Below are 144,179 nucleotides of genomic sequence, written 5' to 3' on the forward strand. Positions count from 1 at the left end.
CTTTCCCTTTGGTCTGAAAGGGAGGTTTTTTTTTTACTTACTGTATACTTCGCTGATGGCGATGTGAATCTAGCTATGAGATTATTATTTAAGCTCTTATTTTGGCTATGCTATTACAGAAAAATGTTAGCCATCTCTTTTATAAGGTCTAAAGATTAAATTGTGCATCCTACAGATTCCTTCATAATAGAATTAGTTCCCTACCTTGAAGAGAATAGAGAAGTGAAAGAACAAGTTGGGCTTAGAATAGAGAAATGAGGGAGCAAGTCCTAGATCACTTGCTGACAATAGCAATATTACATGAATACTTAGCAAACCGTTTCAACCCTTAGATAAGAACTTAATAAAACATTTACCAGAAGGTCCAATGCCTTCTATAAATTTTAAGAATCATGTATTTGAAAACACGTCTTAAATATCTAACATGGTGTAGTTTGTTTAGCCAGTAAACTTAAGCACAACCATATAAAATGTTTTTAGTTTCTTTCTACCAACAAGTTTAAAACATATGATACACAGATTCAGGTCATACAAATTAAAATGTATCTTTGATTGATTTTAGCAGCTTAAATTTATGGACAATCTTATCTATAAGCCATTTAAAATAAAACTCTTAATAAAATTTCCCCATGTGGACATACAATATGTACGCACATATAACATAGCATAATAGACCAATATCAAAATCCAAAATATCTGGTTGAACTAAGATTCCTTAAAATCATGACATAACATAGACCAAATCTGATCATTGTTACAAGGTGATTATTCAAGTCTTTGAAAATAAGCACATAGTTAAATAACCCATAGCTCTTCATCTCCTCCCTCTCTTTTTCCACTCCTAGATTTAACAGGGATCACTTTTCAGTTAAAATTTAAACACCTAAGAATAATTGTGTGTTAATTACTGAGTTCAACCAATAGTACTAGAACCACAACCACAACAACAAATACTAAAAAGGATAAAGTATTACATTGTACATCTAAAGTCAGGACAGGAGCTGATCAGTTCATTGTTGCTTATAGTGTCCATTTCACTTAACAGGTTTCCCCTTTGGCGCTCAGTTGTCACCGATCAGGGAAAACAAATGATATTTTTCTCTTTGGGACTGGCTTAATTCACTCAGCATGATGTTTTCCAGATTGCTCCATCTTGTTGCAAATGACTGGGTTTCATTGTTTTTGACTGCTGTATAGTATTCTATGGAGTACATGTCCCATAATTTCTTTATCCAGTCTACTGTTGATGGGCATTTGGGTTGGTTCCAGGTCTTAGCTATTGTGAATTGAGCTGCAATAAACATTAATGTGCAGATGGCTTTTTTATTTGCCAAATTAATTTCCTTTGGATAAATTCCAAGGAGTGGGATGGCTGGGTTGTATGGTAGGGTTATATTCAGGTTTCTGAGGAATCTCCAGACAGACTTCCATAGTGGCTTAACCAGTTTGCATTCCCACCAACATTGGATTAGTGTCCCTTTTTCCCCACATCCTCTCCAGCATCTGTTGTTGGTAGATTTCTGAATGTGAGCCATTCTAACCGGGGTGAGATGGAACCTCATTGTGGTTTTGATTTGCATTTCTCTGATTGCTACTGATCTTGAACATTTTTTCATGTGTCCATTGGCCATTTGGATTTCCTCTTTCGAAAAATGTCTATTGAGGTCCTTGGCCCATCTCTTAAGTGGGTAGTTTGTTTTCTTGTTGTGGATTTTCTTGATTTCTTTGTAGATTCTGGTTATCAATCCTTTATCTGTAGTATAGTTTGCGAATATTTTTTCCCATTCTGTTGGTTGCCTCTTCACTTTCCTGACTGTTTCTTTCGAAGTACAGAAACTTCTCAATTTGATGCAGTCCCAAATGTTAATTTTGGTTTTGACTGCCTGTGCTGTTGCAGTATTTTCCAGGAAGTCTTTGCCTGTGCCTATATCTTGCAGGGTTTCTCCAATGCTCTCTAATAATTTGATGGTTTCGGGTCATAGATTTAAGTCTTTAATCCATGTTGAGTGAATTTTTGTGTAAGGTGATAGGTATGGGTCTTGCTTCAAGCTTCTGCACGTGAAAATCCAATTTTCCCAGCACCATTTATTGAATAGACTGTCCTTATTCCAGGGATTAGATTTAGATCTTTGGTCAAATATAAGTTGGCTGTAGATGTTTGGATTGCTTTCTGGTGTTTCTATTCTGTTCCATTGGTCTATCCATCTGTTTCTGTACCAGTACCATGCTGTTTTGATAACAACTGCCCTGTAGTATGTCCTAAAATCAGGTATTGTGATGCCTCCGGCTTTGTTTTTGTTGTACAGGATTGCTTTGGCTATTCGAGGTCTTCTGTGTCTCCATATGAATTTCAGCATCATTTTTTCCAGATCTGAGAAGAAGGTCTTCGGGATCTTGATGGGTATTGCATTGAATGTATAAATTGCTTTTGGGAGAATAGACATTTTGATGATATTGATTCTTCCAATCCATGAGCATGGAAGATTTCTCCATTTTTTGGTATCCTCTTCTATTTCTTTCTGTAAGGTTTTGTAGTTTTCATCGTAGAGATCTTTAACGTCTTTGGTTAAGTTTATTCCAAGGTATTTGATTGTTTTTGTAGCTATTGTGAATGGCATTGATTTTAGAAGTTCTTCCTCAGCCGTGGCATTGCCTGTGTATACAAAGGCTGTTGATTTTTGTGCATTGATTTTATATCCTGCTACTTTGCCAAACTCTTCGATGAGTTCCAGCAGTCTCTTAGTAGAGTTCTTTGGGTCCCCTAAATAAAGAATCATATCATCTGCAAAGAGGGATAGTTTGAGTTCGTCCTTCCCGATTTGTATCCCTTTAATTTCTTTTTCTTGCCTAATAGCTCTGGCCAAAACTTCCAGAACTATATTGAATAGCAGTGGTGAGAGAGGGCATCCCTGTCTGGTACCAGATTTCAGTGGAAATGCTTCCAACTTTTCCCCATTCAATAGGATGTTGGCCGTGGGTTTTTCATATATTGCTTTGATTGTATTAAGGAATGTTCCTTCCATACCCAGTTTGCTTAGAGTTTTCATCATGAAAGGGTGTTGTATTTTATCAAATGCTTTCTCTGCGTCTATTGAGAGAATCATATGGTTTTTCTTCTGCAGTCTGTTAATGTAGTGTATTACGTTGATTGTTTTTGCGAATGTTGAACCATCCCTGCATACCGGGGATGAATCCCACTTGGTCTGGGTGGATGATCTTTCTGATGTGTTGTTGCATTCTATTGGCCAGAATTTTATTGAGTATTTTTGCATCTATGTTCATCAGGGATATTGGTCTGTAATTCTCTTTCAATGTTGCGTCTCTTTCTGGCTTAGGAATTAAGGTGATGCTGGCTTCATAGAAAGAATTTGGGAGGATTCCCTCTTTTTCGATTGCTCTGAATAGTTTGAGAAGAATTGGAGTTAGTTCTTCTCTAAATGTCTGGTAGAACTCAGCAGTGAATCCATCTGGCCCTGGGCTTTTCTTTGTTGGGAGGGCCTTTATTACTGCTTCAATTTCTGTGTCAGTTATTGGTCTGTTTAGGTTTTCTATGTCTTCCTGGCTCAATTTAGGGAGGTTGTATGTGTCCAAGAATCTGTCCATTTCTGATAGATTTCCCTGTTTGCTGGCATACAAGTCCTTGTAGTAATTTCTGATGATTCTTTTTATTTCTGTGGCGTCTGTTGTTATGTTTCCCATTTCATCTCTGATCCTATTGATTTGGGTCTTTTCTCTTCTTTTTTTAGTGAGTTGGGCCAATGGGGTGTCAATTTTGTTTATTTTTTCAAAAAACCAGCTCCTCGTTTGGCTGATTTTTTGTAATGTTTTTTTGGATTCAATCCTCTTGATTTCTTCTCTGATTTTAATTATTTCTCTTCTACTGGGTTTGGGTTTGGTTTGCTGCAGATTTTCTAGATCCTTGAGATGACTTGAAAGCTCATCTATTTGGTGCCTTTCCAATTTCTTGATGTAGGCACCTATTGATATAAACTTTCCTCTTAGCACTGCTTTTGTTGTATCCCATAGGTTTTGGTATGTTGTGCTGTTATCCTCATTTACTTCCAGAAAATTTTTGATTTCTCTTTTAATTTCTTCTATGACCCATTGTTCATTCAGGAGCATGTTGTTCAATCTCCATGTGTTTGCATGTGCTCTAGGGATTCCTGAGTTGCCAATTTCCAATTTCATTCCTTTGTGGTCTGAGAAGCTGCATGGTATGATTCTAATTCTTTTGAATTTGCTGAGACTTGCTTTATGGCCTAGTATGTGGTCAATCCTAGAGAGGGTTCCATGTACTGCTGAGAAGAATGTAAAGTCCTTAGATGTAGGATGAAATGTTCTGTAGATATCTGTTAGATCCATTTGGGCTATAGTGTCATTTAAATCTACTGTCTCCTTGTTGATCTTCTGTCCTGTTGATCTGTCTATCTCTGAGAGTGGAGTATTGAAGTCCCCCAGTACTATTGTATTGGGGTCTAAGTCTCCCTTTAAGTCCCTTAACAAGTCTTTTAAATAAGCTGGTGCCCTGTAATTAGGTGCATATACATTGATAATCGTTATATCTTCCTGTTGAATGGATCCCTTAATCATTAAATAGTGCCCCTCTTTGTCTCTCCTAACAGTTTTTGTGGTAAAGTTTATGTTGTCCGATATTAAGATGGCTACGCCCACTCTCTTTTCATTTCTGTTGGCGTGGTATATCTTTTTCCAGCCTTTCACTCTCAGCCTGTATGGATCATTGTTGGATAGATGGGTTTCTTGTAAGCAGCAAAAGGATGGGTTTTGTTCCTTAACCCAATCAGCCAATCGGTGTCTTTTAACTGGACAGTTCAAGCCATTAACATTTAATGTGACTATTGAGAAGGAGTAACTTTGCCCTGCCATTAGCCAAAGATACTTTCTAATATATGGTTTGAGATTCCTGTGATCTTTTGGTGTGAGGTTTCCTACCTTTACCTTCTTTCATATTGGTGACCGTGTTTCTGTGTTTCTGTATGTAACACATCTTTAAGCATCTTTTGCAGGGCTGGGCGAGTGGCGACAAATTCTTTCAATGTCTGTTTGCTGTGAAAGGTCTTTATTTCACCTTCATTTATAAATGAGAGCTTTGCAGGATATAATATTCTGGGCTGGCAGTTTTTCTCTCTTAGCACCTGGGCTATGTCTCGCCATTCTCTCCTAGCTTGTAGGGTTTCTGAAGAGAAGTCAGCTGTGAGTCTAATTGGAGATCCTCTGAGAGTAAAATGACGTTTCTCTCTTGCACATTTTAGGATCTTTTCTTTGTGTTTCACTGTGGTGAGTTTGATTACGACGTGTCGTGGTGAGGATCTCTTTTGGTCATGTTTATTAGGGGTTCTATGAGCTTCCTGTATTAGGATGTCTCTGTCTTTCTCCAAACCTGGGAAATTTTCTGCTAGTATCTCACTAAAAAGGCCTTCTAATCCTTTCTCTCTCTCCATGCCTTCAGGTACTCCTAGAACCCGAATGTTGGGTTTTTTAAGAGTATCCTGTAGATTCCTGACAGTATTTTTTAGATTTCTGATTTCTTCTTCTTTTCTTTGATTTGATTGTTTCCTTTCCTGTTCTCTGTCTTCTAAGTCTGATATTCTCTCTTCTGCTTCGCCCATTCTGTTTTTAAGACTCTCTAATGTGTTTGTCATTTGATCTATTGAATTCTTCATTTCATTATGATTTCTCGTCATTATCACCATTTCTTGTTCCACTAGTTGTTTCATTTCATTTTGATTCCTCCTTAATATTTCATTTTCACGAGAGAGATTTTCTATCTTGTCCATTAAGGATTTCTGTAGTTCAAGAATTTGTTTTTGAGAACTTCTTAATGTTCTTATCAATTTTTTGAGATCTGCTTCTTGTATTTCTTTGATCTCATCATCTTCATAATCTTGAATTGGGGTGTCTTTTTCATTTGGGGGTGTCATAGTGTCTTCCTTGTTCTTGTTACCTCGGTTTTTGCGTTTGTTGTTTGGCATGTTGGAGATATTTGGTTTCTTCACTGTGGTGTTTTTTCTTGTTACACTATGGCTCTATATTAAGTGGACTGTCTGCTTTCAATGGTGCCTTAGAGGCTTGAGATGAGCGTGGACTGAGAGCTGTGTTTGGTTCCTCAGGGCTGAGGGTGTGTCAAAGATGACAATCCCAGGTTAGGTGTGGTAAATCTCTCTCTTTTTTGATTCAAAAGGGAAGTAATTCCGCACAGCTGAACGTAATTGGAGGTAGTTAGCAGGCAAATGATATACCCACAGGAGCCAGAGATCGGAAGCTCTTTCCCACGGACCACACAGGGAATCTCTGCTGCTCTCAGTGTGGGCTCCAATTCTCCTGAAATCTCCCACTGGGTTGCCAAGTTAGATGCTAATCTCCTGTTATTTCACCCCTCCCCCCAGAGTCAGGTTTTTCTGTTAGGCTCAGGGCCGGTGCAGACCTGAGGTCGCCCTGCTTATGACGTATGTCCAAAATGGCGCCTGCTCTGTCTTGCTCGCCTTTGAGAGGTGAGCGGAGAGAGAGAAACTTGTGTCCGTATCGGTCGCTTTTTTTATTTTTTTCCTCTCTCTCTTCTAGTTAGCCTGGTGAACTTTTCCCCACGAAGTTTCAAGCCTCGTTCCCTCTAGCCTCCTCTTTCCGCTTCCCTGCTGGTGTCTCGGGCTATTGTGGTTCGGCTCACCTCGCGTTCCAGCGCTGGTGCGTTGAGTCTGCTGCTGGTGTCCCGAACTTGGGCTCCCACGCTCTCCACGCAGGTACACTGTGAATCACTAGTTCCAGAAGAGTTTCCTATGCTGTTTCATCCCCTACTCTTCCTTGACCCTGCAGTATCTCCACTTATATTAACCTGTCTCTCTCTCCGGACTAATCGTGTGCTCCGTTCCTATTCCGCCATCTTGCCTGTCAAAACAGTTTTATATCACATTTTCTTTATGCTGTCAGCAGTTGATGGACATCTGGGTTGAATGAAATGAAATTAGCATATGAAAGAGCTATTTGTACCCCCATGTTTATTGTAGCTCAATGCACAATAGCTAAGATATGGAATCAATCCAGAAACATCTTTCATTCTTTTTTTTTTTTTTGACAGGCAGAGTGGATAGAGAGAGAGAGAGAGAGAGAGAGAGGTCTTCCATCACTCCTCAGATGGCTGCAATGGCCGGAGCTGCACCAACCTGAAGTGAAGAGCTAGGAGCTTCTTCAAGTTCTCCTATGTAGGTGCAGGGGCCCAAGAATTTGGGACATCTTCTACTGCCTTCCCAGGCCATAGCAGAGAGCTGGATCAGAAGTGCAGCTGCCAGGACTCGAATTGGCATCCATATGGGATGCCAGCATTACAGGCAGCAGCTTTACCCACTATGTCACAGTGCCGGCCCCAGATCCTATTTCTTTAATCTTGGAAGATTCATACTGTCTCCTTCATTTTTGTCAGTTATTTTAGATTTAGTTTTTAAGAAAATTATAACTTAAATGCTCAAATTATTAGCATAAGCTTGTTTATATTTTTCCTGTATCATCACTTTCATATCTGCATGACCCATGGTAATGTCTCCTTTTCCACTCCATTAATGAATATGTGTACCTTCTTTCTCTTTTCTTTGTTTATTCATTCCAACGGCCTACTGAATGTTTTAGTCTTCTATAGGACTCACATATGGGTTTTTATTTGCATCCAGGACTCCAACCAGCATTGCAATATGGAATGCTAGTATTATAAGCAGCAGCTTTTCCTACTATACCACAAAACTGGTATGTTCCCTATTTCTTGAAATGAATTATTGACTTTTAGCCTTTTTCTCCTATAATGAGTACATTCAAAACTATGAGTTCATCTCAATCAGGGATTTACCTGCAGCTTACAAATTTTAGCACTGTATTTTTCTTAGCATTCAGTTCAAAATGTTTTCAAATCTCTGTGCAACCTTTCTTTAAAACCATGAATTAATCAGAATGGTATTGTTTTATTTCCAAACACTTGAAAATTTTCTAGTTGGCATTTTGTCACAAACTTCTACCACTATTTAATTTTTCTCAGTGAGTATAATCTGATGTACAATTTCTTGTTAATCTGCTGTTCAGTATGATAACATGAAATGAATTAGGCTAGCCAAGCTTCCTGAAAATATTTTACATAAGTAGTATGTAGTTTATGAGCACAATTTTACATATGTGTACACATACTTCTATATTAGATCATGCTTTTTATTACTCAAATCATCCATATTCCTGTATGTATGCTCAATTTATCTGTAGCTTAGAGAAGTTATTTTATATTCTCTCACTTTAATTGTGGTTTTGTCCAGGTTTACATTTAGTACTGTCAATATTTGCTTTATGTATTTTGATTATTTGATCAGTACATATACTTTTTGAGTCATAGTGTCTTCCTGAAAAATTGACACTTTGACCTTTATGACTTTTCTCTCCTTATCACGTATCATATTTCTTGGCTTCTATCTAATTTGATCAACATAAATTTTATTATACCTAATTTCTGTTGGTTGATGATTGTATGATATGTCTTCTTCTATCCATTTTCATTTAACTTTTCTCCATGATGATATTTAGCCTATGAATATTACAGCAGAATGTAGCTGAAATTTTTTTATCTGGCCTGATAGTCTTTGCTTTTAACTGGTATATTTTAGCTATATACATTTAATGTAGTAATTGATCTATCTGGGCTAAACTTTCCATACTATTATTTGTCTTGGCTTTTTTGCATTATTTTATATTATGTGGTTTTACAGTATCATTTTCTTCTTTTTATAAGTCATTAGTTACATTTTCTATTTACAATTAGAGGCTATTCTGAAATCATATGAATCTTGATATGTGTAACAGTATTTTTACCATTTCTTAGGCAATGTAAGGATGTTAAAATAACTGAACGCCATCTATTCTCTCTCATAAATTGTACTAGTTTTATTCTCTTAAAACCAGCAGATATTATTAGCATTATTTATTACAATCAATATTTATTTAGATATATCCATACCCTTTTCATTGCTTCCTGCTTTTTTCACACATCCAGGTAGGTTCATTTTCTTTCTGTGTGGAGTACTTCATTTGTACTTCTTTTAGTACACATTTCCTAGATAGACTCTCTATGAATAGTCTCTAAAAATCTTTATTTTATCTCCCCTTTTGAAGAATATATATTTTATGATAGCATATTTGTGGATATGTGCACTACAGTATATATAAAGGCATATATGTATTTATATATATTTATAATATATATTAGCAGTTTGAGTTACAATTCCAGTGTTTGATGCCTTCCATTGTTTTTGTTAAAAAGTCAACTGTTATGTTTATTGTGGCTCATTTGACAGTAAAACATCTTTTACAATTTTCTTTCTAGCTACATATTTCAGAAATTTTACTATAATTGTCTTAATGTGTTTTTCTTCATATGTATCCTGCTCAGAGACCATTACCAATCTCAAACATGTGGCTTGATTGTCTTAACCAGTTCAGAAGTTTCCCAGACATTCTCTCCTCAATTATTGTTTTTCACATTCCCTTTGTCTTGTGGAATTACAATTATACCTAATATGTAGACTTTTTGTGCTTTGTCTCATATATCTCTTTTATTTTTTCTGCATTTTCTATTCATTGTTTCTGTAGTACTATTTTATTATTCTCTATACACTGTTATTAATTATCTCTTTAACTATACCAAATATACTATTAAGATATGCACTGATTTCTTTATCTCAGTTATTTAGAGTTCTAGAATTTCTAAAAGCTTTTTCACAGTTGCTAGTTATCTGGCAAAATCCATTCCCCTTGACTCCTGATGGTATTCTAAAGTCTATGCTATATAATGCCAGCATCTGGACCTATCAGGAGTGTGTTTCTATCATTCTTCATTTTGTTTGTCTCTTTTCATTGTGTATCAGTGGGTTGGATTATTATTTCCAGAAATTTAAACTATGACGCATGATCTTTTAAAGTTCATCTTTAGTTCACTGGGTTTTGGATACTCTCTTACTTCTATACTACGTCTATTAAACTTTGAATATTTAAAAAATTTTGAAGAGAAGGCAAGACTAGTGGTTAAGATTCTCACATCCCAGGGCCTCGCTGTGGCATAGTGGGTTAAAGTCATGGCTTGCAGTTCCAGCATCCCACTTCCAATTAAGCTCCCTGCTAATAAGCCTGGAAATTCTTGGGCCCCTGAACTCATGTGGAAGACCCAGAGGAGGCTCCTTGCTCTCAGCTTTGGCCTGATCAAGTCCCAGTCATTGCAGCCATTTGAGTAATGACCCAAGGGATGGAAGATTTTCTCTCTCTCTCTCTCTCTCTCTCTCTCTCTCTCTCTAATTCTGCCTTTCAAATAAATAAATAAATCTTAAAAAAAAAAAAAAAGATTCTCACATCCCACAACAGAGTGTCATTTCCTACCTCCAGGTCCTGACTCCAGCTTCCTGCTAATGCAGATTCTGGGAGGTAGTGTGATAGCTCAGGTATGGATTTCTGCCTCTCACATGAGTAACCTGGATTATATTCATAGTTCCCGGCTCCATACCTGGCCTAGAAATAGCTGTTGTGAGACTCTGGGGAGTGAGCCAATAGATAGGATTGTTTTTTTAAGAATTATTTATTTACCTGAAATGCAGAGTTACAGAGAGAGAGAGCAAGATCTTCCATCTGCTGGCTCACTCCCAAATGGCCACAATGGGCAGGGGTTGGCCAGGCTGAAGCCAAGAGCCAGAAGCCTCCTCTAGGTCTCCCACATTGGTGCAGGGGCCCAAGTACTTGCGCTATCTTCTGCTGCTTTCCCAGGCACTTTAAAAGAGAGCTAGATCAGAAGTATAGCAGCAAGGACTTGAACCATGGCCCATATGGGCAGCTTTACCTGCTACACCACAGTACCAGCCCCAATAGGAAGGATTTCTCTCTATATATCTATCTATCTCTCTCTCTGTGTGTGTGTGTGTGTGTGTATGTCTCTGTCAAATAAAAGAAAGTCTAACAAGTCTTACTCGATTATTCATGTACTACTCATGTACTCAATTATGACTTAGATGGCTCAGCATATCCTGTTCAAGAATGTAATCTGAAAGGGGTAATTAACACAACAAAAATACTCCAAAATTTAGGACATTCAGAAATATCTGACATCTCCCCAAATTATCTCTTGTGCTTTGTTTTCGCTCATACAAAATATATAGTTGTAGTGATCCCAAGAGACCCACCTTTTGCTAGGATGCTCTAAAGTTGTGTAGCTGTAAAAAGATATACCCATCAGTGACTAGCTATGAAAAGTTATGCCCACCATGTCACTGCGAGTGACATGACCCAACCCCAGAGGCAGATAATTCCAGCTGAATTCCCACTGATACCCCCCACCAGAGGGTAGGGTAGAGAAAGAAACATAACACTGAAATAAGTAGTGCATTTTCCTTCATAGTCTACAACTATTATTCAGTAGAAACATACAAACAGTTCTAGAACCACATGCATAGGCATAAAATTTATGGAGAACAAACAGCAGAATGCACTTGATGCCCAGAGTATTCTAATCCCACCAAGTAGGATACCTGGGATGGACACAGCTAGATTCACCATATAACATACTCCAGGAAAGGAACCCTGTTCTTATACCATGGTCAAGTGTTACAAGGGCAAGATACACTACAAGTGGATTCTATAATAATGGTAGCTTTGTTGTTAAAGGAACAGCTAAAGAAAGGGGGAGTCTTTGGAGCTCAGACAAAGGATTGGTTATAGTAACATAGAAGGTGTCAGTGAGATTCCCTGTTCTTTTCACTCTGAACAGGTTCAGTCCTGCTGTTAAACCAAGGTTGTGCAAAGTCAAAAAAGAGTAAATCACCAGATTAATCACCAGGACAAACCTAGAAATAAAGGTCTATCTTCTTCAGAGATTTAGCCCTCATTCTACTAACATGTGTGTTGTTTGAACTTAGATTCTTGGCTTCCCTGGGTCTCAATCTTCTCATCAGTTCACTTGGAGATAATGATAGAGATGAGACATGATAAGTTTAATCCCAACTCTGGTAATATAACATACTTCACTACATTTTCTCTGCAAAGTACTCCAAGATTTCCAAAACACAATTTTCATTCTCTAATCCACATATACAGTGGTTCTCAACATTACATTGCAATCATCTAAGAGGGTTTAAAACATTTTATAACAGAATGTCAAACATATAATCAGAATAGTACATTGACCATCACATTTCAATTATTATCAATATCCAGCTATCTTTGTTTTGTTTATAAGTTCAGTATGCTCTCCCCAAATATAATGATTCCACCCAATAATTCTGTTTAAAGGTATATCTTACATATATGCAAGTGTAGAAAAATCTTAGTAGGAAAATTTTCATGAATAGGCCCAAACATATAACTCATATGCCTACCACAAGGCAGAATATTTGACCTGCCTCAACTATTCCCTCATTTGGGACAGCTTTAGAAATGCATAAGTGGCATAATACTGTTAATACTATGTTGTGTCCATCTTCTTTGGTTCAGCATAACAACTATGGGACTCACCTTTGAATCTGTTTTGTATTGCTATGAACTACCACAAATTTAGCAGCAAACCACAACACATTTATGACTTCTTAGGTAGTTCTGAAGTCCAAGCACAGCTTAGCTGGGGTCTCTGCTCACAATCTCACTGGCTTAAGTCAAGGTATCAGCAAGGGCTACAAATTCTCATCAGGTGCTCCATATCCTCTTTCAAGACTATTTATTGTCAGACTTCATTGTTTTTGGTGGTTTTAGGATAGAAGTTCCCATTTTTCTGCTAGCTATTGGCTGAAGAACCTACTCACATGATCCCATAGGAAATTCATGGTATGTTTTCCTTTCTTTCAGGTCAACCAGGGTATGTCTCTCTAACTTCCTCATCCGAAAAAAGGTAGAGAAAATTTTCACTTTACAAAGGACCATTTTGATAAAGACAGACTCATCTATGAACTTCTCTCTTTCTCCATTTAATGTAACATAATCCATGAGTGATACAATAGTTAATTTTATGGGTCAACTTGATTGGGATAAAGGATGCTCAGATATCTGGAAAAATATTAATTCTGGATGTGCTTGTGAGTACGTTTCTGAAAAAGATTAGCATTTAATGAGTAAAGAAAATCTGCCCTCACAAGCATAGGTGGCCATCAGCAAAAATGGAACAAAGTGGGCATATTCTCTCTCTTCTTGAACGGAGAGATCCATATTCTCCCGCACTCATTTTTCAGTCCTTTGGACTCCAGGATTTATACTAATTTCTTCCCAATCCCACTCACACCCTGAGGTCACTGTGGCAGCATAACCCAGAAAGGCCTTTGGCCCTGGAATGGGAGTTACACATAGGCTCTTCTGGTTCTTGGCCACTCAGTCTCCAACTGTATTTTTCACTGGCTTTCCTGGTTTTCCAGTTTGCTGATGGCTGATGGCTTATTGTGGGACTTGTCAGCCTCCATGACTGCATGAGCAAATTCCCATAATAAATCTCCTTGTATAAGTACATACAAATATATGCTATTCGTTCTTCTTCTTTAGAGAACACTGATTAATGTATGTGCTAGGTACTTCTACTTATAGGTTCTAGTCACACCCAGGGGAATCGCAAAGGGCTCATCCATCATGGAGTAAAAGTCTTGGTCACTCTCTATATCCTATATACTACAACTCATGCTGTTATATTTATAAGTGGTTCACCTTTTTTACTGTTAGTATTATTCCATTCTGTAAATTGTATTATATCATTCTATCAATATACTACTATATGTATATCCGTTCATCTGCTGAAGTATATTTGGAAACAGTCTAGGTATTAAATTTGGTTCTACCTTTGCTAGTAACATGATTTTGGATTAATTATCTTATATTTGGGTGCCTTTTACAAACTTATAATAACTGTATGTATGTACTTTATAGGGTAGCTGTGAGAAATAAATTAAATAATCCAATAAGAGTAGTTTCCTGGAATGTAGGAAGTTCTCTATAAGTATCAGCATTATTTTAAATATTATTATTAAGAGTAGTAGCAAAAATGTTAGAATTGAATAAAAATAAATAAGACACACACAAACACAAAACAGTGTCATAGGATATCCATGTGTAATTAAATTACCTTTTAGAAAAGTTGAGCACCACAAAACTTGCAGAAGATTACTACATTCCACATAACAGTCCATAAATTGGCAACTAGAGAAGCATGTAGGGTATACAGGTAAATGAGTACTAGGCTAAAACACAGAGCAAAGGCAGGCATTGTGTAATAGCAGGCTAAATCACTGTTTGGGATTTGCCATCCACAACAGAGTGCCTGGGATCAAGCCCTGACTCCACTTTCAAACCCAGCTTCCTGCTAATGTACCTAGGAAGCAGCAGATGATGGCTCAAGTATATGGGTCCCTGCCACCCACATGGAACACCCAGATGGAGTTTCTGGCTCCTGACTTCTAACCATGTAACAAGAAAATCTTTTCAAAATTGGTTTGAACTCAAGACCCCTACCTTACACCTTCCACAAAAATCCAAAATGGATCAAGGGCCTAAATACCATCAAATTCTACAGAACATTGGGGAAACTCTCCAAGATATTGGCATAGGCAGACTTCTTGGAAAAGAACCTAGAAACACAGGAAATCAAAGACAAAAGTGAAAAACGGGAGTACATCAAGCTGAGAAGCTTCTGCACTGCAAAAGAAACACTCAACAAATTGAAGAGGCAACTGATAGAATGGGAGAAAATTTCTGCAAACTATGGAATTGATAATCATATTCAGAATCTATAAACAGCTCAAGAACCTCAATAACAAAACAAACAATCCAGTCAAGAAATGGGCAAAGCACTTTAACAGGCAATTTTTTTTTTTGACATGCAGAATGGATAGTGAGAGAGAGGGACAGAGAGAAAGGTCTTCCTTTACCGTTGGTTCACCCTCCAATGGCCACTGCAGCCGGCGCACTGTGGCCGGCGCACTGTGCTGATCCAAAGCCAGGAGCCAGATACTTCCTCCTGGTCTCCCATGCGGGTGCAGGGCCCAAGCACTTGGGCCATCCTCCACTGCTCTCCTGGACTACAGCAAAGAGCTGGACTGGAAGAGGGGCAACTAGGACAGAATCCGGTGCCCTGACCAGGACTAGAACCTGGTGTGCCTGCGCTGCAGGTGGAGGATTAGCCTAGTGAGCTGCAGTGCCAGCCTAAGAGGCATTTTTCAAAAGAGGAAATCAAATTGGCCAACAGACACATGAAAAAATGCTCAGGATCACTAGCTATCTGGGAAATGCAAATCAAAAACACAATGAAGTTTCACCTCACCTCAGCCCAGTTAGAATAGTTATCAGACAGAAATCAACAATAAATTCTGGCGAGGATGTGGGAAAAAAAAAAACACCCTAATCCACAGTTGGTAAAAATAGAAACTGACTGTTGCAGCCATTGTGGAAGACAGTATGGAGATACTTCAGAAATCTGAAGATAGATCTATCATATGACCCAGGAATTCCACTCCTAGGAATCTACCCAAGGGAAATGAAATCAGCAGATGAAAGAGTTATCTGTACCCACCATGTTCACTGCAGCTCAATTCACAAGAGCTAATATATAGAATCAGCCCAGATGTCCATCAACTGATGACTGGATAAAGAAATTATGGTATATATACACTATGGATACTACTCAGCATTAAAAAAAAAATGAAATCATTTTTTGCAACAAAATGAATGCAACTGGAAACATTATACTTAGTGAAATAAGACAGTCCCCAGTAGACAGATACCATATATTTTCCCTGATTTGTGATAACTAACAGAGTGCCAAAAATGTAATGTATTGGAGTAAAATTGACATTTTGAGATTCAATGATCATTTACAGCCCTTGTCTCTATTGTTGAAGAGCAGTATTTTTTCTGCATAATCTTTGTTGAACTAGTGTAAGGTTAATCTTATGAGTATAAAATAAACTGAAAATAGATTTTTGTGTAAATGAAGAATGAGAACAGGAAAGGAAGGAGGAAGAAGGATGGGAGTATGGGCAAGAGGGTGGGTGGGATGGGAACTATCAGTGTGCCCCTAAATCTGTATGTATGAGATCTTTTTACATTAAGTAATTTTTAATTAAAAATTATAGAAACTTAAAAAATTGGTTTGAACTATTATAACTACATAGTAAAATTACCTTAACATGATGTTGTTCAAATACAAAATTCTAAGAAGTAGTTATTAACTGAATATAGTTACTAAGTTGTGGGAAATTCATCATGGTACAAATGATGTTGCAAAATGATCTCATCTTAACATCACTAAGACAGCCCATAGACAAATCATCACAAAGCCCTGAAAAAAGATGCAGCCATAATGTATAGGTATTGATGAAACTGAAATCATCACTTCCTAAAAACAAAAAAAGGAAAACAATTGTAATTGACTTGCTGGTTTCAACTCAAATATCTATCATTTATCAATTCATATTGTCTGTATTAGTCAGGTTCATCCCAAGCAGGAAATGCATTTGAAGATTTGTTAATTTGTTAAAGGTTGTACTATGTTTTAATCTTAATACTAAATTTTCAAGAAAATTTTTTTTTAGCTATTTTAGGTTACTTTTTTCAACTAAGTGTTCAGATTCCATCTCTTTAAAAGTTTTCTTATAAAGTACTATTTTGCTAATAAAGAAAAATAATGGTTGTAGAAAGCACATTATAAGAAGAAACTGCAGTTTTTAAATCCTTTTCCTTGAGCCTGGGAAGTGTAATAATATGGGTGAGTGGAGGGGAATGTTTATATCACTCAGAATGTAGATACAGCTGTTTTGCATCAAAGGAAATCCAGTTTTTAAAATGTGCTAAAAGCTGAGTTCAGAATACCAAAAAAAGAGATTCCCCACACAGTAAAAAGGACATACACTTTCTTCAAAATTTAGTTTTCTATAGCTATTAGGTTACTTGGCAGGTTTTAATGTGACCATGATGTACTGTTTTAATCACAAAAGATAAGGCTATCCAAAATCCACTGTCCACTGGGCAGCTGTGTATGATTAAGAATGTAAATAGGCTCAAGAGACTGATTCCATGTCCAGGTCTTGTTTATGAGTCACCTACCCAGAGAGACACATTCTAATGGAAACAGAATTTCTTTATTAACTTGCAGGATACTGCTGTAAGACAACACATCTTTAGCAGCACTGTGGTACTGAAAAAATGCAGGCTCCATTTTCTTTGCTTTAAGACATTTGTAATAGTTGACAAATAGGAAATGGGAGTTTCTCTGTTTTTCATTTTCTTGGAAAAGAAAAACATTAAGGTTGCCTTTCCAGTAATAGCAACTGCAATTTCATATCTTGTTATAGTAGATGAGTATCTTTTACCTAGGATGCAATATTTTTTTATGGTGAAAGTAGAGCACATTATTAAAGTTGTTCAACCAAGATGTGGTTGATTGGTTTTATTTACCTGGCCATGCTTGACCCAGATTCATGTGCTGGATTAACAGATCAAGATAAAATCTTGATAAATCAAAATAAAACCACTCTGATATATGGTTATAAAGAAATTCTGTTCTATTATTTAGCCAATAATTTAGCACTCGACCCATTTAAAGTCAGTAAGCCATTTTCCTAATGAAAGGCATTGGTGAGTAAATACAAACTTGAATAAAAATAAGTTATCTGAAAGGAGAGGTTCTAACTGAATCTGAAGAATGAATTTACTTTCCATTGTGTATAAACTACAGTGCCCAGAATAGAACTCAAAAATCATGTTGGCACCCAATAATTATACTTTGAAATGGAATATAATACAAATTAAAGTAACATGATTTATCTTCCTAAACACTGGCCAGAAGTCATTCAGGATACAACCACCATCTTTACTGCTCATAGTCCATTGACCCCAAGTAGAATAGAACCACAGCAATGGTGTGATAAAAAACACTTCATGTAAATCTCAACACAACCAACTAACCACATTTTCCTGAGTTATTCAGTTACATCTGTCAGTCTGTTCTGATATAATGAACTGGACTATTTATTCAATGGGTCCTCTTGACTTTAGCTGCAAAAATCTAGCCTGCAAACAATTAAAGCAAAATGTAATAACTGAGGGTGTCCACAATCTGAACCTCTCACAAATTTAATTTTTATCACTATGGTCATTTACCTGAAAATCAGCACCAACCCCTTCCATTATGTGACTTTTTTTATTTATCAAATTTTCAATTCTTGGCATTCATTCTTATTTAGAGCCATTCTTTGTCTTTTTTTCTGAAAGCCAATGGTGTGCTTTTGTTTTAACAGAAAATGATAGTCACAAAAGACAGCACAGATTAAGCTAAACCTACATATATTATTGACTTAAGATTTATTTTACTTATTTGAAAGGTAGAATTACAGAGAAAGAGAGGGAGGGCCAAAGAGAGAGATCTTCCATCCACTGGTTCACTCCCCAGATGGCTGCAAGGCCAGAGCTGGGCTGAGTCGAAGCCAGGAGCCAGTAGCTTCTTCCAGGTCTTCCACCTGGGAACCCAAGCACTTAGGCCATCTACTGCATTCCCAAGCACATTAGTAGGGAGCTGGACCAGAAGTGTAGTAACCTAGACCAGAACTGCACCCATACAGGATGCTGACAGGTGGTAGTTTATCCCGTATGCCACAACACAAGCTCCATTTTACTGATTTTTATAAATTTACTCTTAACCCAGGATGTGTGCCCTAACCCATTAGAAATGTAAATCTAATTGTTCAATTAAAACTATTCTACAATATTTGTAAGGGATTAATGAAATAAGGAAATTATCTGCAGTTTCTTATTAATATTTACCCTGAGAAGTTTTATAAGTAAGGGATTTCTACTTCTAATTGGGAGGTAAGGTGGGAATCCTTCAATAATTATAAAAATTGAGATTAAACTATCACTCAATAATTTAAAAGCTAGTCATTTCATTCTCAAAGTACACTATTTTAATTAGAAAATAAAAATGCAAGCTTTATAATACTCCTTTTTTAAGACTGGATTTATTTGTGACAACATTATTAACCAATTATTTTTTCAAGTGGTTTTCATAAATGAAATTGCTTAAGTTTTACTGTTTATGAAATTGCTCAGGCAGACTAGAGAACTTAAAGAATGTTGTAATAGTTTTCTATCCACTCCCAAACCACAGTTTGATAGAAACATTAAAATGGAAAGTAGAGCACTTAGAATCTGTTTGGTTTGTAATTATAATTCAGGCTATAAAAACAAAGAGGGATTCAATGTCAGACATTAAATGGAAGGGAGTAACATGAATGTTTTCCCTTAACTTAGAAGCATGTTGTATTCTGAAAAAATACATAAAATACTTCAGGCCAAACTTCTAACATTTTTAAAGACATCCACATATGTCCCAAAAAATAACGTATCCTTTTACTTCCACATAGCCAAGACTTTAATGTCATGACCAAACAACATATCATTTGGAAATAAATCACATATCAAAACCAGAAGTTGGAAAATTTAACTTATTTTTATAAAATAAAAAATAGTATTATGTATATGAAAAACAGAAAGCTACTGATACATTTCTGTCAGCAGTTCTAAAATCTAGGAAAATCACACAAAATTTATTAAACATAAATTCCTCCATATGTACTTTGAACTAAGTTTTACTTTGTAAAATGTGGTCCAGATAATTAAATTATTTCTGTTAGATTTAGCGTGTATTAGAGCTATCATTTAGCCAGAAAACTTGGCCATTAGGAAAGACAAGATTATTAGTCATAAATATAGCCTTAAAAGCATACACCAATTGCATTTTGCACCAAAGTTCAGCTTCCTAATCTAGAAGCTAAATAAATACGGACCTGAATAATCAGTGACTTTATATTTAAAGGAAAATTCAGTGAGACATTTTATATTCATGGAACTCCCGAAATTTTGTCAGTTGATGTACTATATGCATAAAAATGGAATATAACTCATTAATATTCTCAATCTGTGAGGTAGACTTTTGATCTAGCAGTTAAGATGTCAGTGGGTACACTCACACTCCATACTGGAATGCCTGAGTTCAAGTCCTGGCCCCTGATTCCAGCTTCTTGCTAACTCAGACCTAGGAGGCAGTAATGAAGGCACAAGTGATTCTGTCCCTGCCACCCTGTGGGGTGACCTGGATTGAGTTTCTGGCTCCTGGACTCACTGAGAATATCTGAGGAGTGAACCAGCAGAACAGTACTTCCTCTCTTTCTGTGTCTTTCTCAAATTAAAAAAAAAAAAGTTTTAAAGATTATCTATTTAAATTTTTACTATACAGGGGCCAGCGATGTGGCATAGAAGGTTAAGCCTCTGCCTTCAGTGCTGGTATTCCATATGGGAGGTGGTTCAAGTCCCAGCTGCTCGACCTCTAATCTAGATCCTTGCTAATGCACCTAGGAAAGCAGCAGAAGACAGCCTAAGTGCTTGAGACTCTGTACTTTCATGGGAAACTTGGAAGAAGCTCCTGGTTCCTGGTTTCAGCTTGGCCCAGCTCTAGCTGTTGTGGCCATTTAGGGAGTGAAGCAGCAGATGGAAGATTCTCTCTCTCTCTCTCTCTCTCTGCCTTTCAAATAAATAAATCTTTAAATTTTTAGTTTACAAAATGGTAATATATTTCCATCTTGATACAATATAGTACTTCAAACTATATTTTTGTTAAATAAAATTTTGCATTCATATTTTCAAATCTTTAACCATGACTAAATCTGTTTTCATTCTTTCTTTCTATTCACATCACCTTATTACTCCCTCCATGTGTCTGTGGGTAAACCATACCCAAGTTCTTTATGTTCTAGAAATTCATTATTCCAGTGTTCATTCCATTCTGCTACCTAGAAAATACTTCCACTTCCCTGCCTGCAGCAATTATCTTCTACCTTTAATACTTAATTCCAATATTTTTTTATCTGTAAATTCTTCTTCCATCCTCAGAATCATAGACTGCCTCTTCTTTGCTGTCAAAATTTTTCTCTTTGCCAATATAACAATAAATTATGGTTTGATGGCTATGTATTCCATGACTAAGTTTCTGAATGTTCCTTAAGACTAGGGTCTGTCTGTTTTAATTAGCCTTTTTATCCTAGCATAGTCAACAAATATCTTCAAAAAGAGAATGGAGCAGCTGACATTGTAGCACAGTGGATTAAATTGCCATTTGTGACACCAGTATCCCATATGCAAGTGCCAGTTCAAGTCCCAGCTGCACTGCTTCAGATCCAGCTTCCTGCTAACGCAACTGGGTAAGTAACAGAAGATAGCCCTAGTGGTTGGGCCTCTGCCTCTCATGTGGGAGACCAGGACGGAGTTCCTGACTTCTGGAGTCAGCCTGACCTAGACCTAGCTGTTGCAGCAATTTTGGGAGTAGATTAGCTGATAAAAGATCTGTCTTTCTCCATATATTCCCTTTTCTCTGTCACTCTCTTTTCAAATAAAGGTGGAAGAGAAGTAAAAAAGAAGAAAAAAGAAGTAGTTAATTAGTTCTAATAATTCTATCTCAAATTATTTGAAGCACAAATCATAGCATGGTTAGAAATCTATGATCTGTTGCCAACAAAATTCACATACTGGAGGCCTTTCAAAATATTTGACATATTAACATAGTATTTTAAAATCTGAACTATTATCGATGAGAAATTACATAAATATAAAAACATCTGGCTATTACTGGTAAACTTTGGGAAAACAGAAGGTTAAAGTTATTACTTGAATGACAATATAAGTAAGAATTAGATTGGTAATATTAGGGTGAACATCTTCCTAATTGAAGAATAAACAAAGCTTAGAGTTTATATGGAAGAAAAGAAAATCCTATTAAGGAAGGGAGTTTCAAGCAGAATCTAACATTTATGTGGTGCAACTATTTCCCAGGAGTAAATTGCTACACACTAATGGGGTCAAAGATTCTAGATAGTTCTCCTGAGACCATTTTATATTCAAAGGAGCTTTTAAAATCAAGTAGAAGTGGAAGAATAGACTGGAGAACTGTTCCTTCGTGCACCAAATGCACTCTCAGAGTACTAACATCTGTTTCAGTTTACATACTTTAAGTATGACTTTACACATGGAAATTAAACTTAGGCATCATGCCTAAGAAGGCTGTCTGAAAAAGAACTGCGTGTCCTATTAACAGCTGGAATTTGTAGAGGTTCACATTCAGCACAGCATAATATCCTGTGAGCCATGAATGACCCCATTCTCAAAACCTAAATGTTACAGAATAAAGTTCATGAAACTTTTATAGTAGACAGAGAAAAAACAATGAAGGAGAGGAATCTGATTACAAAAACAACTTGGAGTTTCAGAATTTAAGATTCAAGAGATATTTTTGCACATAAGGATGATTAACGTTCCCAAAATCTTTTTGCATTTCTTCATGTTGATAAATACTCATTCTACAACATTCTACTAAGCTTCCTCATTAATTAAACATCTACAGAATTTTTCAATTTTCCAACAGGATCACTGTAATTTCTAGTACACTGAAGTATTAAAAAAAAAAAAAAAACTTGCAAAAATAATGATGTAACTTTGCTGCCACCATGTGGTATATCTGTATTTTTGTAGTTGTGGTTTTTTCAAAAAAAATTTTACTTAAGGTATGCAAATTTCATCTATTTCATGTATAAATTTAGGAACATAGTGATATTTCCCACCATACCCTCTGTCCCACATGTGCTCCCAACCTTCCTCCTCCTTCCCTCTCCTATTCCTTCTCTTAATTTTTACAATGATCTATTTTTAGTTTCTTTTATACCCTTAGGATTATATATACTACACTAAGTACAGAGTTCAACAAATAGTAAGAAGAAAGTGTTTCTCACACAGTAGAGACAAGGGCTGTAAATAATCATCAAAGCTCAAAATGTCACTTTCATACATTATATTTTTTGGTACTCTATTAGTTATTACAGATCAAGGAAAACATGGTATTTTTCTTTTCAGCACTGGCTTATTTCATTAAGTATAATGGTTTCCAGTTGCATCCATATTGTCACAAAAGACAGAATTTCATTCTATTTTATGCCTGAGTAGTATTATAGTATAAATACATCAGAATTTCTTTATCTAATCATCAGTTGGATATCTGGGTTGATTCCATATCTTGCCTATCCTGAATTGAGCTACAAGAAACATGGGGGTACATATAATTTCATCTGTTGATTTCTCTTTGGGTAAATTCCCAGGAGTGGGATTTCTAGGTCATATGGTAGATCTGTTTTCAGCTTTCTGAGGTATCACCATACTGTCTTCCACAATGGCTGTACTATTATACAGTGGATTAGGGTAACTTTTTCACCACATCCTCACCAGCATTTGTTGTTTGTTGATTTCTATATGACATCCATTCTAACTGGAGTCGGGTAAAACCTCATTGTGGTTTTGATTTACATTTTCCTGATAGCTAGAGATCCAGAGAATTTTTTCATGTGTCTATTGGCCATTTGAATTTCCTCTTTTGAAAAATGCCTCTTCAAGTGATTTGCCCATTTCTTAATTGCTTTGTCTGTTTTTTTGTTCTTGAGTTTCTTGCTCTTTATAGATTCTGGATTTTTTTTTTTTTTTGACAGATAGTGTTAGACAGTGAGAGAGAGAGATACAGAGAGAAAGGTCTTCTTTCCATTGGTTCACTCCCTAAATGGCTGCAATGGCTGGAGCTACGCCGATCCAAAGCCAGGAGCCAGGTGCCTCTTCCTGGTCTTCCATGCGGGTGCAGGGGCCCAAGCACTTGGGCCATCCTCCACTGCCCTCCTGGGCCACAGCAGAGCTGGACTGGAAGAGGAGCAACCGGGACTAGAACTCGGTGCCAATATGGGATGTCAGCGCCGTAGGCAGAGAATTAACCAAGTGAGCCATGGTGCCGGCCCCCAGTTCTGGATATTAATCCTTTATCAGTTTCTTAGTTTGCAAATAATTTTTCCCATTCTGTTGGTTAGCTCTTCAGTTTGTTGAGTGCTTCCTTTGCAGTACAGAAGCTTCTCCGCTTGATGTAATCCTATTTGTCTATTTAGGCTTTGATAGCCTATACTTTTGTGATTTTTTTCCAAGAAGTCTTTGCCTATGCCAATGTCTTGCAGAGTGTCCTCAATGTTCTCCTATAGTAACTTGATGGTATCAGGTCATAGATTTGGATCATTGATCCATTTTGAGTTGATTTTTTTTAACTTTTATTTAATGATTATAAATTTCCAAAGTACAGCTTATGGATTACAATGGCTCCCCCCCCCCATAAATTCCCTCCCACTCCCAACCCTCCCCTTTCCCGCTCCCTCTCCCCTTCCATTCACATCAAGATTCATTTTCAATTCTCTTTATATACAGAAGATCAGTTTAGTATATATGAAGTAAAGATTTCAACAGTTTGCCCCCACATAGCAACACAAAGTGAAAAATACTGTTGGAGTACTAGTTATAGCATTAAATCACAATGTACAGCACATTAAGGACAGAGATCCTACATGATATTTTTTAAAAATTGATTAATTTTCTATGCCATTTCCAATTTAACACCAAGTTTTTTTTTTATTTTCAATTATCTTTATATACAGAAGATCGATTCAGTATATACTAAGTAAAAATTTCATCCGTTTGCCCCCACACAGAAACACAAAGTGTAAAAATACTGTTTTAGTACTAGTTATAGCATCAAAGTCGGCGAACCCTAAAGGTTTCCATAGCCTTGGCAACTCATGACTAGAGCCTAGGGAGATTACTGACGCCATAAATAAGAGTGTCAAATTGTTAAATCAACAACAGGAGTCACTGTGTACTTATGTCTCATGTGGGATCTGTCCTTAATGTGTTGTCCAATGTGAAGTAATGCTATAACTAGTACTAAAACAGTATTTTTACACTTTGAGTTGATTCTTATATGAAGTGTAGGATAGTCATCTTGTTTCACATTTCTGCATCTGGAGATCCAATATTCCCAGCACCATTTGTGTTAGATATTGTCCTTTCTCCAGGAATTGATTTTAACTCCTTTGTCAAAGATTAGTTGGTTGTAGATGTGTGAATTGATTTCTGGGGTGTCTACTCTGTTTCATTGGTCTACATGTCTGTTTTTGGGCCTTAGCCAGTTGTTTAGATTGTCACTGTCCTGTAATATGTCTTGAAGTCTGGTATTGTTATGCCTCCAGCTTTGTTTTGGTTGTATAATATTGCTTTAGCTACTCAGGGTCTCTTATGTTTGCAAAGGAATTTTAGCACCATTTTTTTCTAGATCTGAGAAAAGCATTCAATCTGTAAATTGTTTTCAGTAATATGGACATTTTGTGTATAATAATTCTTCCAGGGGAGAGCGAGTGGGAAAGGGGAGGGTTCTGGGTGGGAGGGAAGTTATGGGGGTGTGGGGGAAGCCATTGTAATCTATAAGCTGTACTTTGGAAATTTATACTCATTAAATAAAAGATAAAAAATAATAATAATTCTTCCAAACCATGAACATGGAAGATTTTATCATTTTTTGTGTCTCCTTCTATTTCTTTCTTTAATGTTTTGTAATTATCATCATAGAGATCTTTTACCACCTTAATTAAATGTATTACAAGGTATTTATTTTTTTCTGTAGCTACTGTAAATGGGATTGATGTTAGAAGTTCTTTCTCAGTCATGAAATTGTCTATGTATACAAAGGCTATTGATTTTTGTGTGTTAATATTGTATCTTGGCACTTCACCAAACTCTTTTATAAGTTCCAGTAGTCTCTTAGTGGAGTCTTTTGGTCCTTCTCTATATAGAAACATGTCATCTGCAAATAGATATAATTTGACTTCTTTGTTCCCAATTTGTATCCATTTGATTTCTTTTACTTGCCTAATGGCTCTGGCTAAAACTTTCAGGAATATATTGAATAGTAATGGTGAAAGTAGACATCCTTGTCTGGTTTGGGATCTTGGTGGGAATGCTTCCAAATTTTCCCCATTCAATAAGATGCTGCCTGTGGGTTTGTCATAAGTTGCCTTGATCGTATTGAGGAATGTTCCTTTTATTCCCAATTTGCTTAAGGTTTTCATCATGAAAGGATGTTGTATTTTATCAAAGGCAGTGGTTTTCTTAAAAGATTTATTTATTTATTTATTAGAAAGGCAGAGTTACAGAGTGGCAGAGGTAGAGAGAAAGAGAAAGGTCTTTAATCCACTGGTTCACTCTCCAAATGCCTCCAATGGCCAGAGCAGGGCTGATTCAAAGCTAGGAGCCAGAAGCTTCTTCCAGATCTCACAAGCAGGTATAGGGGCCCAAGGACTTGTGTCATCTTCTACTGCTTTCCCAGACCATAGCAGAGAGCTGGATTAAGTGGAACAGCCAGTACTCAAAATGGCACCCATATGGCATGCTGGCACTGCAGGCAGCAGCCTTACCTGCTACGCCACAGCACTGGCCCCTCAAATGCAGTTTTTAAGTAGGAACCTCATACTTTGTTCTGATGCCATCATCATCAGTTTATACCTCTAGTATAAAAATACTATAAAAGATTTGGAGAACATGGGATCTGTTCACAGATAATTTACATACAAATGAATCATCACTTTATTCAGCTTTTTCTAGATATAACAAAATATCTTAGGCAACCTACTTATGAAGGAAAAGAGAGACTCACAGGTCCAGAGATTCACAAAACTAGATTGGGTGGCCCCATCTGTAGGTTAACTGTTGAAAGTATTCTTGCTGGCAGAGTCCAAATGTGGCAGAGAGATAACACAGCAAGAGGAAGCATGTGTCTCCTTTTAAAAGCCACTACGATTTGATCATGGGGTCTCCACGATAACAATCCAACATGACGACTTCCCAAAGGCCCCATCTCTAAACATTATAATTAGATTTAAGTTTCTACATTCTTAGCACCATTAACATAAGACTTCGAGGACTTTTGGGCCATCGATGTGGCATAGCAGGCAAAGCTGCCACCTGGAATGTTGGTATCCCATATAAGCACCAGTTCGTGTCCAGACTGCTCCACTTCCAATTCAGCTCCCTACTAATGGCCTAGAAAAAGTAGCAGAGGACGGCCCAAGTGTTTGGGCCCTTGCTACCCATGTGGGAGATCAGATGAAGCTCCTGACTCCTGGCTTCTGTTTGGCCCAGCCTTGGCCATTGCAGCCACCTAGGGGGTGAACCAGCAGGTGGAATATCTCTGTCAGCCTCTCCCTCTCTCCCCATGGCCCTGAATCTCCTCTTCCCTCTCCCTCTCTCTGTAACTCTGACATTCGAATAAAAAATAAAATAAATCTTAAAAAAAAAAAAAAAGACTTTGAGGACCAAACCTTTAACACCTGGGCCTTCAGGGAACATCCAAATTAATATCCAACCCCCAGCATTAATCAATTAATACTAATCAGGAATCTACAAGAAGTACTATATTATGCTACTTAGAAGAACAATAAATTGCCTTGCCTTCAAAGCAATATTCATTAATTTCAAAACAGACAAGTCAAGTATTAATATCTGATAATTTAAGATTTACTGCATCATTGAGTGTCAATGAATGAATGGTAAAGAAAAATTTAAGTGATCTGAGTAGAAAGCAAAAAGGTACATGAGAACATTGATACAAGATATTTGAGGTTTATGGCTGTTGGAAATGACTATTATACACAGAATAAAACTGAGAGTATTTCAGATGGAAGTAACATTAAACAAAGGTCTAGATCAAGAGTCATCATGGAATGTGCAAGGAATAACTCATATAGTGAAGTGTATGGAATCAAGAAAAAATACACAGAGGGGCCAGCATTGTGGCATCATAAGTTAAGCTGCCACCTATGATGCCTGCATCCCATATGGGTGCCAGTTCAAGTCCCTGCTGCTCCACTTCTTATCCAGCTCCCTGCTGATGTCCCTGGGAAAGCAATGGAAGATGGCTCAAGCCCTTGGGCCCGTGCTACCCATGTGGAAGACAGGCTACATGGGAAATATATATTCCTTCTTTTTTTACAAAAAAATATTGATTTATTTATTTGAAAGGCAGAGTCGCAGAGAGGCAGAGAGGTCTTCTATCTGCTGGTTCACTCCCCAGATGGCTGTAATGGCCGGAGATACCCCAATTCAAAGCCAGGAGCTATAAGCTTCTTCCAGGTCTCTCATGTGGGTGCAGGGACCCAAACACCTGTGCCATAATCTACTGCTTTACCAAACCATAGCAGAGGGCTGGATCAGAAGTGCAGCAGTGGGGGCTCAAACCAGCACCCATACAGGATGCCAGTACCATAGGCAGCAACTTAAGCTGCTGTGCCACAGTGCCAGCCCCTCTATATTCCTTCTTTTTTTTTGAACTTTTATTTAATGAATATAAATTTTGAAAGTACAGCTTATGGATTACAATGGCTTCCCCACCCCATAACTTCCCTCCCACCCGCAACCCTCCCCTTTACTGCTCCTTCTCCCCTTCCATTCACATCAAGATTCATTTTCAATTCTCTTTATATACAGAAGATCAGTTTAGTATATATTAAGTAAAGATTTCAACAGCTTGCTCCCACATAGCAACACAAAGTGAAAAATACTGTTTCAGTACTAGTTATAGCATTAAATCACAATGTACAGCACATTAAGGACAGATTTCCTACATGATATTTTTAAAAAATTGATTAATTTTCTATGCCATTTCCAATTTAACACCAACTTTTCTTTTTTCATTTTCAATTATCTTTATATACAGAAGATCGATTCAGTATATACTAAGTAAAGATTTCATCCATTTGCCCCCACACAGAAACACAAAGTGTAAAAACACTGTTTCAGTACTAGTTATAGCATTACTTCACATTGGACAACACATTAAGGACAGATCCCACATGAGACGTAAGTACACAGTGACTCCTGTTGTTGACTTAAAAATTGACACTCTTGTTTATGGTGTCAGCAATCTCCCTAGGCTCTTCCCATGAGTTGCCAAGGCTATGGAAGCCTTTTGAGTTCGCCGACTTCGATCTTATTCCAACAGGGTCATAGTCAAAGTGGAAGTTCTCTCCTTCCTTCAGAGAAAGGTACCTCCTTCTTTGATGGCCCGTTCTTTCCACTGGGATCCCATACGCAGAGATCTTTCATTTAGGTCTTCTTTTTTTTTTTTTTTTTTGCCAGAGTGTCTTGGCTTTCCACGCCTAAAATACTCTCATGGGCTCTTCAGCCAGATCCGAATGCCTTAAGGGCTGATTCTGAGGCCAGAGTGCTGTTTAGGACATCTGCCATTCTATGAGTCTGCTGTGTATCCCACTTCCCATGTTGGATCATTCTCTCCCTTTTTGATTCTATCAGTTAGTATTAGCAGACACTAGTCTTGTTTGTGTGATCCCTTTGACTCTTAGACCTATCAGTATGATCAACTGTGAACTGAAATTGATCACTTGGACTAGTGAGATGGCATTGGTACATGCCATCTTGATGGGATTGAATTGGAATCCCCTGGCACGTTTCTAACTCTACCATTTGGGGCAAGTCAGACTGAGCATGTCCCAAATTGTACATCTCCTCCCTCTCTTATTCCCACTCTTATATTTAACAGGAATCACTTTTCAGTTAAATTTAAACACCTAAGAATAATTGTGTGTTAATTACAGAGTTCAATCAATAGTACTAGAACAAAAAAAAAATACTATAATGGATAAAGTATTGCATTATACCTCAACAGTCAGGACAAGAGCTGCTCAAGTCACTGTTTCTCATAGTGTCCATTTCACTTCAACAGGTTTCCCCTTTGGTGTTCAGTTAGTTGTCGCCGACCAGGGAGAACATATGATATTTGTCCCTTTGGGACTGGCTCATTTCACTCAGCATAATGTTTTCCAGATTCCTCCATCTTGTTGCAAATGACCGGGTTTCACTATTTTTGACTGCTGTATAGTATTCTACAGAGTACATGTCCCATGATTTCTTTATCCAGTCTACTGTTGTTGGGCATTTGGGTTGGTTCCAAGGTCTTAGCCATTGTGAATTGAGCTACAGTAAACGTTAAGGTGCAGACAGCTTTTTTGTTTGCCAATTTAATTTCCTTTGGGTAAATTCCAAGGAGTGGGATGGCTGGGTTGTATGGTAGGGTTATATTCAGGTTTCTGAGGAATCTCCAGACTGACTTCCGTAGTGGCTTAACCAGTTTGCTTTCCCACCAACAGTGGGTTAGTGTCCCTTTTTCCCCACATCCTCTCCAGCATCTATTGTTGGTAGATTTCTGTATGTGAGCCATTCTAATCGAGGTAAGGTGAAATCTCATTGTGGTTTTGATGTGCATTTCCCTGATTGCTAGTGATCTTGACCATTTTTTCATGTGTCTGTTGGCAATTTGGATTTCCTCTTTTGAAAAATGTCTATTGAGGTCCTTGGCCCATCTCTTAAGTGGGTTGTGAATCTACAAACATCACAAAATGAAGTTTAATGGTAAAAAAGTTAGTATAAGTTTAACCTTAAAAAACTCAGTAACTAGAAGGACTTTTAGGATGCCAAGTATTTTCAGATCTGTGGTTGGTTAAACCTGTAAAGGCAGAAATGGAGAATTTGGAGGTCTGACTGGTTGTAAATTAGATAAGTATGGCTACATTCTATGACATTTTTGTCTACTTGATCAATTGATTTGCAATTGCCAATTCCACCTTTCTCTTTTTCCATGCAGTTTAAAGCTATGTTGTTTATGACACATATTGTTGTAATGAAACATGTGATCTCTTAACAACCTAAGGTAACCCTTTGTTCCTTAAAAGACATTTTCCAAGGAGCTGGTGCTGTGGTGTAGCGGGTAAAGCCACAGCCCGAAACACTGGCATCCCATATGGTCACTGGTTTGAGTCTCAGCTACCCCACTTCCTATCCAGCTCCCTGAAAATGTGCTTAGGAAAGCAGTAGAAAATGGCCCAAGTACTTGGGCCCTGCACCCATATGGGAGACCTAGAATAAGTTCCTGGCTCCTGGCTTCAGCCTGGCCCAACACTGGCCATTGCAGCCATTTAGAGAGTGAACCAGAGGTTGGAAGATCTCTCTCCATCTCTCCCTATTTATGTAACTCTGCCTTTCAAATAAATAAATAGTTCTTTATTTGAAAAAAGACATTTTCCAAGAATTATTCTGATTTAAAAATTACTAATCCTACATTACTTTTATACATTTTTTCTGCTATATTGTTCTGGCCTTTATTTCCAAAATATCTTGCTTCATCCTTGACAATGCATTTTGAAAACTGGTTTTAGGCCATTTCATAAGTGTACCTACTAATGTTTATGACTTTAATATATATGATATTTTTATTTGTGTAAAGTTAAATATATATTCTTTACGCTTAAAAATTATCATTCTTGGTTAATAAGATCACCCATCTCTGCAAATTTTTCATTGTTTTAATTTTGCAGTTAGTTGTTCCATTTGATTATGATTTAACATGTAAGTCTGTTTTTACTTTTTTCCAATGATTAGTCAAGGGAGATAGCATAATGTATTACTGTATAAATACAAATTATCATTGATCTAAAAATTTGTTATGCTAATAAACAAAATTATCTGAAACCTCTTCCTGAATTAATTATTCTATTTCAATAACAATTTGTCTCTTTGTGGGATAACAGCTACTATGATATATTTTGATTTCTGATAATGTAAGGTATCCTTGTTTTTCTTCATTTTTGACTGACTCTTCCATGGCATTTATAGTCCTACAAAAATTTTCAGATTGTTTGGTCTAATCCAAATTAAATTCATGTTGGAGTTCTAATTGAAATGCATTTGATCTATATATTAATTTGGTGGGAGATTAATATTTTTTGATATAAAATCTTCCACTCAAGAACAAAATATGTCTTGTCATTCATTCAGACTTTAATATTTTACTGAGAATTTGTGTTTTCTCGTATAAATTATCATGGCCACTGGCATTCTCTGAAATGCTTTTATCATCTACATGAGTTAATGACATAGGATAAGAAATAGAACTGTGACACCAGTATTTGTGACTATCACTGGAGATTAAGTTTTGCTTTGCCTTATTATTTTGGAACAGAAAATAAACTCTAAAAGTTTTCACTTAGTCTTTCTCACTTGAATAATCATCACTGTATGGGAAAAATGAGCCTAAAATATGGGTTTCCTATTTGGTAAATACAATACTGCAACCATGGGTTTAAGAACTAAGAAAATAAGCACAGGGTAAGTTTGTGAACCCATTGGGTTCTTGCAAGGTGGGATTAGACCAGAAGTCCATGTTCCTCTAACTTGTGAAAAATAGCTTTTTGGGTCTCTAAAGAATAACAATAAATCAAAGCCAGTTTCAGTATTCCCAGTAAAGTCTATACTTCCCCTACCCACAGCATAAATGGGAACCCAACACCGTACAAATAGGAAGAAGATCTTTAGCAGGTCATGTGATGGTATAATTAAATATGTCCCAAGCAAGACCCAGTCTCTCTCTCATTCAAATAGTGAATATTGTTAAATATGAAAATTGAGAGAGGAGCCGTACCCAAGTCTGTGGATTGGGTAGATCGTTAGGCCCCTGTTGATAAGATCCATAGATTTCTTGCTTTTGCAGATCAAGTAAGATGCAGTGGCTACAGAAACAATGTAATAGCTATGGGAATCCAGAGATCAAGCAGTCACAATGAAGAACCTAACCCCCCTGAAACACCCCACAACCAGGATATGGAACTGATTAGTAAATCCTTTTTTTTTTTCATCTTTCAGCTAATTCTGAGAGGCATCTTCAAGTTTATTATTGTCCTGAGGAGGACTGGGAGAGCCTGCTCATGGGATTTTCTCATTAATGGTGGTTACATTGATTTTTCTTCCATTCTCTATCTTTCTAGTCCCTCCCCACTGCTCTCTGGGATTCATCTCCTAAACAAATTACCCATGTACAAAGTCTTGACTCTATCTCTGTAAATTGGTATTTGTAATATTTTACTGTTTTAAAAAGTACCCTAAATTGTACAAGTCATTAACATATAAAGAATGGAATCATTTTTCAAACAATTTTTTTAGACAACCCACTTTTGAACCAGAAACAAGTTTTTAAAATTCAACAAAACAAGTACAAGAGCAGGTGCATAAAAGTTTGCTTTAGATTTCATTTTAAGACTGACAAATAAAAATTAATGCACCAAAGGTTGCATGTTCATTATAAAATATGGAAAAACTATTAATACGTTAAAAATCAGTCATTAGAAATCTATCACGTTAACTATTGCTGTCATGTGATTCATTTTCAAACAACTCATCATCCCACATATTGAACTGAACCAAGACTCCATGCATTAGTAGATAATGGAGAGCTACTTTAAATCAGTCCTTAGCAATTATTAATTACTCTAGTAACAATAATTTAATTGAAAAGTAAGAAATCAAAACAGAGCATACATGTAATAAAAAGGGGTATTTTAAGTCCTACAATATTTACAAAACTAATTTTCTACAGCATGCAGTCTGAAACTAATACTGTACTAGAGAAGCCAAGAATTTTCTCTATACCCACACTCATTTTTGGGCAACTAGTCTCCAATATTGTTTCAGTGTGCACCTCAATAGTTTAAAAAAGAAGTTTAGTATACACTCCCAAAATATGAGTATATTTATGTATTCATAGGTTAGAGAGCTCTGCATTGATATAAACATTTAAAAAGTTGAAAATGAAAAAGAATAGCATCAGAGAAGCCACAAATGAGAGACAAATGAAATCAGATCCTCAGTAGAAGCAGGGCCTGATCATGCCACTCCAAAGACAGAAAGAGTATTCCTTAGGTATACTCTAAAAGTTTACCTAAAATTTCTGAACAAAAAAAATTGTTAAAGCTATGTCTTTTAAAGAACTTAATTGATTATAAAAATTTCCTTGTCAGAGAATGAGAAGCATATTTTATTAATACTCTTTCTGCTGGCTTTGTCTGAACTTTAAGACAACTGTTAGAATATTAGCTGAATAAAATAATCTCCAGCATATCTCTTCTAGAATCAATGCCAAGTAGAATCCACAACCAAATGCAGAGCCTAAACATTTTATATCTCTTAGTCATAACTATAAATTCTAGCAATCTTCCTGACCCTTGGTTTAATAATTTATGTTGTAAGGCAAAGGAAATAATATACTATAGATGCCAAGTCTTCATCAACTATATATTATACTATTACTTTATTTAGCACTAAAAAGAGCATATGCTCCAATTAAATTATGATCCAGTAAGTTTCTTACAATTCTCATTTGAATTTTTGATTCAGTTATCTAGTACTGCAGAACAAATTGCCAAAACATTACTTGTTATAAATAACAACTATTATTTTCTTTACAATTCTATAGTTCTATAATGTGTACATAGCTCCATAGAGATGCTTGGTATGGTATTCATTAGGCTTGACCAGGATTGAAAGATCCAAGATCGCCTCCTTCACATGTCTGGGACCTGATATTTGTTGTCGATTGGTTGCCTCAGTTTTGCTCTATGTGGTTTCTCTCTTACATGGTCCCTTATCATGCAAAAGTTCAGCCCAAAGTAGACTTGGTGTTCCAGAAGAACAGAGCTGAAATCTGTCTCCCTTAAAACCTGGGCTCCAGAAAGTAAGTGAACATTCTATTGGTCAAAGGAAGTCATAGAATCACTTCACACTCAAAGTAAATAGGAAAAACACTCTACCTCTTAATGAAAGAATGACACTTGAAAATAATACTATATTATAGAAGCAAAGAATTTTCTCCATACCTACACTCATATCTTGGTAACTACGCTAAAAAAGATGACAAGTTTGTGGTAGCCATCCTCAGAAACAATCTACCACAATTTTAATTTTTTAAACATTTATTTATTTATGTGAAAGGGTTATAGACAGGGAGAGGGAGAAGGAGAGGGAGAGGGGGAGGGAGAGGGGAGGGGGAGGGGGAGAAGGGGAGGGGGAGGGGGAGGGGGAGGGGGAGGGGGAGGGAGAGGGAGAGGGGGAGGGGGAGGGGGAGGGAGAGGGAGAGGGAGAGAGAGAGGTCTTCCACTGCTGGTTCACTCCCTAAATGGCACAATGGCCAGGGCTGGACCAGGCCAAAGCCATGAGCCAGGCCCTTCATTTGGGTCTTCCACATGGGTGCAGGACTTGAGCCATTCTCCACTGCTTTCCCAGGCACATTAGCAGGGAAGCTGGATTCAAAGTGGAGCAGATGGGACTCGAACCAGCATCCATTTGGGTTTTTGGCACTACAGGTGGTAGCTTTACCTGCTATACCACAGAGCTAGCCCCTACAAATTTATTAAAAAGGCTCTTTCAAACATTCTTTTAGCAAATAGCATTCCTGGGTAAAGTAAAATAAATTGGTTAAGATATTCTTTTTTTTTTTTTTTATTTGACAGATAGAGTTAGGCAGTGAGAGAGAGAGAGACAGAGAGAAAGGTCTTCCTTCCATTAGTTCACTCCCCAAATGGCCACCATAGCCAGTGCTGCACCGATCCGAAGCCAGGAGCCAGGTGCCTCCCCCTGGTCTCCCATGCGGGTGCAGGGGCCCAAGCACTTGGGCCATCCTCCACTGCCCTCCTGGGCCACAGCAGAGAGCTGGACTGGAAGAGGAGCAACCGGGACTAGAACCCAGCACCCAAATGGGATGCCAGTGCCGCAAGCGGAGGATTAACCAAGTGAGCCACGGAGCCGGCCCCACCAGTGCTCTCTTGATCAGACCTGTAGTTATAAACAGAAGGCTTTTGAACAACAAATGGCCTAAATGATATCATTACTAACATATCAAGGGTTTGAAACTATTAAGTCAACTCACCAGAAATAATAACCAAGATCTAGGCTACATAGACAATGACAGTTACATTTTGACTTCTCCCTAAAAATACAGTGAATTAAGACACCATCACTTACAAAATTCCACTGATTAGGGCCAGCATCGTGGCATAGCACGTAAAATCCCATATGGGTGCCAGTTTATCTCCTAGCTGCTCCACTTCCGGTCCAGCTCCCCATCAATGACCTGGGGAAAGCAGCCGAAGAAGGCCCAAGTATTTCAGCCGATGCCACCCACTTAGGAGCCTGGATAAAGCTCCTGGCTCCTGGTGGCCATTTGAGGAGTGAACCAGCAGATGGAAGATCTCTATGTTTCTCCTTCTCTCTCTGTAACTATGACTTACAAAATAAATAAATATTTTAAAAATACCATTGATTTAAAACATATTCTAATATTAGATATAAAAATGCTTCTTAGACTTGATGAAATACAGTAATGCTTTTAGACAAAGAGGTATCACCTATACCAAATTTTAGCCTACCAGTATGTACATCTGATGCTCTTAGAGGGACTGGAGAAAGACCTGTGATAATGTCTTTGTTGTTTAATGAAATTTAATCTTGGCACAGGCTAATCTTCTGACTCCCTTTCCTTCCTCTCTCACTAAACTTCTCTTAATACACCTTTCTCACTAACAAGGAATCCAGCTTTTCTAAATCTTTCCCTCTCAGCTTTCAGTGAAGCTAAACTTGATCTAAGATCCAAACTTGATCTTCTTCTTATAGAACCTTGGAGAATTCTGCAAAATCTAGGCAATATCCTCCTTCTGTTTGACTTAGTATCATCACCTTGGTAAGTGCACAATCTGATTCTCATATAACAATAGTTTAACCAAGTTTAAAAATACTCTGGTGGCAGACATTTAGTGCAGCAAAAAACATACCACTTGGGATGCCATCATCCCATATTTTCAGAATGCCTGGGTTCAAACCCCAGCTCCACTCCCAGTTCAGCTTCCTGCTTATGCAATATCTCTCCCTCCTTTTGTCACTCCGCCTTTCCAGTAAAATAAATAAAAAAGTATTTGTAAAAATTAGCTGAAGAAAGAAAATAATAATGATTAGAGATAAACAAAACAGAAAATAGAAAAACAATAGTGAATCAATAAAATTAAAATCAGATTTTTGAAAAGATCAACAATGACAAATATTTAGATAGACTTACTAAGAAAAGAAGATGCATATAACTGAAATCAGAATGAAAATTAATTTATTGGCCTTAAGAAATTAAAAGGATTGCAAGAGAATACTATGAACAGTTGTAAACAAACAAATTAAATAACCTAGATGAGTCAGGCAGATTCCTAAAAACATACAAAGTACCAAAACAGGCTCAGAAAGGAACAGAATATCTAACAAGAGATTAAATCAGAAAGCACAAACATACCAATAAAGAAAAGTACACAACCTGATGACTTCAATGATGAATCCTACCAAATATTTCAAGGATTAACACGAATTATTCTCAATAGGAGGGAGAAATACCTAACTCATCTTATGAAACCAGCATTACCTTGCTATACAAGACAGAAAGATACCAGGAGAAAACTACAGCCCAGTATTTCTTAAAAATATAGGTTCAAGGTAGGAGCTGCGGCTCACTAGGCTAATCCTCTACCTGCGGCGCTGGCACCCTGGGTTCTAGTCCCAGTTGGGGCGCCGGATTCTGTCCCAGTTGTTCCTCTTCCAGTCCAGCTCTCTTCTGTGGCTCGAGAGGATGGCCCAAGTGTTTGGACCCTGCATCCGCATGGGAGACCAGGAGGAAGCATCTGGCTCCTGGCTTCAGAACGGCACAACACACTGGCCGTAGTGACCATTTTGGGGGTGAACCAACGGAAGGAAGACCTTTCTCTCTCTCTCACTCTCTCACTGTCTAACTCTGCTGTCAAAAATATATAGAGACAGATTCAAAAATATTCAACAAAATACCAGCAAGCTGAATCCAACTGCATATTAAAAGGATTACATCACTATAAGTAAGGGGGATTTATTTCAGAAATGCAAAGTAGGTAGATATATGGAAATCAATGATATCCCTCATTTATATAATGAAGGAAAAATCCCACATTATCATCTCAATTGAAATAGAAAAATCATTTGACAAAATTCAACATCTCTTCACAACTAAAATACTCAGTAAACTGGGAATAGAAAATAAGTTCTTCCACAACAACAAAACAGACAACCCACTTAAGAGATGGGCCAAGGACCTCAATAGACATTTTTCAAAAGAGGAAATCCAAATTGCCAACAGACACATGAAAAAATGGTCAAGATCACTAGCAATCAGGGAAATGCACATCAAAACCACAATGAGGTTTCACCTCACCCCAGTTAGAACGGCTCACATACAGAAATCTACCAACAATAGATGCTGGAGAGGATGTGGGGAAAAAGGGACACTAACCCACTGTTGGTGGGAAAGCAAACTGGTTAAGCCACTATGGAAGTCAGTCTGGAGATTCCTCAGAAACCTGAATATAACCCTACCATACAACCCAGCCATCCCACTCCTTGGAGTTTACCCAAAGGAAATTAAATTGGCAAACAAAAAAGCTGTCTGCACCTTAATGTTTATTGCAGCTCAATTCACAATGGCTAAGACCTGGAATCAACCCAAATGCCCAACAACAGTAGACTGCATAAAGAAATTATGGGACATGTACTCTATAGAATACTATACAGCAGTCAAAAACAATGAAACCCGGTCATTTTCAACAAGATGGAGGAATCTGGAAAACATTATGCTGAGTGAAATGAGCCAGTCCCAAAGGGACAAATATCATATGTTCTCCCTGGTCGGCGACAACTAACTGAACACCAAAGGGGAAACCTGTTGAAGTGAAATGGACACTATGAGAAACAGTGACTTGAGCAGCCCTTGTCCTGACTGTTAATGAACAACTTAATACTTTATCCCTTTTAGTATTTTTGTTGTTGTTCTACTTAATACTATTGGTTGAACTCTGTAATTAACACACAATTATTCTTGGATGTTTAAAGCTTAACTGAAAAGTTGATTCCTGTTAAATATAAGAGTGGGAATAAGAGAGGGAGGAGATGTACAATTTGGGACATGCTCAGTCTGACTTGCCCCAAATGGTAGAGTTAGAAACGTGCCAGGGGATTCCAATTCAATCCCATCAAGATGGCATGTACCAATGCCATCTCACTAGTCCAAGTGATCAATTTCAGTTCACAGTTGATCATACTGATAGGTCTAAGAGTCAAAGGGATCACACAAACAAGACTAGTGTCTGCTAATACTAACTGATAGAATCAAAAAGGGAGAGAACGATCCAACATGGGAAGTGGGATACACAGCAGACTCATAGAATGGCAGATGTCCTAAACAGCACTCTGGCCTCAGAATCAGCCCTTAAGGCATTCGGATCTGGCTGAAGAGCCCATGAGAGTATTTTAGGCATGGAAAGCCAAGACACTCAGGCAAAAAAAAAAAAAAAAAAAAAAAAGAAGACCTAAATGAAAGATCTCTGCGTATGGGATCCCAGTGGAAAGAACGGGCCATCAAAGAAGGAGGTACCTTTCTCTGAAGGAAGGAGAGAACCTCCACTTTGTCTACGACCCTGTCGGAATAAGATCAAAGTCGGCGAACTCAAAAGGCTTCCATAGCCTTGGCAACTCATGGGAAGAGCCTAGGGTGATTACTGACACCATAAACAAGAGTGTCAATTTTTAAGTCAACAACAGGAGTCACTATGCACTTACTCCTCATGTAGGATCTCTGTCCTTAATGTTTTGTACAATGTGAATTAATGCTATAACTAGTACTCAAACAGTATTTTACATTTTGTGTTTCTGTGTGGGTGCAAACTGTTGAAATCTTTACTTAATATATACTAAATTGATCTTCTGTATGTAAAGATAATTGAAAATGAATCTTGATGTGAATGGAATGGGAGAGGGTGAGGGAGATGGGAGGGTTGTGGATGGGAGGGAAGTTATAGGGGGGAAATCCACTGTAATCCAAAAGCTATACTTTGGAAACATATATTTATTAAAGAAAGGTTACAAAAAAAGAAAAGAAGTTCTTTAACATGACAAAGGACATTCTTTAAAAACTCATAGCTAACATCATGCCCAGTGGTGAGAGACTGAAAACTTCTTCCCAAAGATCAGAAACAAGACAATGACTCCCACTTTTAGCACTGCTATTTAGTATTATAATGGAGATTCTAGCCAGAGCAATTAAGCAAGAAAAGAAATAAGACATACCAAAAGTAAAGTAAAACATCTCTATTTCTAAATATCATGGGCAAATCCTAGGATTTACAAATCCTAGTTGTAAGCATTTAGCCTAGTAGTCTGGTTCTCACATAATAATTGCCATAATATATTACAATACACAATATGTTCAATAACATCACATGATATAGTTAATGTGCTATACTCATCATGAGTCAGAATCATCCTCTGTACAGCTTGCCAGAAATCTTATCTTTTACAGAACAAAGACATTAGTCTTACCTTTTGAGTAGTACTATGAGGTACTCCAGTTCCTTGGATGTTTCAAGACTTGTCCTCTTTTGGCCAACCATTAGCTTTAAAGTCAAAAAAGATGTTTTCTTCATCTAATGGAAATAGACAGTCCTGTGCAATGGAGTCTGTTGAGCACAACACCTGTAGCTCTGAATTTCTGGACCAGCATCCCAACGGTGCCACTGGAGATGCATTTCAGGGCTCTACTTGCGATCAGTATTCATCTGAAGAACCAACTCAGCAGAATCAGTTAAACAAGTTCATGTTTCGTCAAGGCCATCTTCAATCAATAAAAAACAATATATGACAAAATGGGAAGGACAAAGTAGAAAAAGCCAGAGCTCCCTGGTGGCATCAACGAATCACTGCACCAGCGTTGGATTGCCATCATCAGCCTTCTTGTCATATGATAAAAATAAGTCACGCTGGTGAAACAGTGTGGAGGGCTTTGGTTCCTACATGATCATGTAAACAGAAATCAAAACACAAATAATTTACCTTTTGGACGCTTAAACAGATTAAAGCTCTGTGTGAAAAGTCTCCCTTATGTTTATCAATCCAGCAACTTAGTCTGTATCAGGAAGGCCTTTTTCTGTTTTAAACAATCTTAACAAAATTTACCACACAGAAAACCACTGAAGTCCAAACTGATTTGACTGAAATTTTTGCTCTATTCTTTGGCTCAGGTCATGAGATTAAGCATAAGTCAGATTTCAAAATATCCAAGAAAGTTTAAAACAGTAATTAGGTAGACATCCAGAAACCGGAGAGGAAAAAGGTTAAGTTTGTAGACTCCAAAACTAACAATGTATCCTTCTTCCACTATGGCACAGCACATCACAGTCATCAGGGACAGCTCCTTGCAGCGTGTAATAAATGAAAATAACCAGTGTGTCCCCATAGTTCCGGCTCCCAAAATACTAAAGCCTTCAGCATTTCCCAAAAGCTGGACTTAGCAAAAGCTAAATTTATCCCTGTTTTTTTTTTTTTCTTGCAATGGTGGCATCTGAAGATACGTCTCGACCCTTGCAATTACTGCATTATTTTCCCACGATAAAGAAACATATATACACACACATATATATATAATTTGTGATACTTGTTAATTTTGTGGTAAATTTTAATAAAGAAGGTAGTGAAACGTAGAGGTCCTCTATTCTGTTAAACTAACGGCAGTTATTTATCCTTAGGAGTGACTCAGAGCCAGCACGGAGATAAATATTAACAGAATGAACGACTGAGAATAGAGACGCATCCCTTAACATACAGGGAGCCCAGAAATGATTCGCGCAACTTTATAGAAAGGAACTGGAGATACACGTATAAAATAAGCATCCTTGGAGTTCAGTGCTTTCTATCCAAAGGCGTGGCTGATTAACCGGGGAAGCTGAAACCAAGGCAACACGCCCAAAACAACGCTTAGCAAATCAGAAAACAGCTTTCCAGGAACTTGGCCAGAGTGGAGCAAAACGTCAGATTGCTCGAGCAGCTGCACTGAGGGCGGAGTAGCCAGACGCACCGGAATCTCGGAGTAACCGGGTCTCTAAAGGAAAAAGCAAGGCCCTCGGAGCTAAGGAGCTTCTGTAGAGGTGCATGCGACGACCTCAGAAACGGGGTCCCTAAACAAGGAGAACGCTACCTCTCCACCCAAGAACTCAATCGCGCTACAAAGGCGCGAGCTGATTGCGTCATCTGGCTTGCGCCCGAATCACGGTTCTGTGGGACGGCTGGAGGTCACGTGATACGTTTTGAGACACTTTCTGCTTCTGGCGGAAGCCGCCATCCAGGCCGATTGACAAGGCCAGAGAGAGTTCTGTTCTATAGAACTCTGTAGTTGTGTGTAATATAAATTCAACTGTCTCTGTGTCCGTATTTTCATTTTACTTTTTCTTTTTTAACCTGTTTTACTTTGCAGTTTGACGTTACCCAAACAAAGATGGCGGCCGAGGCGCTGCGACGTACCATAGAGTCTCACGCCTAGACGAACCGGTGCCGGGTTCTGCGCGCTGGAAACACGCCCGGCTGCCGAGCTCTGTAAAGGAAGTCTAGGGCGGGCCGGACCAGGAGGTTCTGCGTCTGCGCCAAGATGGTGGAGCAGGAGAGTCCCCGCGTGGTTCGTTGCGGCGGCAGCGAGTTGAACTTCAGGAGAGCTGTGTTCTCTGCGGATTCTAAGTATGGGGGCACCTAGCCTTGTTGGCCGGGTTGAGAGTAGGGAGTCCCTGGAGGGTAGCGGGGGAAGGACTGTCAGGCGTGAACGTGGAGGGGCACGAGTGCGGGAGACTGCAGGGCGCGCGGGAGAGAGCCGGTGCCGGTGTTCTGTAAGAGGAGTAAGGACTCCCTTCTGTCTGTAGTAGTGCTGGCTGGGGTGTCCCTGTTCCGGGACGCTTTACCGGCCCGTACATTGGCGCGGGGGTGGGTCCACGTGTCTAGAATCGGCTCGGCGCTGGGGCTCCTGGAAAATGGTCCAGGCACGATGACAACGCCGCTGCCTTTGCGGTACACCCACAGTGTCCCTACTCTTTCAGACGGAATCATGTTTTGTTTTGGATTTACTAAGGCTTTAACGATTCTGCTTTCTCCATAGCTAAAAAAAAGGTGTATTGGTAACCTTCTTTGGAGCTGTGCATGAAAACACGTTAGATTGTGAATGAGCTGAAACCATGCTAAGATCTGGTTTCTTAAGTCACCCTCTGTTGCCTTATCTGTAGAGTGGACGTGATGTTTAGTGGTCCATCACATAGGACTTTGGGGAAGAATTAATGCCTCCATACAGATAAGGCAGACACATCTGTGCCTGGCATTCACTGACTTAGTGTATTTCATCTGTGATCATTATTGCTCTATTGTCAACATCATGTAAAAGTGTCACATTGTAGTAAGAAAAAGTTTCCAGATTACTTAATAGAGTGGCATTTGTGTTCTTCGTTAGAACTGTGTTAGAACAAAAATTCAGTTCTGCCTGGGTTGCTGGAAGAGACAAATGCGGAGGTGGGTACACCTGGAAGTTCTTGGTGTTCCCAGATCAGACATTAGTCCTTCTCAGTCCAGTCCAATTTAGATCACATCCTGTTGCCTCCACAATTTTGTGGTCCTGTGCTTTATAACTTTAGAGTTGCTAAGCTGTAGGAAACTGAAACAGTGGGTGATTCTTAGTCTTTTACATTGCAGCTTGCATTGCTTTTACATTCTGAAATTACTGTAATCCTAATATCCCTGGCTCTAAAATAATTTTCCCTTGCAGATCATTGTAGATGCTATTGGTGTAGAAATTTCTTTGCAGTGGTACTTTCATAACTTTGCCACCCTAACCTTATCCCTAGTCCAGCTCAGAACCCTCTAATATATTTTGTGATTGTTGCCTAATTTCTTAACGACAGGTCTTCTGTCTGGCTGTCAGTGCCTGCCTTATTCTAACTCAACTCTACTTTTCCAAATGTGTTTCCTGATATTATTCATTGTTCGCACTTTGCTTGTCAGATAGCTATATCCCATTTTTCTTGTACGTACTTTGTTCTTTATTTCCCTGCTTTTGTTTACGCTATTCTTTTTCCTTCCCAGCACTTAAAGCATACATCCTTCAGGGTCTAGTTTAATATGGGTTCCTACTTGAAGCCATCTGTAATTTCCCCTGTGCATTTTAACAAAGATGAATCCTAAGTGGCAGAACTTGTGGGTACTTTACATGCCTTGCTGTCCCCAAGGTTTAGGTATTATTATTGTCTTTTTTTTTTTTTTTTTTTTTTTTGGACAGGCAGAGTGGACAGTGAGAGAGAGACAGAGAGAAAGGTCTTCCTTTTGCCGTTGGTTCACCCTCCAATGGCCGCCGCGGTAGGCGCGCTGCGGCCGGCGCACTGCGCTGATCCGATGGCAGGAGCCAGGTGCTTTTTTTTTTTTTTTAAGACACTTAGAGAGAGAGAGATCCTCCATCCGCTGGTCACTCCCCAAATGGCTGCAACAACCAGGGCTGGGCCAGGCCAAAGCCAGGAGCCAAGCACTTCTTCCTGGTCTGCCAGACAGATGCAGGGGTCAAAGAATTTGGGCCATCCTCCACTCCTCTCCCAGGCACATTAGCAGTGAGCTGGATTGCAAGTGGAGCCTCTAGGACTTGAACCAGCACCCACATGGGATGTTGGCTCTACAGGCCTTGACTCAACTTGCTGCACCACAGCACCAACCGCTATTGTCATTTGTTGAGAGCTTACTACGTATCTTAAGCTTCATTTACATGCACTGTTTCCTTTAAGCTCTTAAGAAAGTATTACATACAGTTTGGGGTGAAAAACAGTGCAGTTTATAGAGGTTAAGTAAGTTCTCCAGTGTCATTCAGGCAGTACATGACAGGACTGGTATTTGAACTCATTTGCATTTGGCTTCCTAAAAATGCATCCTTTGTCTAGCATTGTGGTGCAGTGGGATAAGCTGCCGTTTGTGATACTGACGTCCTGTATCAGAGTGCCAGTTCAAATCTGGCTGCTCTGCTTTCAGTCTTCCTGTTAATACACCTGCGAAGACAGCAGCAGATGGCCCAAGTGCTTGGGTCCCTGCCACCCATGTGGGAGACTAGGCTGGAGCTTCTGGTTCCTGGCTTCAGCCTGGCCCACACCTGACTGTTGCAGTCCTTTAGGAGTGAACCAGCCTCTCTCTCTCTCTCTCGCTCTCTTTCTCTCTCTCTCTCTCTTTCAAATATAAAAACCAAATTTGGAAAACATCCTTTTCTACCATACCATAGTTCTGTTATTGCTTACAATGAATAAATACAAAACTCCTCCCCTCTAGAATTTAGAGTGTGATAGGGGAGAAGGACAAGACAGGGACGATGACAGTGCCCTGTAGTCAGTGCTGTGCTGCAGCAGAGCCCACCAGTGTGGAAGCACATTGAGGCTGGTGTGGATCCAGAATGAGGTGAGGGACAACTTCAAGGAGAAAGACCCTGAGCTGAATCTTAAAGAAGTGGTCAGAATCCTGAAAAACTAAGAGATTCCAAGGGAATAACTAACATGGTATGCTGGACTGTGTTCTGCAACATAAAGAGAAACAAGAAATCCAAAGCTGGTAGTTGTGTCCCAGTGTTGATTTCTTAGTCTTGAAAAATGTATTGTGCCTATGTAAAGTGCTGACATTAGTGGAAACGAATTGGAAGGCATAAAGGAACTTTGTATTCTGCTATAAATCTGAAATTATTTCAAAATAAAAATTTAACTCCCAAGAAATAAAAAGGAGCAGAGGGATTTGCCTTTGGGGGCTTGCATTCAGGTAATGAAAACCAAGAAGTGAGGAGAGAGGGAAGCTGTATGGGGAAGTGTGTCAGAATGGATTCAGAGGAGCTTTCTTGGCCAACAGGATGCCACTTACCCACTACCATCTCAAGAAGACGTGCCTAAGGGGCTTCTTGGTACTGTTGGGGTGTGTGGAGGGTAGGGGATTGTTGGAATTGTAAACTGCCTAAGTGTTCAACTGAAAAATGTAGTTCCAGTAAGACGAGGCAAATGACCAAAGACCTTAGGAGTTTGGATCATATCCTGAAGACAGTGTGAAAAAAACTGAAGTATTTTCATTTTGAGAAAGATATGATCAAGCTTGAAGAATTATTTCTTTTTGTTTTTATTTTATTTGAGAGTTAGAGTTACCGATAGTGAAAGAGACAGAGAAAGGTCTTCCTTCCATTGGTTCACTCCCCAAATGGCTGCAACAGCCAGAGCTGTGCCGGTCCAAAGCCAGGTGCCTCCTCCTGGTCTCCCATGCAGGTGCAGAGGCCCAAGTACCTGGGCCATTCTCCACTGCCTTCATGGGCCACAGCAAAGAGCTGGACTGGAAGAGGAACAACCAGGACTAGAACCCGGAAGTGAGCCATGGTGCCGGACATTCGAACTTGCAGAATTACTCCAGTAGGAGTATGAGAACTGAATTGAAGGATCCACGCTGGTGGCAGATGTTTGGCCTAGCACTGAAGACAACAGTTGGGATGCCCACATCTCATATCAGCGTGCCTGAGTTTGTGCTGCTTCTGATTCCAGCCTCTCTTAATGTATACCTGGGAGACATCAAATGGTGACCCAAGTGGTAGGGAGGAATACCTGGATTGAGTTCCTAACCCAGGCCTGGCTGTTGTAGACATTTGGGTAGTAAACTAATGGATAGGAGATTTGTCTGTGTCTGTCTTTCTCAAATAAGTAAATAAATAAAAAGAACTATCTTGGGTGGGTATAGTAAACCTCTGAACTAAGGTCCTTATGGGAATGGAGAGGAAACATTATTGTATATTCCGGAAGCTTTATTGCTCATACTTTCTTGATATTAAGATATTTTCTCGGGGCTGGCACCATGACTCACTTGGTTAATCCTCCACCTGTGGTGCTGGCATCCCATATGGGCACTGGGTTCTAGTCCCTGTTGCTCTTCTTCCAGTCCAGCTCTCTGCTGTGGCCCAGGAGGGCAGTGGAGGATGGCCCAGGTGCCTGGACCCCTGCACCTGCATGGAAGACCAGGAAGAGGCACCTGGCTCCTGGCTTTGGATCGGCGTAGCTCCAGCCATTGCTGCCATTTGGGGGGTGAACCATCGGATGGAAGACCTTTCTCTCTGTCTCTCTCACTGTCTGTAACTTTACCTGTCAAGTAAATAAATAGAAAATCTTTTAAAAAAACATTTCTCTCTTTCCTACATATTTAAAGGATACTGTTGACTAAACTGCATCCTTGTTGCAAAGAGGTGGACATGTAAAAATCAATCATCTTTTAATTGATCAGATAGGATAGTAGTGATCCCAGGCACTTCAGACTTCTTAATATTTTAGACTAGTTTTTTAATTGATTCATTTTATGCAATAACCGTATAAAACTTTTGAGGATGAGGCAAGTTCTGTACCACAAACTGGATTGGACATTGGGAATTAAAGAGTAATATTACCTCTGCCATCTCAGAACTTACTGCCAGATAAGAGAGGTAGACATAGTTGCCAAAAGTAACTTCAACACAATGTGAGAAAGCTCTAGGGAAAGGCATGCACAGGGTGCTTTGGACACACAAGGAGACCCAACCTGAGGATGCTGTGGTTTGTGCTTTCATCAGCATGGGGAGTGTTAGAATAGGCATGGAGCAAACCTTTTTTATGTGGAAGGTCTGAGAAGGCTTATGTTTCTTGCTTTGTTTTCTGATAATATCTGTTATGAAAATAGTCAAGTATGACCTCAACTTAACTGGTTTTTAGTAAATTAGCCTCTGCTCTAGGAAGAAAAGCCACAAATCCAAAAAGGTGAAAGCAAAATCAGTTTTTCAACAAGAAAAAACTTTAACATCAAGTCTTAGTACTTTGCTATGCAAGGAAGGCCTGGACCTCACTAACTGGAGCAGAGCCCTTGACTTAGCTGTTGTAAGCTGGTGTCCCCCCAGTGCGTCATGATAACTGCTGTTAGAAGAACCACTGAGCAGTAGTAGTTGACAGTGGAATAGCACAGTGTCTGCATCTAACGAGAGAGCAAGCAGCGTGGTTAAGTCAGTTGTTTTTGCAGGATTGTTCCATATGGCCCTTACCTGTGAATAGACAAAAATTACATTGGCCTTATTAATCTCTGAATTAATGAAAATAGGTCTTAGATATTCCCGTAGACTTAAAAACAGCACACACATTTGGATATTAAGTTCTTAAAACTACTTTTAGGGGCCGGCACTGTGGCTTAATGGATAAAGCTGCCACCTGCAGTGCCAGCATCCCATATGGGCACCAGTTCAAGTCCCAGCTGCTCCACTTCCAATCCAGCTCTCTGATAAGGCCTGGAAAGGCAGTGGAGGATGGCCCAGGTCCTTGAGCCCCTGCATCCAGGTGGGAGACCTGGAGAAGGCTTCTGGCTCCTGACTTCGGATCGGCCCAGCTCCAGCCGTTGTGGCCACTTGGAGAGTGAACCAGTGGATGGAGGACCTCTCTCTCTCTCTCTCTCTGCCTCTGCCTCTCTGTCTCTGCCTTTCAAATAAATAAATCTTATCAAAAAATAACTATTTTGAAAAATGCCTTTGTTACATTTTTTAAAATATTTATATATTTATTTGAAAGGCAGAATTACAGAGAGGCAGAGGAAGAGAGAGAGAGAGAGGTCTTCCCTCCGATGATTCACTCCCCAAATGACTGCAACAGCTGGAGCTGAGCTGATCCTAAGCCGGAGCCAAGAACCAGGAGCTTCTCCAGGTCTCCCATGCAGACGCAGTGCAGGAACCCAAGCACTTGGGGCATCTTCGGCTTTCCAGGCCGCAGCAGAGTTGGATTGGAAGTGGAGCAGCCGGGACTCGAACTGGAGCCCATTTGGGATGCTGGTACCACAGGCAGGGACCTTGCCTACTATGCCATAGGGCTGACCCCACATGTTATTTTCATCATAGGTAATTAAAAGATTAAACTACTTAAGGAGCACATAAATGGTGTTTTTCTTTTTTCCCCCAGGTATATCTTCTGTGTCTCTGGAGACTTCGTTAAAGTTTACAGCACAGCCACAGAAGAGTGTGTCCACATTTTGCATGGCCATAGAAATCTGGTTACTGGAGTCCAGCTCAACCCCAACAACCATCTACAGGTGACAAATAGTTTGTCATTAAATCTGTTAACAATGGCTGTGTTGACAGAAAACTTTTAATTTGGCTGGGAAACTTCTTAGGTTATGATCAGAGAAATATCTACTGATTGCTGTGTTGAGGTTATTTGTCATTTATTTTTTAGTTACTAAAATAGGATCATAGCCCAGAACTGCATTGCCTGTGGTATGTTCTGTGAACCATTTGGTCTACAGGATGCTAATAGGTATTACTTGAAAAGGATGTTTTAGGCTCTAGGAGTATATCAGTTTTAAAGTTGGGCACAGTTAAATGGATTTCTTAATTGTAGTTTTCTTGGGTCCTGTTACATGCACTGTGAATATCCAAAAGTGCTATGTGCTGTTTGTGATTTCTCAAACTTACTTGACCCTTAACCCTTTGGTTTCTAGAACACATTTTAGAAGATATCAGGGCTGGCACCGTGGCTCACTAGGCTAATCCTCTGCCTGCAGCACCGGCACACCCGGTTCTAGTCCTGGTCAGGGCACCGGATTCTGTCCTGGTTGCTCCTCTTCCAGTCCGGCTCTCTGCTGTGGCCCAGGAAGGCAGTGGAGGATGGCCCAGGTGCTTGGGCCCTGCACCCCCATGGGAGACCAGGAGGAAGCACCTATGGCTCCTGGCTTCGGATCGGTGCAGTGCCAGCCATAGTAGCCATTTGGGGAGTGAACCAACAGAAGGAAGACCTTTGTCTCTGTCTCTCTCTCTCACTGTCTAACTCTGCCTGTAAAAAAAAATATATATATATATCAGATAAAGGGTATTTGCGTGCTCTTAAGTGCTTTTCACAAATCAGTGCTTTACCATCTCCCCCTTTAAGATAAAAAAGTGACACTTTTCCCCTCAGTTTTGGTTAAAACTTAGAATTGAGGCTCTGTTTCATCAGAGGGCTATAAGATTGTTTTGCAAAAGTAATATAAATAAATGATTCCACCTTTTAAAGACTAACAGTGAGTACATGAACAGAAAATGCCTTTTCTGAAAACACTTATTTGTTCATTTGAAATCAATATATTTCTGTTTTTTAATCCCATATTGTTTTTACCCATTTAGCTGTATTCTTGTTCTTTTGATGGCACAATTAAACTGTGGGACTACATAGATGGCATTTTAATAAAGGTATGTGGATTGGTCTTCACTTTTCCATAAGGTGAAAAGGAACAGCAACATAATATAGTAATACACATATTGTTTTCCTCTGTAAGGCCAATGTGTGAAATTCATACCTCCATTTAAAAACAAAAAGCAAAGATGGTTTAGCTCTATAAAAATTTTAAGCTTCTAACAAGATTTTACTAGGAGAAGATACTTATAAAAGATATCCCCTAATGTAGAAAAATATTCTCAAAAGCCAATAAGAAAAAGCTGAAAGCCTGGGGACAAGTGGGGAGGAAGGCAGAATGAGATAGGGTAGAACTATATAAATTCACAGAAAAAGAAATACAGGTAGCCTGTAAACATGAAGAGAATGCATAACCTCATTAATTAAGAACATCAGTTAAAGCAAAAGACATGGCATTGTCTCCTGTAGGCCAAATTAACAGATTTAAAAAAAAAAAACTCTAGTGATAGGAAAACTGTAGAGAAATATACAGTTTCTGTACACGATCAATGAAAATAAATACCTTTAACCCTAGCACTCTCACCTTTAGGAGTCACATTGACATAACAAAGTGCATGTGTAACAGTTTATGGGAAGGGACAGCATTAAGTATAATCCTGATGTTAGTTAAGATTATGACGCACTCATTCAGTAGAGTTCTGTACAACCATTAAAAAGAATCAAGTAAACTGAACGTTCCAAACTTGAGAAGTTATTCAACAAGTATGTATGACCATAGGTCAAGTAATCTTTTTTGGGAATACAGTGGTGAGCAAAACAGATAAAAATCCCTGCCCTTTTACAGCTTTTGTTCTCTTGGGAGGAAACACAATAAACAGTGTGGTGCTTTTTCTCTTTCAGACTTTCATTGTTGGACATAAACTTTATGCTCTCTTTACTCTTGCCCGTGCTGAGGATTCTGTCTTTGTTACAATCAGTAAAGAAGAACCAGGTATAGTAAAAGTAACTTAATTTGTTTTTATATGCCGTTGAGTGACTCTTGGCATTTTGCATTTTCTCATACTTTAACATTTTGGTTTTGATAGGAAGCGAATGTTTTTTGGAGTTGCTGTTTGAATTGCTCTCGTTATCCATACATTCATTTAGGGAGACTTTGTAGCCTGAAGAATGCAGTCATGGTGTTTTTTTTTGTTTGTTTGTTTGTTTTTTTAATTTACTTGAAAGGCAGAGGACAGAGACAGAGATTGCATCTGCTGGTTCACTCCCCAGACACCTCCAGCAGTCAAGGCTGGGCCAGACCAAAGAGAGGAACCCAGAACTCCAGATCGTCCATGAGGGTGTCAATGACCTAACCTCATGAGCCATCATTTGCCGCCTCCCCAGGTGTACATTAGGAGGAAGCTGGAATCAGGTGTGGAAGCTCAGTTTATACCCAGGCATTCCAATGTGGGATGTTGGCATCCTAAGCAGCACCTTGAATGCTACACCCAATGCCTACCCAAGGATGAATTTTTTTTTTTTTGAAAGGAGAGAAACTGATAAGCAGAGAAATCTTTCAGCCAGTAGTTCATTTCCCAAATGGCTCCAATATCCAAGGGCAATGGCACACTGAAGCCAAGAGCCCCAAATAGTTCAACTCTGCCACAAACTTGAGCATCACCGGCTGCCTTCCAGGGTGCACATTAGCAGGAAGCTAGAATTGGAATTGGAAGTGAAACTGGAACTCAAACCCAGGCACTGAACTATGCAATACCAGCATCTTAAACACTACTCTAAAGACCTACCGCTGATTATAAGTTTGTAATAATACACTGCAGAGCTCAAACTTTAAAACTTTACAAAGGTAGATTAGAATTTGTCTTCCTACTAAACATAAATCTGTCATTCTTAAGCATCACTATCATTTTACCCATCATGGAATACCTATTTGGTGGTCTTTAATCATTGTAGAAACTAATATAGAAAATAGGTTGATATTAAGAACCCCAGGGGCTAGTGCTGTGGCATAGCAGGTAAAGCCGCTGCCTGCAGTGCTGGCATCCCATATGGGCGCCAATTTGAGACCTGGCTGCCCCACTTCCTATCCAGCTCTCTGCTGTGGCCTTAGAAAACTGGAAGATGGCCTAAGTCCTTAGACCCCTGCACCTGCATGGGAGGCACAGAAGAGGCTCCTGGCTTCGAATCGGCATGGCTGTGGCTATTGCAGCCAATTGAGTAATGAACCAGCGGATGGAAGACCTCTCTCTCTCTGCCTCTCCTCTCTCTGTGTAACTCTGACTTTCAAATAAATGAATGAATCTTTATTTATTTATTTATTTATTTGAAAGAGTTACAGAGAGGTAGAGACAGAGAAAGAGGTCTTCCATCCGCTGGTTCACTCCCCAGATGGCCGCAACAGCCATAGCTGAGCCGATCCAAAGGCCAAGAGCCAAGAGCTTCCTCTAGGTCTCCCATGCGGGCACAGGGGCCCAGACTTGGGCAATCCTCCACTGTTTTCCCAGGCCACAGCAGAGAGCTGGATCAGAAGTGGAGCAGCCAGGACTAGAACCAGCACCCACATGGGATGCCTGCGCTTCAGGCCAGGGCTTTACCCCGCTGTACCACGGCACCAGCCCCGTGAATGAATCTTTTTAAAAAAAATCCCAAATGTGGCTAAATTACCTTTAATTATATCAAATTGCCACGTGCCAGAGCATTTAGGATTCCTAGAATAATGTCAATAAGTATAAATAATTATGTTTCACCAGAGAATGTAACACTAGAATACTGACATGAAGGATATAGCTAAAGAAATTTTCAGGGGCCAGTGTCGTGGCTGTAGGCTAATCTTCCACCTGCAGCGCTGGCATCCCATATGGGCACCAGCTCTAGTCCCGGCTGCCCTTCTTCCAATCCAGCTCTCTGCTGTGGCCTGGGAAAGCAGTAGAAGATGGTCCAAGTCCTTGGGAGACCAGAAAGAAGCTTCTGGCTCCTGGCTTCAGATCAGCACAGCTCCGGCCTTTGTGGCCATTTGGGGAGTAAACCAGCGCAAGAAAGACCTGTCTCTCCCTCTCACTGTAACTCTACCTCTCAAATAAATAAATGAAATCTTAAAAAAAAAAAAAAAAAAGAAGAAATTTCCAAACCCCAGAATCCACTATACCTGTGGTATCCTCAAAAAATATCGTTGTTGGCCGGTGCCGTGGCTCAACAGGCTAATCCTCCACCTAGCGGCATCGGCACACCGGGTTCTTGTCCTGGTTGGGGTGCCGGATTCTGTCCCGGTTGCCCCTCTTCCAGGCCAGCTCTCTACTATGGCCCGGGAGTGCAGTGGAGGATGGCCCAAGTGCTTGGGCCCTGCACCCGCATGGGAGACCAGGAGAAGCACCTGGCTCCTGCCATCAAATCAGCGCGGTGCGCTGGCCACAGCAGCCATTGGAGGGTGAACCAACGGTAAAGGAAGACCTTTCTCTCTGTCTCTCTCTCTCACTGTCCACTCTGCCTGTCAAAAAAAAAAAATATATATATATATATAGATATACATATATATATATATAGTTGTATTCACAATTAAAAGTACAAAGTAACCTAAAAATGGTTACTGGGCAGTGCACTAGCCTGGCCCCAAGTGTTGCAGACATTTGATGATTGTACTAGGAAATGAAAGATATCTTTGTGCTTTCCAAGTAAAAGTGAGAAATAATAAATTTGCAGGGGAGGGAGATTGAATCATGGAAGAATAAAAAGCAGTAATATAAGTTTTTTTGTGTGGTTCAAAGCTACCCCTTAAAGATATTCCAAAAATTTTCTGGAAATGTAAACACTCATGCTGCCTTCCCAGATGACTACTTAAAAATAGTATACTTTTAAATTCTATGTTGTATATAAATGTATGAATTCTTAATGTCGATCCACATGCTTACAATAAATCCAGATTTCTTTTTTTTTTTTTTTTTTTTTTGACAGCAGAGTGGATAGTGAGAGAGACAGAGAGAAAGGTCTTCCTTTTTGCCGTTGGTTCACCCTCCAATGGCCACCGCGGCGGGTGCAGGGCCCAAGGACCTTGGCCATCCTCCACTGCACTCCTGGGCCTCAGCAGAGAGCTGGACTGGAAGAGGGGCAACCAGGACAGAACCCGGCGCCCCGACCAGGACTAGAACCGGGTGTGCCGGCGCAGCAGGCAGAGGATTAGCCTATTGAGCCATGGCGCCGGCCATAAATCCAGATTTCTAATTTCCTGGCAGACAGCTGATTCACTAGGTCTGGTGTATAATTTAGGAATATGCATTTTTAATATTTCCCCATGTGATGTTACTCATCACCCACATTTAGGAATCACCTCCTTTCCTTGCCTGTGGTTCCTCCATGGGAAAGGTAGTTACTGATGGCTATAGCAAACCTTTGTATCTATCCCTGCAATACCCTTGATTCTAAACATTGGCTCTGTATGGGAATCACCTGAGGAACTTAACTAAGATTTTCTCTGGTAGATCTTCATTGTTTACTTAAAAATTCCTCAGTTGAGACTAACATGCAAAGCAGGTAGAGAACTACTGATCTAAAATAAAGACCTTCGGCCATTAGCCTTTTGGAGTTAACCTTAGCATCTTCAAATGCTATAACCTAAATTCTATTCAATAGGATCTAGTGTTATTCTCCAGTACTTGGCCCATAATGGGGCACTCAGCATATGCAGATCTGAATATATAGGAGAGTACTTGAGGTTGTTCATGGAAAATGTGTATTGTAATATGCAACATCCACTTGGGGTCTCTCTGACTGTACAACCCCAGCAATAGGTGATTCTCAGAGTAGCATGTTCCATCCTTACCATCACATTGCCATAATAAACATCTTTTAATTCCATTATGCCATAAACTTCTTGAAGTACCTTGCATTACATAAAAACATGTAGGGACTGGTGTTGTGGTGCAGTGGGTTAACACCCTGGCCTGAAGCACCGGCATCCTATATGGGCGCCAGTTAGAGAACCCGGCTGCTCCACTTCCAATCCAGCTCTCTGCTATGGCCTAGGAAAGCAGTAGAAGATGGTCCAAGTCCTTGGGCCCCTGCACCTACGTGGGAGACCCAGAAGAAGCTTCTGGCTCCTGACTTTGGATCAGCACAGCTCTGGCCATTGCAGCCAACTGGGGAGTGAACCATCATGTGGAAGACCCCTCTGCCTCTCCTCTCTGTGTAACTCTGAATTTCAAGTAAATAAATCTTTAAAAAAAATATATATATATATCAGTTTTGAAAATATGTCCTGTGCTAGCTGGCTGGGTTACTCCACCACTGGGCTCTCATACATTCTGCTCTGGTTTGCAAACAACATAATCTTTTATTTACATCTTATCTTCCCCAGTTTCATTTCTTGGCTATATGTATTATAGTCATTCAAAAGCTAATTAATTGACAACCATGTGCCAGATAATATTTTGGTTGCATAGAACAAATCAGACAAGTCCCGAGCATAAGCTAACTATACCAATTATATGACCCAGTAAGGTAGAAGGTGTTCTAATAATGCAGGAGTTGGGAATAGGCAATATGAGAGGAATACATTCTCAGTGGTCAGGGAAGGTCCCTGAAAAAAGGTCTGTTGGCATAGTCTTTAGAATGTTCCTGATGTGTTCACAGAATGAAAGGGAAGCCGGATTGGAGTGAGCCAAGGGAGAATGGATTATTATTGCCTTGTAAACTGGGAGGGGTTTTGCTTTTATTCTGAACTCAAAAAGTCTTATGGGGAAACGTCTTCAAAGGAATATGAAGGAAAATGCATGTTCATATTACAGAAACAGATTTATTCTAAGAATGTTGTGGCAAGCCTATAGCATTTCTGAAAGCTCTCACAGATGGTTTGTTGCTTTTATTTGGCTGCTCAGGTAACCTGTATTCATATTCTGTCTCCATTTTAAAGCTCAACTTGGAAATTTGGATTGTAGAACACACCCATAAGATGCAAATTGTTTTCTATTTCTGCATATGTGGGGCACGTATAAATATGAGCTGTGGAGTTAGACTTGTTGAAAACTTACATGTTCAGGCAGAGAGTACAAGATAGACTAGCATAATCTTGGCATCAAATGAATTCTAGGTGACTGCTTAACAGTCCCTTATGAACAGATGCATGCATGTGTTTGTTGCCTTTAAAGAAGCTTTATATCAATATAGTTGCCTTTTACTAGATGTCTTTCAGCTGGTTTCAGTGAAATTGCCAAAATCATCGAGCCAAGAAGTAGAGGCCACTGAGCTTTCCTTTGTTTTGGATTATATAAACCAGTCACCCAAGTGTGTTGCCTTTGGAAATGAGGTATATTTGGCTTTGTTGGTTTTCTGTTTTGCACATAAAATCCCTTTTCTGGTCATTTCATATAATGGTGATTTTATTTTGCCTTCAATTGATATATTTTTGTTAGTAACTAAGCTTTAGCATGCATTTGTGGTATAGATTTTGTAGGACCATTCTTATATATTCTATTCTATTGTCCTTGTAATCCCTCTAATTACCCCGAAAATATTCTGTATTTTGGTATTTGTATATCTTTTTGCCTGTCCCATGCAATAGCCATATTAACATTGTTTTTATTTTAAACTGTATGTCTTTAGAAAATATGTCTTCCCTATCCATGAATATGTTACCCTTTATGAATCTTTAGACATTACACAGAAATATAGTAAAAAAAATTAAATCTGCAATCTTACCAGGAATTATGTTTGAGAATTCCCTTTCTAGGCATTCCATTTAACATGTATGAAATAACTTTTTATTTAACTTCCCCCTATGGATAATTATTATTTTAAAGTCATATACCATCTGACGCCACTGGGTGTCATTATACTGACATGTTTCTTCAGCCAGAAATTTTGTAGCTTTTTTTTTTTAGCTTTCTTCTGAAAAGGATTTATTTCTCGGAGTAAGGGAAAACTTTTTTAACATTATTAATATCATCGTTCTTCAGTATCATTAATCGTCAATTAAACACCAATTAGAACCACAGGGAGATACCAATTCATGTCGACCAGAACAGCTAATAATGGCAAGATATGGGGTAAAGTTCTACTCCTTGGTAGAGAAATGAAAATAGGACCACAAAATGATGTGTCTGAAGAGCAGTTTTCAGTTTTTGCTCTTAAAGATTATACTTTCCATAGTCCAAGTATGTCATTTTATTATATTAATATACACAGTCTCCCAAACACGATTATTGTGGTGTCAGCTTTCGTGGTGGGACTATTTCTTAAAGAGTGTTGACTGTTTCAATAAATGTTTCTCTTTGATATAACAGGGAGAATATGTTGCTGCAGTACGGGACTTCTACTTGTCTGTTTATTTTTTCAAAAAGAAAACAACGTCAAGGTAAGAGTTCCTTTTTGTCAGCCTTATTCTATTTATCGAAGAGTTTGATAAATTTCATTTCATCCTCCTATATGCGATCCAGAACTGTTTCTGCTTTCATCTCATGACACTTTGTGAAACCACAGGGTAGAGAGAGATAGTTGACCACAGTGGGTTGAGTTGAGCAGAATGTTACTCACAAAATCCTAGGGAATGTTTTCCAGCCAAAGGCCTCTATACATCTGCCTTCTGGTCTGTATACTTGGTGTCACAATTGAAGGTAGCTTGAAAATTCTTCACCAGGTAACCCTCATAGCCATTTTACCACTATAGGAAAAAAAGCTAGACTCTTGGTCACTAACTTGAAAATTAGTCAAATTTAATCCATTTGAACCCTGACACACCTCAAATTTACATAGACTTAAAATGCAAATACTTACCCAATAGCATCATGAGGATGTACAAAATGGTATTTTCAGAAAGACTAGTGCTAAACATTGTGACACTATTTCTTCTTCTCTTTTAAATCCCCAAAATGAATATTTGTTTTTGTTTGTCTTTTAATTATTTTAAAATATTTTTAAATATTTAAATTATTTTAAAATAATTTCTGTGAAAAGCAAAGAAATACAAACTAACAGAGGGAAATCTCCGATTCATTGATTCACTCCCCAGTTGCCTGCGAAGACTAGACCTAGAGCCTGAAAGTCAATCCAGGTCTCCCATGTGGGTGGCAGGGACCAAGTACTTGAGCAATCAGCCTACCTCATCGGCAGGTATGCATGAGTAAAAAGCTGGAATCTGGAGCGGAGCTGAAACTCGAACCCTCTCACTCCAACATAAGAGGCAGGCCTGCTAAGTGGCAGCTTAACCTCTGCACGAAACACCCACCCCTCACATAGGCTTCTCTGCTCTTTTTAATATGGATAGGAAATAGCCCAACTATTATAACAAATGGGTTTGTCCATTTGGATTTATCTCTTTAGACACATTAGCCTGAAATATACTTTTTTCGGCTTGTTCATACCTATGTTTTAGTGAGGAATTTGAATAAGCTTTGCCCAAGTCAAAAAAAGGCACCGGGGCCCGGGGCCAGTGCTGTGACATAGCAGGTAAAGCCGCCACCTGCAGTGCCAGCATCCCATGTGGGAGCCGGTTCAAGTTCCGGCTGCTCCACTTCCAATCCAGCTCTCTGCTATGGCCTAGGAAAGCAGGAGAAGATGGCCCAAGTTCTTGGGCCCCTGCACCCACTTGGAAGACCTGAAGGAAGCTCCTGGCTCCTGGCTTCAGATCGGCGCAGCACCAACCATTGCCAGCCATCTGGGGAGTGAACCAGCAGATGAAAGACCCTTCTCTCTCTGCCTCTGCCTCTCTGTGACTCTGCCTTTCAAATAAATAAATAAATATTTTTAAAAAAAGAAAAAAGCCACAGAAGAAGGATTTTTCTTTACTTAAATGTTAATGACTTCCATAGATGATATTTTTATGGTAGAATATTAGTCTTGTGAAGTTTATATTATTGTATATTAATATATGTTTGCAAAATGAATGCTTGATTCTTGATATCAAAACTTTTTCAAAAATAAAAATCCTGCATTTATATTCACTGACTTCTGAGAACTTTCCAATTTTGGTTGCTAAGTCTGAGACCTCCCTTTTTCTTTCTTTTTAACTTTTATTTAATAAATATAAATTTCCAAAGTACAACTTTTGGATTATAACGGTTTTTCCCCCCCATAACCTCCCTCCCACTCAAGACCTCCCTTTTTCTTAAATACATCACCACTTACTAAGAGACTCTAGTAATTAAAGGAATTTTTGTTTCTCCTAGGTTTACATTGTCCTCATCAAGAAATAAGAAGAACGCTAAGAACAATTTTACATGTGTAGCGTGTCACCCAACGGAAGACTGCATAGCATCCGGGCACCTAGATGGCAAAATCCGTCTTTGGTTAGTTAACTCCTGAGGAGCATGGTGATCGTTGACATAACTGTTTCATGTTAGTCTTGCAGAGAGGCTCTCCCCAGGTCTAGGAAAAATGCACTGAAAGCCACTGTTGTAACTTGTCTTTGCTGTCATCCTCCCGTTCTTTCATTATTGTGCTCTTCATTTGATACTTCCTATTTTAGGATTTCTAACCCTGGGCTTTGAAGAGGAGTGAAAAATCCCATTCATGTTTTTTGTCAGCCCTTAACCAAGAAAGTAAGAGTAATGAAAGTGACTCTCTGGTAGGGCACTCTAAGTGGCATACTGTTTGTAGAAATGACTCTTCTTACAAATAGGTGATGTTCATTTTTCACATTAAGACTAGTAAGCTTCGCCGATGCCATGGCTCACTAGGTTAATCCTCTGCCTGTGGCGCCGGCATCCCATATGGCACTGGTTTCTAGTCCCAGTTGCTCTTCTTCCAGTCCAGCTCTCTGCTATGGCCTGGAAAGGCAGTGGAGGATGGCCCAAGTGCTTGAGCCCCTGCACCTGCATGGGAGACCAGGAGGAAGCACCTGGCTCCTGGCTTCGGATCCGCGTAGTTCCGACCATGGCGGCCATTTGGGGGTTGAACCAACAGAAGGAAGACCTTTCTCTCTGTCTCTTCCTCTAAGTTGATCTGTCAAAAAAAAAAAAAAAAAAATAGAGACTAGTAAGCTTGATGTTAAGATTTAATTTGATTGGCATATATTACAGTTATTGTATTTGCTGTATCATTATTTTTCTAATGGTCCAATTAATAATTTTGTTTTTCTCCAATAGGAGGAATTTTAATGATGATAGGAAATACACGTACACATGTTTACATTGGCACCATGATATCGTTATGGATTTGGCTTTTTCAGTGACGGGTAAGTGGAATCTTAATAACTGAAATGAACTTTTGAAGTGTTTTTAACCCACTGAATTTATAGTTTGAAAAGTTTAAAATTATGTGGGCCAAATGAATTGTAAACATTCGTGTATCATCCCAATATTCTGGGCTGTGCTCAGCCCAGAAATATACAATTTAGGTTTCAAAGCTTTTCAGAGTTCCAGAATGTACATTTGTGATGAAGTCTGTGTTACTAACATAACCTATTTAAATTATCTTACTTTTTGAAAATTATGCCTACATCGCTAAGTCCCGTTTCATAATTGTAGCCACAGTGTATCAGGTGCAAATTAACTATGCTAGTGCCTTATCCAGCATAAGTCTTGACTTTTTAAAATGCATATCATTCTTATTTTACAGTTTAAGGGGTTAGCTTTAAGTTGATAGCTAACTTGCCTGAGGTCAATGGCTGGTAAGTGGATTTGGAACTAGATCTGACTTAAGAGCTCATGTTTTTAAATTTTATATCACCTCATTGGATGTTCATGATTTTAAATTAAGTCAGACCTCTGATCCATTTAAGTTGCATGAGAATGTGTCTATAGGGAATAAAAACACCTCTTTGAAAATAAATAAGATGGTCTTCAATAGAAATTCAAAGAAGTGGATTTTGTTGGTGGTCACTTTTAGCACCCTCAGATGCTTGTGCAAACTGTGTCAGTGTATTGGGTACATTGTTGTTGGTCTTGTAAAAATGTTGATAGATGCTAGAGAAGATTATGTGCCTGAAAAATGAGAAGGCAGGAAATGTGATTTTTCTATTTATGGTCTTCCTGGAGACCAATAGGACAAGTCTTGGATGGCACCATGTGCTCCGGACCCTAAGAAGCTTACTTGGCTTTCATTCACTGGAGCCCCAGGAAATAGGAGGCATCTTCAGCTTGCTTTTCTTGGGTTTAGGGAACAATGACTAGTGTATTAGGGTGGGACCCAACCTAACACAGAGTCATAGAACAGAAGCACAGTTGTGATGTGTATTGAGGTTAGGAAAGGAATGAATAGGAGTTAACCCTACTGGTAAAAATGTAAACTAGCTTATATTCTCCACCCACCCCAGTCAGCCTCCCTAAATTTATTAGTGAGTGTTTGTGTGGTCTGCACCTGTACACATGAATGTGCAAGTTCCAGACAGCGTCTTGATTCTCTCCTATCCTAACGCATTTCTTCTGCCTTTCCCCATCAAGTTCTTTTTCTCAACTCTGGTCCCTCCCCAAATAAGGGCAAAGACTGATTGATACTTATCATCACTGACTTCTGTTTTGTTGCGCTTATCCATCGTGTCCACCTTCTCTCACAGTAGGCAGCAGTTGAAGTTTTCTATAATGGCTTTAGCTTAAACTCTGAGACCTTCAGGTGTGACCTTTACACATGAGGAATTCTCGGGATATCCTTAATGAGATTAGAAATGTTCTGTCTGTCAAATCTTGGGTTGCTGAAATGTTTGACCAGAAGTGGGTGTAGAATTCTGTTGTTTACCTATTCTGCATTTATTCAGATAAATGTGATTTTTCTATTTATTCTGTAAATGGAGTTAATTACATTTATTTACTTTAAAATTTATTTATTTTAAATCTCTCATTCTTATAACAAACTCTACAGTGACATCCATCCTTTTTAATATACTAATGAATTCAGTTGGCCAATATTTTGCTTGGGAATTTTCATCTATTGTGAAATTGGTTAATAGATTGTTTTTTAGGAAATTCTGATTGTGGTATGGTTTTATGGATGACATTGGAAAGTATTTCTTTTTTGATTACATGAAAGAGTATAAAAATGGTTTATTTCTTCTTTACATTTTGTTTTGTAAAAATGTATCTTTAAAACTATCTGGAATGAGATTTTTTGTTTTGTCCAAACTGGCTTTTTTAGTTGTTGGCAAAAGAATTGCTTAGGAACAAAATAGATACCACTGGGAGGGAAGATTCTTGAACCAGCAATCATTAAATCATTTGTCTTGCATATTAAAAAGTATGAAGGCACTTGTTTGTATGTTTTAAAAGAGCTTATCCCCTGATATGATAGGAAGCACACAAGTGTTGATTTTATTTTTCTTATTCTGTGTTTTTTCCCTAAAATGCTGTCTTTTTCATTCCTTTGGCTGATGTGAAGGCACCAGTCTGCTGAGTGGCGGCCGTGAGTCTGTGCTTGTGGAGTGGCGTGATGCAACAGAGAAGAATAAAGAGTTTCTCCCTCGTCTAGGAGCTACCATTGAGCACATCTCAGTCTCACCTGCGGGGGATTTGTTTTGTACTTCTCACTCTGATAATAGTAAGTCTACATTGTTTTATTGTGAAGATGGTAAAAAGTAGTGTAATGCCATACATCACCTGGCATCTGGAAATTGTGGGAAATAGATCTGAAGTTAATCAACAGTTGTGTAAGACTTAATGAGCATTTTTTCTTCCATTCCTCTTTCCTTACATCTTTGTTCTTTTGGATACCATCAGAATCCAACATTTTTAGAATTCTTTTTATGAAAATGGAGGCACTAAGTGTATTTACTTTTGTTGTACCACTTAATGTTTCCAATGAAAGGGAGGATTTTAAAGTGACATTTGATGTTTTGATAATGCATTTTCAAAAGGTTGCTGTAAGATTCTCCTTTGACACAGCTCTTTTCTCAGTGTGGGAGTCCTCTGGATTCTGATAGAAATGAGGCAGTCTTGGTCTTCCCCCAGGATTTGTTCATCCTCTGACTGTTCAGCCTAGACGGGCCTCATTGCAAATCCCAGAGCCCATTGCATCCTTTCCTTTCAAAATGAACATCACTGTACAATCCATTCATGTCATGACTTGTTTCAAAGTTAAGCTATCATTTGTATATAATTCCTGAATTAACACTTAAAATGTATTCCTAAGCCCAATTGATACAACTTAAAGACTCTTCAGAAAAACCCCAACTACTAATTTTTCAACTAAATCAAAATATATGTTCCTGATTTTTCTAGTAAAACTCTTGAGTTATTTCAGCTTCCTAGGTTGTTTTGAATTCTGGCATATTTCAGAATGATACAAACTCAGGTGCCTTTTTCACCTTTAGGTTTTGATTTATTTGTTTTAAAACTTTTTGTTGTTGTTGTTAACTCACAGAGATGATGATTATTCACCGAAACCTTGAGGTATCTGCAGTGATTCAAGGCCTAGTGAAAGGTATTGTAGAGCCCATTGTTTTTGGAGTTTGGTACATTTTAAGAGGAATGGTTCTCAGGTTTTGACTATTATTTGTCACTTCTTTTGCAGATAGGAATATCTTTACTGGTTTGATGATTGATCCAAGGACTAAAGCCTTGGTTTTGAATGGAAAACCTGGCCACCTGCAGTTTTATTCTCTCCAGAGTGATAAGCAGTTATACAATGTAAGACTTTTATCTATTAACTAGCCTTAAAAATAAAAGAAACTCTTTACAACTAGAATCAAATAATTTATTTGGTGGCTTCTAAAATGAACTGTGCTTGTGTTGACTTGGACTTAATCTATCATATCTGTGTGATTCTTAGTTTAATTATTTAGAGGCCACAGTTGCAGATTACATATAAGTCACTCGACGCTCTTACACTTAATTGTTTTTTCTATATTATCTTGTTTCAGAATGCACTCCACTTAGCTGTCCCACACATCTGTGCCTTTGAGCCACAAAGATGAGGAAATGAGAATTCATGAATTGACATATAAATCTATCTTCTCGTGGTGAAACAGTGTCACATTCACATACTGGAGAGAGAATTCCCAGTTTAGATTAGAGAGGAATGTTTCTTACAATCTTGATAAATAGAATCATTATTTTTCCTTGCGCTCCATAGTACATTTGCCAGATTTCTGTCATAGCAGCTGAACAGTTTATTAGATATCATCTACCTGCCAGTTCACTCCTCACATAACCAGTGGCAGCCAGTAACCAGGAACTCCATCCTAGTCTCCCATGTAGGTGGCAGGGCCCAAGTACTTGAGCCATCATCTGCTGCCTCCCAGGCATATCATTAGCAGAATCTTGGATCAGAAGTGGAGGCAGGACTTGATCCCAGGCACTCAAATGTGGCATGTGGGCATCCCAAGAAGGGGCTTAACTTTCTGCACCACAATGCCTGAAATGGGATTTTGAAAAATCCTACCCAGAACATTGCTTATCTCTCTTGACTTTCTTAAAAACAATAGGGTAATTTCTGCTCTCCACACTATCTTGTGATGTAGGATTTAACCTTCCATGTTACGTAAAGCTATCTTGCCTGACCTTAGAAACAAGGGAAGAGTACTGCTTATAAGTGAAAGGTTCTGTTGTATCGTGTAATAGGTCTTAGTCAACACTAATATTTGAGGTCATTGAAAAATAATAACCACCAAATTGATGCTGTATAATGCGCTGCCTTTCTTAATGGCAGTTTTGATGTCCATAGTAACAGTTCACTTTTCCCCTTTATCTAATACACTATTACTGTAGATTCTAGAAGTTATCTTGGATATAGTTAATTATTCATTCCTTGAATGTTTTAACATTTAAGCATTTACATTAATAAGCACTTTGTATTTTTTTAATCTGTCAGTTAGATATTATACAACAAGAATATATCAATGATTACGGTCTGATCCAAATCGAACTAACAAAAGCTGCATTTGACTGCTCTGGTAACTGGCTTGCAACTGTGGAACAACGGCAAGAAAAGGAAGCAGAACTTGAATTACAAATGAAACTGTGGACATATAATAAGAAAACACAAGGGTAATGCTACCTATACAGTGGCTTTTTAAGATTATTTATTTGAAAGTCAGTTACAGAGAGGGTGGTCTTCCATCTGCTCCCCAGATGGCTGCAACTGCTGGAGCTGGGCCAGGCCAGAGCCAAGAACTTTCTCTGGGTCTCCCATGTGGGTACAGGGGCCCAAGCACTTCAGCCATCTTCTGCTGCTTTCTTGGGCCATTAGAGGGAGCTAGATCAGAAGAAGAGTAGCTGAGACTTTAACTGGTGCCCATGGAGATGCTGGCACTTCAAGTGGCAGCATAACTCTCTGTACCACAGTGTCAGCCCCTAAAGCCATTTCTTACTTTCAGAGTATAAAATACTTGACTTCTGTTTCTGGGTTCAGTTGTCAGTCTTCAAGGTATTTCACATAGGTTTTAGACTTAGAGATAAGAGGGAATTATCATTCTAATAAAGCCGTTACTTAAACTTTCTGCTCTGAGAAGGCATTAGTGTCCTGTAGGTTGTGATGTGGTGTCACCTCATTGCATAAATGAGAAAACAGAAATGATACCCCAAAGACAATATCTTATTCTTCTAAACAAATCCAGAATTAGAATCAAGATGTTCCCTTGCTCTTCGTTAGTGTGATTCAGTAGTGTAGGTGAAGGTATAGTGTAGTGTGGTAGTATGTGTGTTGTGATTAGACAAGATGCTCACTGATTTCTTGACCAGTAGTTCTAATAAGCCTTTATCAAGTCCCTGCTATGTGGCACAAACTGGGCTTAGTGCTTTCATACCCTTTGTGTTAGTAATTTTCAGAAGAATACTATAAGTAAGCCTGTTGTCAGCATTTTACGTTGGAATAAACAGTCCCAGACAGATTTAGCAGCTGTCTTTAGACACTCCTTTTGTTACCTGAACATTTTAAAAATCAAAAGACCATGCTGCCCTGGTGTTCTTTTGAGACCTGGTGTCAATGTAGGTCATTCACAGCACTCCTCTCGTAAGCTGGAAGACAAGCTTTGAGAGATAGTTGGGTGACTGAAGATAGTAAACAATGATCAAGGCAATTTGAAAAAGTTTTCTTTCCACATTTCCTTGCACATGGGAACATCCAGTTTTCATTTTTAGAAGTAGACAGTGAATGATATTGGATACAGTTTTCCTGTAAGCCTTCAAGGATTGTGGCCTGCTGACTTATACTCATTTTATGCCAGCTAGCTGACCACTATACATAGTGATCTCTGAACAGTGTAAGTTGCATAAGGACACAAGTCATACAACTCTGCATATTGTGATATTAGAGTACTTAGTTGTTTGTCATTCTGAGTGATAATCTATCCATAGCCTATTCTGATAGATAGTATTTTAGAATGTCCAATGTGTAAGAAACTCTTAGGTAACAGATTACCATATTCTTCTGATGTAAGAATAAATTTTGTGATTTCCTTCCCACTAGGTTTGTCCTTAACACAAAGATTAATATGCCACATGAAGACCACATCACAGCTCTCTGTTTCTGTAATACAGAGAAGTCAGACAACCCCACTTTGGTTACAGCTAGTAAGGATGGTCTCTTCAAAGTATGGATATTAACAGATGATTCTGATATATACAGTAAGTTAATTAAATATGGTATATTTTAAAAGCAAACAAAGAATTGATGTACTTACCTCGAATTTGTATCCATTCTGTTAGGACATTTCTAACTTGTTGAATTCTGTAGGGTATTGCTTGATATTAGTAGATTTGGGAGGTCACATTTTACATGTATTTTCCCCCAATGTTTTTAAATGGTCTTCCTGATGAATCTTTTTGTGATTATTCTAGCTTGTGAGGGTACTACAGAAATGACTTTTGCTGCTAGCTCTTTAACTGCTCCGTTGTAGGCAGGTCAAAGTCTTTGAAAGGGGGCATAAATTTCAAATTAGTCCATATTTCATACCACTTGAGCTTACGGTTGTGAGAGCAGGGTTGTTTGTGTGTGTGTGTGTGCTTCTGTTTCCTTATCCTTACTGCTTATTACATCTCTGTCAAGTTTCCACACTGATACTCTTTCTAAACATGGCTTCTGTTTCCACAGAGAAAGCTGTTGGCTGGACCTGTGACTTTGTGGGTAGTTACCACAAGTATCAGGCAACTAACTGTTGTTTCTGTGAAGATGGTTCTTTACTAGCAGTTAGTTTTGAAGAAATTGTCACAATATGGGATTCAGAAACATGGGAACTTAAATGTACGTTTTGCCAACGAGCTGGAAAGATAAGGTATGTAAAAGTATTGGGGAATATGTAGTATGTTTTACATTTTATCTGTTTAAACTTTGGTAAGAGCTTATGCTTTTCGCCGAAGGTAGCCTGTAGGTCAGTGGAGCAAGAAACTAAAAATGATGATGACACAAACTGCCAGCATTTCCATTGTTGGGATTAACATTTAATTCTTGACCGACAGGTTTTCCTTTGTAATAAATACTTTATATGTGTGACGTGTAATAATAGAGGCTGTACATAAGCCTCAGTGGATCCAAACTGTACTTATCTTCTGCGTTTTTCTGTAACAACTACATTATGTTCAAGCCTCACTGTTGGTGAGAAGGACAGGGGAAAATAACAGTGTATCTCCCATTTTTACTTCTGATAACTGGGAGAGGACAGAATGGCAGACTGATGAGGTTGTTCTAATTCCCTACATGTGACTCTGAATTTACTTTGTAAAATTGCAAGTTTTCTTCTAGTAGGCAAAGAGCATAAAATAGTTTTTGTTAAGTGACTTTGCACATTTTATGTATTTTCTCTGTTGTATATTCATTGCTGTGTATTAGAGAATACATTGCTTCTTCATATTACAGTTAGTCATCAAACCCAATATAAAAACAGAATAGATAAACTTTCCCTTTTGTATACCTTAGCCCCTTTTTCATCAGGATAATTGTAAACAAACAACGCTTGTCTATCTAAAAATCTGCACTGGGTACAGTGTCTGGAAGTCTGCAGTTCTTTGTACCTAACCAAGGTGGAACCGAGCATCACTAACTTCCTTGTGGTTTTGTCCTAGGCACCTTTGCTTTGGGAGATTGACGTGTTCCAAGTACCTTCTCGGTACCACTGAAAATGGCGTTCTTTGCTGTTGGAATCTGCTCAGTTGTGCATGTGAGACTTTTTTTTACTTTAAAGTATAACTTGGTAATGCACATGGGAAGTTGTCATCCAACTTTGGCATTTTACTACTTGGTGATCCTGTCTTCATAGCTGTATGTGGAGATTGTGTAATTTTCCACAGGACACATTATACCTCCAAAACTTGGAGAGTGCTAGACCTGAAATAGATTACTTATAGATAGCCTCATCGCTGGTAGAACAGCTTCCATCATCCTCGGCTCTTGCACTATATTCAGTGTGTCTGACTCTCTGCTTCCCTCCCCATCCTCCGTCCTTGTGACAGTCAGAGGAACATTTCTGTAATGAATCCTCACCTGCAGTGTCCCTGGCAGCTTAACCTTTGAATGTAGTCTACCACAAGGGTCCTAACAAGTGTAAACCAGTGGCATTTTGCTCATTGGAGTGTGTTTGAAAGGCGTGGGAGTTGCTTCATGATGACTGTGTGTGGTAACTGTGTTTTATTCTTCGCAGTGACTCTGGTCAATAGTTTTGCCCGCATTTACAAGCAGCAGAAAAGCATCAGACATAAGATTCAATGAAATAATTTTTTCATAATGAATGAAAGGAACACTGAATTTCCACTTTGTTTTTCTGCTCCTTGCTTTTTTTCTTTCATTTCCACTTTGCAGTGATAATTTTAATGTGTCTATATGTGACATTTGGAAAAATAAAATTCTTCCTAAAAATATGAAGTTTGGCCACTATAAATAAGCATTGAAGGGGTGGATTAAGCTGCCACCTCAGGTGCCCTCATCCCATATTGGAGTGCCACTTCAGTTCTAGCTGCTCTGCTCCACTTCAGACCCAACTTCCTACTACATCCAGGGAAACAGCAGATGATGGCCAAGTGTTTGGACCCCTACCATGTAGAAGACCAGGGTGGAGTTCCGGGCTCCTGGCTTCAGCTTTACCCAACCCTGGCTGTTGTATCCATTTGGAGAGTGAACAAGCAGATGGAAGACTGTGTGTGTGTATCTGTATGTGTCTGTGTGTGTGTGCGTGTTGCTCTGCATTTCAAGTAGATGAAAATAAACTGTTAAATAAGCTTCATGAAGCTTTTGGTCAATTTCTTCTTAGAAGTAAATCACTTTTGGTTTTCCCCCAGTGGAATGGAGTGCAAAATTAAATGTTAGCATTATGGAACCTGATCCTGAGTCAGAGAATATTGCTGCAGTCTCTCAGTCTTCAGTGGGTTCAGATTGTAAGTACAAACCATACTTTGATAGTAAAGATTTATTGTGTAATTTTTTCAGTATGATGCCTTTAATACAATTTCAGTCAAACTTGCCTTCAAACCAGACATCCTTTTGAAAACATTGTGCTCAGACACTGCTCTTCCTTCTTGCTCCAGTATCTTGTTAGGTAAATAGTCATACATTTCTCTTTTGTAGCACCTAAGATTCTCCTGCAATATTTTGGTGTCTGTCTACTGTAGTAAACTCTGGTCTCTGAAGCCAGGATCCTTTTTCTGTTTTTTCATTATCATAGCCCTCATTGCTAAATGTCTCGGCACATAGTAGGCACCAAATAGATACTTGTTGAGGCACAACCTAAAGCAGTCAGGAGGTAGGCCATTTGCTAAATGGAGTAAGTCCTGGAATGAGTGTTATGTGCCAATCGGAGGCTGGAACTAAGTTTTGCAGGCAACATCTCATTGTCTGTTTTTTTCCTCTAGTGTTTGTATTTAAACCTAGTGAGCCAAGGCCATTGTATATTCAAAAGGATATCTCCAGAGAGGAAGTCCAGCGGGGGGTGTTTGTTCCACGAGATACCCCTGAGTCGTTCACCTCGGAAGCTTACCAGTGGCTCAACAGATCCCAGTTCTACTTCCTGACAAAATCACAGGTAACTGCCCCCTCTCAAAAGAGACAGTCACTGAGTCCTTGTAGTTTTAGTGTGTATTTCTGGGTGGAATAGTTTTATTAGAGGATTATTTCCCAGCAGAAATAGTCTTAGGGCCTCACTACAGCAGTATTACTAGTGTGAGTTTGTTAGAACCACTTTAGCTTTGAAGCTGTGTAAGTGTTGCCTACATTAACTTCCTGACAGCAAAAATGCAGAACAACTAAAGTACTTTAAATACTTCTTTTATTAGCAGGGTTCTTTCAACTTTTAGCATTCAATTTGCTATTAAAAAAAATAGTGTCTTGAATTTGATCTATCAGCCAAATTTAATTTCATTACCAGCTCTTAAATGTATCTCAGAACATAATCACTTAACTCTCACAATAGTTTTTATGTAATTTTTGATCTTTTATTACTTTTCAGTGAACAGATACAGGTATCCACACAAGCAACTCACTTTCCCATTTTGTTTAACTCCTTGTTTCACCTTATTTAGCTTTTGCACTCTTCAGTTCATCTTTTGCATTATCAACTGATCTCTTTTTTCAGAGTTTATTGACATTTAGTACAAAGTCTCCAGAAGAAAAACTCACACCAACAAGCAAACAGGTACGTTTCAGCCATTCATAGGGCTGCCTAGAACTTAACTGTGAGAAAAATGTTTCAGCTGGCCCTAAATGACATTTTGAAACATAGATTTTTAAACCAGTGCATGCCTTGTGAAGGTAGAGAGCTCTTTGGAATTTTTAAAAAATTTCTATCAATAACATAAGCTTATTATTTCAAGAGTCAAATGCAGTTGGTACTCTGTATCCAAGGAGTCTACTCTGCAGTTTAACCAGCCACGGATAGAAAATATTCTGGGGGGTTGGGGAATGTATCTGTACTAAACATGTAGAGACTACTTTTCTTTTCATTCTTTCCTAAATAATATAGCATGGCAACTACTACCTTTTTTTTTTTTTCTTTTTTTTTTTTTAAAGATTTATTTATGGGGCCAGCACTGTGGCGTAGCAGGTAAAGCCACCTGCAGTGCTGGCATCCCATAAGGATGCTGATTCAAGTCCCAGCTGCGCTACTTCCAATCCAGCTCTCTGCTATGGCCTGGGAAAGCAGAAGATAGCCCAAGTCTTTGGGCCCCTGCACCCTTGTGGGAGACCCGGAAGAAACTCCTAGCTCCAGGCTTCTGATCAGCACAGTTCAGGCTGTTGCAGCCAGTTGGGGAGTGAACCAGTGGATGGAAGATCCCTCTCTCTCTTTCTCTTTTTTTCTCACTCTCTCTCTCTGCCTCTCCTTCTCTCTATGTAATTCTGACTTTCAAGTAAAATAAATAAATCTTTAAATAAATCTTGAAAGCTAGAGTTATACTGAGGAAAGAGAAGCAGAGAGAGAGACAGAGAGATCTTCCATCCGCTGGTTCACTCCCCAATTGGCTGCAACGACCGGAGCTGTGCCGTTCCAAAGCCAGGAGCCAGGAGCTTCTTCTGGGTCTCCCATGTGAGTGCAGGGGCCCAAAGACTTGGGCCATCCTCTGCTACTTTCCCAGGCAATAGCAGAGAGCTGGATCAGAAGTAGAGCAGCGGGGACTAGAACCGGCACCCATATGGGATGCTGGTGCTTCATGCCAGGGCTTTAACCCACTGCGCCACAGCATCCACCCCAGCATGACAACTACTAACATGACATGTACACTATGTTAAACATTGTAAGTAAGCTAGAGATCAAGAGTATGTACATTGGTTGTATGCAAATAGTACACCATTTCACACATAAGTATCTGTGTATTTTGGTCTGTGCAGAGGACACATTGGTAGTGTGAGGTGGGTACTGTTGGTCTGTAACCAATTCCCAATGAAGGACAACTGATACTACAAAGCTATTCAGGAAAAACTTACCTAACACCACTGCCACTACCCACAAAGACAGATACTCTCAATTCTTTCAGATGGAATTTTTATTTAACACACACTGTCTCATGTTTCTCCTAGTTTTCTCAATAAAAATAAATTGTAAATTTATCAATCAGTGTTTACCAGACCATGTAAACACTGTTCATACCCCAGCCATGTAGTCATAAACAGATTGTTTTTCCATTTTTGACCAATCTTGTTTTTTCTAGAATTAACAATTGCTGCCTTCTTTTTTTCTTTCTTTCTTTTTTTTTTTTTTTTTTTTTTAAGATTTATTTATTTGAAAGGCAGAGTTACAGAGAGGCAGAAGCAGAGAGGGAGAGCTTCCATCTGCTAGTTCACTCCCCAAATGACCACAACAATCAGAGCGAGGCCGATCTGAAGCCAGGAACTTCTTTCAGGTCTCCCGCGTGGGTGCAGGAGACCTAGGACTTGGGCCATTTTCTGCTGATTGCCCAGGCACATTAGCAGGGAGCTGGATAGGAAGTGGAGCAACTGGGACTCAAACCAGTGCCCATGGGATGCCTGTGCTGCAGGCAGCAGCCTTACACACTATGCCACAGTGCCAGCCCCCTGCCTTTTTCCATTTGCTTAGTTTTCTGTTTACTTCTCACTTAATTCAACCTCTACCAAGTTGTCTTTTTTTTTTTTTTTTTTTTTTTTTTTAAGGACAGAGATAGAGACCTGCCCTTGCTACAGGCAGGGCTAGGCCAGCCAAAGCTGGGAGCAGGGAACTCAATCCAGATCTCCCACATTGGATAGGAGACCTAACAATGTGAGCCATCACTTGCTGCTTTCCAAATTGTGCATTAGCAGGAAGCTAATTGGGAGCTAGAGCTGGTCATTGAACCTGGCTACTGCAATTTGGAATGCAGGCCTGCCAAGTGGCATCTTAACCATTGTGCTAAATGCCTATCCATTACCCATGTTATGTAAGCCTTCTGACAATATTTTCAGACACATTAGCTATTTATTCAGGTTGTGAAGAACTGTTCCCAAGAGCCCTTCTGACTTGCTTCATTCTGGAACAGCTGCTCCTGTTCCTGTATCTGTCATGCAGTAGTCATCTTAGGATCCACATCCACCATCAATCTGGGAAATTGTTTCCTTCTTTTGTTAGATCCCACAGCTGCTTTGTTGTTGTTGTTGTCATTCTCTTCCTTTGGTGATGTGCATTCTGATGCATGTTTGGAAATGTTTTTATTCTCTCCTTCTTGGTTGCCTGGTTGGTTATGAAGTTGTAAATTGAACCTCATTTTCTCAGATGATGTCCTTTTTATAGCTTCCAGTGTTATAATAGTCTAAGCCCATTCTTTATTTTCTTTTTAAGATTTTTCTGTTTGTTTATTTGTTTGAAAGGCAGAGTGACACAGAAAGAGATCTTCTGGCCACTCCCCAAATAGCAACAGCTGGAGATAGGTCAGGCCAAACCAGAATCCAGGAGCTCTATCCTGGCTTCCTGTGTAGGTGGCTGGAACCCAGCCATGTAGGTCATTATCTGTTACCTTCCTAGGTGCGTTAGCAGGGAGCTAAATGCAAACTGAAGCAGCCAGGACTTGAACCAGGCTAGGGGAATTGGGTATTCCAAGTAATTGGAATACCCAGTACACCACAACACTCCCCACCCCAAGCCCATCCTTTTTCTATATACTGGCTTTTTTCTTTTTTCCTAAAAAACACTCACTGAATTTACTCATCAATTTTTTATTGAAGGTCTGTTAAATGCTAGTGACTAGTCTAGGCACTTGGGAGGCAAGGAAAATAGTGGAGTCTCTAAATCTGTAGTATTCACAGTTTACCAGAAGATAGAGTGAACAAGAATCAGTAAGTAAATAAAATGTCAGAAGGTGACAAGAATTATTGGTGGGAAGGAAGAATAAAGGAAGGGGTGGGAGTTGGTCATTGGGGTACAGCATGCAGTTTTAAATAGCAAAGTCAAGGTAGGCCTTGCTGAAGACTTTGATTTTTTTTTTCCTTTGAATTATAGAGCCCACGGGAATGTGCTGAATAACAATAAAATTACTTTTCTCCATTGTGTTTCTGGAATTTCTGTTTTGTGGTAGATCTTCCAGAGTGCTGCTCTGATACTGTGTGTGTGTCTGTGTGACTGTGTGACTGTGTGTCTGTTTCCCTTTTCTGTTTTCTATGAAATTTTATTATCAGATCTTTTTTTACTCCCTCCCTCTTGCATGGTCTGTTGCCATTAGATTTTTGTTCATTTGCACTTTTTTTTTTACTTTATTTTGACTAGTTTTTTTAAAGGTGGAGACAGAGAGGTCTCCCCATCTGCTGGTTCCCTCCCCAAATGATTGCTTCTTTCTCTGATGCATGAGTAGGCAACTGGATTGGAGGTGGAGCAGCCAGGACTCAAACCAGTGCTCATATGGGATATCAGCGCCATTGGCAGAGGCTTAACCCACTGTGCCATGATACCAGCCCCAGATTTGTGTTTATTTTCAGTCTGCTCTGGTCATTCTCTTTCGTTGTATAGGTTTTCATCAGTCTGATGACTTTTGATTCTCTGCTCTTATTTAAAAGTGGAGCCTATCTTTTGGCTTCCACAATTGCTCTGTTTTATTACAAAAATCTTCACTGTCATGTTTAGGTCCACTGTCAATCTGGTCAAACTGCCCAGATGAAATATTTCTAAGTTCTTGCCTCAAGGATTTGGATGCTGATTAACCCTCTGTATGAAATGTAACTACCTTTAGTCATGAAAAGGACACTACCACCCCAAGTCTAAAACTTTGATTCTGTACTCCAGGAATAGGCTGGGAGCCCCCTGCTAGCACTGAGGAGGAGATGCAGAAATCTAAGCAGACCTTCAACCAGCCCATCTGTATTTCTTAGCCCCCTTCCACACTTGCTGAGGTCCTGTAATTACTGACTCCTGATCTTTGTGGGATTCTCAAATATGAACAGCCAGCTTAGAATTCTGCCTTTTCAGATCTCCTGTCAGTTCACATCCTGCAGCCTGCTTTACAGTTGCCAGCATGTTGATACTGTGGCCATCTCCCCTACTGTTCAGCATGTGGGTTTATGACCTTTTGCATAAAACCCTTTGCTGACAGATGTATAGGATTTGGTGAAGAAACTGGTAAATCCATATTGTTTTCTTTCATGGAAGTGTCCACTGTTAGCTTCTCCTACAGAAGTGCAATACTGGGCTTTAAAGTTCCTTCCATTCCAGATATTTTATTATTTTACAGTACTTGTTTTACATCAGAGGCAATTCCTCCTGAAATCACTGAAATAATTTTCCTTTGATCTCAAATCTTTATAGCTGCTAGCAGAAGAAAGTCTTCCAACAACCCCATTTTATTTCATACTGGGAAAACACAGACAACAACAGGATGGAAAATTCCATGAAAATTCAGAGAATGAACTGGTGCAACTACCCTTAACAGAAAACATACCCGCAGTTAATGAGGTAAGTAGTATTAAAATAACTCATGTAAAACAGATTGTTAAGTTGGGGGGTTTTATACATTTAATCTGTAACAGATTGTTTTTGAATACCTTTTTGCTGTATCATGTGAATACCTAAGCCAAAGTTAACATGATTTGATAATTTGGCATTAATTTGCTATGATTTAGGATTAATTTGGAATTAATTTATGGGAAGCAAATGGGATGGTTTGCATAAATGTAAGAAAATGAAAGTCCTTTTTCTTTGGCTTCTTTTTTTCTGGGGCTAGCAGAAGACTTTTGTGTTTGATTCATGGTATTTACATAATAAGTACTTAGAATGTTGAAGGAACCGAGTATGCCCAAAGATAAACTTCATAAATGAAACCCTGTGTTTCTGTTTTCACTCCAGCTTCTTCACACGCCAGCCCATGTGTTGCCATCTGCTTCTTTCCTGTGCTCCCTGTTCATAAATTCCTTGTTGCTGTCTAAAGAGACAAAGAGGTAAAGCAGATCTTTAAGCGTGTTTAGATATTCTGTTCAAGGTAACAGGATAGTTCATGATACCTTTGATTAGAATATTCTTCCATGGTATTTCTCTTTATCAGAGGTTTTAGTTTTAGTGAAAAGATAGGAGTATTAAGTCAAATGCGTTGAAAGTCAGTTTTAGAAAAGAGAGCTTGTGTGTGTGTTTTAAAGATTTGGTATCTAATTAAAAATTGTACTTTATAATAACTTTTAATTTTAAATTAACTTGTAACTTTTTATGATAACTTGTAATTTTTAAAGGACACTGTTAGCAAGATTTGTAAGGTCATATTTTCATATAGATGTCTTAAATTAGAAAGTTATTGTTTAGAAATAATTTTTAATATGTGATTTGATTGTTATTATGTTTGTTAAAGTGCTGAAGAAATTCCAGATGATGTAGATATGCAAGAAGAAAAAGAAAGTGACAACTCTGATGAAGAAAATGCTTTTACTGAAAAGGTCCAAGACACAAAGCACACAGATTTGGGAGAAGACATTTTCCATCAGTTGTCAAAATCTGAAGAAAAGGAACTGAGAAAACTCAGGAAAGTAGACTATAGCTGGATTGCTACCTTTTAGTCCCTGGAGATGGAGAAGAGTCCTTATACTTTGTGGTTTTTTTTAATGTATACTGACATTCTAAAAAACTTATTTTAATGTTATTACTGTTCCTAAAATAAAGTGTTAATACTTAACAGACTTTTAAAAACTGATAATGTGAAGCCACATTTGCATTGAGTTTCACTGTTGCAGGGATATTCATAGGTCATACAATCACTTTATTTTGAATCACGAACTGACCTTATGAAATAGGTATTTTCTTCATTGGTGATACAGCAGAGCTGAAATTTGAACTTATTTCTCCTAATGGAATGTAGAGATGAGTTGATTATGTTGTATTCCACAAACCCCACTGGGGATGTTGCATAATAACATGAGACGCCTAAAATTTGAAAGATTTTAAATTCAAATCATCTGGCCCAAAGTCCCATTGCTAGTAGAAAACAAGTACGCTCTTTTAGGTTAAAGTACTGAAATTTCTACATCCAAACAGTTAGCATTTTGAGTTTTCTGGTTCCTTGATAATACTTCTTTAAAAATTGCATTAAAAAGAACACAAAAACAGTAAAGTAGGATTCAGCATCATGGCCCAGCAGGGATTAAACTGCCACTTAAGACACTGGCATCCAGGTTTGGAGTGTCAGTTCAATACCACTACTCCACTTCCAATCCAGCTTCCTGTTAAGCTACAGCAGAAGGTGTCCTAAGTGTCTGGGCCCCTGTTACCCATGGGTGTGAATCATATGGAGTTCCTGGCTCCTGACTTCACTCTGGCTGTAACATCCTTTTAGAGAGTGAACTAGTGAATACAAAGATCCCTGTCTCCTTTTCTCTGTGTCACTCTGCTTTTCAAATAAATATTAAAAAAAAAAAAAAAAAAAAACTTTTGTCTTAAACTATTATGTCTGATATTAAGATAGCTACTCCTACTCATTTTTTATTTTTATTTGCATAGACTATCTTTTCATCCTTTTACTTTCAGTCTGTCTTTGTCTTTGTTGGTAAAGTGTGGTTTCTTGGCAGCATATAAATGGGTCTTGTATTTTGATCCATTTAGCTAGTCTGTATCTTTTAATGGGAGAATTTAGCCCATTTACATTCAAGGTTATTATTGATAAGTAATTACTTGATCCTGCCATTTTTCCATAGCTATCTTTTTGTTTGTTTTGTATCTCCTTTGTAATGTTACTAGGAGGAGGTTTTGTGCCTTTCCATTCTTTTGCGATGCTGATTATCTTTCTCTGTTTCTGTGTGTAGTGAATCCTCAAGTATTATTTGAAGGCTGGCTGGGTGATGCCAAATTGCTTTCGGTTTTTGTTTCTCTTCGAAGGTCTTTGTTTCACCTTCATTTATAATTGAGAGCTTTGCTAGTATTCTGGGTTGACAGTTTTTTTTTCTTTAAGAACTTAGACTATAGCTCTATTTTTTTCTAACCTGTAGGATTTCTGATGAGAAATCTGCTGTCAGTCTGATTGGTGACCCTTTAAAGGTAATCTGGCATTTCTCTCTTGAACATTTTAGGGTCTTTCTGTTTTACTTTTGAAAGTGTGAAAGGTATCATGGTGAAGATCTATGATCATGTCTATGCTTCCCAGTACAGGAAATATATAGAATCACAAATGGACTTTAAGACAAACTGTTAAAAGAGACAAAAAGGTCATTATGTAGTGATTAATTGATAAATTCAACAGGAAAATATGACTGTAGTAAATGTGTATGTACCCAATGCTGGGACATCCATATATTTCTTTAAGGAGGTCAAGAGTTAACAGAGAAAGGGAAAGACAGAGAGAGGGGTCATTCATCCACTGGTTAAATCCCCAAGTGACTACAATGGCCAGAGATGAGCTAGGCTGAAGCCAGGATCCAGGAGCTTCGTCTGGGTCTCCCATTTGGTTGCAGGGTCCCACACAATTGGGCCATCTTCTGCTACTTTTCCCAGGCTATTAGCAGGGTGCTATCTCAGAAGAGAAGCGGGCAGACATGAGCTGGTGCACATCTGGGATACTGGCATTGCAGACAGCAACTTCACCTACTGCTCAAATGCCAGCACCAGCACCCATCTATTTAAAACAAATATTAATGATTCCAAAGCAAAACATATGTTCCAATACAATAGTAATGGCAGAATTCAGTGCTTCACTGTATCAATGAACAGGTAAACTACATAAAAAAATCAACAAAGAAACAAGAGCTAACCTACACTTTTGAGCAAATGGCTCTAATCAGTATCTAAGGAACATTTCAATCCATATCCTCAGAGTACATATTTTCATCAATGCACGGAACATTCTCTGGAAGACTATATGCTAGACCATAAAACAAGGATCAACAAATTTTAAAAAATGAAAACTTACCTTGTATCTTTTCTAACCAAAATGGAATGAAACTAAAAATTAAAAACATAAGAAGTTCTAAAAAACAAACCCATGGAAACTGAACAGACTCCTGCATAAACAGTGAGTCATAGAAGAAAACAAAAGAGAAATCAAAAAATCCCTTGAAACAAAATGAAAATCACAACATACCAAAACCCAAGGAATATAGCAAAAGTGGTGTTACAGTAAACTTTACAGCAATTAGTACATACATCAACAAATTGGGAAGGTGTCAAATGATCTAACAGTGGATCTCAAGAACCTAGAAAAACAAGAACAAGCCTAAAATTAATAGGAGAAAAGAAATAAAAGTGAAATAAAAACACCGAAGATCAGTGGAATGAAGAGATAGTTTTTTGAAAAAACAAAATCGATAACACCATTGGTCCAACTAACCAAAAGAAAAAAGACCCCATTTAATAAAATCAGGGGGTTAGGCCGGCACCACAGCTCACTAGGCTATTCCTCTGCCTGCAGCGCCAGCACCCAGGGTTCTAGTCCCGGTTGGGGTGCTGCATTCTGTCCCAGTTGCTCCTCTTCCAGTTCAGCTCTCTGCTATGGCCCGGGAGGCAGTGGAGGATGGCCCAAGTGGCAGTGGAGGATGGCCCAAGTGCTTGGGCCCTGCACCCGCATGGGAGACCAGGAGGAAGCATCTGGCTCCTGGCTTCAGATCAGCGCAGCGCGCTGGCTGTGGTAGCCATTTGGGAGGTAAACCAACGGAAGGAAAACCTTTCTCTCTGTCTCTCTGTCTAACTCTGCCTGTCTAAAAAAATAAGTAAAAAAAATCAGGGTGAAAAAGATGTTAAAGCTGATAACAGAAATTAAAATGATAATCATGAATTACTAACAGGCATATGCCAACAAATTTACAAATCTAGAAATAGATAGATTTCTGGAAACATAATTTTCCAAAATTGAGGCACAAAGATAAAACCTAAGTAGATCAATAACCCAAATGGAGATTGAGAGAGTAATACAGACTCACCCAACAAAAAAAAACAAAGAATAGATGACTTTTCTAACTTCCACCAAACTTAAATAACTAATCCCAATCCTTCTCCAACTATTCAGAGCCCTCTATGAGGCCAACATCACCTTAATTCCAAAAGCAGAGAAAGAGCAAAGAGACTATAGACCAATATCTTTGATGAAAATAGAAAAATCCTCACATAATTCTAGCTAATTGAATCAAACATCAAAAAGATCATCAGCCCAAACCAAGTGGGATTTATCCCAGAGGTTCTGGTATGGGTCAATATATGCAAATCAATAAACATAAATTGCATTAACAAACTGAAAAATGAAACCACGTGATTATTGATTATCTCAATAGTGCAGAGAATACATTTGAGAAAATATATCTTTTCATGATTAAAAAAAATTTTAAGCAATTGGGTGTCGAAGAAACATTCCTCAACACAATCAAGGCAATATATGTCAAATACACAAGCAGCATCACATTGAATTACAAACGATGGTAGTGTTTCCATGAAAATCTTGAAACAGACAAGGATGCAAACTTTCACTGTTACTTTTTAATCTAATTCTGAAAGTATTACCTAGAGCCATTATGCAAGGGGAAGAAAATGGAATGGGGGGGGGGGGGACAGCAAATTGTAAATTAGGAAGTCATATTATCTCTATTTGAAGATGACATGATCTTTATATAGGGAAACCAAAAGACTCCACTAAGAAACTATTGGAATTCCTAAGAGTTTGGTGAAGTGTAAAAAATATAAAGTCAACACAGAAAATTCAATAGCCTTTGTATACACAGACAATGTCATTGCTGAGAAAGAATTTGCAGATTAGCCCCATTCACAATACCTAAAAGAATTTAAATACCCTGAGATAAATGTAACCAAATAGATGAATTTCTCTGCAGTTAAAATTATAAAACATTAAGGAAGGAAAGAGAAGACACAGGCAGATACCCACACACACACACACATAGGAAAAATCTTTATTTGTGGATTGGAAAAATTAGTATCAAAATATGCATACTACTTAAAGCAATGTACAAATTCAATGTGATATCAGTTCAAAAACCAAGGATGTTCTCAGATTTAGAAAAAAAAATGATCCAAAAATTGTCATGGAAACACAAGAGGCCCCAAATAGCTAAAGGATACTTAAACAGTAAAGCTGGAGGCATCACAGTACTAGATTTCACAACATATTACAAAGCAGTTAAAACAGCCCAATACTGACACAAAAAAATAGACGTGGACCAATGAAATGTAATAGAAACCTCAGAAATTAATCCATGTATCTACAACCTACTAATCTTTGACCAATTAAGAAATGGGCAATGGACATGCATCTTTCAAAGTATGGAAATTCAAATGGCCAATAAACACTTGGGAAAAAATCCTCAGTAGCCATAAGGAAAATGCAATAAAAACCACAATGAAGTTTCACCTCAAATTAGTTAGAATGGCTATCACCGAAAATCAAAAAATAACAACCTCTGGTGAGGATGTGGATAAAAATCTACCATAATGTGCTGTTGGTAGGAATGTAAACTAGTACAACCATTGTGGAAGACTATGGAGAATCCTCAGAAACAGGAAAAAAGATCCACATATAGTCCAGCCATTCCACTCTTAGAAATATACCCCCAAAGAAATGAAATCACCATTTGAAAGAATTACCTATACCCCCATGTTGCTAACAGTTCAGTTCACAATAGCTAAGATATGGAAGCAACCAGATGTCCATCAACTGATGAATCAATGAAAAAGATGGGTTATGTATACACAATGGATTACTACTCAGTCATTAACAATGAAATCCTGTCTTTTGCAACAAAATGGATGCAACTGAAGACCATTATGCTTAGGAAATAAGCCAGACCCAAAAAGACAAATATGTTTCTCTGATTTTTTTGCTATTAAAAACTGACATGATTTGATTGTTGTCTATAACCCTTTTGTTTTAAATATTTATTTATTCTAAAATCAGAGTTCCAGAGAGAGATCTTCCATCCACTAATCCTCTCATCAGGTGGCCGAAATGACAAGAGCTAAGCAAGGCCAAAACCAGGAGCCAGGAAATTCCTGTCTCTCCATGTGTCTATAACCCTTTTCTATACCCCTGTAGAACAGTGGTCTATCTTCTACTTGTAGAGCATTTTGTTTAGAGAAGCATTGATTGTGATTGTAAAGTAAACTGAAAGTATGTTATCAAAAGGTTTTTTTTTTTTTTTAAAGAAGGAGGAAGGAGGGAAGAAAGTACCACCATATTCTTGGATTCATATCTATGAAATCTGTTCTCTATTAATAAAGTTTTAAAAAGAAATGAAATTGCATTTTTGTCAAAGAAATTTAAAAATTTGAGAAATACAGTCAGCCCTCAGTTTCCCTAGGGTTTGGTTCAAGGCCTCCCAATGGGTGGATACTGCATCTGGAATGTTCACGTTCCTTATATGAAATGATATTGTATAAACATAAACCAAGAATGTTCTTTATTATATTGTAATCACCTTTAAATTATTTATAATACATAATATGGTTTAGATTACATATATAGAGATGTTATATTTTTCAGAAAATAGTAGTGAAGGAAAAAGGCTGTACATGTTCAGTATGTATGCAGTAATTTTTTCCAGAGTTATAGATACTTGAATCCATGGTTGTGAAACCCATGGATAAGAAGGGCCAGCTGTCTTTTTTTATTAATATTAAGAGGACAATTTCATATATTTCATAGGTACAATTCTAAGAAGATAACTACAGTCCCCTTCCTCCCATTCTCTTTCTCTCAATACCCCTCCTTCCTTCCTCTTATTCCTCAATTTTTACAAAAATTTATTTTAATTCACTCCATAATCACAGGTTTAATTAATGCACCACTAACCATAATATTCAACAAGTAAAAAGTAGAAGCGCCACATTTTCACAAGAGTATAAACAAGGGCCAAAAACAACAACCAGATCACTAGTTGTAAGTTTCATCCCTATACATTTTTGTGTTTTCTATATTAAATACAACATATCAGAGAAAACATATGTGTCCTTTGGGGACTGGCTTATTTCACTAAGCATAATCATTTCAAATTTCATTCATTTTGTTGCAAACAACAGGATTTCATTCTTTTGTATGGCTGAATAGTATTCCATGGTGTATATGTAGAACATTTTCTTTACCCAGTCATCAACTGATGGACATATGGGTTGATTCCATTAACTATTGTGCAATAAATACAAGGGTATAAATAACTCTTTCATATGCTGATTTCATTTCCTTTGGGTAAATTCCCAGGAGTGAGATGGCTGGACAATATGGTAGACCTGTTTTCAGATTTCTGAGAAATCTACCTTATTGTCTTCCATAATGATTGTACTAGTTTACATTAGCACCAACAGTGGATTAGGGCACTTTTTCCCTACATCCTCTCCAACATTTGTTATTTTTTGTTTTTGGTTGATGGCCATTCTCACTTATTTGAGGTGAAACCTCATTGTATTTTTATTTGCATTTTCCTGATGGCCAATGATCCTAAGCACTTTTGCATGTGTCTGTTGGCCATTTAAGGACACATATTCTGTAAATAGTTACTGCATATACACATTTAGTGTCTAAAAACATTAGGAATATACATTAGAGTACCCACACAAGGAAAGCACTGTTTTGTTGTTGTTGTTAAGAGATGAGTAATGTGATTCTCAGAGTCCACAGGAATCCTGCCTGCAGAAGTTTGAACAACTACTATTAAGTCACTTTCATTAGGCAGGTATTAAGTCATCTCTGAGACCTTTAGGGTTTGACAAAACTAGATCCACTGGATTTCAGTAGTGCATCAGCATCTTTCACCACTGTTAGATAACATTCTTTACGTGTCCCTACATCTTCACGATTGCAATGAATCTGTGGCAGATAACAGAATTCCTGTAAGGAATAATTAAAGAAGTATTATTTAAAATGCTCTACGAAAACAAAATATTCAGCCCTTGTGAGTCTGTGTGGAGTTCCTGCTGGGGTAAAATGAGCTGCATATTCTTGAGGAAGGTGCTTTTTTAGAGCTCAGTCTAAATACCACTTCTTATTACAAACGTGATCATGGTCTACTGGATTTTCCTGAGCTCACTCTTCTGCTATCTTTTTTTTTTAAACTTTTATTTAATGAATATAAATTTCCAATGTACAGCTTATGGATTACAATGGCTTCCCCCTCCCACCCGCAACCCTCCCCTCTCCCACTCCCTCTCCCCTTCCATTCACATCAAGATTCATTTTCAATTCTCTTTATATACAGAAGATCAATTTAGTATATATTAAGTAAAGATTTCAACAGTTTGCACCCACATAGAAACACAAAGTGAAACATACTGTTTGAGTACTAGTTATAGCATTAAATCAAAATGTACAGCACATTAAGGACAGAGATCCCACATGAGGAGCAAGTGCACAGTGACTCCTGTTGTTGACCCAACAAATTGACACTCTAGTTTATGGCGCCAGTAACCACCCTAGGCTCTCAGCATGAGTTGCCAAGGCTATGGAAGCCTTCCAAGTTCGCCGATTCTGATCATATTTAGAGAAGGTCATAAAAGACAGGGTGAGGATAGTAACCAATGATCCTAAGCGTGGCATTAACCAGGGCTGAACAATTATACAGCATTAAGTGGGGAAGAAGACCATCAGTACACACAGGTTGGGAGTAGAGCCATTGGTGGTAGAGTAGAGGTTATGATTATGAAGGAATGAGGCCCAACTGCACTAGACAGAGTCTAGAACAAAGGACAGAGTCATTATTAGAGGAGCTAAGAAAGGTGCTGTCTAAGCTACAATTAAGTTTTCTGATTGAGAGGCAAATAGAACCTGATAGAAGGGGCTTGATAATAATCTGTTGGGCTTTAGGCCTTGTAAGTTAAGAGGCCCAGACCTATCTATCTCTTCATATGGGGTACATCCTAAGGGAGGTGTGAACCTCCTAGGGGAAGGCACTCTGTTGACTTTCATTACTTGGCTGGCCTGGGAGGAGAGCTGGCCAGGTAAAAGCAGGTGGCATCTCTAACAAGAAATTTACAATTCTGCCTGCAATGTTGCTGACCCTACTTGCTATCTTTTCAATGAATTCTTTTTGAATATTTAGGCACACACATATGCCAAAAGATTCCTGGCTTTTCTTTTTCCTCAATTAATTGCTTTATTGTATATTCATTTGGGAGAGTTTTAAAGTCATCTTCTTTTGGTCAAATTGTCCTTTAAAACTTTTCAACATAGACCATAATACTAGCTGAACCAGACACATCTAAATAAAGACTTCACTCTGTAGTTCCAAACTTTCTGAAGTGATTAACCCATAAGTGTGATGGATTTTGGGGGATGCAGAGGGTGGGGGAAGCCCAGATCAAGCTATACCAAGCAGCTGAGCAGTCTAGAAACCAAACTCATTTTGCCTTCTTGGTGCACTCAGGCAATAGAATGTTGCCATCAGCTCATCAAACCTGGAAGGCATTATATCTAAAATCTTCTCTTGGTGGCTAGTGCTTAAGTTTCAACATCATTAATGTTTTTATGTGTGTGTTCATGTTCAAGTAATTTGGAACAACTTTTAAGTTCATTCCAGAAGTTTCCTACTGAGGTTTCTATTATCGTTTCACTGGTCCTCCAATAAAACACTTTGCTAAAGGTGTCAGGCTACCAGAGTTCCAACACTGACTGCCCTTGTTTCCATCCCCCTCTAAACACATTCCAGTTGCTCCTGTTGTTGAGTTCTTGCAAGCATAGCAAGTGATTATCACACAGCCAGATGTGAGGAGTTTCAGAATGCTGGACTTGTCATTAGTCCTTGAGCCTTCTGAGATAAATCACAAGCCATCTTATTTTCGACCAAAAACACAAAGATGACATCAAGGATTTAGGATGTTTTCTTTGTTTTCCTTGTTGACATTCCTGCTGGTAGGTCTGTCAGCCAGTTCAGTGGAGATGTGCTATCAAAACAGGCAGACAGCATGCTGCTAGCTGCTTTGTAGACTGCACTCCCGCCCGTGGCTGCTGTCGGCAGCACTGGGGAGTCTGCCAGAGCCTAGTACCAAGAATAGATTTTTCTCCAAATAAGGAAGACTGTCTTCTGTTTTCCTTTATGGCTGGCATTGAGAATATTTGAATTGCCTGTTTGCCTTCATTCCACACTTAGTTCTTAAAGAACAGTCTCCAAAAACATAGAAACTTTTACCAGAAATATTCTGTGTAGGCATCAAGTTCTTTGGTTCATGCACCCAACTTTTCATGCATCTCCAATAAAAGTCCTTTGGGCAATACCCTGTTGTTATTTTTTCCCTTTGTCTGATAGCAATCCACACATGCAAGTTCATGCTGAGAATATCACTAGTGCAAGGTGAAGATGGTAACATCACACATCACATGATTCTTGAACACCTTTGCCTGCTCCATAGAAATGCTCAAAGAAGTGTTCTTACCATATGACTTAACAGTGGACATAATTTCTTTTACAGAAATTATCATTTAATAGAATAGCCTCTAATGCTTGCCAGTCTGTATCCAAATCAGTCTCCACCATATTTTTAATTTTGAAGGCAACCATAAGTCAACTGCTCATTGTTTTTACATTTATTTTAACAAATAAACAGTATCCCAAAAAACTATCAGACTTTTACAACATAATAAATAAGAAGATATGAGTCGGGACCAGCGCTGTGGTGTAGTGGGTAAAGCCGCCACCTTCAGCACCGGCATCCCATATGGACTCAGGTTCAAGTCCCAGCTGCTCCACTTCCAATCCAGCTCTCTGCTATGGCCTGGGAAAGCAACAGAAGATGGCCCAAGTCCTTGGGCCCCTGAACCCATGTGGAAAACCTGGAAGAAGCTCCTGGCTCCTGGCTCCTGGCTTCTGGCTTTGGATCAGCACAGCTCCAGCCGTTGCGGCCGATTGGGGAGTGAACCAGCCGATGGAAGACTCACTCTCTCTTGCTCTCTCTCTCTCTCCCCCTGTCTCTCCTCTCTTTGTAACTCTGACTTTCAAGTAAATAAATAAATCTTTAAAAAAAAAAGAAGATAGTCAAAGAAGAACAGTCAAAAGCGACTATTGGAAGAGATATAATCACATGGCCTCGCCTCCTTTTCTCTTTTATCATTTGCACTTCAGAGAAGCAGTGACTTGGATGACTAAACTGACATCATATTATATTAAGTTTATTAGGTTAGGAATGCCTCACAAACACAAAACAGAAAACTTGACTAAGAAGTCTAGATAGAGGTGGTTGTTAATGTTGGTCAACCACTAAACTCCATCATCAGGAACTCAAACTCTGTTTGCTCCATCATCTTTAGTAGATTTTAATCTTCATGCCCTTTAACTTATAGTCTCAAGATGGACAATGAATTTTCAAGCAAGGAAAAAGGGTACCTGCTTCCAGTCCCTACAATATTTTTTATCAGGGAAGCAAAAGCATTTCCACAAATCCCCAGTAGATATTTTCATACAATCCACTGGCCAAGACTAAGTAATTTGGCCACTGGTAGCCTCAAGAGAATCAAGTAATAAGTGTCTGTAAAGGTACGACAGACTTGCTTAGCCTGATTCTGATTCATCCTCTGGTGATGGGCAGTTGCTGTCTGTATTACTGTGCTCCATAACCAGCAATCCTCAAATCCTAGTGGTTTGTGTGAGCAAGTATTTGTTCCTTACCTGTGGGTTTGTAGATCATTTGTAACTGTGTTGGAATTGGTCCTGATCAACTGGGCTTGGATCAAGGCTGTGTGTTTTTGTGTCTACCCCACATATATACTTATTCTGGAACTACAGGTTATGCATGACATGCTCTTTTCATGGCAAAAAGGCAATGGGCAAGAAGCCTGATAAAATCATACAAATCCAGTTAAAGTCTCTTTTCAAGTCAGTTTTAGTAACATTCCATTTGCCAAACAAATCACCTGCCCAGCCCAACACAAATAGGACAGGGATGTATGCTCTGCCTTCTCCAGTGGAAAGTGCTGCCAAGTAATATGCCCAAAGGTATTTCCTTACCATTCAATAACAGAAAGGAATTGAAAAATGTGGAATAAAATTCAATCTATTATCCCAAAGCAGATAAAACCGAGGAGCTGACAACAAGATAGAAAGGAATGATTGTTGGGTAGCCATAATACTATCTTCCACATCCATTGAGCTGAGAGAAGCATTAGAAACTTCTCTTTCAGATTTAATTGACAAGAGGAGGAGGAACATTATGTAACAAATTGTAGAGTTGCGATGTCTTTCCTGGGCTAACATTGTAATAGTCAGATTTTTCTCACCTTTATCCAGTAACTGACTCAGGCTACCTTTATTTAAAAAAACACGCTTATTGAGCCCATGATTTTGGAGGCTGAAAGTCCAACTAGCATAGTGCAGGCTATGGTGAGTGCCTCATGGAAAATGGCAGTTGGTAAGAGCAAGCAATTGCATCTCAACCCAGGAAGAGCATGAGGGTCAGTCTTGCTCCTTTTGTACCATCCCTCTAACAGGAGTTACCTTAATCCCTCCTGAGGAAGTGCCCTCAATGACCACGGACCTCGTAAAGGTTCAACTACCTCCTGTATTAATCATCTTTGCATTGTTATAATACATAATATTATAAAGGAAAGAGGTTTAATTTGGCTCACAGTTCTAGAGTTTCACACTTGTTTCTGAGGATGTCTATGTGGTCTCTCTCATAAAGTCAGTAGGATTTAATTATGGGGACTCCACTGTAATGACCCAATCCAATCCAGTCACTTCCCAAAGGTCTCATCTTCAGACATCATAACTGAATTAAGGTTCTACTCTGTTAGTAACACTAACATAAGACTTTAAGGACCAAGCCTTTAGAACATGGTCCTTTAGGACATCAAAACTGATATCCATATCAAAGCATTTCCCAAATCCACCACCCTGGGCACCAAACTTCTAACACGTGGACACTTGGGGGACACTCAAACCATAGCCTAACTTAGCAAGCATTGATGCTGATTTCAGCAAGGCAGCTAACGCTGGGTTTACCTCAGAATCCGAGCATTCAGAGACGCTATATCTTCTATTGTATGCTCTTTGTGTTGAACCTAAAGCGTAAAGAATATGAGCCTCAAACATAATGTTTTCATCGATTTATTGAATTTTGTAAACATTTCCATACAATTTTTAAAATCAGAACTTCACAGTTTCTAATTCTCCCATCTCACTTTAAAAAAATTAACCAGAGTCAGTACCTTAGAGATAAGAAATATCAACCTAAGAGGTAAACAATACAAATGTAAATCCCTCTAGAGTTGGAACGTAATTTAAATGTGGAAAAACAGTGTTAGTTATGGTGATATCCAGCCTCCAAAATAACCAACAATGATCTTTTCTTCCTGGTATTCACATCACTGCATAATCTCCTCATATTGTGTCAGAGTTAGTCTGTATGACTAATAACAAACAGCAGGTCACTTCTTTTTTCTTTTTTAAAAATTTTATTTATTTTTTGAAAATGAGTTACACAGAGAGAGAAGGAGAGGCGGAGAGAGAGAGAGAGAGAGAGAGAGAGAGAGAGAGAGAATCTTCCATCTGCTGGTTCACTCCCCAGTTGGCTACAATGGCCAGAGCTGCGCCAATCCAAAGCCAGGAGCCAGGAGCTTCTTCCAGGTCTCCCATGCAGGTGCAGTGGCCCATGCACTTGGACCATCTTTTACTGCTTTCCCAGGCCATAGCAGAGAAAGGATTGGAAATGGAGCAGCCGGGACTAGAACCGGCTCCCATACAGGATGCCGGCACTGAAGGTGGCTGCTTTAGCCTCTATGCCACAGCACAGGCCCCAGCAGGTCACTTCTGATATAAAGTTATAAAAGAATTATAAAAGACTAATGCTTCTGTCTTAAGTTCTCTCTCTCTCTCTCTCCCTCTCTCTCTCTCTTCCCTCTCTCTCTCTCTGTTTCTCTCTCTCTCTCTCTCTCTGCTCAGATCACTCATTCTTGGCAAACACAGGTACCATGTTCTGAGCATATCTCTTGAAGGCTCAGCATGGTGTGGAACTGAGTCCTCCAGCTACCACTCACCTGAGGAAGGCACATTAGAAGCAGGTCCTCCAGCTCCAGTCACACTTTGATGTATACAAACTAAGTTGATGATTGAATACAATCTCTTGAGAGACTCTGTGAGAAAATCACCAGGCTCAGCCATCCTGAATTTCTGAGCCCCCAAAAGCTGCATATGATAATAAATGTATGGTTTCTTTTTTAAACATTTATTTATTTGAGAGGCATAGTTACAGACAGAGAAAGGGAGATTCACAGAGAGAAGTCTTCCATCCACTGGTTCACTCCCACAAAGGGCTACAATGGCCAGAGCTGGGCCATGCCAAAGCCAGGGTCCAGGAATTTCTTTCAGGTCTCCCACATGAGTGCAGGGGCCTATGCACTTGGGCCATCTTCTACTGCTTCCCCAGGCCATTAGCAGGGAGCTGGATCAGAAGTGGAGCAGCCAGGCCTCAAACTGGTGCCCAGATGGAATGCTATGCCACAGGCAGAGGTTTAACCATCTAGGCCACAGTGCTGGCCTCTACATGTATGTTTTAAACTGCTAAGTATGGAAGTAACTAACTACACTGAAATAGATGATTAATATGATCAAGATAAGATTAAATCACTAGGCTTCCCTTAGAAATGCTGTTTCAACACTTAGCTTCTTTTGTGACTCAAAGATCAGGAAGCTTCCATTTCACCTCTGCCTCTCAACATTGGTAAAACTGCATCTGAACATTGAGAGACTAATGTAATTGAAAAAACAATTCCTGGTCAATAAGCATGTTGGCAAGCAGCAATAGTTGAAGCAACATGATGATGACCTCTCTCTTGTTTCACATTCCAAATTTACATCTTAAGCAACTGCTTGGCCAAAGCTACTTTATATATAGAATATTCCTGCAAGAAAGTTCAGGATTTACAGTTTTCAGCTTTCCTGTCTGTATACTATAGGGAGGAAAAGTGGAAGGAACTTCAATGGATGCCTAGTACCAGTTCACCACAATAAACTACTGCCAACAAATTTGTAGGGCTAGCATGGGGCACAGCAGGTTAAGCCATCACCTGAGAAGCCAGCATCCCATATTGGGGAGTGAACCAGCAGATGAGAGCTCTCTCACTCTCTCGCTCTCCCTCCCTCCCTCTCTTTCTCTCTCTCCTCCTCCTCCTCCTTCTGTCTCTGTAACCCTGCCTTTCAAGTAAATAAAAAATAAATAAATAAGAAGAAAGCAATCTCAAATAAAAATATTTGGGAAAATTGTCCTACAGAAAGGCCCAAATGTCCTATACTAATTTGTAATGTTACCTTTCTGACCTTTTCCTATGTGTTCAGACAGAACAGTAGTCTACTCCCCATTGCTCCAATTTAGGAGGCCTCAAGCATTTTTCATTTGTCAGTCCCTTCCCTCCTATGCAGCCAATATCTGCCCTAAGGGTGTTGAAGGAGATGCCTGTGATGGACAACCGTACAGGGACAGAAAGAAAAGACTTGTGTGGGCTGGGCGTTGTAATGATGGATAATCAGTTGGCAAGTCCATGGTGCAGGCAGAGGAATTTTCCTCCAGTGTACAGATCAAGTGATCAATAGGCACACCCTTGGTACAAACCATGTGAAATTCTCTTTCATGGGAAGTGTGAGCATTTGCCTGGTGGGAATACTCTCAGATCCAATGTGGCTCTGGGTGCATCACAGTGGTCCTTCCTTAGATCCACTGGACTTACCCTTTTTTGGACTTACCCTTTTTTGGAGAGAAGTCTCTCCTGGACCACTTTTCCTATTTGAAGGCTTGTGGCATTCAGACTCTGCATATTTTGCCTTCCTTACCACCTCCTAGCTTTCTTTTTCTATATTCCTTTGCCCAAAACATTCCCATTTCTCTTGTGATAACCTTAATGTTCATTAGAAAGATAGCATCTCATTAAAAACTATATTCAAATATTTGTTTATTTGTTTATTTGAAAGGAAGAGTGACATGAGGGAGAGATAGAGATAGTAGATAGATAGATAGATAGATAATGAAAATCTTGCACCTATTGGTTCACTCCCTAAATATATGTAATAGCCAAGGCTGAGCAAGGCTGAAGTTGGAGGCAGAAACTCCATCTTGGTCTTTTACATAAGTTGCAAGGGCCCAAGTATTTGGGCTATCAGAGCAGTGAACAGCAAACTGGATTGGAAATAGACTAGCAAAGATTCAATCTGATATTCCAATATCGGATGCAGGTACCCATCAAAAGGCAGCTTAATTCATTGCACCATAATGTCCGCCACTATTACCTGCATTAAGGCTCATTCACTGGGGCTTGCCCATTGTGCTCTTGATGCATAAAGGCTGAGTATTCTGCCAGTTCTTCTTGAGCAATGACACCAGCAAGTTGACAGCCAGGTGGATGTAGTATGCAAGCTCATCATCTGTCATCTTCAGTCACAGCCAGACATGATGCCTTCTTCATCAGGAATTTGATTGTAGACTTCAACTTTGACCACCATATTTTTATTGTATTTTATTAGGGAAGGAAACTGCTAGCCTTATTTGGCCCTGGGCCCAGGATTTCTGTAATCTGCTTGAACAGAGACTCTGAACCTAAAAAGCCATCATACTTCTTGGCTGGCTACTTGCTCCTGTTGGATTTCTTCAGCACCATGTGAGGGATATCTGCAGATGTGGACTCATTACAACACTGCTGGTTCCCCAGGACATACATAAGGATCTTGAGGTGGAAAATGGACTTTAGAAGCCTGTCAGTGCCCAATAAGTGATTGTCCTTCTGCAGACCATGGTTCTTCAAACTCATGTGCAGCTCTACTGTTTCCAAATATTAATGGATCCAAAGAGAGATCTAGACTCAACAATACAATAATAATGGGGGACTTCAACACCCCACTTTCATCAGTGGACAAATCATCTATACAGAAAATGAACAAAGAAACAACAGAGCTAATCTACACTATGGACCAAATGGACCTAATTGATATGTACAGAACAATTGCAGAATACACGTTCTTTTCATCACTGTACAGACCTTTATCTATTATACACCATATATTAGGCCATAAAGCAAGTCTCAGCAAATTCAAAAAAACTGAAGTCATACCATGTATCTTTTCTGACCACAATGGAATGAAGCTGGAAATTAACAACTTAAGAAACTCTAGAAAATATGAAAACACATGGAGTCTGAATACCACACTCCTGAATGAGCAGTGTGTCATAGAAAAATCAAAAGGAAAACAAAAAAATTAATGGAAATGAATGAAGATGACAATACAACATATCAAAATGTGACACAGCAAAAGCAGTGTTGAAAGGGAAGTTTATAGCAATTAGTGCCTACTTTGAGAAATTGGAAATGCATCCAATAAATTATCTATCAATGCATGTCAAGGATCTAGAAAAATGAAAACAAAACAAACCCAAATTTAGTAGGAGGATATAAATAATTAAAATTAGAGGGGCTGGCGCTGTGGTCTGGTGGGTAGGACTGCCACCTGCAATGTTGGCATCCCATATGGGTGCTGGTTCATGTCCCAGATACTTCACTTCTGACCTAGCTCTCTGCTATACCTTGGGAAAGCAGTAAAGTATGGCCTAAATCCTTGGGCCCCTGCACCTGTGTGGGTGAGCGGAGGAGGCTCCTGGCTCCTGGCTTTGGATCTCCTCAGTTCCGGCCATTGTTGCCATTTGGGGAATGAACCAGCAAATGGAAGACCTCTCTTTCTGTGCCTCTGCCTCTCTGTAACTCTGCCTTTCAAATAAATAAATACATATTTATTTAAAAATTATAGAAAAATAAACAAAACAAAGATACAAAAGATCAGTGAAGAGCTGGGTTTTTGAAAAAATAAACAAAATTGATACACCATTAGCCCAAATAAACAAAAAAGAGAGAGAAGATCCAAATCAATACAATAAGAAATGGAAAAGGAGATATAACAACAGATACCACAGAAATAAAAAGAATCATCAGGAATTACTACAGATTCATGCCAACAAATTGGAAAATCTAGAAGTAATGCATAGATTTCTGGACACTTACAATCTACCTAAATTGAGTCACAAAGTGATAGAAAACATAAATAGATCAATAACCAAGACAGAGATTTAATCACTAATAAAGACCCTCCCAACAAAGAACAGCCCAGGGCTGGATGGCTTCACTGCTGAATTCTACAAAACTTTTGACGAACAACTAACTCCAATTCTTCTCAAACTATTCAAAACAATTGAAATGGAGGGAATCCTCCCAAACTCCTTCTATGAGGCTAGCATCACCTTAATTTCCAAAACAGAAAAAGATACAACAAAGGAAGAAAACCATAAACCAATATCCCTGGTGAACATAGAAGCAAAAATCTTTAACAAAATACTAGCTAATGGAATCTAACACCTCATTAGAAAGATCATTCACCCAAACCAAGTGGAATTTATTCCTGATATGCAAGGATGGTTCAACATGCACAAATCAATAAATGCGATACATCACATAAACAGATTGAAGAATAAAAACCATGTGATTATCTCAATAGATGCAGAGAAAGCATTTTAGAATATACAACTTTCTTTCAGGATAAAAACCTTAAGCAAATTAAGTATTGAAGGAACATTCTTCAACACAATCAAGGAAATACATAACAAACCCACAGTATCATATTGAGTAATGAAAAGTTGGAAATATTTGCAGTAAGATCCTAAACCAGATAAGGATGCCCACTTTCACCATGGCTGTTCAATATAGACCTGGAAGTTTTAGCCAGAGCCATTAGACAAGAAAAATAAATCAAAGGGATACAAATGTGAAAGGATAAAATCTAATTATCCCTGTTTGTAGATTAAATGATCCTATATATAGGGAAACCAAAAGGTTCCTCTAGGAGACTATTGGAACTCCTAAAAGAGTTTAGTAAAGTTGCAGGTTATAAAATCAACACAGAAATATCAATAGCCTTTGTATATACAGTCAATGCCATGGCTAAGAAAGAACTTAGAAGATCAAATTCACAATAACTACAAAAAAGATAAATACATTGGAATAAATGTAACCAATGATATGAAAGATCTCTACAATGATAATTACAAAACATTAAGGAAAGAAAAAAAAGACACACAAAAATGTAAAAAATCTTCCATGTTTGAAGATTGGAATAATATAAAAATGTCTATGCTACCCAAGGCAATTTATAGATTCAATACAATCCCAATCAAAATACCAATGACATTCTTCTCACATCAAGAAAAAACAATGCTAAAATTCATATGGAAATACAAAAGACCCCAAATAGCAAAACAATATTAAACAACAAAAATAAAGCTGGAGGCATCACAATACTAGATTTTAAGACATACTACAGGGAAGTTATAATCAAAACAACCTGGTATTGGCACAAAAAATAGACATGTGAATCAATGGAACACAATAGAAACACCAGAAATTAATCTGTGTATCTACATCCAACTAATCTTTGACAAATGAGCTAACTTCAATCACTGGAGGTAAGAAAGTCTTGTCATCAAATGGTGCTGGGAAAATTGGATCTATACATTCAGAAATATGAAACACAACCTCTACCTTACACCTTACACAAAAATCATCTCAAATGGGATCAAGGATCTAAATCTACCACCTGGTATCATCAAATTACTAGAGGAGAACTTCAGGGAAGCTCTGCAAGACTTAATATTGGCAAAGACTTTTTGGAAAAGATCCAGAAGCACAGGCAGTAAAGGCAAAAATAAACAAATGGGATTACATCAAGCTAAAAAAACTTCTGCACAGGAAGGGGAACACTCAATAGAGTGAAGAGGCAACCAAAGAAAGGGAGAAAATATTTGCCTACTACACAATTGATAAAGGATTAATATCCAGGATCTATAAAGAGCTCAAGAAACTCAACAACAACAAAACAAACAATCCAGTTAAGAAATGGGCAAAGGATATGAACAGGTATTTTTCAAAGGATACAACAGACACATGGAAAAATACTCAGGATCACTAGACATCATGGAAATGCAAATTAAAAACCAAAATGAGGTTTTTCTCCAGCCCAATTAGAATGGGTATCATCCAAAAATAAAAAAAAAATAATAAATGCTGGCAGAGATCTGGGGGAAAAGCTATCCTAATCTGCTGTTGGTGGGAATGTAAACTTATATAACCACTATGGAAGACAGTATGGAGATTTCTCAGAAATCTGAAAATAGAGCTGCCATATGACCCAACCATCCCACTTCTGGGAATTTACCCAAAGATAATGAAATCAGTATATGAAAGAGTTATCTGTACCACCATGCCCATCTTTACAGCAGCTCAGTTCACAATAAGTAAGATATGGATTCAACAAAGATATCCATCAATTGATGACTGGATAAACAACATGTGGTGTGCGTTTATACACACACACACACACACACACACTGTGGAATACTACTCAGCCATAAAAAAGAATGGAATATTGTCTTTTGAAAGAAAATGAGTGCAACTGCAAACAATTATGCTTGGTGAAATAAGCCAAAAGACAAATATATATTTTCCTAATTTGTGGTAATTAATATAGAAACCACAAAAATGTGTAACATAAATGAGTGAAATTAACATTATGAGATTTGATTATCACTTACAGGGTGGTTTTTGCTACTTACTACTTGTTGAATACCTTATTTGGTGGAGGGTTAACCTTGTGATTATAAAACAAACTGAAAGTATATCATTGTAAAAAATGAAAGAATAAATATAGCAAGGAGGAGGTAGGGTGGGAGCATGGGCTGGAGGGAGGATAGTGTGGGAATGTCATAATGCTGTTCTGTCTGTCTATATGAAATACATGAAATTTGTTCACCTTATATAAATAAAAAATTTTAAATTAAAAGAAAAAACTAACAAAGAATGTTAAATTAGTGGAATAGAGGAGTTCTTGAGTGTGCTGTTATGCTTCCCTAAAAATGAATAATGGTTTCCTTTAACTTGAAGAAGAAGTGACACTTCTGAAGTCTATAAATTACATAAACAAATGATTTTTAAAATGTTATATGAAGAAAATCTTCACCTTATGAGGTCTGATGCAACAGAATCCTAGAGTCCAGCCTCTGGCTATGCAGGCACACAGGCTAGAGGGCACTGTAATTCAATCCTAAACTGTTGGCCCTGTGGCTGGAATTTGTGACTACAAGTAACTAGAAGAGTTTTTGCACCAATATAAAGCTGTGCATGAAGAGTTCATTTACGGAAAATTCACATGCTAAAGCAGCTTTTCTGTTAGGAAAGCAAGAAGAAATTACTAAATTTTCATAGGCAGGTAAAGAGAACAATGTCTTTTGAAAGAAAATTCAGACCATGCAATTAGATATCATCCAGGCCCAAGGTTGTCAGCAGGGAACCATAGAAGTGTTGCCTGTGGCATTTTGGCAAATTGACTGAATTACTAACAATGGACTCCAATCAATTAACAGATAAGAAAATGAATCTAAGGGCAGGAAAAATTTTTTCAAGTTTGAACCCAGGTCTCAGAAACTGAAGCATTGGGAAATGATGCTTTCTGTGTTAGTCTTATAGCTTTTCTAAGTCACTGCTCAGTCAAGTTCTCCCCTCAAAGCGTATCCAGAATTATCTTATCATGCTTAACCCAGCAAACCCATAAACACATTTCCTTACCCCATCCCTCGAAGTCATTTTTACATGCAGTATAAATTCTGTTTATTCATATATTGGGCTCATTTTTATTGTTCCTTGCCTCTCTGCTGTATATGTATATATATGAATATATGTTGCTTTTAGTTTCTGACTGAAAAGCATTAGATTGGGTGTTAACTGTTTCAAAGGGAAAACTCAGATGAAAGAATGGTAATTGGGCTTCCAATCCAGGCCACCAAAATTAATCTACTGTTAACCTGAATCATGATGACCTTTTCCAACAATATGTGTACTTCATTGACTAAGCATTCAGTAGACAAGCTTTGACTGGTTCTGATACGGGGTACTAGCAGCAAACATTTATTTTAACTTCAGTAGGAAACACATCCACTGACTGTAGAATCAAAAAGGATTGTTGGTCCTCTGTCTCAACATTCACTCTCTGTATCTGAAGTAGGCCTCACCTTCAAGTATACTCTTCTACACAAAACAAAGTAAAGCTCTTGCCACAGTATTCTCCTGGTAGAAATAAAACAAGAACAGAATCATAAGATGCAGAAAGTAATAAAATTTTGCCCATGATGAGGAGTGTGGTCAGTTCCTGCATCCCTGTGATACAGGTGTGATTGGTTCTGAATCATCCGTAAATGATTCTATGAAGATTTCCTAAAAGCAACAATTAAGAATCTGCTGTTTTACTTCATAGACAAGAGCAGACCTGAACAACATGAAAGACCCCAGAAGCAACTGACATTCCTAACCCCCTACCATTGTCTCTCAACTTGATTGAAAGGTCACCAGCAATGAAGCAAACAAGTGTGGGTAGATCTGTTCAAATCCACCATCCTTAATGGGAAAGCAAATCTCAGTGTCTGGTCCACTGTCAAGAAGTCAGCAACATCCTATTTGTAAGGAAAGGCAAAATAAGAGAACTTCAAGAAGTCTATGCTAAAAACCAATTAAAATCTCTCTCTCTCACTGTCTCTTTCTGCCTGTCCAAAAAAAAAGCAATTACAAGCTTATTTTAATGCACAAAAATTGAAAAATGTGATTTTTTTCATAATACTCATGTTTCATGGACTTTTTGAAGACCACTCATATGCATGGATTTCAATTTTTTGAATCAAAACAAACTTATCAGGGTGAGCATTGTGGTGCAACAGGGTAAGCTACAATTTGGAATGCCTGCATCCCATAGAAGAGTGCTGGTTTGGGTCCAGGTTACTCTGCTTCCAATCCATCTTCTTGCTAATGTACATAGGAGGCAGCTGATGATGGCTCAAGTGCTTGGGCTCCAGCCCACCCCACTTTGAATACCTAAATTGAGTTCTGGGCTCCTGGCTTCAGCCTACTCCTGTCCTGGCTGTTGTGGGCATTTGGGGAGTGATCCAAAAAGTGAAAGACCTCTCTCTCTCTCTCTTCCTCCCCACCCTCTCTCTTTGTTGTTCTGCCTTTCAAGTAGATACAAATAAATAAGCATTTTGAGAAAACAATTTACCTTTTAATTCCATTGTCCATAAATTTTTGAACTCTTCCCCATAGTATTTTATTGTGTGGACAAATGCTCATTAACACAATTGTTTTTTTCTGAAATGTTGCTGTCTCTATGAAGGAGTCAATATAATGATGCAGAAAGACCAATATTTTCATATGGAGGCAAAGTTATATGTGCTGATAGTGTTTTCACTTGTAGGTAAGTTTTGCCAAACCATATGGTACAAGATGGAGATAGGGAAATAAGGATAATGGATTATGAAATAAATAGCAAGTGCTTCCTGGTGGCTCATTTAAATAAGGTTAAATGCAAGTACTTGTTCCTCTAACTAACAAGTTTCTCAGTCCAAGAGACAAAGTCTGCACCTGGTATGTAAGGGAAGCCACAAGGTCTTTCTTGTTGCTTGCCTGCCAGAATAGCCACAATTCCCAAGGAACATCAGCAAGATTATGTGAGTGGATTAATTCATCATTTAGTAATGTCATCAATGAGAGGAAATGTCCCTAGAAAATGATTAGCCCTGTTGAGATTAATGTGTGGTGATGGAAGGAGAGTGCTATAGAAAGGGGAAGAGTATGCAGACATACTTAAAGGAAATTTTCTTAGCTGAATTCAGGACACATTGTGTCATCAGATGAAGTTAACAAATACACATTTGTAAAAGTACCAAGCTTGAGATCTTTGCTAGAAAACTCAGAAGATGAAAAAGAGGCGAAGATCTTTGAAGGTAGTTTTTTCATCATAGAAGCATTTAAGAATGCCTGCACAAAAGAATTATCCAGGGGCTGGCACTGTGACGTAATTTCCAGGCTTACGTAAAACAAAAGGTTTTATAATTTCTTAAACTTTTCTGTACTATTCTGTGTCTCTTTCTGCCAAAAAGACCTTAAATTACCATTTAATAGAATCATTTCTATTCTTACTATCCATTATCTCATGTTAAGACACACATTATTCCCATCTCTCTCAGGAATGCAACAGGAAGCTTCCAAACCAACTCTGTGATTTCACTCATGGCAAGAATTCATTTCTGAATATCTAAAAATGGATCCAAAGATATCTGTATCAATTGTAGAGTTCTTTTTGAAAAATAGTTCAACTATGTCTAACCCAGACATAGATTAGATTCTAGATATGGTTCTAGTATTTGACCATTTTCCAATTAAGGGTAAATTATAAAAGCAATAAAACAATTGTTTGACTTTTTAGTAATTTAACAGTAATCAAAAGACTTCTATCTTGATATTTTCACCATTTGATGCACACATACCACAGATTGTACATGGTGGCTTCTCTCTCTCTCTCTCTCTCTCTCTCTCTCTCTCTTTTTTTTTTTTTTTGAAAGGCATAATTACAGAAAGAGAGAGAGAGAGAAACCTTCCATCTGCTGGTTTACTCCCCAAATGGTTGCAATGGCTGGGGTTGTGCCAGTCCTAAGCCAGGAGCCAGGAGCTTCTTCTGGGTCTGCCACAAGGGTGCAGGGGCCCAAGAACTTGGGTCACCTTCCACTGCTTTGTTAGGTACCTTAGCTGGATGGGAAGTGGAGCAGCTGGAACTCAAACTGGCATCCATATAGGATGCTGGTGTCACAGGTTGCTGCTTAACCCATCATGCCCCAATTGGCCCCAATTGTGGCTTTTTAAAATAAAAATTCATCAGTGTAAATTCTCTTTACAATTGTCTGCCACTCAAATAATGAAATCTATATTCAGAAGTACTATTAAAGGGCATGATTTCTCTAAACCACTTTCAAGAAAGATTTTTATGCAAGAGTTAATTAAAAAGGAATTTATAGAAAGTAGAAACTAACGATCTTTCTAGGATGATTCTGAACTAAAACTATCACATTTGCTTTCTTATAATTTTCGTAGCCATAGCTATTTATAAAAACCCTCTACATTTTATACTTCTGACCTTTTTAGTAATACAAACATCTCATCCCACATTGAGAATAGAAGAGCAGTTTCAAAGCATTTAAACTTGTACATGAGACAATGCCATTTGTACAATCTACACTAGATTCTCCACCAACTCTGAAAGAGTCTGTCTCCACAACGAGTTTTAGCAGGTTATCTCTTTAAAAACACACTCCACTCTAACCAGTTTATAAAATGGAAGGTGATTATTTTTCAACCTACAAAATCAAATACATGTAAGTTCTTATAGTAATCTTTCTTCTGATTATAAATGTTACAGATTTTATAAATGCCATTTCAGTACAAATTAACTAATACATAGTTTACATTTATGTAGATCTAAATGTAGATCCTACAATTACAAGTGGTATCAATTATGAAGTTCTTTTAAATAGCTGAACTAGGCTTGACCCAGTTCAAGATATTTGTGGCAGTTTTAACTCAGAATTATCCTAGAAAAAGCATTTGTCTCTGCTTTTTATGAGTTTATGTTCATGCCATCTGTCTGAATTACATTAGCTCATGTGGATGTTTAAGAAGTGCATTATTGTTTTAAAAAATCAAACTAAATACAAAGGTTGTTGCTTGATTATTCCTGCATTCATATTTAAGGGAGAAATTAAAATGTATGAGGATGTCTTATTAAAGAATTATCCAGGGGCTGGCACTGTGAAGTAGTAGGTAAAACTGGCATCCTGTATGGGCACTGGTTCAAGTTCCAGCTACTCCACTTTCAATCTAGCTCCTTGCTAATGGCCTGAGAAAGTAATGGAGAATGGTCCAAGACCTTGGACCCCCCCCCCCCATCCCCATGAGAGACCCAGGAGAAGCTCCTGGCTCCTGACATTGGATCGACCTTGCTCCAGCTTTGTGACCATTTGGGGAGCAAACTAGCAGATGGAAGATTCTCTCTCTCTCTCTCTCTCTCTTTCTCTCTCTCTCTCTGTAACTCTGCCTTTCAAATAAATAAACAAATCTTTAAAAAAAGAATTATCTAGTTACCAGCAATTATGCATGATATAAAGCTTTATCTTTCAAAAAATCTCTTTAGCTGAGCATTCTCATGAGATGTTGGCAAGCTGTTTTGAAATTCACAGGCCTGAAGCTCCCTGAACTGAGATATTTAGTAAACACAATTTCTTTGATGTGCCTTCCTCCAATGATTCAGTCTGACTATGGTAAACCAGAAAACTAATCTGCCACAGAGAATGAGCTACCAGACTTCCTCTATTCTATAAATGAGATTTTCCCAGTCTAACTTCTCTGAAACCAGAATGCCTTTATATTAATGTGGCCACCAGTTTGGGGTGGGAGTCGGGAGATCCTGCAGCCATGTTGGATGTTTCTAGCTTAGCTAACTCTAGATCCAAGTTTGCCATGTCGTGGAATTTGTGGTTTCTGTTATTCCAAAAGGGGAAGAGGCTGACTGGTGCATGGGAGGTGGGCCCTCACAGTGCAAGGAAAGGGAGGAGTGGATTGTGCATAGAAGGGGGCTTGTCATGCGAACCAGACCAGGCTGTCCTATGGGCCAATTGCAGCTGAATTGCCTGACCTGCATGGGTCAGCAAGGAGCTGTCAACAGGAGTGTGGCTGGAGCTGTCAATCTCTAGCACTGTTGCACCAGTTGGCGATGAGCTGTCCAGGTCCAGTTAACACGGAGTTGTCAGCCCTCAGCTCCTCTTCCCCAGCCACCTACCTTCCCACAACAAGACCATCACAATCCATGTCCACTTTCGAGGCATTGTCCCTACTTCAAGATCCCTGTGCCCTCTAACTGTGGGAAACTTATTCTATGGGGATCTGAGAGCATGAGGAGAAAATGTTCAGGCTCTTGAACACTGTGTCTAGTTGGTTCCTTCGCTCATTCTCTGTTTTAGATTCTGGAGATGCAGAGAGGACAACATGCAGGAACCTTGTCTTGCGGAGCTTGTTAGTACAAGAAACACATTAATCAAATAATCACCCAGATACATAAAAACAGTGACGAGTTCAGGAGGCCCTGAGGCTTGTGAGAGGAAGATTTCATCTACTTGCGGTGTTGTCAGGAAGCAGTCCCCAGAAAGTAACATTAAGACCCTAACATGAAGGATAGGTAGACGATAACTAATGGAGTGTGATTGACAGGGAGAGAGAACTGCCTTAGCAAAGGCCCTGAGACAAAAGGTCCTGGGAGATGGGTGTGCCAACAAAGCCCAAGCCTGGCAGTGGTAGGAGAGGCAGGGAGGAGTCAGTCTATCTAAAAGAATTGGGTCTTTCCTGAGGATCAGAAACAGGGGAGCAAAACGGAACAGTAAGTTTGATTAGTATGGTAAGTTTGATTCCATGGAGAATGCGATAGCTTCACAAGAGGCATGGGTGACCTCCTATAGATGGATGTAGATAGCGAGAAAAGCTTTAGGAACAAGTCTTGAGAGGCTCAACCCTAGGTTTCAGTGGAGGAAGACAAGTCTAAAACTATGATGTAGGAAAGTTACAGGAGCATTGGGAGGGTATGGAGTCACAGAACAAAATGCTCCTGAGCAAGCAAAAAGAAAGACTGGAAAAGGGGCTCACTGTGTTGACTGACATGGAAGTCGTTAGCAAGAATAGGTAGACGGGGACAAGAGCTGGGTCAAAGACTGCAAAGGAATAAAAAATAGGATCAGCTCGTTTAAGATGTTTGGTTGTAGGCCGGCGCCGCAGCTCACTTGGCTGATCTTCCACCTGAGGTGCCGGCACCCCAGGTTCTAGTCCCAATTGGGGTGCCGAATTCTGTCCCAGTTGCTCCTCTTCCACTCCAGCTCTCTGCTGTGGCCCGGGAAGGCAGTGGAGGATGGCTCAAGTGCTTGGGCCCTGCACCTGCATGGGAGACCAGGAGGAAGCACCTGGCTCCTGGTTTCGGATTGGCGCAGCACACTGACCATAGCGGCCATTTGGGGGGTGAACCAATGGAAGGAAGACCTTTCTCTCTCTCTCACTGTCTAACGCTACCTGTCAAAAAAAAAAAAAAAAAAAAAAAAAAGATGTTCGGTTGTGAAAATTAGAAGTTGATGAGGAAAATTGGTAGAACATTTTATTCAGCCTGCAAGCCATAAAAGTTAGTTCCTTTGTCTATTTGTCTAAAATTTCTTTCTCTCTTTAGTCTGGAGGAATGTTGCTCCTATTCATATTGTATCCTTAATGAGCATTTGAGGATAAGAGTGGAGCTTGAATGAAGATATGTAGCCTACAGTACCACAAAACAGTGGGCTATTTTCTCATTCATTACCCACAAACAAGATCCACACCAGGATTTATGGTTGCTACAAGTCATTTTCAATAGTTTAGTTCTAGAAGGGAGAAGAAAACTCAATTTAAAAACAAAAGAGATTTATTGATTGATTGATTTGAAAGGCAGAGTTACACACACACACACAGATTAAGTACTAATAAAACTGGGAAAATCTGGATAAGATCAGAGGTTGTATACTAAAGTTGATATCCTGGCTCAAAATGCGATCATTAAGGGAGACCTTGAAAGTATAAGCAGAATCTGTCTGTATTGTTTTTTAAAACTGCATATGGATCTGTAACTATATCAATAAGAAATTTCTAGGAGAAAAGAGCACAAAGCAGATTTCCTTGCCATAGGACCCTCTTACCTTAGGTGATCCTTTAAGCAAAATGCTGATGATCAAGTGTTCGTTAATAAGCAATTACTCTGCCACATGTATGGTAAGACAGCTGTGTCAACAGGCAATCCCACCACATGAGTTAGAAAATGATAGTTTAAGCAGTTTTTTTTTTTTCAGAGTCGAAGATACTTCATTTTCTTTTTAATAATGTGCCAGCACCCAATTTACCATATGAAAACCACAATCATGAATTTTCCCCAAACCTGGCTTTTTTTTTTTTTTTTTGGCAAGCCACTCTATAAAAATTAAGTTTAGGAACGTCCATCTGGGCAGGAGTTTGAAAAAAGCCTCATTAGCTTACTTCATAGAACTTTGACTTTACTTCATACAAACCGAGAGCAGTGAGAAACTCCTATCAACCTACAGTCCAGGATCTTCCAATTTCAGGGGACAGCTTTGGTTATGAATTCTCTTCTCGCAGCTCAACTGAGACATCTGAATCGTAAGAGGAGAGTACATACCCCCATCTTTTCAACAAGTTGCCGTTGTAACTATCAGATCGCATGAAAAACAAGCCCTCGTTAATTTACTGTGACACAGACACACTCTCACCAATTTGACTTAATGTTGTACTTCCTGTTTTAGGGAGATGCATGAAGTGCTTTATTTGCAGGAAGACTGTTTCTGCTCTTTCTTAAACAATGAACATCATGAGTTGTCTATATTCTGTTAAATGCCTTATACATAATTATTTTTGGAATGAGTTTTTATTTTCCTCTAGAGAATAGGAGAAAATAAATCACCCCTTTGAATACAAAAAGTATAATTACCTAGACTGAAAAGAAATCGCTAATCTAATGTGATTTATTTTTGTTCTACCAAGAAACTCAGATCTACATTTTCTTCTCCTTTACCACTTTCAGCCTAAATACAACTTCCTTCTACCCTATTTGCATCATTATATGTATAATCTATGTTAATGTTCAGATTTTAATTTATCTAAGATTTTAGCTTAATTTCATTATAATTCTAACAACTAGATAATGAAATAATTTCCTAACAATTTAAGCAATTTTTTTACAAACAGATAAATAACAGGCTTGAAGGAAATAGATCTCACAAAGAGCACATGCAGGATTACATCATTGGCTTGGTTTTTTATTCATTTCAAAAGTTAAGACTCAGGGATATTTAGTTCCATTTTAGCAATTTGGGTCTCACAAAGAAGACCTAAAACAATAAGGAAAAATAAAGCACACTGTCAAAGATTTCTAAATAATTTCTGGCCCTAGATAAATGACTCCATGTATTTTCTGCATAAATGTAAGCAAAACTATGAAGAAGCAAAATCTATGATCATTAAAAAGAAAATAATAATTTAAAATGACAGAGATATAAAACTCTATCAGGTCAACACTGAAGGATTCTCAGTAGTGATCTGCCAGTTTGCAAATCAAAAAGCATTGATAAAGGACATCACACATTTCTTGGCTTTATGTGGTCATTTTTTTCTCTGACCCTCTACCAGGGATTCAAGGACCAATCACAATTCTGTACTAGCTGGTCTTAGCTCCTCCAAAAAGTTCTGTTTCCCAGTTCCTCTCCATCTCTCTTCCCTTGTTCCACGTTGAAAGTGACTTGGAATTTCAGAGAAACCTGGATAAACACCACTGAGCCATGTGGTCTCCAGCCTAATGCCCTCTACACCATTCTAGCAGCCATTTTTATTTTGTGTCTCTAAGACGGTGGTGCATCTTTGTAATGTCTCTGGTTTACCATAGCTTTCTTTTTTTTTAATTAAACTTTTATTTAATGAATATAAATTTCCAAAGTACAGCTTATGGGTTACAATGGCTTCCCCCCTCCCATAACTTCCCTCCCACCCACAGCCCTCCCCTTTCCCGCTCCCTCTCCCCTTCCATTCACATCAAGATTCATTTTCAATTCTCTTTATATACAGAAGATCAGTTTAGTATATATTAGGTAAAGATTTCAACAGTTTGCCCCCATATAGCAACACAAAGTGAAAAAAATACTGTTGGAGTACTAGTTATAGCATTAAATAACAGTGTACAGCACATTAAAGACAGAGATCCTACATAATATATTTTTTAAAAAATTAATTAATTTTCTATGCCATTTCCAATTTAACACCAGGTTGTTTTTTTCATTTCCAATTATCTTTATATACAGAAGATCGATTCAGTATATAATTAGTAAAGATCTCATCAGTTTGTACCCACACAGAAACACAAAGTGTAAAAATACTGTTTCAGTACTAGTTACAGCATCGCTGCACATTGGACAACACATTAAGGACAGATCCCACATGGGATGTAAGTACACAGTGACTCCTGTTGCTGACTTTCTTGATAGTTCTAATCAATAGTGACCATCCCATCAACAATATCCATAATTTTTGGATATGTCTATCATGACACTTTGTCTTACTTGAGGCTAACCTGTTCCTGCAAGTACAGCACAATCCATGAGAACTCAAGTATCACTATGCTGCTCTTTGCAAAATGGTCACATCTAGTCCCTTTCACTCATGAGTTTTCGTTCCTTTTTGTCATGTTCCTGGATTCATGCTTGACTTTCGGAACCACAGTTCATTTGGGCTTTCTGATTGTAAACTCCAGCACTCTTTCTGAAGTGTATACTAGAGACTAAGCTCTCTGAGCACTTTTTATTTCCTGCTTTAAATAATAACTCCTATAGGCTGTCCCACTATCCTTTAAACCCCATCATGGGTCTCTAAAGTTCTTTCAAGAAACATATTCAAAGCCTCTTGTGCGTGCTAATTCTCACACCTTTATGGATCACAGAATGGTGTGTGGAGTCCATCATTTTCTGTATACAATTCAGTCATGAAGGCACCTTGACCATGCACTCAAATTCTTTTTCATTTTTTTGTTGCTCACACAAGACACACATCATAGAACATTAAAATTAACTGAACTCTGATGTTTCAAGGGTGCCATTTATACTGATGATTTCAAATATTTTGCCTCAATAATTCCTGCCACAAAGACCTCCTTCCTATTTCTCAAATATACCACATCCTTGGTAATAAGACTTATGAGGCTTTACACAACCTGGATTCTGCTCACTTCTCCATCCTCATCTTTTGCAATTTTATTTCTCACTGAACTTTTTTTTTTTTTTTGACAGGCAGAGTTAGACAGTGAGAGAGAGAGAGACAGAGAGAAAGGTCTTTCTTCCATTGATTCACTCCCCAAATGGCTGTTATGGCCGGCATGTTGCACTGATCCGAAGCCAGGAGCCAGGTGCTTCCTCCTGGTCTCCCATGCAGGTGCAGGGCCCAAGCTCTTGGGCCACCCTCCACTGCCTTCCTGGGCCACAGCAGAGAGCTGGACTGGAAGAGAAGCAACCGGGACAGAATCCGGCGCCCCGACCAGAACTAGAACCCAGGGTGCCGGTGCCGCAGGCGGAGGATTAGCCCAGTGAGCCGCAGCGCCAGCCTCTCACTGAACTTCTTTAAGTTTCTCGGATGCTCTCATTGGCATCAGGATTTAATTTGTTTTGTTTTGCTTTTTTCTTTTGCACAACATTATTTAGCTTAGCTCTTATTCATTCTTAGGTCTCAGATCCCCTTAACAACACCTCCTAAGTCCACGTCTGGATTTCATGGTCTTTGTGTACACATGGTGGAAAACTGCAGGTGTCATATTTTAATAGGCATTAAAATAGCATTTGTTAGCACTTTCCAAATCTTATCCTGGTTCTACCTCGTTACTGGATGATGTCTGCTACTAGACAACAAGCTCTGTGAGCTCAGAGGCTATGTCAACATACTAAATGGTCAACACACATTTGTGAAATGAATGAATAATCCAACTATACTCTTCTAACAAATCTCCAGTGAAGTTCCTCATTTTCACTTGGATTGGTTACACTATAGCTGTATTTACATTCTTTTGTCAATGTGGAAATATTTCATGCTGGCATTGTCTTTTTTTATTATTATTATTTTATGGCTGCTACGGCCGGCGCGCTGCACCAATCTGAAGCCAGGAGCCAGGTGCCTCCTCCTGGTCTCCCATGTGGGTGCAGGGCCCAACCACTTGGGCCACCCTCCACTGCCTTCCCGGGCCACAGCAGAGAGCTGGACTGAAAGAGGAGCAACCAGGACTGGAACCCAGGGTGCCGGCGCCGCAGGCGGAGGATTAGCCAAGTGAGCCACGGTGCCGGCCGGCATTGTATGATTCTTTCTCCCTATCCCTACATCAGTCCCCCCCCCCCCCCCCAGTAGGGCTTTACCTATCATGACAGTGAAAAAATAAAATGAAGGTTCCTTGTTATTGAATTTAAACAATCTCCTGAAATAAAAGTCCAGGCAACAAATATACACCATGTTCACAGATTAAGCCTTCATGCATCAATCAAAAGATGCTTGAAAAACCATTCCGCTGTTTATTCTCCATGGATTAAAATGTTGATTTTGACAGTTTGTAGTCCAAAACACAGAAACCTCAAAGTTGGAAAAAAATGTTTTCTTTAAAGTAATGTCTGCACAAATATTGAATTATCTTAATTTGAGGAAAGATCTTCCCTATTGGTGACTTTTGTGATAATTCTGCCATAAGCTTAAAATTGAGAAGGCTTTCATAAACAGTCTAATTTTTTTTGAAGAGAACTTTTGAAGCGATGTTTTTGAGACAAGTGGCATAAATAAGATGATTTGAGTTGTTTTTCTCTGATAGAAGCCCTCCCAGTTTTTGCTGAATCACCAGTTATGTTCTTCTCTGCTTTTTCCTCTGTTGAAATGTGTTTATATATCTTACCAAAATAGAAACAATCACTGTAATCAGTTTTCTTGAAAAGGAAGGAAACATTGGCTGTCCCTTCACAAAAGGATGTTGGTTCATGGGAACAAGTACCAACATTAAGTACTAACCAAAATAAAAGAACACTCAAATACCCTTGTTAACAATTCTTTTTGGCAGAACATGTTTAAATTACTACAAAAAGTTCATACCTCTTGAGAAATAAAACAATAATTTTTGTTTCATACATGTAATTAATAGATGAATCTTATGAAATTTGTGAAGATTTGCCATCTTACACTTAAACATTTTTAAAATATTTTTTTATTTAAGAAGTAGAGAGAGAGAGAGCCCCCTTCTGCTGGTTTACTCTCCAAATGCCAGAGAGCAGAGGATTCAACCCAGGAATCCCATATGGGTGGCAGGGACCCGATTACTTGAGCCACCATCTGCTGCCTCTTAGGGCACAGATAGGCAGGAGCTGGACTTGAACTTACCTACTCTGATATAGGATGTAGGTGCCCTAGGCAGCATCTTAACTGCTATGCCAAATGCCCACCCCATACCTCTTTTAATAATGAGAAAAATAATGAACCATTTTAATTTCTAATTTCAAAAATACAGATTGCCTTTCAAATGGCTTTATCATCCATGCAAGCAACTGCCAACATAGGATATATTAATCTTATTTAGCATCTTCAAATCTTCCAAGATTGTTCTGATACCTGAGATCAGAACATTCAAACCTACAGAACCTAAACATCTTTGATCACTGCACGGATCCTGGAATGTATCTACCTCTAGAACCAGAGTTAAATAAGGGCAAGGGGAAAGGATGCTTGGTGAAGTACCAAGATCAGTTCCACGGGAAAAAATATAGAAAAAAGAAGTGATAATGGTGAAGAGGAAGAACATATGGCAGCTGCTAGTTTTGAGTTGGGTCCCAGGCTATCTTAAGACACTCAACCAAGTAAAGAGAGCCTGGATAGGTCCATCATTCATATTCCTGAGTTATCAGAGCAACTTGGCCAAGAAGCATAAGTCCCACGCACGTTCTGTGCTTATTACTCTGAGCTAGATGCCCTTTTATTTTCTCTCTTTTAAATTTTCACTTATTTATTTTCATCTTATTTGAAAGGCAGAGAGATAGTAGCAGACAGATAGATCTTCCATCTGTAAGTTCACTCACCAAATACTTGCAATATCCAGAGCTGAGCCAGGCTGAAGCTAGGAGCCTGAATCTCAGTCCAAGTCTCCTACATGGGTGGCAGGGACCCAAGTAGTTGAGACATTATCTGCTGTCTCCCTAGAGTGTGTGTCAGCAGGAGGCTGGACCAGAAGGGACCCACGCTACACACTCCAGGATGTGATGCGGGCATCCCAAGCACAACATAACTTCACCATGCACTGGCCCCCATGACCTTTTTTCTTACCTGTTGGACATGTCTGTCATGTGTACTCTTTGGTTGTTCTACTATTTTTTAAGCTTATTAAGGCAAGAAATAGTGTTTTATAAAAATGCATACCACAACTGAGCAGTGCCTAGAACAGAGCATTTGCAAAAAGGTTTTTAAACAAATGAATAAGTAAATTTTTACAATTCTCAAGGTTCAATGTAAATATATATAAAAAAGTCTCTTCAGGATAATTCAATCAATCTTATTTAGATAATGACTATATCCAATGTGTTATTTGATTAATGCTTCTATGTGCACAAATGTAAGAAAATGAAAATTCACCCAATAAAAATGCAAAACATCTTAATTAGAGTATGATATTCACAAGAACAATACTCAGCATTTTAAGTCTCTAGCTAGTTCTTCTTTCTTATCTTTGATAATCTTCATATTTGTCATTGGCATGGTCATACAATGTACTTATTCCACTGTACTAGTTCACCTTTAAGCAAACTATGGTGCATTCCCTATGATAATTTTCAATTACTGCTTCTCCAACAACCATCCTCACCATGTTTGCTTAAAAGCTGCTTTTAAACTTCACTGTCCAAGAAAGCATTTGTTAGTAATAAGAACAGTGTTACCTGGCATTAATTATTCCCAGATCATGACAAGAAATGATAGATTATTTAATTTTACAGCAAAATTTTGCAAATTTATCAAACTAAAACCTTAAAATACTTATATAAATTGTCCATGGTCATATGAAATTCAAAGCTGCAGTCAAGAATATAAAGGAATCCAGAGAGCTCTCAATGTGGAAGAATTAGATTTGGCATTGAAAGTTGATGGGACATTGGTACTATCAAAACCATAGTAATGCATGAAATCACTAAAGGACAATGCACTGAATGGGAAGGAAGGCCACCAAGTAAATCCTGGATGAGCAGAAGCATTTAAAGGTCAGGACTAAGAATCAGAAAAACTGGCTGGCGCCGCGGCTCACTAGGCTAATCCTCCGCCTTGCGGCCCCGGCACACCGGGTTCTAGTCCCAGTCGGGGCACCGGATTCTGTCCCGGTTGCCCCTCTTCCAGGCCAGCTCTCTGCTGTGGCCCGGGAGTGCAGTAGAGGATGGCCCAACTCCTTGGGCCCTGCACCCCATGGGAGACCAGGGGAAGCACCTGGCTCCTGCCATCGGATCAGCGCGGTGCGCCGGCCGCGGCGGCCATTGGAGGGTAAACCAATGGCAAAGGAAGACTTCTCTCTCTCTCTCTCACTGTCCACTCTGCCTGTCCAAAAAAAAAAAATCAGAAAAACTGAGAGAAACTGAAAAGTGCACATGAAACATAGAGGAATTTGTGTAAAAGTAAAACACAAATTATTTTGAGCACATAATACATGATACCTATGATAATAAGTGAGTCTGCCATTGGTTTATGAATTTATTATAATATATTTTGTCAATAATATTTATTGCTGCTTTATTTAGCCTCATATTTTTCTAGTGTACCGTATCTTTTATGTCATCCAGGTTTGGGTAGGTACACCCTATAATGTTCACATGATAACAAAATGACTTAACAACTCATTTCTCAGGAAGCATCCTTGTTGTTAACTAACACATGATTATACCCATGTTATTAAGAGACACAAAACTATATATGGTGGTGCTGGTGCCGTAGTGTACTAGGTTAATCCTCCGCCTATGGCGCCGGCATCCCATATGGGCATCAGTTCTAGTCCCAGTTGCTCCTCTTCCAGTCCAGCTCTCTGCTGTGGCCCAGGAAGGCAGTGGAGGATGGCCCAAGTGCTTGGGCCCTGCATCCACATGGGAGACCAGGAGGAGGCACCTGGCTCTTGGCTTCTGATCAACGCAGCTCCAGCCATTGTGGCCATTTGGGGAGTGAACCAACGGAAGGAAGACCTTTCTCTCTGTCTCTCTCTCTCTCACTGTCTGTAATTCTACCTGTCAAATAAATAAATAAAAATCTTTTTTAAAAAGCTATATATGCTTATGGGAACATTTCAATATTGAAGTCCAGTCAGTGCCACTTTACATAGCTCTTGTTGCTAATTATTCTTTTATATTTCTTAAAGCAGGATCTCTCATGAATGCATGCTAAGTTAGATTCAGGTCCTGTCTCTATCTGAAACAAATAAATTGCATTCCTATTTAAATATTTTAACTCAGGTGATTCAATCATTCTAACCAGTCTTGATCATAATCGTTTAGTTTATGTTTTATTAGAATGTTATCTATTTTACTTTTATCTTTTACAATATAATCTAATTGCTTTAAAATTTCCAAGAATAAAAATTTTCTTACCAGCGTAAATCTATAGTGCTTTATTTTAGTTCAGACCAGACCTTGTGTTTCAAAATGAGCAATTCTCAAAAGCCATGATTGTTTCTCCCACATCGCTGAACTAAAAATAAAGAAAAACCTCAACAAGACAGCTTTTTTTTTTTTTTTTTTTTTTGAGAGGCAGAGGCAGATAGGCAGATAACAGAAAGAGAGCTCCCATTCACTGATTCCCTGGCCACATACGTGAAACAGCCCTGGACCAGGGGCTGAGAGATCCACCCAGGTCTCTCATATGAGTGACAGGAATGCATGCCTCTTCCCAGGGTCTGCGTTAACAGAGAGCTGGAGTCGTTAGTGGAGCCATGTATTGAAAATGAGCCCCTATACAGTGCCTAGGATGCAAATGCTGGACACCTTCCGGTTGTAGGAAAATGCTTTACAGTTTATTTTCAGAAAGCGTGACCAGCCTCCCTCCGGCCATAACATAGACTTCCAGCTGCACGTACTGTTTTAAAGCAAAGTGGAACTCTACCAAGTCTTAACACTGGTAGCAACTCTTCCCTTACATGGTTACTGCCTCGGTCTCAGCTAATCCCCTTCCCTCTCCAGTTTGTCCAGAAGCTGATCTAGGCATGCAGTCACCCATCTCACCTCTGGGAAGACTGTGATTTCCAAAGTACTCAGCCAATGAGGAACCGGTGGAAGGGACCTGTGCACTAGGAGATAACAGAGTGCTTGGTGCCCGACTCAGGGGTGCCTGCCTCCAGACACCTGCTTCTCCCTGCCTTCATATCTCTGAGTCCATTCTTCAGTGGGTAGGTGGTCTCAGGTGGGCTTATTTCCACCCCAGGTCTAAGTCTCCCAGCCTCCTTCACTTAACTAAGTTTCATTGCTCCACTTTTATGCTTTCAAATCCACTTCTAACTAAAATTAGCTCACTGTATTGGGAGAGTGGTACAGCTAGCCTACGGAGTCCCTGAACGCAAGATTCATGGGGTTGTTTATCTTCCCTGTAGATGACATCTTGATGCTTGGTTTTGTCTTGAGAGATTTCTCTTCCAGGAACCCCAGACTCCAAGCAAAAGATAACCACCACCTGAATGTAGCCTCCAGACTGGACCCCACTTTGCCTTTATGGAAGTTTACTAAAGGACATGATGTTGCTGATCCAGGGAGGGCCATGAGCGCCAAAGACCAACCAGGAGCTTGAGCATGAGCTGAACGCATACTTGTCAGCCCCAAACTCAGTCTATAAGAACCTTGATCCCTAACCCACCGGGAGCCTGGGAATGAAGCAATAGCTATCTAGTTCCTTGTTCTATGCTTGCAGTAATCACCTACTTCGTTTCAGCACCCTGGTGTCACTAATTGGCGCTTTTTTTTTTTAGATTTATTTATTTATTTGAAAGAGTTACACACACACACACACACACAGAGAGAGAGAGGTCTTCCATCCACTGGTTCACTCCCCCATTGCTCACAATGGCTGGAGCTGCACCCATCCGAAGCCAGGAGCCAGGAGTCAGGAGCTTATTCCAGGTCTCCCACACAGGTGCAGAGGCCCAAGGATTTGGACCATCTTCTACTGCTTTCCCAGGCCATAGCAGAGAGCTGGATTGGAAGTGGAATAGCAGGGACTCAAACCGGCGCCCATATGGGATGCTGGCACTGCAGATGGCAGCTTTACCTGCTAAACCACAGCGCTGGCCCCACTATTTGGCTTTACTACATGTAGATGACTACACCGAGTTTTAGGGGTTACACAGCAATTTCTCCAACCAGTTTTGTGGGTGTTCCAAAACAGTATCAAACCCCCAGTATGGGACACAGACACCTTAACTAGTGTCCTAACCACTAGGCCAAATGCTTACTCCTAAGCAGCATTTAAAAAGTCTAGCATGAGATATTCTCTCTACTTAAAAATAAAAAACAGTGTATGCCAAATAAAAAAGGAAGAAACCATATTGTTATAATATTTTACTGTTCACATTTTATATTAATTCTGACTAGATATCTGCTAATTATTTTATCAATATTTATTAAATTATTTCTTTATTGACATATGTTATTGTTTAATGGAATTTTCTGTAAATTAGACATCCATGACTTTTCTTTCTATTTCAGAGCACTTGCCTCTCTATGACCTCTCCGACTTTGCAGTCTGTATAATCTACACTAATTCAGTTCATCTTTTCTGGAAGGATATGATGCTTACAATTCTCCAAGTCAGGCCACAAACTTAACTTACAAATATATTGAGGACTCATAAGGGCATGCCAAAAAGTTCATGGACAAAGTAAAATTAATTTACTTTGCTGTGAAAAACATTTCAAAACACATGCATAGCTTTTTCCATGATGTGCATTTTCCATGAACTTTTTGAAGGCCACTTGCACCTAGCCACGCACTGTGGTACTGTGATAAACTAGAAAGAGACTCTGCCTTCTCTCCTCCCTCAGAGGCCTCAGCTCCACCTGGGAGCAATCAGCAAGTTCTTTTCCTTTCGGACAGCAGGCATCATCACGCAGGTGTGTGCAATGTCCCCACCAAGTTGTGACAGGTGCCCCTCTCACCAGCATGTCCTTTGCTTTCCACTCGTAAAGCCATCTTGTTTCATGCAAAATCCGTTTCTCTAATTCGATCCTTCACCCAGTGAAAGCTTCTCCAGAGCAGTGTGTACTTCTGGACGGCACTGGAGAGTCAGTGCAGCAGCAACAGGGTTGTGGGGGGAGTTTATTTTCCCCAACTTTATAGTTATCCGAACATTGGATTTTAATGCTACATTCAAGTTGCCCCACATTGAAAAACACTTAAATCAAGAGTTTCACTGAATAGTTCTTTAATACTGGGAAAGGAAGTGCTCAAAGCACAAAATTGTGAACTGCGGAAAATTTCCAAGGAGGAAGTAATTTATAGCAGAGGAAACAGGTGGTGGGCCGTGCATGGGGCTGAGTGAGAAGCAGGTGAGCCGCAGGGCCGTAAGTTCTTGTCGAGCTCCAGGCACCAGTGATGTGGGAGGAGTGGCCCAGAGAACTCTCCCTGATAATGAAGGAGAATCAGATGAGGGGCTCTCTCCTTCCTGATTATTTTACTTTTAACAAAATATAACAAATAGAAGGCAGATTTCCCAGATACCCCAGATGATCAACTGCCGAAGAAAATCTGACATCTTCAAATTAGCATGGATTATCTCTCAAGTACTCTGCATGCATAATTTAAACTATCAGCCAAACAGGACGTGACAGGTGAGAAGAAAGAAAAATAAACCCCCAGAACCTTTGCCAAAAGATTAGTACCTGATTAAAAAAAAATCTTTCTAAAGAATGCCAACAACCCAGATTTGAAGGTTGGTCTTGTCAACTTCTTAAATCTTTGATTGTTTTATTTTTACTTTTATTTTTATTTGACAGTGAGAGAGAGAGACAGAGAGAAAGGTCTTCCTTACTTTGGTTCACTCCACAAATGGCCGCAACGGCCGGCTCTGTGCCGATCTGAAGCCAGGAGCCAGGTGCTTCCTCCTGGTCTCCCATGAGGGTGCAGGGCCAGAGCACTTGGGCCATCCTCCACTGCCTTCACGGGCCACAGCAGAGAGCTGTATTGGAAGAGGAGCAGCCAGGACTAGAACCTGGCGTCCATAAGGGATGCCGGCGCCGCAGGCAGAGGATTAATCAAGTGAGCCAAGGTGTCAAAAAAAGATGTGGTGAATAGATAAGGGCGATTCAAAATCAGCATTTCCATAGCTGTTTATGAAATACTTCAAAGAGCTTGAAAGACAAAACAATGTTAAGCCTCCTAAATGTTTGGGTGTGCTATTAATTCATGTTTTAAAGAAGATGACTTATTTAGCAAATGTATACATCAGTCCAGCCACTATGAGTAACTTCAAATAGTGGAGTCCAAGCCAATAGGTTTTAGTGATGTGTGTTTGCCCACTCTACTAATTTAGCATTTGAAGCTAAATTTAAAAGCAAAGCTCTATTACTCTTAATATGAGGCTTCATTAGTTATTAATTAAGGATTTATGCATTGTTCCACATTAAACACATATCACAATGCATTTTAAGACCAAAAGAAAACTTTAATATACCATAAATCATGCCAAAACTCCCTGGCCAATTAGCAGGGTACTCCCTGTTCCAAAACCTTCAAGCAGAGGGGAGTTAGTCATCTGTTAGGGGGCATCCAAGGCGCTCTCTGCTTGGGAGGCAGAGCTCTCTATACCTGTGGATCCTAGCCCTGGCTGGCAGCCCAATGAGAAATAATGGGGAAGCTCTTGAAATCCACAGATAGAAAAAAATACCTCCCGACCTGTAGAGTTCTAGAGACGAGCAGACTGAAAACATGGGCGAGACTCTACACAAAACTTGATGACCGAGCAGATAGTATGTTTTGCTGATGTTTTCCAAACCTAAGCTAAAGCATTACTCCCCAATTAAGAATTAATGGGCTGGGGCAGGTGTTGTGCTGCAGCAAGTTGAGCCGCCGCTTGGGACGCCTGCATCCCCTATCAGAGTGCTGATTTGCATGCCGGCTATTTGGCTTCAGATGGTTTCCTGCTAATGCGTCTTGGGAGACAGCAGATGATGGTTCAGGTGCTTGGGCCAGTACACTCACATGGGAGCCCCAAATGGAGTTCAGGCTCCTGATCTGGGCCTGGCTCAGCCCGCCATTGTTAAGGGGATTTGGGGAGTGAACCAACAGATTGGATTGGGTTCTCTGTCTCTCCTCCTCCCTCTGTCACTCCTCCTTTCAAGTAGATAAAAATAATAAACATTAAAAAAAGAATTAATGTGCTAACAAAAGCCTAAATTTATAAAATCATTGTTGAACTCAGCTTCCTAAGTAAAATCCCGAGCTCTTTGACTTTTCTAGTTGTTAAGGACAGCATTAGGTGGGATAGTATCACTATCTGATGTGAACATGATCACAATTTTATATGTGATAGGCATAAAGCCAAGAGATAAGGAATTTTCCCTACACCATATAACAAACAAATGAGTTTTTAATAGAATCCAGTTATCTTCATCCAGTAAACTCTATTACTTGACTATCTTGATCATGGTTTTTGATTGTTTACATGTCTTCTTCTGTTTGATTTTTCCAACTTATAATGGAGGTACTGCTGTCGTTTTCCCTCGACATTGGAAGGAATGAAACACAGAGTGACTATATAACATCCCCAATATAGTAAATATTGAGACAGAAGTTAAATTCGGTCCAACTCCACAGCCTTAACCACTATATCCTCATCCTTTATTTCTCCACTAACTTTTCTATTGTAAGAGTTTGTAGGTATTTTGTCTATCAGATACCATAAAAGGAAAAAAATGAAACTACTAGGGTGCCTTTTTGTCAACCAATCTATACCAGAATCTGCCCAAAGAAGGCACTTTCTACTACCCACAATTCCTGTCATCACTCATGGCCTCCTGGTTCAGGCCTCAGTGCTTTGAGACTTCCAAAGTCTACCTTTTAGGAAGGTATTGGGAAATATATTAGTTGTGTTCAGGCATTCTCCCATATATACAACAATCTGTCTCATAGAAATGCATTTCAACCACCCATATGTGCTTAAATTCCCTCTATGATATGGTCTGAAAATTTAAAATTTCCCGTGGTAGCTCATGCTATCTTTGCTCAGCTTTAAATTCAAGAAATTTCTTCCTTCCATCGAGATTTATCTGTCCAGAGTTTCCTTCTAGTATCCCTAGTTATAACTTCTAGATCAAATCTGGTTTTTGCTATTTGGAACACTTAATAATAGAATCTGTCTCCAGAAAAAAAACTGTAGACGTGCCTGGAAGATTCCATAAAGGTCCCCTAAGTTCTTTGAATGGTCTATGGATCTTAGATTTGTAAACCTTTCTAATAACAAATGATCAAATGCTGTAAGGCAAGTGTTTTTCCCCTATGTATTTATGTACTGTGGCCAAGTACAAGGACTTCTGTTCTTTCTCCTCACTGGATTCCATCTGTTTAAGTTTTGGCCATTCACTTCAGCCCGTGGAGATCTTTCTAAATCCAAAATCTAAGGTCTGATTATTTACTGTCCCTTCTTCAAATCATGTTTAGTCTTCATCAGCACGCACCAACATCTTCACAATAGCCACTGGCAAAGTTATAGTCTTGGAAACAGCTGAAAATAGAACTCTGCAGATAGCAGCTAGCAACCTACCTTCCAATGGGTATCACTCAGAGTAGGAGGGATGTACCCACCACATTTTTCCCAGAGATATTATACTGGGACTAAAGTCCATGAATATACAAATAAGTATTTAACAAATAAATGTGAGCACACACGGCTGACTTTATCTACCAAAGATCTGCTTTTGTTCTGACTTTTATTATGTTGGGAGTTAGTTCAGGAGTTGGACTCAGAAAATGTGAAAACACATGAGAGCCACATGATTGAGGGTCTAAGTACTGATTGCAAAATTTCCTTTTACAGTTTAGCATCTGACCTTAGGGAACCCGCATATTTTCTCAGGCCTAAAGACCCAAACAATTCTGGCCCTCCCAAGTGAACAAAGTGGCCATCCACTGACTGTCTCTTTGGCTTGAAGGGTTCTCATGGGCATTAGCTTAAATGCCATGCTTGGTATTATGTTTTGTTCCTTTTAAAATTGGTTTGATTTACTTTTTTAAAAATAAACTTTTTCATGATGCAAGGATAGCATGAAAATCTTGTGGAAAATGGAATTTAAAGATAATACTTCTAGTGTTCAGAAGTTTTGCAAACAAGTTCACATTGCTCCTGTTCATCACTTTGTAGCTTTTGCAAATGTGTTAGATGCCTTCTAGTTTGCCATTTCAGAACTAAGAGTTTTCATGAAGTCAGTAGTGTAGAGTAGAAAGAAAATAGGTCTGTCCAAAGACCCCACTCTGCTATTAACTACTCGAGTAATCATGAACAGTTGAACTATCCTCTCTGGGCCTCCTTTTTCTCAATAAAAAGCAGAAAGGAAGGAGAGCTGGTTTTCTCTCTGTCTAAGGTTTCCTCCAATTTTCAAAAATCTGTTATTGTAATTTGTCAAATAAGAAGAATATATTAAACCATCAACAACATTTGAATTCCTCACTGTGCCTTCAAAGTGCAGGACCTAAAGTATTATTGTAACACACAAAGGTTGTCATAACCTAATTCACTCTGTTAGTCATGCATAGTAGATCACAGGATACATTATCTCTAACCCTGAATGTGTGTGGATCCCAAACTTGGCTACACATTAGAAACTCCAAGGGAATTTTAAAAACTGCTTTTGCCTAGATCTTGCCTCAGATGTTCTGATTTAATTAGTAAGGGGTGAGGCCATATGGACTAGCAAGCAACTTTATAAGTCACCAGGGTCTGCACCCCCAAGTTTATTGTAACTCAATTCACAATAGCTAAGACATGAAATCAACCTAAATGCCTGTCAACTGAAGACTGGATAAAGAAATTATGGGGCAGGGAGAGGTGGGAGGAGGTTGGCACTGTGGCATAGCAGGGAAAGCTGCCACCTGCAAAGCTGGCATTTGATATGGGCACCAATTCGAGTCCTGGCTGCTCCACTTCCGATCCAACTCTCTGCTATGGCCTGGGAAAGCAGTGGAAGATGGCCCAAGTCATTAGGACCCTGAACCCCCATGAGAAACCCAGAAGAAGCTCCTGGCTCCTGGCTTTGGATCAGTGCAGCTTCAGCCATTGTGGCCATCTGGGGAGTGAATGAGTGGATGAAAGACCTCTCTTTCTCTCTCTCTGCCTCTGCCTCTCTGTAACTCTGCCTTTCAAATAAATAAATAAATCTTTTTTTTTTAAAGAGCTTGTAGGGGTGGAAGGCACAAATTAAATAAGACCCTCAAACTATATCTTTTTTAAAAATTATGGGATATGTACTATGGAATACTACACAGAGGTAAAAAAAAAAATCCAGTCATTTGTAACAAAATGAATGAATCTGGAAAACATGATACTTAGTGAAATAAGCCAGTCCCAAAGGGCCAAATACCATATGTTCTCCCTGATCTGTGATAACTAATAGAGCACCTAAAAGGAAACCTGTAGAAGTGAAATTGGCAGTTCAAGAAGCAATAACTTGGCCGGTGCCGTGGTTCAATAGGCTAATCCTCTGCCTGCGGTGCCGGCACACCGGGTTCTAGTCTCGGTCGGGGCGCCGGATTCTGTCCCGGTTGCCCCACTTCCAAGCCAGCTCTCTGCTGTGGCCCGAGAGTGCAGTGGAGGATGGCCCAAGTGCTTGGGCCCTGCACCCCATGGGAGACCAAGATGAACACCTGGCCAGTGCACCGGCGGCGGTGGCCATTGGAGGGTGAACCAACGGCAAAAGGAAGACCTTTCTCTCTCTCTCTCTCTCTCTCTCTCTCTCTCACTGTCCACTCTGCCTGTCAAAAAAAAAAAAAAAAAAAAAGAAGCAATAACTTGAACAGCCCTTGTCTTAACTGTTGAGGAACAGTTTTTTTTTTCTTCATAATATTTGTTGAGCTTTTTACTTAACATAGAGTTAATCATATGTGTATAAAGTCAACTGAAAATAGTCTCAATAAAAAATAAGAGTGGGAATAAGGGAGGGAGGAGGAAGTCTATAACTGTAAAGCTGTATAGTTCTGCATACATTCCTACAGACTTACTTCTAAGGGTTCATTTTAAAAACTTGCTATGGGACCCTAAATCCCATTAAGTTGGGTGGTAAAAAATGTCATCTTAAGTGTTAAAATGATCATATTAAGTGTGAAAGTGAGCATATAGATAGAATTAAGTGTTAAAGTGATCATATAAGTAGGATCAAGTGTCTGACAATAATAATAGATAGAATTAAAAAGGAGAGAATGTCCAACATGGGAAGCAATCCGCACAGCAGACTCATAGAATGACAATTGCTTTAAGTAACACTTTGACCTCAGAATCAGCTTTTAAAGCTTCCAGGTCTGGCTGATAAGCCCTTGAGAGCATTTCAGGCATGGAAAGCCAAGACACTGTCACAAAAAATGTTCTACATGAAGGATCTCAGTGAATGAGACCCCAGCAAAAAGAAGTGGCCATCAAAGAAGGAGATACTTTTCTCTGAAGGGAGGAGAGACCTTCTACTTTGCTTATGGACTTATCTAAATACTGAAGGAGTTTGTGGATTCAAAAAGCTTCCATAGCCTAGGCAACTCATGCAAAGAGCCTTGGGTATTCACTGACGTCATACATAAGAGTGTTAATTGTTAAATTAACAACAGGAGTCACTGTGCACTAACTTCCCATGCAGGACGTCTGCCCTCAATGAGTTTTATTATGAGAGTTAACTGTAAAGTTTGTTCTCAGTTTTTTGTGTCTGTGCATGTGTGCGTAAATTGTTGAAATCTTTACTTAGTATAAAGTTGGTTTTCTGTGTATAAAGTTAATTGAAAATGAATCTTAATGGAGAATGGTACCGGGAATGGAAGAGGGAGGAAGAGGAAGAGGGGGTGTGAGTGGGAGGGTGGGTATGGGGGGAAGAATCAATATATTCCTAAAGTTGTACTTATGAAATTTGTTTTCTTTAAATAAAAGGTTTTTCTGGGAGGAAAAAAAAAAGAACTTCACCAGGTGTGAACAGCTGCTCAAATTCCTATTTCTCAATTCAGACTGAATACATGAATCATCTGGTGATTCTTCAAACCTGCCAATGTGCAGCCCCTCCTCTGATTTCACTGGCTGTGGGATCTGAGCATTGATGTTTTAGAACTTCCCAGTGATGTGCATTCAGAGTTGAGAACCACTCCTCTAATCCCTTCATCATAAATTCTATCTAATTGATCATCCTGACCTCCTATTCCATCCTCATCAAATGAAAAACCTTGAACCTTATTACAAGGTACAGTTTGGTACAGCTATCTCCCTTATAACAACCTTTTGTCAACTTCCTGCTTTTTTCCTAGGTACATAACCTTCTTATCTTTTCCATTAACCAATGTTCCCAGTTCTATAACCCTACTGGTCTTTTCATCTCTCAAATACATCTTTTTAGATTGTAGGCCAGTGTTTTATACTACCTTCCCTCTACTCCATTTATCTACACTCTATAGTACTTTGAATGCCTTTTTCCTACTGTTCCAAACTGCTTTTGTGTTCTGGATTATTCTCACCAATTTCCTCTATGATTCCAACCAACAACTATTAAAGGAAATCGAAAAGAGGTATCAAACTGGGGGAAAAAATGCCCATCATTCCCAAAAAGTAACTAAATGCTGGTCTGTATATCAGGGGATCTGGAAAAATGCACACACACACACACAGAGAGAGAGAGAGAGAAATGTGAAATATTTATAAAACCATGATGCCTTCTTTCATGTAAATTGTGTTATAATTATATCCATGTTTCTCAAGAAACACAAGGATCAATCTACAGCAAGTACAAAGGTAAGAGCTATGTATTATCAAAGGAAGTAAAGAATTACCAAGGAAGATGAAAGCAAATATTAGAACTTTAGTATCAATAAATGAAAACTAAGGAGAGTCATTTTTAAAGGGAAGTAAAGTCAAATTGTTGTCTCAAATGAGGATTGTAGAAAATGAGAAAATATTCTAGAAAAAAAGTAAAAGCATTACATAATAATTATAAAACAAAATCTCAAGGAGGTTACACAAAATAAAAACAAATGTTTACTGAAGGCTTAGGTAAATTAAGCCATTGATTCTGATATAATGGATTTTGCAGAATATAAGCAAAAATTGTAACATCTAGGGAGGATTTTACAAGTTTTAAAACCTTTTCACATGTATGTTCTTAAAGTTTTATAAAAACTCAGCAGTTAGAAGTGTTCTGAGTATTTTATGAACATTTTAAGGTCAGTGTTGGAAAGGTGGTCATCATCTTCTTCCATAAAATGTCCTTTTAGATACTCTCTGAACTGTAATATTCTCCTTGCTAGACCTTAACTCTAGGGGCATTTAAATCCTTATGACCTGAGGTGGATTTACCGTGAATCTAATGATGCTTTGAGTTTTAACTCCTTTATAACAAGGGTTCTTTCCAAAGCCCTAAGAAGAGCCCCAGTAATGAGTACCCACTGTTACATGTTTTTCTCAAATAGCAAAAATAAATTATCACAGTTTCTTATGTTTATTTTTTCACTTGCAGTATTTCTTTTTGTCCATTGTCTGTATTGGAAATATTGTATTATCTTTTTGAAAGATGGAATATAGATTCCCTCCTGTTTGTGACCGTTGTTACTAAGTCATAGTGTCCTGCTAACCATTGCAAAGCTGTTCATGGCCCTCCTCACTCTCTTGCCACCCTCCTCCTCCATCAGCACTGGGTCTTGGAGTTTTAACTGTTCCTGGTTCTCTCCTTAGCCATGTTCCTCATTCACTTCCTAGAGAATGTTTTTCCAAGAAAGACATGAATTATCGGGTAGAACTTTATGTTTATTCCTTTATTCTCCCTTTTTGAATTTTTATCTTATTTTAAAATTACAAATAATAATTGTGCATATGTATGGAGTCCAAGGTGAAGTTTCAATGCATGACCACTGCTCAAATTTGCATAATTAGTATACCACCTCAAACATTTATCATTTCTTTGTGGTGAACCATTACTTTCTAAATGTTCTTTCACTCAGCCTTAGAGAAGTGGAATAAATCAACTTCAGTGTTGGATCCTCCCATTCCAGTTCCCCTTTCATCTCCTGCTCCTCTCAACCTTTCTCATGGCCATTGTGCACACTCAGCACTTACAGTTCTTACAGTCTCATTTAGTGGTTTTTATCTTCTAAATTTCCTTGTCTTTAACCATAAAGAAAAATAAAGCAAATACTCAGAATTCCTTTTATCCTAAGTTGTTTTGGCACAAATGCTGCAGAAGGAAGGGAGGGAAGAAGACTTGTGGAAACTGTATTTGGGCCAACATTGAGAGTGTCCAGTGCCTTCCCCTCAACCATAGAAGTTGCCAAAATAGACACTGGGAAATGTACGAAAGAAAAAAAATATGGAGAAACACAGTTTTTCCTTCCACAAAATGTGGCTTAGCACACCTGGAGTTCTGAAGTCAGCCTGAGGTGGACAGCACGGGTCATCTGGGGCTATGCGTCATCCAGAGGTCTCAATTTACAGATGCACATGCCACAGAACCTGGGTCAGACATGTTACTTAGTACTGACGTCTGTTCAGCCATGCATGAAGATTTGACTGTATTCACTTGACACTAACCACCCTAATAAGAAAGAAGACATTTTATTTTACAAAGATCTCAGTAATGTAGGCTTAAGCTGAAAGAATTATAGTATTTAGAAGTTTGTCTAGATGGTATGATGAGAGCAGATTACCTCAGTCACTGAGTATTTTTGTTTTCAAGATTTTTCTGCATTAATTAAGTCTAAAGGGTGATTCTGGAAACTGTTTAAAATCTGTCAAATTACTGTGGCCTCTTAATTTTCATCATAGAAAAAAACTTCAAACAGTTTAAACCAGATTTTTTAAAAAGAAGCATTTTGAGAGTCTGGGCAGGATCAGCATTGCAGTTGAATAGAAACACACAAAATCTGCCAAGAAAAAAAGATGAAGTGATTTGAACTTTGCCTTGGATTTCAGTCTAGGGATTTGCAGTTCCTTAATGTTGCATATTTTGTTCAACGTACAAAACCCCACAATGTTTATGGAACAGCCCAAGAGAGTCAACTTCTTCTCGCTAAATATTCTGATAAAATATTAATGCTGTGCCCAAACTGAATATTTTCTCTTATTCAGAAACAAACTATGCTGATTTCCTGGGTGAAAGAGATTTAATAATTAAAGTAAATTAAATTATGAGCAAACACATAGCCCAAGATATTTCTACACATGTCATTTGCTAGCTCCCCTGTACTAACTTGAACACCTAAATGCTAGGGATTAAAATATAATAGCATACAAATATCAACCAAATCCTGTGAATTCCCAACAATTCTACCATTTTTTAACAACAGAAACTGTTTAGTTGAACAATCATACCTTGGATTTTTCTTACCCTTCAATATTGTAGAGTGCACATTCACTGGAAATGCTGAGTCACGGTATGTATGCAGTCTCATGTTTAGCATTACCTAATGCAGGAAGCTCAATGATGGTAAGCTACATAATGACCAGCGTGGAATTTAGTCTGCTACTAACATTGGAAATCTTCCACTTGATACTTCGGCTGAGTTCTACATGCCTACATTGCCTCTGGCATGAGGAAACAATTGACCTCACAAAAATACAGGTCAGATTCCTTACCATATTAGACTAGGGTTTACAGAATAACAAAAAGGCTGTGGGAGAGAGCCAAAATACCCAAGCCGAAGACAATAGCTGATATGACAACACTTTTCTCAAAGGATTGGAACCATTCCTTAGAGTTCATTTCAATGGAAATGGACTCACATTCAGCAGTTACCAATTTCATTCAGGGCATATGCAGAGTGAAAAAGCTTTTTAGCCCAAATATGGAACACAGAAAAGTTGGACAAACTAACCTTCTTCATAGGAGTAGCCATAGTAGTCATCTATCAAATCTCAAGGGATATCTCAGCACACTGGCACTCAAATTAGCTTTGTTCAAAGGATTAAAAGCTTCATTATTCTGTGTGTGTTTTTCTATTTTTGTTTTTTACCTACTGTATCTTTCTCTCCTTTTACTTATATTACGCCTGCTGTTCTTGGCAGGTAGTAAGGTTTTGTGTTTGTTTTAAAGATTCACTTATTTGGCCGGCGCCGTGGCTTAACAGGCTAATCCTCTGCCTTGCGGCGCCGGCACACCGGGTTCTAGTCCCAGTCGGGGCGCCGGATTCTATCCCGGCTGGCCCTCTTCCAGACCAGCTCTCTGCTATGGCCAGGGAGTGCAGTGGAGGATGGCCCAAGTGCTTGGGCCCTGCACCCGCATGGGAGACCAGGAGAAGCACCTGGCTCCTGCCTTCGGATCAGCGAGACATGCCGGCCGCAGCGGCCATTGGAGAGTGAACAAACGGCAAAAAGGAAGACCTTTCTCTCTGTCTCTCTCTCACTATCCACTCTGCCTGTCAAAAAAAAAAAAAAAAAGATTCACTTATTTATTTGAAAGTCAAAGTCACACAGAGAGAAGAGAGGCAGAGAGAGAGAGAGAGGTCTTCTATCCACTGGTTCACTCCCCAACTGGCTGCAATGGCTGGAATTGTGCTGATCCAAAGCCAAGAGCCAGGAGCTTCTTCCAGGTCTCCCAAGTGGGTTCAGGGGCCCAAGGACTTGGGCCATCTTCTACTGCTTTCCCAGGCCAAAGCAGAAAGCTAGATCAGAAGTAGAGCAGCCAGGACTTGAACCAGCCCATCTGGGATGCTGGCACTGCAGGTGGCAACTTTGCCTGTTATGCCACAGCACCGGCCACTGTAGTAAGGTTTTATGTATAAATAAACAAATGACAGGAAGAAAAGTCAGTAATTTTGGACGTAATGTGGATACTTTCAATTCCTAATAATAAAAAATTTTAAAGATACTTGAACTGTAAAAAATGACTAGATGGGGAGCTACATAGGATGGGCTATTTTTAGTGCACCAAAAATGAAAGGGTCATTAATTGGTTCATTAATTCATTAGCAAGCATCTGTTGTCTGTCTTTTGCAAGGAAGGCATTGAGCTAGGCTCTTGTGAGTCAGTGGTCAAGAGGGTGTGTGTGGATACTGATCTCATGGGACTTACCTTCTCATGAGGAAGATAGTTTTTTTAAAAAAAAGAAGAGCATAAAAATAATAATGTATTATAATTTTGATTAGTGCCCAAATGGAAAGTATTTGGAGCAATGGAATGGTGAGAGCTTAGACAATTGTAAGCCATGTCAAGGATTTTCTGCTTTATTCTGAGAAGTGGGAAACATTTTTAAATTGAAATCAGAATATAACACAATTAAGATTTCATTTTTAAAGATCAGTCATCTGTAAATAGAAACAATTGGAGGAAGTAAGCAAAATGACATAATCTCAGGGGTGGTTGAGCACAAAGGTCCAGTTGGGAGGCTACTGCCATGGCTCAGAAGAGAATCAGTGGCAGTGAAAGAGAAGCAATGAGTAAAGAAAAAAGAAGACAGATTCAAGAGTTAGCTACAAGGTGGCACTGACAGGTGTTTAAAAAAGAAATAAAGTTAAGCAGATCAGCAGGATTTCTATCATGTATCATTACAAAGACAGAGAATAGGGAGTGGGAAATACTAGTTGAAAAACTAGTTTCTTGAGGGCCAAGAAAATTAGTTCAGATTAAGACATGTGAACTGCACGAAAGGCATTCCAGAAGAGACACCAAGTGAGTATTATATGTGTAACTTTAGAGCTTAGAAGCAAGGTCTGTGTTGAAGAAACAAATCCATGTCATTGGTATATACATTTTTTTTAAATAAATTGTTGGAGTAGGTGAGACTTCTTAGGAAAAGAACGTGGTATGAGAAAGAAACAAAGATCTAAAACTGGTCTTGAATGCCTTCAATTGAATGAAAGTGGTTGGCCAGATGAATAGAAAGAACAGGAGATTATATGTTATATGCATTACAGAAGCCAAAGAAAGAACTTCAAATGAAGAGAGTGATCACTCAGGGAAATCAAATAAGTGGAGAAGGGAGGGCATACTTCGAATTTTGCAATGTGGACATCATGAAGTTCAAAAAACAGTGGCATGGTCGACTGGAGAGAGTTTCGCTATAAAGAGGAAGTGAGAGCATTAGAAAAATATGCATAGATAACTTTTTCTAGAAGCTTGATCACAGGCAGAATCTTAAGGTTCTATCCTTGGTTATATAGATTAGCTTTCTCCATTTTTGAAATGAGGATGTAAATATAACCACACTCAGAAAATAACTTAAGAAATAAAAGAGGCCGGCGCCGCGGCTCAATAGGCTAATCCTCCACCTTGCGGCGCTGGCACACTGGGTTCTAGTCCCGGTCGGGGCTCCGGATTCTGTCCCGGTTGCCCCTCTTCCAGGCCAGCTCTCTGCTGTGGCCCAGGAGTGCAGTGGAGGATGGCCCAAGTGCTTGGGCCCTGCACCCGCATGGGGGACCAGGAGAAGCACCTGGCTCCTGCCTTCGGATCAGCGCGGTGCGCCAGCCGCGGCACGCTGGCCGCAGCAGCCATTGGAGGGTGAACCAATGGTAAAGGAAGACCTTTATCTCTGTCTCTGTCTCTCTCTCTCTCTCCGTCCACTCTGCCTGTCAAAAAATAAAAAATAAAAAAAAGAAATACAAGAGTAAAGTCCTGTACTTGGCAACACTGTATTCCTTTAAGATCAAATAAAATTTGCTGGGTACTTACTAGATTCTAGGACAAAGAGGCAACCAGTACAAGTACATTCTCGCTAGGAGCTTATCATTTAGTGAGGGAAACAGAATAAAACATACACACCTAAGAAAGTGAGGTAACATTGAAAGTAAAAGTGTGCTTTGGGTGCAAGGAAGAGAACATTTACCCCAAGTATGGAATCTGAGGAATTTTCTAGAGAAAAGACACATAAACTAAATTGTGAAGGGACAAACATGAATCACCCAGGTGATAGCAGTAAGTAAATATACACCACAGTGGGAACATCTGAACATAAACAAAGCCCCCAAAACAGGAAACATAATTAAAATTCTGTGTACATCCTGCCGATGATTAGCTCAAAGCATCTATAAACTCAGCGGTTACCAGTGTATATCAGTTGGAGTATGCCAGTTAATTCTGGGAGGTAACGCAGGGACAAGTTGCATGCATAGGAACATACGACTTTGTACTTGCACAACTGTCCAGGATCAAATCTAAGATCAACCACCAATGACTTTTTTGTCTTTGGGTAAGTTGCTTAGACTTCCTGAGCCTCAGTTTCCTCAATGAGGATTTTATTTTCAATTCCCTTGAATGATAGGTACTAACTTCATCCTAATCCAATGAACATTATTTTGAAGTACCCTCATATATAGGTGTGCTTAACATATTACCCAACACACAAGAAGCACCCAATATTTTTCTCTGCTCCTTGTAAAAAGAGTACAGGGCAGACTTCCACAGACATAATTTTCTTTTTTTTTCACAGACATAATTTAATATATATTATATATATTTTTATATATTTTATCATATATATATTATATTTATATATTTTATATATATTTTAATAATTTACAATTTATTCTCAAGACACACCAGAGAACCTGGACGTGGGCAGTAGACTACTTTGTGAACTGTCTCTAGATTCTACATTCCAGACGGCCCTGTTAAGTCCTAGGAAGCTGATGTCAGATAAGTCTGTAACTCAAAGACCAAAGATCAGAGTCTGAATTGGACTTGGTGGAGTCTTTAGCTAACAAGAAAGAATCATGTGATAGCTTCATAGGGCAGATGTGGTGTCTGTCACAGAAATAAATGTGACTTGTAAGAAAATGAAAACCCAGTGAAATGCAAAAAGAAGCTGTCAACCAACGTATCATCATCTCAACCACAGCAAGTGCTCGGGCTGGGCAGCCATGAAATGCTTTCTCTGTAATTATTAAAATTACTTTGAGCCCATTCCAATATGAAAAGGAAGACAGGAAGAGTAAGCATTTTTCTTTAACTGTGCAACCTTTAAGGAAGAAAGCATTTGTTTGAAGTAGCCTTGGAACTAGTTTTGTCATCTTCACATGACTTGGTTCGCTCCAACTCTGAGGAAGAACGCAGGGGTCCAGGCAGAACGAGCTATAGGCTTGGTGTACATGAGGATTTTGAACTATGTTTCCTTTCTGCTTCTGTCCTTCCCTAAAACTTGCTAACTTCTCTGTCATGGGAATTCACTAAAATGCATACACAGTAACTTCAAGAACTTCTGTGCATATCTTGTGCATGGATTTCAAAACTTTGCACTAAAATAGACTTATCTTTTAATTCCATTTTCCACAAACCTTTTGAAGTGCTTCTGTTTTTTCTGCTAAAACAGCTAGGCAAAAATAAATGCAACTGACCTCTCTATATCCCTTAAACAGTAAGCCTCACAAACGTTTTGGTTTACCAAATTCATGCCACATACTATTTCCCTTCACCTTTCTCATTCTACAATCTTCTAAACCCTCTTATCACAAGATATGTAAGATGAAAAACTAAGTCCTGTTTTGTTCCTCCATCTTCTTCTCTTTAATAAAATCTAATAAAAAGAAATGAGGAAATACTGATAAGTTTCATTCACTTTCCAATCATTTAATGAACACCTACATTGGGTAAGGTACTCTGAGAGGTGTGTGACAAAGATAAGACAGACTTCCTGCCTCTCAGCCTAGTAGGGAGACAGACATGAAGACTAGGCATTGTATGGAAGTGGGACAAATGCAGTAAAAGAAATAGGAATGGGATTAAAGGGGTCTCATTCCACCTAGAGGCAAACCAAGAAAACATTCATAAGTGAGAGCCATTTTCAGTTCAGTCAAGATTGAGGAACAAGATTTTGCCAGCATAATAGTAGAGAAAATGACATAATGGCAAATGTAAAAACACAACAAGCACAGTAAGGTGTGACAGGATGTGGCCAATTCCCTGCCATCATTTCTGATTGATGGAATTAGGATGCAATGGAATGGAGTAGGATGGGAGAGATGAGGCCAGAGAAGGAATCAGAAGCTAATTTACAAAGCTTCTGATACGGGGTTTTAACTTTGTCCTGAATGTAATAAACAGCTATCAAAAGTTCTAAATCCATGAAATGAATAACTATATTTATGCTTTAAAAGAAGAGAGGGTGGATGGGAAAGATGGAGAGTTGAGGCAGAATTTCTAGTGAGGTTCTTGCATTGGTTCATGTGAGTGATGGGAGGGACCTGAACTGGAGGAATAGCCATATCCTACTCAGCCATCTTGGAGCCTCTCTGCAAAAAAAAAAATGCTAAAATTAATATGGAAACACAGAAGACCCTGAAGAGTTAAAGCAATGCTAAATGTTTAAAAACAAAGATGTAAGCATAACAATTCCAGATTTTAAGACACATTACATGGCTACTATAATGAAAATAGCATGGTACTGGCATAAAAACAGACTTGTATGCCAAGTAAACAGAATAGAAACCCCAGAAATAAACACACACATTTACAACCAACTAATCTTGGCAAGCATGATTAAAACATTCCCTGGAGAAAAGATATTCCTCAAAAAATGTTGTTGGGAAACCTCCACATGCAGAAGTTTGAAAACAGACTCCTATCTTATACCCTATAAAAAAATCAACTCAAAATGCATTAAGGATCGAAACTTAACACCTGAAACTATCAAACTACTAGAGGAAAACATAGAAGAAACACTATAAGACACTGGCCCAGACAAAGAATTTTTGGGTAGGACCCCAAAAGCACTGACAATAAAAGCAAAAGTAGACAAATGGGATTGCATTGGCTGAGAAGCATCTACACAGCAAAGTAAACAAATAACAAAAGAAGAAGACAACTGACAGAACTGGAGAAAATATTTGCAAATTATACATCTGAGGAAGGATTAATATCCAGAATATATAAGGAACTCAAGAAACTCAACAACAAAACAATCTATCTAAGAAATAGGCAAAGGATATGAACAGATATTTTTCAAAGGAAATACAAATATCCAACAAACACATGAAAAAATGCTCAAGATCACTAACCATAAGGGAAATGCATATAAAAACCACACTGAAGTATCTCATTCAATTAGAATGGCTATTATTCAAAAATCAAAAAATAACAAATGCTAGGAAAAGGTACCCTAATGCACTGTTGGTGGGAAAGCAAATTAGTATAACCATTGTGGAAAACAATATGGAGAGTCCTCAAAAAGCTAAAAATGGATCTACCATATGACCCAGCTATTCTGCTTCTAAGGATATCTTCAAAGTGAGTGAAATCAGCATGTGAAAGTGATACCTGTGCTCTCATGTTCATAGCAGCCCAATTCACAACAGCAAAGATATAGAATCAACCTTGATGACCATCAACTCATGAGAGGTAAAAGAAAATGTGGTAGACTTTGGCAATGAACGAGACTGCTCCAGCTCACAAAACAAATTCGTTAGGATAGGCAGAGACTTCCAGACCCTGGATAGACAGGGCCTGCACTATGCCCCTCATAAGCAGGAAGCAGTTACAGAAGAGATGATTCGACACCCATCAACTTCCCTTAGGATTAAGGGATGGAGTCTCTGAGGGGGGAATGAAACAGGCCAGCACTGCACCGATCCAAAGCCAGGAGCCAGCAGCTTCTTCCGGGTCTCCCATGCTGGTGCAGGGTCCAAGCACTTGGGCCATCCTCCACTGCCTTCCCGGGCCACAGCAGAGAGCTGGACTGAAAGAGGAGCAATTGGGACAGAACCCGGAGTGCTGGTGCCGCAGGCGGAGGATTAGTCTAGTGAGCCATGGCACCGGCCCTACAAATATTTTTACAATATATCCCTCAGTACTTGGAGTCCGAGATAAACAGTTATCTCTCTTCATAGAAAATAAAATTGCCTCATACATCTTTCCAGCATTTCTGAGAAGTAGATTACATTCTTCTTATAATGTAGTGACCAAAAATGAATGTCTTGGCTGCGGAATTTCTTCCATATCTCTCCTACATTTGTCTCCTACAGCATTTATTCTGGGCATAATTCCCAACAGCTTACAAATATGTTATATTTTTCCAATCTTCAAACCCTCTTAACTCTATTTCCCTCTCTAGCTTCTTGCCTATTGCTCCATCTTCCTTTACACCACATGAGTACACATTCTGTCTCTGTTCCCTTCCTTCAACCTATTCCAATCAAGGTTTTGCCTCTACCATTCCATGTGACACTCCTTTTTAAGATTGCCAATTTCCACATTACTCAATGCAAAAGTCAGTGCATATCCTGAATCTTATTTTACCTATCACCAATATTTGGCACAATCACTACCTCCTACTTGAGACGTTTTCTTCACTTGACTTCCAAGACATCATGGTGTGCTGACTTTCCTTCTACTTCACTAGATTCTCCTTATGTTTCTTCTTCTACTGATTCTTTCTCAACTTCATCATCTTTAAATGTTCAAGTCACCAGGACCGGCGCCGTCATCCCATATGGGCGCCAGGTTCTAGTCTCGGTTGCTCCTCTTCCAGTCCAGCTCTCTGCTGTGGCCCGGGAGGTCAGTGGAGGATGGCCCAAGTCCTTGGGCCCCTGCACCTGCATGGGAGACCAGGAGGAGGCGCCTGGCTCCTGGCTTCGGATCAGCGCAGCATGCTGGCTGCACCGCGCTGGCTGTGGCGGCCACTTAGGGGGTGAACCAACGGAAAAAGGAAGACCTTTCTCTCAGTCTCTCTCTCTCACTAACTCTGCCTGTCAAAAAATAAAAATAAAAAAGTTTTAAAAAATCAAGTGGAAATGGATTAAAGACCTAACGGTAAGACCTGAAACTTTGAAACTACTACAAGAAAACTGGGGGAAATGCTTCAGGACATTGGAATGGGCAAGAAGTATTTGGGTTGGATCTCAAAAGCACAGAAAACAAAAGCAAAAGTTGCTAAGTAGATTTAATGGAACTAAAGAGCTGCTGATGAGCAAAGGTAGCAATCAACAAAGTGAAGAGAAAACCTACAGTTTGGGAGAAAATATTTGCAAGTTATATATCTGACAAAGGGTTAAGAAACAGAATATACAAGGAATTCACACAACTCACGGCAAAAATCAAATAATCCCATTTACAATGGGCTGTATCTCTAAGGAGGCATTTCTCAAAGGAAGACATCCAAATGGACAACAGATACGTGAAAATAGAATGCTCAACAGCACTGATCATCAGGGAAATGCAAATCAAAACCACACAAGGGGGCGGCGCCGTGGCTCACTAGGTTAATCCTCCGCCTGCAGTGCTGGCATCCCGTATGGGCACCGGGTTCTAGTCCTGGTTGTTCTTCCAGTCCAGCTCTCTGCTGTGTCCCGGGAAGGCAGTGGAGGATGGCCCAAGTGCTTGGGCCCTGCACCCGCATGGGAGACCAGGAGGAAGCACCTGGTTCCTGACTTCACATCGGCTCAGTGCACCGGCCGTGGCAACCATCTGGGGGGTAGTGAACTAAAGGAAGGAAGACCTTTCTCTCTGTCTCTCTCTCTCTCTCACTAACTCTGTCAAATAAATAAAGAAATAAAATAAAAATGTTCAAGTCACCATGAACCCATTCTTTTCTCTAATTCATTGACTCTGGGTGATCTCATCTAATCTTTTGACTTTAAATGACATTTATGTGCCAAAAACTCACAAATACATAACTGTACCCAGACCTAGAATAACCAACTCTTTCTGTTTGCCTGGATCTTTTGCTGTTCATGTGTCCTAAGAGCCTCCTTAGGCCTAGGCAAAGCAGGGTGGTTGGTCACATTACCCCAACTTCTCCAAACTCCAGATTCATAAGTCCAAATGTCTATTCTCTAAGTTGCCTTTGTATGTAACAGGCAAATCCAGACTGACCCCGATGTTCTCTCTCAAATATGCTTGTCTCATGGACTTGTCCATTGCAGTAAATGATGACTGTGTTCTAGTTACTCACACCATGAATCTTGATAATCCCTGACTTTATTTTCTTTCTCTTGGAACACAGTCACAGTCTGTCAGGATATCTGTGGGCATTCCTTCAAAAATAACCAGCCTATGGCCACCTCTTCCCACTTCTACTGTTACCAACCTGATGAAGCCGCTGCCGTGTCTTGCCTGGATTTGTGCAGACAAGTTCCCAGTTGATATCCTTGTTTTTACCTTCCCACAGCCACACAGAATTGGTTCCCCACACAGCAGCCAGTGCAATCCTTTAGAGAAATTCAGATCATATCTTTTGCTTAAATTGATTATTTCCCACTCACTCAGTTGGAAAGCTGAAGACCTTACATAGACCTTCCAGGCTCTCCCTAACCTGGCTCCTCCTCCTGTCCCTATCTCCTACTGTTTGCCTTCTCATTTACTCTGCTCCAACCATGCTGACCTTCTAGTTGCTCTCTAAACATAGGGAAACTACCTCTGTTTCAAAGCTTTTTCCCTCAATCTTCCCTCAGTGGTCTGCAGTGCTCAAAAACATCATCAGTTCTTTCCTGACTCTTTAAAATAGCATATGCTTATGCACACACACACACACACAACCCTAGCCTCTGTCCCTGATAGATTTTTCTCTAAAGAATTTATCACCAGTGGTACACTATATATTATAATTGTATTTATTTGATTATTGCCTATCTTCTCCATCACTGATCCTTAGCAGGGAATTTTATTCACCACTATATTCCCCGCACTAAGAAGAGAGCCTGTATTCTACAATTGTTTGTTATACAAAAGAGTAAATGAATTCTGAATTAGGCAAGAGTTTCAAAGGGAAGAAATAAGGTTTGATAAGAACATGTAACTCAGTCTGGAAAGTTAGGGTGGGCTTCCTTCTGGAATCACCACTTTCATGGAGACCCAAAGGCCATGCAGGCATTAGCTGCGTGGGGAGCAGAAAAGAACAGTGCAAAGAGGAGGACGAAAGGCTTTTTGGTGGGAGACTCTGCCACAGGAAGGAAGCAACCACAACAGCTCACATGGTTGGACTATACACAACAAGAAGAAAATTGCTAAGAGACAGGCTACAGAGAGACACAGAGGTTTGATTTTGATTGACGTTTGAGAAAAACAGAAACGTAGCCTGGGAGTTGATGTGTGTAATTTGATCATACTTATGTTTTGAAAATGTTGCTCAGGCTGATGCATTAAATGGCATGAAGAGAGCCAGAGTAGAAATACTGAGACTGGTTAGTCCACCAATTAGTTCCTGCCATAGTATCAGAAATAACTGATGGTGCCATGCACTTACAACATACTGACTGATAAAAAGGTAATATTCTGAGATTCTAAAGGTCAAAATGGACAGCGTCTGGAAGGGAATCAGAGAGAGCAGTAGGAAGGTGAAGAAGAAGGTGGTATCCTGATGAGGTCAAAATTTACTAAAATAATAGATGGTAACAATATTCTGAGTTGAAGGATAGTGACACGTCCTTATGATATCTATCTGAGTTGAAGGGTAGCAATAACTTGGGAGAGTTGGTTTAAGAGTTCATTCTTGGACATGTTGAGTCTGGGGTGTTTGTCAGACACCCAAGAAAATGAGTTGGTTGAGCTGTTGAATCATATAGGACTGTAGCTATGAGTAGATGCTGGGATTAGAAACATGCTTTTGGGACCTATCATTGTAAAGATGAGAAAAAAGCTTTGAGACTGATGAGATGTAAAAGTTCCTGCTAAGTTACCTTTCCGGTTCTATACCTGCATATAAACTTTTCAGACAAAAATGCATGATTCTAAGTTTACTCTTATTTAACTTAATCTTAGAGAATCAGATGATTATTTTCATGTTATAACTCTTCTTTTTTTTTTAAAAAAAAAAAAGATTGATTTATTTACTTGAAAGACAGAGTTTCAGAGAGAAATAAAGAGGCAGAAAGACAGATAGAAAGATCTTCCATCTGCTAGTTCCCTCCCATGGCCAAAGAGGCTGGGGCTGGGCCAGGCTGAAGCCAGAAGCCAGGAGCTTCAGCTGGGTCTCCCTTGTAGGTACAGGGCCCCAAGGACTTGGGCCACCTTCCACTGCTTCCCCAGCCTCACTAGCAGGCTGCTGGATGGGAAGTGGAGCAGCTGGGACTAGAACTGGCACCCATATGTGATGCCGGCGTTGCAGATGGCGGCTTAACCCACTGTGCCCCAGTGCTGGCCCTGTTGTGATTCTTCTTTAAGGTTCGCATTATTATTTATTTTTCTTCTCCACTTTCCAGTTTTCTATGCTTTGGGGGAAATAAAATATAAGCATTCCATCAAAATGTCTAACTGCTCCACTAGGAACGACACTGGAAGCAACCATGATAGAGAATGTTGTCTTGACACCTGACTTGGAACCTATCTCCAGGGTTGTAATGACAGAGGCAAGTTCATTTGCAAGTTACAGTCACAGTTAAAAGTACAGCCGACTTCTGTGTTCTACAGTTCATCTTGTCCCCTAAGGGTAGTGTAAAAGATCTTGTAAAATGCTTTATGTCAGGCAACTTCAGAAATGTGACAAATGCATTATTAAATCTAGTATTCAAATCACAGTTATATCATTTTTCCCTGCCTTGTGATGTTAAGTTCCCTGGGTTATGGTTTCCATTTGTAAAATATTGATGGTAATATCTGCCTCACAGATTAACAGACAGGATTCAGTGAGATGACACATATAAAACATTTGTATAATACTTATACAAAGAAGAACTAGTTTATTTTTGCTTTTCGAAAATCTATGTGCATCCAACTAGCTTCCAGAGTATCTCTTTTGCCATATAGTGGATTCAAAGGAGGACCATTGCCTCATTCCAGCAGGTAATAATAACACAAGTAAATTGTATGTGTATGTAAATGGTCATATGATAAATCAAAAGAGTTGTTCAGGGATAAATCTTGAGGAATATTTTGAAGTGCAACATAAGACAATATAAAGAATGCTATTGGTCAAGACAGAAAATAATATAACATTATGAAGTTTCTCTTTGTTCCAATATTAGAAAATTAAGATGTTTTACTTTTACTATCAATGTGATGCTGAAATACTATACTAGAAAATGTCTTCAGCACCTAGGAAAATAGGGTGCATGTAGAGATTTATTGCACAAACTATGCTGAAGGGAAATGTCTAGTGGAACTTTACTAAATCTGGTCTTTTTCTAAGAAAGTGTGCCTTGTTTAAGCAAAGGGGTGGAGAAGAAAGAGCACAGGTTTTGGAGTCAGCCAAATCTAGATTAGAGGCATAGCTCTCCACTTAAAAGGGGTTGCCTTCAGCAAGCTTTGCTTTGTGTCTAACGTTTAGTGCTCATACCTATTCAATGTGGAAATTAATGCCAATTCCATAAGGTTGTTGAGCAGGTTGAATAACTTACCAAATAGGAAGTACTTTATACAAAATAAACAGTCAATGAATGTTAGCTCTACATCCCTAAACACTGCTGGCTAAGCACAGGTAAACAATGGGGAAAAAAAACATCATTTTGCTCAAATGAACTCAAACTATTCTTATTACTCATTCTATAAAATTCTTTCTTTTACTTCTAGCACTTGACTTCACAAACTATTCTTTTGGTCCTACCATTTACTACAATCACGAAAAGATACAAAAGTGTATATTTTTATACACTTAATAAAACACATAGAAGGGTAAGTCCATTTTTAGTGATTTCATGACAAATCCCATGACATTTAATGGATGAAAAATGGATTTCATTCTTTTATTGTAACTGTTCCTAAAAGCCACTTAATTTAAATATATATTTTAACCAATACAATACATGCACATGCTAATAAATCAAATAGGACTTACGATGAAAAGAAAAAAATAACACTGCTATCCTTCCCTTCTCACCCTGTTTCACATCCCAAAGGCAAACTCAGTTGTTTCTGGTTTCAGTTTTGCTGACTGCTTTTCTAATTCTGGATATTGCAAAAACATCTCTGTTTTGATTTATCCACTTCATGCAATATCTAATGCAAATCATACGGAGGGCTTCAAATTGAGGTCACAGAGTGAGCATTGTTGTGCTGCCATTCCATATGGGTGCCTGTTTACCTCCCAGCAACTCTGCTTCTGATCCAGCTCCCTGCTAATGTGCCCTAGAAAGCAGCAAAAGATGCCCCATAGACTTGATTCCCTGGCACTTACATGGGAGACCCAGATGGAGTTCCAGCCTCCTGACATTAGCCTGGCCCAGTCCCAGCTATTGTGGCCATCTGTGGATTGAAACAGGAGTTGGAAAGTTGGAAGATCTCTCTCTCTCCCTCTGTCTCTGTAACCCTGCCTTTCAAATGAAGAAAAAATTTTTTTTCAAACTGAGGTCACTTACTTGTCTCTACACTTTTCCATATGTATTATTAATAATTATATTAGTTATTTTACATCTTTAAATATGGTATTAGCGTGCTAGTATCCTTATTCTTTCTTCTATTTATCCTGTTTCTCCTCCAGTCACATTTTTACTTTTTCACAGTATAAGTTTATTCATAATTTACATATTGCCCTGCAAACACAGCAAAGCCTTCCATGTCTTGTCTGGGCCCAAAGTCTTTGCTTTTCCCCTGGTTCATTTCTAGAGAGAAGCCTTCTGGTGTTTGGGATAAGGAGAGACTACGATACCACTGGTAGCAGCAGCCTCATTATAGACCTCAAGCAAATCCCCTGATTTTAACTCCAGTTTTCATTTCCTTGCTATTGACTTTGAGGCCAGAACTCCTGGGATTCTGCAGAGTTCTTATCTACTCATAGCTCATTATAATTGATAAAACCGACTTTCTTGGCCTATTTCATTCACCAAGATAGTTTTGTTCATGTTTAATCTCCCAGAAATGTATTAAAATCATTTGTTGGTTCATCTGCAATTTCATGTCTTACTTTACAGGCTTTAAAAGTTTTATTTATTTATTTGAAAAGCAGATCAACAGAGAGAGAGAGAGGAGAGAGAGAGAGAGATCTTTCATCAGCTGGTTCACTTCCAAAATGCCCACAATCGGCAGGACCTTTCCAGACCAAAGCCAGGAACTCCATCCACGTCTCCCAGATATATGGCAGAAGCCAAGTACTCGAGCCATCATCTGCTGCTTCCCACTATTCACGTTAACAAGAAGCTGGATCAGAAGCAAGGAGGGCCTCAAATCCAGGTGCTCTGATAAGGGATGAGGGCTTTCAAGATAGAGCCTGCCCCAGTTTTATGTCCATGTCATTAGTTTGTTTCCCTTTGTTCTCTATTTTTATCTTAGTAGATGTTAAAATTAAAAATATATAGCTTATCTGCCACTTAAACCAGAAGAAACAATTTTTACATGTTTGATTTAACATGTGTGCATGTGACAGGAATTTATGGGATATATTTTATTTGTTATAAGCAATTTTTCTTTCTTACTCTGAGCCTGTCATCCCACATGAAATATAATTTTTCAGTATGTTATTATTGATTCTCTTAACTCTTCTTTCTCACTTTAATTTGATTCTAAGATTTCTATAATGTATCTTTTAAGCTATGATAGTTTTTTAAAATAAAAAATGCAATTAAAATAGGAAACCATAGGCTGACACTGTGGGGTAGTGGGAAGCTACTGTCTGCAGTGCCTGCATAAAGGTTCGTGTTTGAGTACCAGCTGCTCTATTTCCAATCCAGGTCTCAGATATTCCTGGGAAAGCAGTGGAAGATGCCCCAAGTCCTTGAGCTCTTGAACCTTCATGGGAGACCCAGAAAAAGCTCCTGGCTCGTGGCTTCAGATTGCCTCAGCTCCCACCATTGTGGTCATTTGGGGAGTGAACCAGCTCATGAAAGACCTCTCTCTCTCTCTCTCTCTCTGTCTCTGCATCTCTGAACTCTGCCTTTCAAATAAATAAGTAAATTTAAAAAAAACAAACAGGAAAATACATTTTAACAATAAAATTCCCCTCTCCTCTACATACACACATGCATGTGCACACACACACACACACACTGAGGATAGACACAAATCCTACCTCATAGAGGATGAAGAGTGAGGAAGGAAGAGAGGGTGATTGGGCAACTGTGACCTGACTTCTTCCTTATATGGCCACAGGAGCCTGTATGTTCCGAGTCTAGAAAATTCTAGGAAAAATATTCAAAGACCACCACACTTGTAATTTGAGAGAAGCAATTCTCTTAACCAACATCCATTCACTCATCCAACAACATGGATTTTCAAAGGAAGGAGTCACATTTTTTATTAAACTGTGTTTTCATTCTTTCACCTATATTACATTTTATGATGGTTATTGCAATCTAAGAAGTAGGTGTTAGAGTAGGTGTTAGAGTATTGAAGATATAACAATAATTGGCAATTTTAGTTATTTGCCAGTAATTTCAAAAGTATAGCACTTGCAATTATTCTGAAGCATTCACTTGAAGCTAATAGAAGTAGTGAAGCAAGCTATTAATCAGGAGATGGAATTGTTCTGAATTTGCAATTCTAATTTTTCTTTCTTCTCCATTGTGGATCTCCAGAAATGCTCCAGTAGCATCTGTCATCTAAGGAGTCCTATTTCTCAAGATTATCCCTTAAATAGTTCAAGGGTCAATTTTAAGCAAGAGATAAAGTAATGTGACAATGTTCATCAAGAAAAAAGAATGGCAAACTTGGATTCAAGACCATTTTTTCTGTTCTCCCAAGTTCATATTCTTTCTTTGCTCACCTACTGAGCTTCTTCTAATGCTAAGGACAGCACTGCAGTGGCCACTGTTGTCTCCAGCAAATCTGAGGACCCACAAGGAAGAGAGCACCTCTTGCAGCGGCAGGCCATGCTTCCCACAGTTTGAAGGTTTCACAAAGATCAGCCTGGTGACAATGAGCCTTAGATACAAAGCTAACTCTCTCCTGATGCCCAACAGGATAAGATGAACAAGCAAATAACTCTGTCAGTCAAATGACCACTTTAATAACAGGTAGAGATGTGGGACCTTAATAGAACATGAGTTATCTGTGGAAACATAACAAAGAAAGAAAAATAAAGTTAGGAAACAATGGGCTAAGTTGTGCCAAACTCAGGGAGAGTCCATGACTCAGGCAGCTGTGGTTCCCCAGCTTTGTAATAATTTGGATGAGTTTTATACAACTCTACTGCTCCTGCTCATAATAAGGTGAAACTAAAAACGTTCCAGTTGTTTTCAACAACCAGTAAACCAGTGCCTTTGGGCACAGGCAGCATTTGGTCATGAGTGAATCTGCTTTTCCTTCCAAAATATCTCATCAACATGTTATATTCAAACCAATTAACTCTGCATTGTAAGGGGAGGTTTGTCAAGAATTCTCTTTAACGAGATGAAGATGGAGCCTGCCTTAAAATCATCAATGCATAAAAAGCAAAACCAGACTCCGAGAGTCCAGCAGTTATTTATGAGCTTTTCCTATTTTGTTTCTCATATTCTAAGTAATATGAACTAGACCCAGTTTTGTTCTTTTTCCCAAGGTTAAAAACTTTGAAACAATTGTTTTAAACCCTGTATCTTGACCCTGTGTGGTTCATCTGGCTAAAACGACCTTAGAAAAAATTATGATTATTTCAAAATCACCTCAGAGACCCACACTAAGTGAGGTACTGGGGATCAACAGGGAATAAGACAGCATCTGTCTTCCCATGTGGTCTGCTGTGTGTGTGCGCACGGGTTTTCAGTAAAATTTCTAATACTTGATGGAATAAGTTAGAAATCACTCTTTTTGCCAGCAGACTTTAAGAAAACTCCAGCCAGGCATGATTCCAGCTCAGTCATCTGACCTGACTCAGCTTTGACCTGGACAGATCATAAATCATGGTGAAAATGTTTTTCAGCCACCGTGCCAATTCCATCTTTGCCAGAACCATACAAGTTGCCAACAAAGCTGAAAAGCAACCTGATTCATCGGAATGCTGTTAGGAGGTGGATAATGTCACATTCATTGTGCCAGGTTACACCTGTGTCCAAGCTCCACCTCCAAAAAGCAGGGAAAAGTCTTGAGATTGCAGTAACTAAGAAGAAACCATGACCTGAAAAAGGTCACCTGTGACCAAAGAGCCATCACATGTAAATGAAAAATTATTCTACTGATACTCGAAATAATGACATAGACTAATTGCTACTAATTGCTCAGCTGTCCCTAAATTCCACTGAAATGTGAAAAAAAAAAAAACAGTATATAAAGCTTTCAAACTGTTGGCCAAATGCAAATATTGATGGTCTGGCTAGTGGATAGTCATTCCAGTAAGCACATAAAATGTTATAAATTGGGCAGTTGTTGTAGCACAGTGGTTGAGCCCCTCAAATCCCACATTAGAGTGCTTAGGACTGATTCCAACCTCTACATCCAATCCAGCTTCCTGCTGGTACAAATGCTTGGAAGTTGCAGATGATGGTTTGAGTGCCTGGGTCACTGCCACCCATATGAGAGATCCAGGTGGAGTTCCTGGCTCCTGGATTCAGCCCAGACAAACCTCTGTTGCAGTCATTTGGGGAGTGAATCAGCAGGTAGAGGATATCTCTCTCTCTCTCTCTCTCTCTCTCTGTGTGTGTGTGTGTGTGCCTTTCAAAGCAATAAAATTTCTAAAAAATAATAACCAACAGGAACATGCATGTAGTGTGGTGGGATGAGCCACCACTTGGGATACCTGCATCCCATATAAGAGTGCCTGTTGGAGGCTTATTCCTCTGCTTCCAATCCAGCTTTCTTGCAATGCACCTGGGAAAGCAGTAGATGATGACCCAAGTAGTTGGGTTCTTGCCACCAAATGAGGGACTCATGGGGAGCTCCTGGCTCTTGGTTTCTGCCTGGCCCAACCCCTCCTGTTGCAGACACTTAGGAAGTGAGCCAGCAGACAGAAGATTTCTTCCCTCCTCCCCCCACCCTTCAAATAAACTTACAAATCTTTCTTTCAAGAGCTATTTAAGTGTCATAAGTGATATTAACCTGAGTCAGCTTTGTCCTTCAACCTCCTCTACCTGACAGTCTCTCTGCACCAAGACACCAAGACACCTTCTCTCTGGTATATTCAGGAATGGGATTTGTCTCCTTCATTTTTTTTCCCCAATGTCCTTCCCAAGTTACAAAACCAGGAGTCATTCCCCCTACTTCTTTGAGTTCTGACATCCAGCAT

General features: G+C 39.1%; 1 protein-coding gene and 1 pseudogene across 2 annotated transcripts; one reads left to right on the forward strand and one right to left on the reverse strand.

The window, feature by feature from the left end:
• The first annotated feature begins 41,698 nt into the window (after window positions 1-41,698).
• On the forward strand, window positions 41,699-76,970 carry WDR75 (WD repeat domain 75). Of its 2 annotated transcripts, XM_062189027.1 has the most exons (22): window positions 41,701-41,813; window positions 42,140-42,396; window positions 48,654-48,783; window positions 49,853-49,918; window positions 50,763-50,853; window positions 56,030-56,154; window positions 57,131-57,201; window positions 59,012-59,131; window positions 59,930-60,018; window positions 62,154-62,312; window positions 63,135-63,194; window positions 63,285-63,400; window positions 64,584-64,759; window positions 66,180-66,337; window positions 66,804-66,984; window positions 67,772-67,866; window positions 68,981-69,076; window positions 69,551-69,720; window positions 70,270-70,329; window positions 74,914-75,060; window positions 75,451-75,542; window positions 75,944-76,970. In XM_062189027.1, the coding sequence occupies exons 2-22, from the start codon at window positions 42,311-42,313 to the stop codon at window positions 76,146-76,148; spliced, it is 2,493 nt and encodes an 830-aa protein (XP_062045011.1). In that variant the 5' UTR covers window positions 41,701-41,813; window positions 42,140-42,310; the 3' UTR covers window positions 76,149-76,970. The 2 variants fall into 2 exon arrangements, with proteins under 2 accessions (XP_062045005.1, XP_062045011.1); XM_062189021.1 differs by having other exon boundaries at window positions 41,699-42,396.
• Window positions 76,971-91,788: 14,818 nt separating this feature from the next.
• On the reverse strand, window positions 91,789-102,256 carry LOC133763231 (large ribosomal subunit protein uL1-like; annotated as a pseudogene).
• Window positions 102,257-144,179: the final 41,923 nt, after the last annotated feature.

Source organism: Lepus europaeus, chromosome 1 (genome assembly GCF_033115175.1).
Source record: "Lepus europaeus isolate LE1 chromosome 1, mLepTim1.pri, whole genome shotgun sequence".
NCBI lineage: Eukaryota > Metazoa > Chordata > Mammalia > Lagomorpha > Leporidae > Lepus > Lepus europaeus.

Coding starts and splice junctions, on each gene's coding strand:
- WDR75 (XM_062189021.1), top strand. CDS start 42,311: ATGGTGGAGCAGGAGAGTCCCCGCGTGGTTCGTTGCGGCGGCAGCGAG. Junction 63,195..63,284: donor GATTCAAGGCCTAGTGAAAG/GTATTGTAGAGC, acceptor CTTCTTTTGCAG/ATAGGAATATCTTTACTGGT. Junction 66,338..66,803: donor AGATGATTCTGATATATACA/GTAAGTTAATTA, acceptor CTGTTTCCACAG/AGAAAGCTGTTGGCTGGACC.